The sequence below is a fragment of the Phyllostomus hastatus genome, unplaced genomic scaffold, assembly GCF_019186645.2.
Source record: "Phyllostomus hastatus isolate PE091 unplaced genomic scaffold, TTU_PhHast_1.1 phas_contig_86, whole genome shotgun sequence".
Taxonomy (NCBI): Eukaryota; Metazoa; Chordata; class Mammalia; order Chiroptera; family Phyllostomidae; genus Phyllostomus; species Phyllostomus hastatus.
In genome coordinates, this window is record NW_025333977.1 from 50,747,677 (window position 1) to 50,891,855 (window position 144,179).

Below are 144,179 nucleotides of genomic sequence, written 5' to 3' on the forward strand. Positions count from 1 at the left end.
AACATATATAATAGATTTTAGAATATTTTTGTATGACAGTTAAAAAGTTTTTTAAAATGTATGTTTGATTCCTTAAAGGGCCAAGCTCTAATTATGCTCATCATCACTTAATTGGAACAGTTCGCTTTGAATCGATCCTGGAAAAATGGTGCATCATGGAACAGCAGATTTTATTATGTTGCTTTGAGCAGATTTCAAACTGTGGTATATGAGAATAATAAGTTATCATTTGAGATTTAGACTGTATAGACTGGCAACTGATTGCACAGTTGAATCACTAGGGTAATGTAAAACAATTGTTATGAAATGCACTGTTACCGTTAAGCAAAATAGTCCTACCATGTGCCCAGCACTGTGCGAGGTGCTGGATTTATTAAGGATTCATTTTAAAAATTATTTTCACTTTCAAGATTGTGAAGATATTCCAAAATTCTCATTCATATTTTTAAAGGTTAAATTAAATTTTAAATGCACAGCATAGCCATTATATAACAGGCATAGAATGCCGTTTTATGACTTGTATTATTTTTTGAAAGTACGCTAGCAACTCTATTTTCAAATGCTATATTATTCTAAAGAATAGGAAAACCTACATATAAGAATGGAGCACCTCATCCGCTCATTTATTTTGTGTAATAAATGTTTTAATTTATTACAGGCATGCCATTTCAGAGTTTAAGATGAAGCTAAACTGTAGTTTGGCTTTTTTTTTTTTTCAAATTAAGCACAATTTCAGCAACGGCACTGATTTCCCCTGGTACTTTTTTTTCATGGTGAGTTACTAAATGCTAGATGCTAGAGTCAAAAAGAAACCTGACATCTGGGAAGGTGTTGAAGGGGTGTTAATAGGTCTAGGTAGATGTTTGGGGAGCGTTGAGGATGAGATTCCGTAACAGCAAATACAAGAACGGGGAAATTATGGTGTCGTATGACTCTCTCCTCCCTCCACTTTCTTCACCAATCCATATCCCCCCCAAATTAGAGGCGGGTTCAGCGAGATTGGGCTGCAGGAAACACGGAGGCTCCACAGCGCTGCCGCCCGGGCCTCGTGATGTAATAGTTATTTCTTATTTCGAGACTGAACCGAACAGAGCAGCCGAAGGAGTGGCAGCCCTTTTTCCTTTGCCGCGTCCTGTAGGGTCAAATTCTTCCCGGGGATGAGTAGATTTCGCTGACAGACTCAGCTGGAGACTTCGCAGTGCCCAAGCAGCTGAAGATACACCCTGCTCCTGGGTCCTACGTCCGTCTAAGGAGCTGAACGGGGCACTGGTCAGGTCTCCCGCCCAATTTGCTTCTTGAAGTCACTGCACGTTTATTCTTGGGTGCCTACTACGTGCTGGGCGAGGGGTCAAAGTGACGACTTAGTGCCCTTCTCTCCCAGTCCCCAAGATCAAAGCGGGACACGCAGATTACAAGGAGGTGGAAGTTGGCGTTGAAGGAGCCAAGGGAACGCGGTTCTGGGGTGAAATGGGAGGAGGGGACTTCAGCACTCTGGCGGGGATCCTGGGTGTCCCAGTCACCAGGCTGAGCTCTAAACGCGAGCCTTTGGCCTGTGTAACCAGAACGACGCCCCGGCCCCCAGGGAGGAGCTGTCCAGGGGCCTTCAGCGGTCGGGGGGCGACTGGATAGAGCCGGGAGCCCAGGGGGACGGCTCGAGCGCTAAGAGCAGCCCCCACTCCCGGCCTTGGAGATCCTCTGGCCGCCTCGGGGCCCTGCAGCCCCGCCCGGCCATCTGGAGGGCGGGCAAGGGGAAAACCAACACACAGAGGGGTGTCCTCAGCTCCCGCGAGCTGCCCGGACCCGAGTGGCTTCCTCCTGCCCCAGCGACAATGGGAGGGAGGGGGAAAAAAGGGTTAAGAAACTTGGCAGAAGGACTGAATGGCGTGGAGAGGCGAGGGGGAGGGACTGGGCCGCGGCGAACTCGGCGGCGGAGGGAGGAGCGCGGCTGCGGGCGGGCGGGCGGCGAGCGAGGCGCTCAAAGTCAGCCTCGCAGACATTGCAGCAGAGCCCCGAACTCGGGAGGCGGCGGCGGTGTCAGCGGCAGAGGAGGAGGAGGCGGCGGCCGAGGCGGAGGGACAACCGGCCCCACGCCCGCCCGTAGCCTCGCGTCCGCCGCTGTGCTTGGCAGCGCTGCCAATCGGAGGGAAGAGCTCGCTGGGGCGCCGGGGGAGGACGGGGCTGCGGGCGCCTTCGTGGAGAGATCCTGACGGAGCTCGAGGCTCGGAGCCGCGGCGGCCTCCGGTGAGTGCGGCCGCAGGCGCGGGGCTCGGGGGAGCGGCCGGCGGCGCCGGCGGAAACGGCTCCGGAGCACAGCCCGTGGTGGCGCTGGCGTCCGAGCGCAGGGCCGCGGGGGCGTCGGGGCGGCGAGGACCGCGCGGCCGGGGCAGCGGCAAATGCAGACGGCGGGGTGGGCTCCGCGGCAGGGAGGAATCGTTTCCGGGGAAATCCTGCCTGTCTACTGGCTCCGAATCTCCCCGGCAACTCTCGGGGCCCCGGCAGCGGGTTTGGCAAGTTTTAGAGTTGGCCACGGGCTCGCCAGCGGGTCCGTGCCAGTCCCGGATCAGGGGCGGCCGCCGTGTGCCCCGAGAGCCAGGTGAGCGGGCCGGGGTCGCGCGCCGCTCGGCTGCCCCCTCGCTTGCGAGTGCGGGGCGCTTCTCACCGCGCTGCCCTCGGTCCCGCGGCCCCGGGCACTCAGGGCGGCGCCGCGCGCTGTACCCCGCCTCTCGCCCGGGTGCCTCCCTGCTCGAGGCTCGCGGGATTCCCGGCCAGGGAAAGTGAGTAGGAAAAGGGGCTGCACTCCGGGACCCCACCAAAGCCCCAGGCCCGCCCAGTCGGTACTAGTCCTTCCCTTCCTGAGGGTGAGGCTCCTTGGACCGGAGGCCGCAACCATCACTTTACCCCGGAGTCAGAAACCGGGCTCAGGTTTCAGGGTGAGTCCTGGGAGGCTTCTTTTCTCTCCTGGTAGATCTGTGTTCTCCTTACTACTAGTGAATGTTGTTGTTTTTATGAAGGATGTCCCTGGAAATATTCTACAAATTCCTCCATTCTTCCAAAAGTAGTTCTCAAATTTTAACCTGGAGTTGGTGTTCAGTCTTAAAGAACAAAGGGATCAACTGTGTCTTAGAGGCGAGCAGTCTCTGTGACACATGTTGATCTCTGAAGCATTACAGGAGTTTCTACCTTCTCTCTCATTAGTGACTTAATTGAGTCCAGACGATAGAAAAGTACACAATGATAAGTACTTTTGAGTTTTTAAAATATTTTTATAATAGGACATTCTATTTTGGAAAAAAAAATCGAGATGTTCCCAGCTACAAAGACTTTTCACTCAGTTGGTCGAACTGAGTTGGAGTTTATCTCCAGTAATGTAAATGATTAAATGTGAGATTGGGGGGGAAATTGCCTTTAGAGGAAAAGAGACTGTCTATGGGTGTCCAAAGTAAAAATCGTTACCGAGCTATATATGATGTATGCTCTTTACATTATGGAGGGGGGCAATTTTTGAAGCAAAGGGCTGGTAGTTTATTTTTTAAAGTTATGAATTGCATTGAACCTGCTTATTAGTGAATCATATTTAGCAAGTGGGTGGGATCTTTTTGATGTGATTATTCAGTGTTTAATCACCAGTTTCCTACCTTTGTTGAAGAGACACTGAAGTAAGTGGACTTTTTAAACAAAGGTACTTCAACTGCCTGGCACCTAATGTGCTTTGCTGCTTGTAGTATGTTGAAGTGTTTTTCACCTTCGAAGTAACTTGCACTGGTTTTGTCCAGCCATTTGGTAACGTGGATTGGGTTTAACTGATTCAGGGGCTAGTGGCTGCATGACCTATTGGTAACTTTTCTCTGCCTGGAATTAGTTCTTGGAGACAAAGAAGGGTCAGTCAGTGGAACGGCTACTATCCTGCACGCTGCAGGTTATTTACTCTGCTTTACTCTTGTCTGTTCCATACATTCGCATGGAGAAAGCCCTCTTTACTACACTAAGACCTGAAAGTTCCCTAAGTGTGTGAGGAGGGAAAATATATGAATATATATATATGAATATAAATATTCGGTTTTACTCAAATGAATTCTGTATAGTGCCTTTGAAATAGTTGAAAACCAGATTTAACATCTATGGGAGGACTTGATTTAGACTCACTTCTTGCATGTGCCTCTAAACTATGCAGAACTTGCATTTTGCTAATTGAAACATTCTAAAATATTTTCAGTTCCCAATAAAAAAATGTCTGTGAAAGAAGTTGAGGGCTCTTGTATGACTCTTGCAGTTTTAAGAGCAAAACATCATGATAAAAAATAACCTATACTACCACCTAGAGTCTGTTTGTTAATTTATTGCTCCTGAAGTTTGCTTAAATTAACATGTCTCTTGTGGTTCTAATAGACCTGAAAAATGTTTAAGAATTGCTAGTTTACAAAAGGCCATCCAAGAGAACTATTATTTATGTAATAAATAGCAAGTGCCAATTTAAATTATTCATGCCACCTTTTGAATGGAAAGTTATGACATACCAAGTTGAGTGGGCTGTTCTCCAGAAGATATTAATTCAGAAGAATTTAAAACAGGAATGAATTTTCAGTTTGTGTTCCAAGGTAGCTCTGGTTGCTTAAAGACATTCTGCACTGTTACCAGAGATTGGAGGAATCTTTAAGAACCCAAATTCCATTAGGACTTCTTGAGGTCCAGGTGAAACAAAAGCAATTATAAAGTAAAAATATAAGGGAGGGAGTGTTACAACTCCAAAAATTCTGGAAATTCAAAGGTAAAAGAGAATGTAAACTATAGTAGAGTTGTGGTTCTGAGATAGGGAATGTAAAATCTACGTGAGGTAAACTGGTAATCTGTCTTGCTTGTAGTTTATACATAAGAAAGCAACCTGGTAAATGGCAGACTTTAAGAAAGCAGCCTTGTTGCCACAGGGCTTATCATATTGTCCATGGAGGAAGTAATGTTCCTTCTTTAAATCGAATAACCGGAAAAAAAAGATGGCCTCCAAGATCTTTAATTAAATACTGGTTGAACAGAGAGAACTAGCACACTGTATTAATTCCGTCAAACTTCACTATTTTAGAATATTGAGGACAACTAAAAATGAATTAACTCATCCAAAGGCAGAGTTTTATGGAAGGTGACAGATGAAGCAAAATATGTCAATCTAATAGAACAAATAGGGAGGTAAATAGATGTCATCCTTGGCTCTCTGTAAAGATTAGAGGGAAGAAGGTTATTATTAATTATACAGATTCCATTGCAAACTAGTATTAGAAGATACTGGCATAAAAGGAATTTTAAACCAGAGTGGATTAGGATATATGCAGTTAAAGAAATTAGGTTTTTAATTTTAAAACTTTAAGATTATAAGAAACTTGAAAGCAATAATATTTTTCTATATCAGGTTAAAAGATAATTCTGCCCAAAATGAGTTTAAAAATATCTAATTTTTATCAAGAGAAGTTTTTTAAATTTTGATAGGTTCAGTTTTGCTTTTCAAGCTTTAAGATTAGTTTTTAAAGTGTAGGTTAGTAGAGGAGTTCTAGTTTGTCTGTTTACACTAAGTGTCTCTCTTACTGCTCTCTCACTTGCTTGTCCCCTTTTCTAAAATAGCTTCTACATCTTCAGACGTTTTCTTCCATAAAAATCGCCTTCTTCTTTTGTCACTTCCATTCTTACCTGTGGAGGGATGAAGGTTCTTTACTGTTGTGCTTTTTCTGTATGCCACTTCACATGGCTAATACACAGCCGGCATGGGTTTTGTTTTGTTTTAATAGTGATTTACTGATACATGGATGAAGACTGGGGAAAAAGGCACTTGCTCTTCTGAAAAAGTTGTTTGTACCCATGACTTCCAACTGGAGAAATATTTTTATGAAAAGCAACTTTCGATTGCTATTGAAAGGTTGAACATGTTCAACAGAATTGGTGGGGTGGGGTGCCTTCAGGATAATGAGTTTGAATCTGTGAATTTAATTGTTCAAGCTGCATTTCCTTAAGTTAAAGTTTTTTGAAGGGAATGTGAGAGGTGGAGGGATGAGGAAACTCATTCTGTAGTATTTAGATAAAACAGCAATCAGAGAAATACACCACCAGGATAGTCACTAAGACTTGAGAAGGTAAAAATTAGGAGTGTCAAATGATGAAGCAGGCCAGTGGAATGGAGTTGAGGATTATATCCAGAGATTGCAATGAACAAAAAGTAAATGGAGGAGAGAGATTGTGTTTCTGTATCCTGTTTGCCTCTGATGCTGAAGCAGGGAGATGAATTGCTGATGGTAATGGATTCTCTTTTATGAGGGCAGCAATATTACATAAATAGTGGTTGTTGGGGGGGAGAAATGACAGATTTCCCATGTATGTATTGTACACTTTGTTTTTGAGTTTCTGTTAAGTACATATAAGGTAAAGGATCAAAATTGATTGCCAGAATAGAGCCAGGAGTTATAGTTTGGAAGAAAATGTTTTAATATTAGATTACCTTTTAAAAAAATACTCTTTTAAGTTATAGTGTTTTCCAGGGGTCTTATTGAACATGGAAAACAGTGCTGAGGTTTGGGTGGTTAGCTGGAGAACTCTTTCATAGGATATCTGATAAAAATAACTTGATGTAAATAATTACAGGAAGGGTGGTTTTAATTTTTCAGAATAAATATGTGTATTGAGATAAGTAGGAACTTACACTAATTTTTCTCACTTATAGTACATACTCTGTATTATTCAAATTCAAATGGATTCCTATACTGTTTTGCAAATATGAAAAATAAAGCACTACCAAACTTGTGATACTATAGGAACATAATTTTTTAACATCATAAAAACTTGAGAAGAACAAGAACGAGGAAAATATAAATGTGATAATTTTACAATTGTATTAGGATTTTGTTAAATTTAATACCTGGAACCATGGTAGGGATAACATTTGGCCCAGAACTCAAGGAGTAATATAATGAGAAGCAGATCTGAAGAATTTAGAAGACAAGCAACTCAAAAATGTAGAAAAAAGATACTCTTAGAGTTACAAAAAAAAGATTTACTATATTTACTTAGTTGTATTGAGATTGTTTTTAAAGGCTATGACAGATTTTAAGATAGGTTATTCTTCAAAATGATGTTACAGATAATCACCTGTTAAAGAAATTATAATTTATCTGATTTGTTTTTGGTCAAAATAAATCCAAGAAGAATGCTGGAGTATGTTGAAGCTTTGACTAGGAAGGTGCTTGTGATATCCATCCATTTATCCATCCATCCAGTTGATCATCCTCCTTCCCTTCCCACCTTCCTCACTCCACTTTTCCTTCCTTCCTTCCTCCCTCACTTCCTTCATTTTTTTTCCCTGCTTTCCTTGTTTGAAATAGAATTGCTTCTCTGATGGAGTTAATAGTTATGTTTGAAAGTCAAAGCTAGCATAGTTCAATCTCCCCAGAACGTTTTTTAACTTGGTATACCTCAGGGAATAAGGCTCTAAATTAAAACCCATCTGCCTCTTTAGCTTAGTGTCATTTAGCAAAAATATCTTTAAGGATAGAAGGAAGAGACCCTTATTTGCCTCAAATTCCAGGTCACTGTGTGACTAAGCCCAGTGTCTCAAGAAATCTTAGACTGGAAGCCTGCTGGGAATTTGAGTCATCTACTTAAGATATCACTGAGACAGGACAACTCTCATTGACCTGATGTTGGTGTTTATTCAGAGCTTAGATGGAAAGGAGTCTTTTACCCTTGGACTTCTAACTGAGAAAGTCATTTTTTAGTCACCTGTTAAGTGATAATCAGGGCTACTCCTTGTTTTCAAATGTATAATTACCTAATGTGTTGAGAACAGTTCAGGAAATAAGGAATTAGGAGCTTTTGTTGTTAGTAGTATGCTTTGATTATTTTGCTTTTATCTTCTTTTTAAAAATATTTTATTTATTTAATTTTAGAGAGAGGGGAAAAGAGGGAGGGAGAGAGGGAGAGAAACATCAGTGTGTGAGAAACACATCAGTCAGTTGCCTCTCAGATGTGTCTCAACAGGGGACTGAATTAGCAACCCAGGCATGGGCCTGACAAGGAATTGAACCCAAGACTTTTCAGTTTGCAGGAGGATGCCCAATCAACTGAGCCACACCAGTCAGACCTTTACTTTTATTTTTACCAGCTATGTGAGGGTACCAGGGCCAAGCCAGGTCATCATGTTTAGATAGGTAAAAGCTTAAGCCACACTGGGGGTAAGCTAGTTTTTGGTAGTTGTGTGTTTTTAATTGTTGATGTGCTTATACTATGGTATACTTGTGAACATGTTAAATATGTTACTGAATTTAAAAAGATGATAATTTAGCATTGCTGTAGTAAGATAGGAAGAACATTGTGTTATATTCAACCTTAAAATGGGAATAGTATTATTGTTTCAGTGATTTAATGTCAATATAGATAACAGAGCCTGACTCGCAACAGGATACAATGAAGGTCTGAGTATTAGAAGTTCAGAATAAAAAACAAGACTTCTTTCTGAAGGATTCTCTTTCGAAATTGAGAGATGTGAAATTTTTAAGGGATTACAACTGGTTTTTCAAAAGCACAGTCTTTTAGGTATTTTTTTAACTCCTGAATTTATGAATTTATAATGACTTATAATAGGGTGGTAGATTTATACAATGGAAAAAAAATCAAATTAAGGAAAGGAAGGAGAACAGAAGAAAGTGGAGAACATTAAGAAAAAAGTATGTGAAAACACGTGAAACACTCCCAAGTAGGGTGTAGAAATATCCTCAAAATAAATTAATAATAAACAATTACATGTTTTCCCCTAAAGGGAATATTTGTACAATGGGTCATGTAGGCTCAAGTTGGTTTTTTGGAGAACATTTTAAAAGGGTATAATTTTTGTTTTGTTACTCCACATGTACTTTTCTAGAGTAGGTTCTGCTACTGAAACATAGATACAGATAGAAGGTACATTGTTTTACATCCCTGGGGCAACATCTGTAGAACAGGCAGTTAGATTTGATTTCTAAATTCTGATTCTATACCATCATATATGCTTTTGTTGACATTACAGTAAAGATTTTGAGCCTGTCCTTTTAAAAAGAGAGTAGAGATGATCAGGTAAAAACTTGAAATATAAAACAATTGTTTTTTAGCTACATACTTGCCTTTTGCCTTGTCTTTTTCATTGGGAGAAAGAGCAGGGAAAGGAAGAGGGTTTCTTTGGTGGCAGTTTTGTGCTGGCCACTTTGCAGTTCCCCAGTCACATATAGGTATAGTTTTCTCTATTTTATAATAAAGAAATCTAGTTTTTGAGATGCCTGAGTAACTGTCTGAGGTCACACAGCTAATTTCATTGATAACAATTAGTTTTTTCATGAGAATATGCCATCTTTTGAAGGGAAAATCTGTCTCTCTTTGATTTTTAGAAAGTCATCAAAAAACACCGTTCCCAGTCTGATAGCCATAGAGCTCAGGCAGCACGTACTAGAATCCAGTCTGCCCAGGCTGGATTCTCAGACCAGTCTCACTGGGAAGGGACATCACTTCCAGTATATGATTCTGCAGTAGTTTATTGGTAGTTCTTAGAGAGCTGATGTCCTGCTCTCCATGCTTACTAGGGAAAAGTAGTCACCAAGGGCAGCTATGCAGTTTCCTTTCCCTCCCAGATGCTAACTCCTATGAAGTGTACCACAGAATTACTGTGGTGTTCTTTGAGGCAGAGAAAGCAACTGTGTTTCTTGATATAATTCATTAAAGTAGCTTGTCACAGTCTTAATCCAGGTATTCCCAAGGCTAATTATGTTTGTCCACTTCAAGGAGAGGTTGTAGCAAATTCAGAGCCATGACTCTTCCTGGTTGAAAAGTTAAACTTCTTGACTATTGCAGTTCTTAGCATGATTTTTTTTATTGCCCTATCTTCATCCACAATAATTTTATTTTAAAGACTATGCTGTACTATTAAACTAGACTCTGCAATACAAAGAAGAAATTGATAGTGCATTTGTGAATTTGTCAGAGGAGAGCAGAAATAGAGAGATGAAGAGTATTTGGCTTCATTTTGGAAGTAGATCATGGTGAGGAAAGAAGTTTTTGAGATTCAGAGGTGTGTAGCGTAAAATATTTTTAAAGTATACATCAGGGATGCTGTTTTATTGTTGAGGTCATGAGACATGGAGTTAATAACCTCTCCACTTCTTTTTACTTGCCTCATTTAAAATTTATGGTATTTTGAACCCAAAAGAATCAAGCCGAGTGGTTCCTTCTACACTAAAAGGTATAGTCAAATTGAAACTATGTTGGAGACACAAGCATAAGTAATAAGGCTTTTACACATATTTTCTAATAAGCTTTGGATTTTTGAGTTGCCAAGTAAATGTTGGACAAACAAAAGTGTTTGTGTAAAAGCTGCATAGGAATATTTTATTATAATTTATTAAATTAACACATTGTATCTGCCAAATAAAAGAGAAACTGTTTAAGTGAACAGTCTTGGGTGGTGGGTGGGGGGGAATATATATAAAATTTCGGGGGTTCAGAAATATATTTATATTGTTTTCCTAACCCATTCATGCCTTTAAAAAAAATTGATTAAAATAGGCAGTGTGTCTGAGGCCAAGGATTAAAGATGGAAGTTTTTTATTCACCATCTGGTTCTTTCCCAATATCCAGATGTTTGGCATTACTGAAGCAAAAGTTAAGCAATGAACGCATTGTTCACGTTGTTAGTTAAACGCTGCTCTTACCTATCCTCGCAATCCATGATGGAGCTGATCAATGTCATGTTTTCTTCTGTTTTTCTTTTAGTTTTGATTGTTTTTATTTTTTAATTCATATTTATTTGTGGTGAGCTTTCACAAATTGAAGTAGTTCATAGAATCCTCAGGTTTTTAGGTTGGAAGGTAATTTGATATGGATGCTCTGGGTTTAAGCATACTCTCCTAGAAGTACTTTGTTCTACTTCCCCATTTTAAAACTAGTCAGTTTGTAGGGGCATCTTGTATAATGGAAAAACACACAGGATAGATAGTGGTTGTTGACTGTACATCAGATAGTAATAAATACTATCATTTAGCACTTACATACCTTTCTTTCCCTTGGTCTCTTTTTCTTTATTTTGGTTTTCTCTTTTCCCTGTTTTTCCTTCTCAATTTCTCACTTGCACCCCTACCTTTATTTTTTTTTTAATTTGTTGAGGATATCCTTGTAGTGTAGTGAGGTATGTGATTACTTCCAACATTTTTGCTATTGTTGGTAATTTAAAATTTCTAAAACATTTATTGTCTACATTTTACGCAGGAAGAAGTTGAGCAAGCCCCTAAGAATTTATTTTTTTAAATATTTTATTTATTTTTAGAGAGGGGAAGGGAAGGAGAATGAGACGGAAAGAAGCATCAATGTGTAGTTGCCTCTTGCACACCCCCTACCTGGGACCTGGCCCACAACCCCAGGCATGTGCCCTGACTGGGAATCCAACCCGTTGGTTCACAGTCTGGCACTCAACTCACTGAGCCACACCAGCCAGTGCTTGAGCCCCTAAGAATTTAAATTAAACTTGCATAGCTAGCAGTTGGGTAAACCCAGTATAAGAAACCAAGTCTAGATTTATTTCACATTTTTATGTTTGTTTATTTTTTGCTAAATCAGTCTCATAAAGAGGGCCTTGTATACTAGGTGATGAGGAGTGGTTAATAACTTTGATAATAGATCCAGCAGTAAAGTCCAGGTGAAGGATCTATGATAACCAGAAGGACAGGATCTTCATGAGAAGGAGAGTAAGAAAAGGCCAATGATAACACCCTTGTTTTTGTAGCCTGTTTTCTTCCCATGCTATTAGAATATGGTCTTCAGAGCAGTCTTATGATTCATTTGATATTCTGGTACATGGAATGTACTTTCTACGCTAGAATCTAAAAAGAAATTTTACAGTATAGGTGTATATCTGTTCATCAGCTTTGTTTGCATATATTACATATATTTATTGTTCTATTTAAAAAACCAGTGAGGGAATTTCTTTTTGTAGATTAATAGAGCCAACTACCTTTCATCAGCTAGTGTGATCACAACACTCATAGCCACTTCTACTTATTCCTGAAAAGTAATGTCCTAAAACCATTAGTAGAGTGAGGTGGTTGGGTCTTCTGGTTTAATTGGGAACATAATGCAAACATTATGGGCCCCATTCCTGTATTCTCCTATAAAAAGATGAGATGAGAGGGCACTTGTGGACCATTGCTGATGATGTGGGCTGCAGACTGACCACATTCTTGACTTCGGTGAAGCAAATGAGAAAGAAATATTGTCACTCATTGGACAGTAGAGAAGAGAGCATAGTGCTCACCACAGTCCCCAAGTCTCTAACAAAATCAGATCTGTCTCTCATGGTTCTCCATACCCCTCATTGTCACACTGGTAATAATCACACTGGTTTAGCTGAATGTCTGTCTTCCTCAGTAGAGGGGACGCTTCATGAACAGTGGCATATTCATCAGGGTACTGTTGGTGCTGTAGTTGCCTGGCACAGAGAAGGCTGTTATGAACATTTGTTGAACTACACTGTACCAGTAACAACTATTGGTAAAATCCGGCTTTGTGGAGGGGAGTCAGGAACAGAGCCTTTATGTATTTATATATAATAGCTTCTAATTATTATGTACAACTTGTACATAATGGCTGCTGGTCTACATTTTTTCGTCTATTAAAATTAGGACTTCCAAAAGGAACAATATTTTTTCCTTAAAATTTATCATCTGCTTTTCCAAGCATATTAATTGAAGATAAAACTGAAACTAACTGTTGATGACATTATAATTACTTGGCACTTGAAATTGTTTTGTAATGCTAAGTTTCTTTAGAAATACTTGATTTATAATATATTAGAAAACATGTTCAGCAGAATCTTTGGTAGCAACATTTAAATTTTTTTAAGAAAATGAAACAAAATGTACTTAGGGCCTTGTAGGCAGGTCCCTCAGTCACTTTCAGCAGTCACAGGATCCACCAGCTTGACACCTGTAATGGCATTGGATGTGACTGAATGGGAAGAAGCAGGCCTCTCAAATAGCATGTCTCAAATTAATTTAGGCATTCAATAATCTTAAAAGTTAGAGGATACCAAGAATGACTTGATTTAAACCAGTAAGTTATAGGACTTGAGTAATACATGAAGCCCTTTGGTTATTTTTTATAAATGAGGAATTGTTCTTTTCTAGAGGTGAGTTTTCTGACTGTAGAATACTGTAATGTTCAGCTACATTAATAATGGTAAGGCAGAAAATTACTTTAAAATGGACCTCAGAAATTTCTAGATTAACAATTAATTTTCAAATGCTAAAAAATGTATAGATTATCCAGAATATATATTTACAGCATTGAGATTTAACAAATGCTCTTAAAATAACTTTAACCAGTTTTTTGCTTTTTGAAGACAATTTTTTTTTACTAAATTTAATTTTATGCATGTGTGGAAGTGGATGTCTTTTGTAAATAGAAAAATCATTTCTCATGGCTCATATATTTTTCTACCTATTTATGTGATTCTAAATCATGCTTATACCTATTTACATGCTTATAGATATAGAAGACATGTGGACTAATGGACTGTTGTCCAAATTAAAGGTAAAAAAAATAGAGCATTTACTATTTGTGTGGTATATTCTACTTTGTGCTTTCATCAGTGCTTACCCTGAGTATCTGAACAACCTTTCCCTTTCATTTCTTTACCAGCCAGTATGTTATAGAGTGCATCAGTTCTGTACATTGGTATGAGTTTTTTGCTGCTGGATTCCTCAATGGCTATCCAAGCTTAATTTCTATTTTCATGAACTATCTTTTGTAACTAAAATGTGAGGTCTCATTTAAATTAACATTATTGGCCAATGCAGTAAAAAAGGGCAAATGAGAATATAAATCATCAGTTTGCTGCTACGAGTATTTGTTTTAGTTTTGACTACTCATCCATCCGTTTTATATTTTATATATCTTTGTGTATCTCCTCCAAGAGATGCTTTCATTTGAAGGCATTATTCTAATAGCATGAATGCATTCACTTTGAGTTTTAAACTCTTGTACTGCATTCTCTTTTACCCTTAAAAAGTAGTAGATTCTGTCATTGGAATTATTCATCATTTTAATTCAACTCTGAATAATCTTTTTTTGAAAACTATTATCTGTTCCATTTACTAATGCCATTAACCTGTGAGGTTCCAGGTTGCTAAAGGCAAAAATGGCAATATTTGTTAATATTGAAAATAGGCAAAAATTGGCCTTTGGGAAATTAACAAAAGAAGATGAAATAAAAATCTGACTTTAAATCTTTCAAAAATCTAAAACTGATATACAGATCCTTATATGAGTTATAAATAGAAATAAAATTTTATATTATTGTTGACCTTTAAATTGTTTTTATGTCATAGTGAGAGTAGTAAAGTTTTTTCCAGTTATATGAAGTAAATGGAAGAAGAAATATTAGCACATATTACTATATTTTAAAACAAAAATACCCCTGTGATGATAGCTTATTGTTATAGTTTAGACTATATTTGATTTTATTTGACAGTGAATTTTAAAGTTTTGTTTTTGTTTTTAGAATTCTGGTAAATATGAACAGCAATTCATATATATATGTGTGTATATGTATATATAGAGAGATATTTTTAAAGATATCCATCTGTGATTTGTCCTTGGGGATAAGTAGCAAGTTGCAATTGCTTTATGAATCTTAAGTCATATGCCCTATTGAATACTTAAATGAAGCATCAGGAAAGAAAAAATTATATTCATGCATATTGTCTGTGAGTGTTGCAGAATTTAGCAATTCTCAATGACCACTGCTACTTTTAAAAAGAAAAAGGAACAAGGGACTAGAAGGTTTTGGTGTGGGGAGGAAAGGAAAAAATTATTTCTAAATTCTATTGATATGCCCATTTATTTTGCTTTAGGTCTTTTTGTATAGTGTAGTCTACAGGATGGTGAAATGTAATAATTTGTGGTGAAAATTTTAGTTTAACTGTTAATCAGAGATACCATGGAGAATAAAAGATTAGAACTGGAGTAGATAGATTCCAGTCTCCTCTGATGCCGTGAAATGGGCAAGTCATTTAATGTTTTGGGCTTCAGTTTGTACAGTAAGGGGGTTGGATTAGAATGATCATTTGTTCTCCACTCTAGACTCTTAAGATCAGTATCACTCCAAGAGGGAGGTTTTTACTGTCACATGCATTGAGTAACAGGGTGCATAGAACTGTGGGCTGGGAGGATGTCCCTTACAATTTTTTGAGCTTGGCATTTAATATTTTACAGCAAACTTTTTAGTTTAGCATAATTGAACTTGTACTAGATAGGGTTAATAGGCTAGAACAAAAGGTCAAAGCACAAGGCTTTAGGCTTAATTAAGGGAGAACAGGAATGGCAGGAGTGTGTGACAGTTAAATGGGTTTCCCACAGACTAATGTCGGTTACAGTGCAACCATGCCTCAACTTAAGTGGGTTATTTTGTGCAAAGGGCAGCAGTGATTAGCAGTTTGACATGCCAGACACTTCTGGCCAATCCCATCTGTTTTAGAGGTTAAAAAAGCACACCTTTATGAGCTGATGGATTGATTTGTGTGCCCGTCTGGTAAAGATTAGAAGTCCAAGGCCAATGCAGTAAATGTCAGTTATGGAATATTGTACTTTCTTCCTTGGCTCATTGTTTTAACTGCCAACTGTTTTATAATGGGGGATAATTGCTGTTTATGGAGTTGAATGCAAGATGGGTGGGGGAACAGGTGAGAAAGAAAAATATTTTCTAAATGGAATTATGAATTAACATATTCTGTTTCAAGTGGAAATATGGCCTATTCTAGGTAGACTTGATTTTATGGAGTGTTTATGGCTTGTTCCTTATAGTCAGTGTCACATTGTTCTTTTCTGAGTGTTACCTAAGCAACCATGTCACTCCAGGATTTAATTTTGCATACTCAATTCGTAGGTATTTAGGTACCTCATTTTCAGACCGTTGGATACTTTACTTTCATACCATCATATATATTTTGTTCATTGACCTCCTGGGGTAAAGGAAAGGGAAAAAAAAGAAAAAAATGGAAAGATACACACAGACAGCTTTCTGGCTTTCTTGGCTTTCTGAGTAGGATTTACTATGCTCACCTGAAATTGATAGATTGTGTTAAAATGAAGTGTGTCTAAACCTAGACTTGGAATTATCTCTTTATTTAACTTTGAGAGCTGCAAGAGTGATGCCATTAATATAGTTTATTTTTAGTTCAGGGTTGTAGCCCATTTCGAGATACACTAGATTATGGTTATAAAAACTGGTTTTAACACAGCCAAGGAAAGGAAGTCTTAATTTTATGTAGATGAAATAGAACTTTAAACATTGTGGTCATAATCAATGAGCTTTAGAAAAATAAAGATTTCAGTCTTTTGGGTGGACAGAGGGAAGTATTTGAAAAATAACAAAAAGTTGTCATCTTTATCATCAAATTACTATCAGCCTAATATTTGAGTTCAAATATAAATATAACCAAAAACACTGAAAACAATGTTAAAATATTTTGATTGGCCCCAATGTTTTTATCCTTCATAAAGAATGCAAACCATGAATTGCCTGTTGCATAGCTGTACAGATTACAGTTGACCCTTAAAACCAGGGAATGGGGGTTAGGGGTGTTGTCCCCCCCCAACTCCTGCACAGTTGAAAATCCCTGTATAACTTTCGACTGCTCAAAAACTAAGTTGTCCCTCCTTATCCTCAGGGGATTGGTTTCAGCACCCTTATGGATACCAAAATCCACAGATGGTCAAGTCCCATATATATTGTAGAATGGCATACAGTTGGCTCTCCATATCCACAGATTCCCAGCTGTGGATTAAAAGTGGTACAGGTATTTATTGAAAAAAATCTGTGTCTAAGTGACCTGCCTAGTTCAAACCCATGTTGTTCAGAGGTCAACTGTGTATATGTATGTTGTGTTAGACCCTGATTTGCTTCTTAGAGAAAGAAAAAAAATATCTAACAAAGTTAGGGTCACTGAAAATTTCATGTGCTTCATAACTAATTAGTACTTCTAAAATATACATATGCATGCATTTTACTAGTAAGCTATTCCAAAGGAAATTGACTCAGAGAAATTGAGATTTTTATTTTTCATATAGAAAAGACCAAGTGACATCATGTTATTGGAATTTATTTAGGAATATGGTACTTAAATAGGTAGTTATCGCTCTGTCCTTTGTGAAGTAGTATCATTTGAAATTTGGATCTCCTACAGGTTTACATGTAAAAAAAGTCTTGCCCTTCTATGAAGGAAGAGAAGATACAGAAGCATACATTTTTAATATTGTTGCTTTTCTTTCATTAAACCATTTTTAAAGAGAGGGGAAGGGAGGAATTAAAAGGGGGAGAGAAACATGAATGTGAGTGAGAAACATGCATCTGTTGCCTCTCCTATGTGCCTGTGCATGGACCCGACACTGATCTGCAACCCAGTCATGTGCCCTGACCAGGAATCGAACTAGGGACCTTACGCTAGGGACCTTTCGCTTTGCAGAATGATGCTCAAGCAACTGAGCCACACTGGTCAGAGCTCATTAAATCATTTTTAAATTGCGAAAGATTGGCTTTAGTAGTATAAAAGTATTTCGGTGGTAAACTAAATGTGGGAGATTTATCTAATTTAATGGATGCGTACTTAAATGAATTTCCTCGTGATGTTAAAATAAGCCTGAAGCCCTGGCTGGTGTAGCTCAGTGGATTGAATGTGGGCTGCGAACCAAAGTGTCACAGGTTCAATTCCCAGTCAGGGCACATGCCTGGGTTGCAGGCCATGGCCCTCAGCAACCGCACATTGATGTTTCTCTCTCTCATTCTCCCTCCCTTTCCTCTCTAAAAATAAATAAATAAAATCTTTAAAAAAAAGCCTTAAAATATTTGATAGTCTACATTTGTACTAATATAACAAACATTTTTAATGTACCCTAGATTCTATTCTTTATAGTTTTCTCCTCTTTTCCCCAGTAAATGCAAGTGCCAATAATACCTAGTTGGTGTTAGAATTTTACTAAACTGAAGGGAAATATTTTGTAGAGTTAACTTGTTTTTATGTTTTCATATATTCTGCAATTTTTTAAGAATATGTATTGTCCCAAGTAATCTGTGGTAGTTATTTTCTGTCAGTCTGTTGTGCTTCCTTACTTTTACTAATGTAGCATTATTGGCTTTGAGACACTTTAAGTCTTTTGCTTCTCTAAGCAAATTAGTTGGACATAATGCTGTTCAGGTTAAACAACAATGAAAGCAGAAACTGTTAATATGCAGGTGTTCGTCACCTTATGATGGGGTTACATCTTAGTAAACCTTTCATAGGTTGAAAATGTCATAAATTAAAGATGCATTTAATATACCCAACGTATAATCATGATAGTTTAGTCTAGCCTTTCTTGAAAGTGCTCAGTACACTTACAGTAGCCTATAGTTGGGCAATTATCTTAGTTTTATATCAAAAGTAATTGCCTTCCTCGTCTTACTACCAGAAGCAGGAGACACAAATGGGCATTTTGTAGACCTGGTGGGGTGTTGAAACACAAAATACAATATCCAAAAGATGCTGGCAACACAGGACATTATAGAGTATCAGTTGTTTACCCTTGTAATTGCTGGCTAACTGGGAGCTGTAGCTCACTGGCACTGCCCAGTGTCCCGAGAGAGAAGATTATACAGCGTATTGCTAGCCCAAGAAAATACCAAAATTCAAAATTTGATGTATGGTTTCTACTGAATGCATATCACTTTTGCACCATTGTAAAGTCAGAAAAATAAGTTGAACCATCAGAAGTCAGATTGTACTTAGGATGCTGTATTAGCAGTTCTTGTCTTAAAAATTTTTATAGCTTTGTAACCTGAATTTGAGTTGTTAGCAATCTTTATGAGACACTGGAAAAAATAATGGCTCTATTTCATGTTTTGATTTTAAATGTTATTAGGGCATAGAATTATCATTTGCCTTTATTCAGGCAGATCGATATTAATAAGGAAGCTGTGATATGTGATAAACTTATTCAAATATATACTTAGTATATTTTCTATAAATTTATATTTATAAAATTAATGTGTAGCCCTGGCTGGTGACTCAGTGGATTGAGCCCTGGCCTGCAAGGCAGGAGATGTCCAGTTTGATTTCCAGTCAGGGCCCATGCCTGGGTTGTGGGGCCAGGTCCCTGGTTGGGGGCATGTATGAGAGGCAGTCAATCATTTCTTTCACATATCAATGTTTCTCTCCCACTTTTTCACACTCCCTTCCCCTCTCTCTAAAAGTAAATAAAGATTTAAAAATCTTTTAAACATTAATGTGTATATATGTAATACGTTTCAAAAAGGGATGTCTTTACCTGTTGATTGCATTAAAGTGTTTGGTATTTCCTAAGCAGGGAGGGAGATGGTGCTACCACTGTCTTAAGTAGATCATTCCTCCCTGGTAAATTGCATACATTTTACTTTTTTGTATTCTGTGACCTTGAGTCAATGACTTCAGCCCAGAATAGTTTCAAAGTCATGCAAATGAATGCAATTAAGGTATTGCTTATTATTTTACATAGTTCAGATGGAATCTCATTGGATACAGAGGTTTGCTTGCTTTATGTGGAAGGTCAGAATGAGGTTAAATTTTATTGTATAAAATGATTTGGTAATGTTTTTATTTAGCTGCTGAAAGAGTAGTGACTTATTAGGAAATTATAATTCTTTTATATTTTTTAATCAGTAGGAGGACTCTTCAGGGTGTTTGTTTTTTCTAATAGTTATGATTCTATTTTAAGGTAATGCCTTTTGTCTTCTAAAATTTGGGGAAAATTCTGCCCCCCTTAGTTTTGATTCTAGGTATTTTATATATATGGGTGACGTTCTCTGCTGCTGAAGGAGGGTAGCTTAGGAGCTGCTGATACGTGCTTAGGGGATTTGTGTTGATATCCAGTTACCATGCCAGTTGGTGTAGGACCTCCAGTCCAGACAGAAGGACTGGAGTCCCAATTCACCTGAAAAGAGAACTGCTACCCATCTAAGCTAATTGTCTGTAGGGGTTGGCAGAGCACTGACATGAATGGTAGAAGAGTCTTGCTAATGAGGTACAGGGGTAGTGGGGAAGAGCAAGGGAATGAGAGAGAGAGAGAGAGAGAGAGAGAGAGAGAGAGAGAGAGAGAGAGACAAAGAGAGAGAGAAAATAGGAAGAGAAAGAAATAATGAAAAGAAAGGCAGGTATTTTCCATTGTATTGTAGTTGAACCATATAACATTCTTTCCTCTTAATAGTATTATTTTTATTTCAGCATGGTATATTAATTGATAAAGTCTCTTAAGATTCACTGATTTATTAAACATTATTGAACATCTGCTCTGTTCCTCGCAACATGCTAGGTTTTGGGGGATTCAAAGATGAGTGAAGAGTTTACAGTCACAGGGAGAAGAGTAAGATGCAGAGACTGTGACCTAGAGTGCAGTTTTGAAGAACCTATTTTGCTAGGATGTGGAAGAAGCATCACTCAGAGACATTTGGTACCTGTGTATGGTTTTAAGGAGACTGAAGGCTACTGGTGAAATTAAATGATAATGAAAAATAGCTACTTTGTTTTGGGAGGTTAGAGTTCAGGTTTATGGATTTATTTTTGGGCTAAGCCATCATCCATGAGAATACTATAGGCTATAGGATAGAAAATGAGAATTCTAGAGGTGTAAATCAGATATAAGTACAGTGGCTGATACAGATGGAATGCTGCTATAGTGGATTCAGGGAGTTTGCATCATGCCTTATTACTAATCAGCTTCAGTGTCATTGGCCTGTTGATCAACATGAAGTTTCCTCAGCCACCACAGAATTAAAATGTAGGCTATGTCTCTTGCCCAGAATATTGTCATCCACTCCTTTGTTCCTGAAAGCATAAACTTTACCACAAGTTGATACCATTTTGTATCTACAATGATTCTAGTTCTGAGTTTTAACAATTTTTGTTCTAATGGTCTAGGAAAAAAATGAGGTGTTTCCAACTCTCTGTGACTACTAAATAATTCTAATACCTTTTCTCCCAGAATTCTTGAGAATAGGTGGTAGTGTTTATGTACTATCAAGACAGATAACATGTAGTGTATTTTGGTAAATAATGTCATAATGCAGACATTTATCAGATTTGGTCAACAGCTTGGCCCAAGGAAAGCATATATAATTAAGAATATTTTTCATCTTACAATACATCTTTGTTGTTTTCTGAATTAGTTAAGATTTTATTGTAAATCATGCCATTGAATTTTTTTTTAAGATAAGATGCGCTTGAAGTAATACTTATTTCTCTTAATTTTCAGGGAGTATTTGGATTGTGAGCTATTTCAGAACTCCGTTTCAGGAAACACATCTAGAAGGTATTGTATTTTGTCTTATTCTTCACTTTTTAAAAAAATGTAGTTAAGCCTTTTCAATTATAGAAAAGAAAGAATATTATGTCATATTTTGTTTTTTACTTTTCAAGTTTTAGATATCCATAAATTAGATATTTGACATTTGTAACAGAGGGGAGGGATACATTTCAATGTTGGTAAATTCTGAACTTAGTATGAGTGAAAGAAATCTGGTTTAGATGAAATGAGTTTTGCCTGTTTTAAGCATCTGAAGTATTTACACTTTATCTTTTTAGTTTAGAACCACCTTAAAGAATGTTTTGAATCAGAAATGAGATATAAAAGGTTCCTGTTTATCTAAGACAGTGTGAAATACACATTAAATAAATCAGGGCATTCTCAAGTCCTCCTGCCTGTGACAACTCTACCTTCTGGTTTAGGGATCAGCTGCTGTCTTTATTTCTATCAGTCTTTCATCAGGATCCATGGACATATGCAGCCAGGTCATCTGACTTGGCCTCTGAATGTCTACCTAGTAAATTTTCTGCCTGGATTGTCACATGTGGTTACATTGATGTAGCATAACAATTCATCTGCTTGTTGGCCCTGAGTCTCAGGACATGCATTACTAGGAAGGAAGGAGATAGATAGTAAGATATCAGTTGAGAATCTTAGCTGCTTTGTATTTTGTCTTTGCAACCCTGAGACTGCATGTGAATATACCAGCTAATCTGGCTAAAGTCAGTGGTAAGCATTGTCCCCTTAAGCCATATCCAAGGTTTCCTTCTTAGTGTCCACCTTTATACCTCCCCTAAGTCTTGTGTTTTTCTTTAAAAAAAACTTGCTAGCCATCTTGTTTGGAATAGAAACAGATGAAGGAAGGACGCATAAATACATTTAATAAAATTATATATTTAAAGTTATAGTAAATAGGTCAACTTCTTTCAGCACATATTTATTTTATTAACTGGATATTCATGACATATTCATGTGAAATAACACAAAAATTGGTTTTACATATTTTTTGTATGTTTCCTTTTTTTTTCTAATTTTATTTTAATCATTGTTCAAGTACAGTTTTCTGTCCTTTACTCCCATCCCAGCTGGCTTTACATATTTTCTTAGTCACTTGTTAAGGAGTGTGAATTTCTAGAATTGGATGATTATAGTTTTTTATGTTTCCATAGCATATTATATTGAACTTTTAAAGTAGAAACTCTGTGTTCAAGATTATTCACTAAGGGAAAGCAGCATTTCTTCTTTCCTGTCAGTTTTGAGGGGAAGGGTAAAAGCAAATAAGAAATTTAAATAAACAGTAGAATTGTAAAAGAACTTGTAAATGAACCCCCAAATATTAAATTTTTTACAATATATACTTTATCAGTGAAAGAAATAATATGGTCAGAAATTTTGGAATATGTGGAATTTAAAGTTATCTTTTTAAATTGAAAATAAGAATTAACTATTACAATTAAATATTTGAAGACATAAACATTCAAATTATACCTATTAGTCATAAAGAAGATTGTTATACTTTTAAAGTCATTATGAATTATTTACTTCTGAAAGTTATGTAATCTTAAAATTGAGAGTAGGTTCAAATAAGCTGTTACTATTAAGTTACAAAGAAATTAAGTTTAGATAGGGGATAAAAAACGAATTCTCACATAATTCAGTATAAGACTTGTTTGGGTTTAAGACATTCTTTTCAAAATAACTCATGATGTGTTTGGCCCTTTTTTAAAAAAACTTATTTTTAAAAAACATTTTATTCAAGTATAACTTCTTATGGTCAAATAGACACTCTTACTTGCTAGTTCAGTGGTTTTTTTGCATAAGAATTACCTGCATAATTAACACCCTACCCCAGAGGGCTGTCTTTCCTAGTCAGTAGGCCTCCACCCAATAGAATCCAGTCTGTTATTTTTTAGCATAGATTAGTTTTTGCCAGTTAGAGTTCATACTGCATGATTCCACATGCAGTATCTGAATTTGTATCAGAATTTGTTATCAGTATTGTAACTGTGAGTTTGTGTAGCATTTGTGCCCTGCCTGTGCAGTTGTCTCTGATCCATCCATTGCTTGATTTTATCACCATTTATCCCTTCTGTAAATGGACATTGAGTACCTCTCCAGTTCAGGGCTACAAATAAGGCTTCTCTGAACCTCTTTGTATCTTTGATAGAAATAAGCATTCATTTCTGATAAATATATGCTCAGGAATGGAACTGCTGAATTGTGGAGCATGCATATGCCTAACTTTAGTATAATAGGGACTTGGAATATGTTTAAGGATATTAGGAAATGTCAATCAGTGTATCTTTTACAAATAACAGATCTTATTGCGAGATGGACTTATTTTGTAAACTCTAAAGTTGTTTTTTAAGAGTTATACATTTTTCCCTATCCATTAAAAATATGTTGCCTGCTTTCTGATTGCATTATGATGTATTTGATTTACAAAGTTTAGATTGATCCTAACCCAAGTGAAGGAAAGCGGGACACAGAATCCTTCTAATACATACTTATAACTGTGGAAGTATTGAAAATGCATTTTGAAGCAAATTAGACATTCTGTACAATAAAGATACTTATTGTTGGAATTTTGGATGCCTCTTTGAATATTTAAATTAATAGATACTCTTGAGTTACAAAAAACTTAAGTTTAGCATTTCTGTTGAATGTTTCTTGCTACCTTTATCTGTTTGGGTTAATCTGTTTGGTGATTTGAAGTAAAATTACTCATTTTAGAACATAAGTACTTGAGAAATTTTATGTTAACATTTTTCTCAGTCTTTACCATAAAGCAGTGCTGTTCAGTGGAAGTATAATGTGAGCTATGTATGTAATTTCAAGTTTTCTAGTAGGCACATTAAAAAAGGAAAAATGATAAAATTAGTAAAATATTTTATTTAGCCTGGTATCTGCTAAATATTACCATTTCATCACATAGTTAATATGAAACTATGATACTGTACAGTCATTTTCAATACTAAGTTTTTGAAATTCAGTGTGTATTTTTACTCATTGCACATCTCAATTCAAACCATGTTTTAGTATTCTACATTAGATGGTGTCTAATGGCTACTATACTGGGCAGCACAGCTACAGAGTTACACCTTGGGTTGTTTAAAGACTATTTTTTAGTCAAATTTATGTCTAGTAAAATTATCTTTAAAAATCCAGTAGAAAGGTTTCATATTGTGTGCTAACATAACATCTTTTAGTAGGTCTCAGTCAGCCTGTTTTTCTATCATTGTTGGAATAAACAGCATTTCCTTTGGTTGAACACCAGATAAAGCAATTAGCCTGTGTTTAGGAGGCATGCTATATGAAAAATACATATTTTTAAACTGTAAAATCAAAGTCGTAACAACAGATTTGCATCTTTCATCTTACTCTAGGTTATATGCTGGATAGAATTCTAATTTGTTTTAAGGCATACCTGGTTTAATTTGAATTTGATAAACCATATGATATAACTGTACTATCTTCTAAATAAAACAGGGCAGTTAAACAAAAAAGGTTGAATGTATACATATTAATGTACCTATGACTTTTCATTAGTTAGGATATTTAAAGGTTACTTAGGTTTTGGGGGTTAATGTTTCTTTATGTATATATTTGCCAAGTAGGATAAATCAAAAACTATAAGATGTCTTTTATGAACCTGGGTCAGATTTCACTATCAAATTGGCTTGCTTTAAGTGTTTTAATGCTCAGAATTTGGAATGTGGATGGGAGACTACGTACTCTGTGAAAATGGTCACATAAGGAGTGATCCTGAGGGGTAAAGCCCCTTGATCAGTACCTGCCATAATTGCATGCTAGCTATTACTTTGAGTTCCATGGCTGAGGTAGTTGCTTTATAGCCCTACCCACCAACATATTTTTTACAGTACTGTCTTTTCCCTTAAAATGAAGTCCACAATACTTTGTGACACCCAGTCCTAATAGTGTATCTTTTTGTCTATTTAAAAGGAGAAAGGAAATCATTTCTGTGCTTAAAAGCCTTCATCTTAATTGCAGTAAAACTGAAGTCCTTGTATTAGCAGCTAAGTCATCTCAATGAGTCCTGGCCTGGTGACCACTCCCCTCAAAGCAGAAGCCTCCTCTCTTTTCTCTCCTTTCTTTTCCACAGCATTTACACCTTACTATAAGATTTTTTTAAAATGAGTTGCTTATTGATTGTTTTCTCTTCTAAAATGAAAGCTCCCTGAGGGCAGGGATCTTTTTCTGTTGTGTTCATGACTGCTGTGTCTGAAAGAACCTAGAATAATGCAGGGCACAAATTGGTGCACCTACTGTAGAAAGCAATATGCAGGTTCCACAAAACATTAAAAATAGAACGAGGGCATGGAAGTAACCCACATTTTCATCAACATTTGCCTGGATAAAGAAATTGTGGTATATACATACAATGGAGTATTACTCAATCTCAAAAAGAAGGAAATGCTGTCATTTGTAACAACATGGGCGAATCTAAGGGACATTATCCTACAGGAAATAAGCCAGACACAGAGGAACAAATACTACCTGATCAACTGATGAGGAATCTGCATAGAAGCAGAGTGGAATGGTTACCAGCAACTAGGGGAAAGGGGAAACAGGGAGGTGTTGGTCATGAGGTACGAACTTTTAATTATGCAAAATGAATGGAGATCTCCTGTACAACATCATACATAGAGTTAACAGTACTTTATTTTAAACTTAATTTGCTCAGAGTTCGATCTTACGTTGTGTTCTTAACACACACAAAAATAAATAAAGAACGTGGGAGGAAACTTTGGAAGGTGGTGGATGTGTTTATGGCATTAACTACGGTGATAGTTTCACAAGTGTATACTTACTTGTCTCCAAATTCATCAGGTTGTATATAAATATGTGCAGGTTTTTTGTATATCAATTATATCTTCATATAACTTAAAAATGTTAGACATTTAGAAGGAGCTTATAAGTATTTATTGACTAAATATTTGTTGAATGTATGGAGAAGATAAACTTATTTTTTTAACCCCTAAAACTTTGCCTTTATTGATTTTCTGGGGCAGGGTTCAAGCAAGAGAAAATTAAAATCTTCAATTTTATGTATAATAATGCATTTTGATAATTTGAATTAATTTAAAATAATTTATTCATCAAACTGATACATATATCCCTATGGAAAGTAATGTATAAATACAAGGTTTTCCAAAAATAGGGTTTATTATACTGGTCAAGTAATTTATCTTTGGGTACTCATATTTATGTTTTTCTATATGGGTCATAAAATAATGTTGGGTATCAGTTTGAGAAGTACTTTGTAAGTTATTTCATTTGTTCCTATAAAATATAACAGCATACATTGTATTTTGGTATGTGGAACTTAGTAAGGGTCAGGCAGATCTTGGTAGTTTTTAAGAAGTAATTTCTGTGTAGTAAAGTATAGTTATTGTTTCTTTTATACAGATATTTTCTAATTTTAGTTTTTAAAGTTTTATTTTTAGACCACCCACAATAAATGTTTTTTTAAATAGTACAAAAATGTAATCAAAGGCTTATATTAAGAAATGGTATTTGCAAACTTAGAATACATTGAAAGGAGATGTTTTTATTCTATTATAGAATATAACTTTGAGATTATTTAATCAAAGTGTTTCTTGCAAGTTTACTTGCAAGCTTTTGGTTTTATATTATGTCTTTATATATTCGACATGTGATAGCAGACTCCTGTATACATGATCATTTCAGTTTTCATTAGAACAGGAATAATTGCAAGTTTTGGTTTATTTCTTTCTCTTTACACTGCCATCCTCCAAATTCAAGCTTTACTATCTTGTGACTGTTAGACACTTACTATAGTAGCTTTCTGACTGGTCTTTTTGCCTTTTAGTTTTTATTATGTAACATATTCTACATATTGTAGCTCAGTAAACTTTCTGAAGTATCCTTACTGTGAATGAAGACCTTTGCCCGCAAGATAAAGGCCAAGTCCTGTTTCTCTTTGGCTGCTGCTCATCCCAGCATCAGATCCTGTTTGCCTCATCCTTAAATATGTTAATTGCACATTTCTTATACTGCCGTCCTGTTTATGCCATCCTTATCTCAGATGTCTTGTGATCTGAGATGTCTTGGGACCCCCACTGGTTTTCTTTTATCAAAATGCTATCCATCCTGTGATTTGTATAATCACCCTAAAAAAAAATGCCCTCTTCCACTTTCCCTTATAAGTTGGTGAGTATCATTCACACTGCATATATTTTATTCCTCTTTTCAGCAAGATTGTAAACTTATGAAAAGAAGGGACCACATCTTTGGTAAATTTGTTACTTACAAAGCTCTCTGCTTGATGCCTCACATATAGAGTGATAAAATGTTGATGAAACAACTCCAGAATATATCCTGGAGCTTTAGAAACAATAAAGGATAAAAATCGATCCTGCATTATGTATACTATGCAAGTTATTTAAACTTACTATGCAACAATTTTTTTATGTGTTTTGTGTGAAAATGAAATGATAGCATGTGTGTTAGAAATTTGCAGGTTCCAAAGTATGATACAGGTATCTGTTATAGCACCCAAACTGTATTTCGTTGAATATTTAAAGTTCTTTGGCTTAACTTAATATGAAACATGTAGAATTTTCTTTATGTTTCTTACCTGAATAATGGCAAGATTGAATTATAGGTAAGGTGAATATTTGTGTTAAGTTTTTTTATTATTCATCTGAAACAAGACCTATAATGTAGATGCCTTTGGTGAAAGTAACAACTTATCTATTTGGAATGCAACCATTTAAAAGATGAATGAATTTAGAAGTTTCTTAATTTTTCAAATTGATCTATAAGTCTTAAAGGTGACCCAATCCCTGTCAATTCTATTTTCTGGGAGCATTTAAAACTAAATAGTGTACCTGGCTAGTGGAAGTTCTAAACTGGACTGAATTTGGGATGATGAACATATTTTTATTTGATTGGGGTATATTTCCCATGGTAAAAGCAGTATCTAAGAATGGAATAAGTTTCTGATGCTCAGAGGTTTTTTCCCTTCAAAAAAAAAATCTGAGCATCAGGGTAGAAACTATAAATTAGTTCAAAGAAAGAGGTAAGTTGGTGTCCAGGGAGGAAATGAGTTTTATAAATCCAGCATCTTAACCCATATATACTGTTGTCACATGTACACTAGGCCCTGAATGTGAGCCTTTATAGTCTTTGTGTTTAAATGCCAGATTGTGGTGACATAAAGTGATAACAGAGACAGATTTATAAGGAGGAGGCAATGATTATGGTTTTTAAGTCTTCCTTATAACAAAATATGGTGTGCAATTTGGGTAATACTCTTGGCAACTAAATAGGTGTGGGAAGTTAACCTTTCGTAGGCCACCCAGATATATTTAGGCAGTCAGTGTACAGAGCCCTTATTTTATTACCTAGATTGTCAAGTTTAGGGAAGATTTAGCTTTTTATTGTAATGGTAATTTAAAAAATCGATCCTTTGATTTTATTTTATATTACAGACAAAATTCTGAAAGTCTAATTCTGAAAATGTTTTTCCTAACAGATGTATCTAACCTGACAGTGAATGTTATTAAAATTAGTTTGATAGATGTATTAAAAATGTGCATGGAGTTTGTATTAATATTGAGTTCATGCTAATTTGCTATTTTCACAGTAATTTCAGGAAATAAGAAATGAATAATATTTTTATTTTATTTAAGTGCTCTCATGAGTTTCTGTTAAGCATGGAAAAAGCATCATTACAGTATTTGTTGGAAAATCAAATACAGTTTAAATTTAGTCTGGTGACTATAGAATGCTATTTTCTTAGCTTTTCAGTCTTTTACAGTAGTGTAACCACTCTTCATCTGGTTACTTTATTGTAAAATGGGTTATTGGGCTGACTTTTTTTTAACACCAAAATTGTTTGAAATGAATATGTGTATGTGAACTGTTTAAAACTTTCAAGGTCTAGCATTTAGACTTGTTTCTGATAGGTTTATCATGTGATCACTAGGCATTCTTTTGTAAGCTTGTATTTTAAAAGAAAACATTTATCAGGGATAGGAAAGGCAGAAGTAGTTGTTTTATATATATATAAAGTTAACCCAAACGATGTATTTCTTTTTTACCTCTTGTGTAGATACTAAGAGTAACCACCATCATGGCCATAGTTTAATACAGTGGTTTATAAAATGCTGGTCTTAGAATAATTACGGTTTATATTTGGGCTGTAGCTCACTGTACAGACTAAATGATTATATTTGTGTCTTCAGCATAGCTCTAGGTGCAGAAAATTTGACCAGTGATTTGAAAACAGACTGTTAGTCTTTCAGGAAATGATCAGGAGACAGATTGCTCAAATCAATTGGTCTGACACTATGGAGGTTTTATTAGGTAGCAGTTTGTGGAGTGCAGACTTTGTTAGCAAATCATTTAACCTGAGCCTCAGTATTCTGATCTGTAAAAATGAAGATTAAGCCAGTATCACAGGAATATTATGCAAAGTAAATGAAGAAATAAAGTTTGCTGTCACTAATGTAATGATTTAGAAAGATAATGTGTTATTGACAATATTGTTAATTCTGCATTTTTCAAAAGAAATAAAACAGGTTTTTGCATGACCACTGTTTTACTCAGTAGCACAGCCTTTCACACACTTTGCACTTTCCTTTCTTTTTTCTACTGTAAGAATTTTCACAAAGCCTGGTCCATGCTTTTGAACTTCTTGGAAGTTTGAATCAGTTAACATCTGCCACCTACTGACCCAGTTTTCTCAACTTCCTCCAACTCTGCTCTCCTCTTACACACTTGCTTGTTTTTGTTGGGCGATTGAACTGGCTTTCATTTGATTTTTCCAAAAATCTAGATTAATACACTGTTAGAAACAACAGCTTCTAAATGTGTTTGACTATAAATCAAAGTGCATGGGAGCCAGTAATAATGCTCCTTTTTTCCCCCCTTAAGAAAAGTTTTCAGAGAAAACAGTTGGTAAAACCCTGCATGGACTTGCTTTTTCTTTCTTTGTATAGTCGTTAAAGGTTTTTAAAGTGTGTTCTGCCTACATATCCAGGTTAAAAATGTTCTCAGTATAAAGTTTGTGAAGTGACTCACCACATATGCAAGTACTTCAAAATGCATGCCCTTAACTATTTGAATTTTTATAAGTTTGTAGTTTTGCTGACTGCAAGAAAATAAAAGGCTTTGTGCCAGTTCTTACTGGGTCAAGATTTATTTTAAAGTACCAACATTTCTTCAGCTTTTTTGATACTGACAAAAGTCCTAAGATTTTCCTGGAAAAAAAAAGGTTTAATAGGCTTTATTCCAGGAAGGGAAATTTAGGGTGCTTATACCATTAGTAACAAAAGCAAATGTAGTTGGAGAGTTTGTTATTAGAAATTGCCATACACTAAACTACCCTAGAGATGTATTTTTATTTAAAGAGGCTAGTGGAGGCATTAAGGACTAGTAATTGTGTCTTCTGCTCTTCAGCATAGCCTAGGTGCAGAAAATTTGATCGGTGATTTGAAAACAGACTGTTAGTCTTTCAGGAAATGATCAGGAGACAGATTGCTCAAATCAGTTGGTCTGACACTATGGAGGTTTTATTAGATACCAGTTTGTGGAATGTGTTGAGGAAGCACACTGACCTGAATTTGAATCCAGGTCTACCCCTCTTTGTTGCACAACTTTAGGCAAATCACTCTACTGCTCTGAGTTTTAGTTTCTTTGAAACTGTAAAGTTATATAATATCTATTTTATAGGTAATGATTAAGTGAGATAATATATGACTTAGTACTATTGTCAATAATGGACATTTACTTGCTATCCATTTAATAAAATTGAATCATAATAGTTGGGAATTAACCCTTCAAATATTGTTTAAATACTTGCATTCTATGTTTAGAGTCTTTAAAGTATAGAAATATGTTTGTAAAATCTTTAGGAAACCACACTAGAGCCAAAGCAGTGTTTATATGTAAAGTGATAGATTTGGTAAGGATTAAGAGACACTGTGGTTTTGAACAGATGTGGATTCGAACTCCTCCACTTTACGTAGTGGATTGTTGTCTTTGGGCTAATCATTTTACCTTCTAAAGCTCAGTATTCTTATCTGTAAAATGGGGAAAACTTTATAGGATTGTTTTGAGAATTAAAGGACTTAAACCATAGCAAGTACTCACTGAAGCACATGGTGCATGTACACGGTAATTTTAGTTATTCTTGTTAGTCCGTAGATACTCTTTTCGACATGGCCTTGAGTAGTAGAGTGAAATACAGTTTGGATTTTTTTAATGTAATGGTTAATGTTGGAATTTTGAGATTAAATACTTTTTTTCATTTGTATAATACTTATCTAGGTGACTTACATGAAGATAAAACACTAAAATATTTGGAAACTCTTGTCAAAACAGCACTTTATATTTTGTAAAAACAGGTTTTTACATTGAATCTGCTATGGTTTGACTGTTTGTGTCTCCTCAAAATTCATTTGTTGATACTCTAACCCCTAAGGAGATGGTATTAAGAGGTGAGCTCCACCTTCCCTGAATGGGATTAGTGCTCTTATTTAAAAAAGCACAAGAGGGGGTCCCTTTCCCCTTCTGCCATATGAGGTGTAGCAAAAAGTTGGCTGTCTGAGCCAAAAAGCCAGATTCTCAGTGGACACAAAATCTGCCTATACCTTGGTCTTGGACTTCACAATCTCTAAAACTGTGAGAGATAAATTTCTGTTGTTTATAAGCCACCCAGTTTGTGTTATAGCAGTCTGAGTGGACCAACACCACCTTTATATTTTTGTCACCCCTTGTTCTGTACTTTTAATCCAGTCTTTGTTCATGCAACTCCTTTCCCTCCTGCTTCACTTCCTGAATGTAGAGTGACCCAAGGGAGAAGCCGGGAGGACAGGAAGAGGCACAGATTGTACCTGACGTCAGTAGATAGTCAGCTTTATCATGATCAGGTGTAAATGGATTTGTGATTACTTTTTGAAGTTTTACCAATGGAATAATTTTTATTGCTTTTGTTCACTATTGTAGAATATGGTGAGGAAATTTTAAAGGAAAACTCTACTCTTTTCAGCAACTTTGAATAAATTTTTTTCAGAGCCATAACTTAATAACTTTTCAAGATGACTGCTAATAAAAGATCAGTAATTAAATAGTTACCATACATCTTAGGTATGTTATGAAGGATAGAGTCAAGTTTATTTCCTCTATTTTGAGCCCATTATGACTGGGGTAAGTTATGTAATATCATGGGGATTTTACACTTATGGAAATTTTCCAAATTTATAAGATATTTAGGAAGAGGCAGTGTGGTTTGTTGGTTGTCATACTGAGAAGTTGAGTTTGAGTTTATGGTATTCATAGTTTTGCTTTGTTACTGACTAGAGGTTTGGCTTCAAGTTACAAATCAAACCCTGATGACTCTTCACCCTTTGACTCAAACCATCACTGAGGTCAGCCCCCCTACCCCTTCCCATTGAGGATTACCTCAGGGATAAAGGGGAGCATCCCAGATCATTGAGGTTATCTGTCTCCCAACTGCCTTGTAGTGTGTGTACACACACAAAGGAAGCGTAATTATTTATGTTTAAGTCATCATGTCCTGCTATTATTTGGCTGTGAGGCCTCCCTTCTTCCTACCTAACTTTCTCTCTCCCTTCTTCCCTTTCCTTTGGTTGAGTACTAATAGTTCTGCAGACCCTGCTTAGGCACATAGTGATTTTTAGAGCATAATTTTACTATTTAAGTTATTTTAAAACTTTATATTTGGACTGCCTTTGCTTTAGTCATATATTTATTTTCATTTTTTATTTAAGACCAAACACATTGTTTATAAGATTATTCCTATAAGAAAATAGGACTCATTTTATTGTCACATGACATGTTCTCTAGGCATACAGTATAAAAAAGGGAAAATACCCGATAGCCATCTTTATTTTAATGTGACATATAAAGAAACTTTACTAAACTACATAATGAAGGGACATATCATCATGTAAGAGAGATATCAGTCCATCATCCAACAGGAAGTTTAGAGTACAGGTGGTTAGTTGATTGCCATGCTGATGTTACTGAGAACTCACACGGGTAGTTTTCACTTTCCTCCTCTGCCATCTTTAGTGTTTTGGCAGTCACTCTTCGTGGTTGCAGCAGGGCCATTTCCCCCATGCTACTTTTTTTTTTTCAATAAGGAAAACATTTCCTACCAAACTTCATTGGCCATAATTGTATCATATGCCTGTGCATAAACCAAATTGGCAGAGTAAACATTACTTGATCTAGTGGCTTTGACCAATCAAGATTCACCCACCTCCTAAGGGGAAAAGGGTGAATGTTAACTGCCAGCAAATGAGAGAGGGCAAGGTGTGTTTGTGCAAGGGCTAGCACAGTGTCTGTCACATCTGGGGAAGATCACAGTTTGTTAGTTTCTACAAATTTTTTAATGAGATCACAAAATGTAGGCAGTCATGCCATGATTTATTCACTGTATTTTTGAGTTCTTAGTGAATTCCACTTACTAAGGATAGAGCAGTGAACAAAAGTGAAAAAATGTTGCCCCTGTGTAGCTTATATTTTATTGGTGAGGTAGTAAAACAATATAAAGGTGTTCAGTTATATGGTATATTATGACAAGTGCTAAATACAGTTTGAATCAGAGGGGAGGGTGGAAGGTCTGGGTGAAGGGAAATTGCATGAAATTTTAGATTATATGTCCAGGGAAGGATGCCTTGACTAAAGGCAGAAGTAGTGATACAGCTGTCTGGGGAGAAGTATATTATAGTCTGAGGCCTGTGGACAGAGTAGGGTGCATGAAGGGGAGTCACAGAAAGTGAGGTCAGAGTAGGGAGCTACTAGGCAGTTTTGAGCAGAGGGCTGACCGAGTATAACATTTTCAGAATCACTTTGGTCGTTGTGTTAAAAATGGAAATAAGGAAAGCAGGAGGGAAAAATTGCATATTAAATATATATTCTTTGAATCAATGTGTCATTTTTAAAGCCCCAAACCTTGTTCAAGATATCCATACAAAAAGAAATATGGTTCTGGCTGGATGGGTTAGTTGGTTGGAGCATTCTCCTATACACCAAAAGGTTGCAGGTTCAATTCTTGGTCACAGCAAATTCCCAGGTTGTGGTTCAGTCCCTGGTGGGGGCATGCATGTGACAACCATTCGATGTTTTTCACATCAATGTTTTTCTCTCTTTCTCTGTTTCTTTTGCTCTTCCCCTATACTTCTCTCCTTCTCCTTCCACTCTCTCTCTCTAAAACCAATAATCATATCCTCGGGTAAGGGTTAAAAAAAAAGAAAAAGAAATACATAACAAGGATGGATGGTGTAGGTTTAGTTCATGTCCATTTCCAAGACCATGTGACATGATCTTTCAATAGGGCATGTGTTGTTGACAACTAACGTAAATTTCTTCACCTCAACTTCTTCAGTGTTGTGAAGCCTATAGTTAATGCTCAAGCATATCATTCAGTAGCAATCTAAGCCAAGAGAAAGAATCACTACAATATATCTTATGTGATATATAGGTATATATGATGAGGTCTGTTTAGAAGGTATCCAGCCATGTACTATGAAAAATAGAGTCATTTATTGAAGAAGATACAAGATACAGGAAACACTGTACATTGAACAATGATGCTTCAGTCCCCTTCAAAGTAAGTACCTTGGGACCTCACACAGGTCTCCCAGTGTCTCTTCTACTGTTCAAAACACTCTGCAAAATCCATTCTTAGAATCAACATCAGCTGCCCCATTGTGTTTTCCTGAATCTCATCTATGGTCTGAAAGCTCTTCTATTTCAAATGTAATTTTAGTTTTGTGTAAAGCCAGAAGTTGCGGGGTGCCAAATCTGGGCTGTAGTGGGGCTGAGTTGCCTGGGTGATTTGATGTTTTGCCAAAAATCTCTGAAGGAGATGTGATGTGTGCGCATGGGTGTTGTCATGATGAAGCTGCCAATCACCAGTTGCCCATAGCTGTGGCCATCTCATCATATTGCATCTCTCAACCAATGAAGAACATTGGGTAGTACTACGTATTAATTGTTTGGCCTGGAGGGGTATACTCATGATGGACAACACCTTCCCAATAAAAAACACAGTTAACGTGGTCTTGATCTTGGTGAGACTTTGCCATGCCCTCTTTGGGCCTGGAGAACCTGGCACCTTCCATTGGGACTACTTGGCCTTCCTTTCCAGATCATAGCTATAAATCCAAATTCATCTCCATTTATGACCTCCTTAAAGAAATTTGGTTCATTGGTAGCTATTTGAATCAAGTGTCAGCAACTGCAGCACGAGGATGCAAAACAAATTTTGCCATGACACATTTCATGCCAAGATCCTGCATCAAAATCTAGAACACAGTATTTGGAACCACCAGATCAGCTTCTAGTTCTAGCACTGTCTGTTGCTGATCTTTGTTGATCAGCATTCAACATTCTCAGGTGTTCTGCTTGTTGCAGGCCTTCCAGAACATGGATCTCTTTCAACAGATTCTTGACCATCTTTGAAGCATTCGTGCCACACTTTTATTTGTGCTGCACTTATTGCATCATCTGCAAAAGCCTTCTGAATCATCTGAATAGTTTTTGTGAAAGAATGTTCAAGCTTAATGCAAAATTTGGCGCAGATTCATTGCTCTACTCACTCAGTTATTTTGAATGAGACAGCCACACAGTACACATGCTCTCTCAGCAGTCTGCTGCCCCCATTGACTAGTGCAGAGAACACATGTGCCTTCCAGTCCACTCTCCATGGCTGCCAGGTTATAGTGATGTCGCAGAAACCATTCTAGTTATATTAACAATGGCTGGACTTTTTCAAGACAGTCCTTGTATATATAAATACATAATCAGGATGAGTGGCTTTCCTCTTGAAGAGGAATTAGTCTAAGGTACCTTTTAGTCAGATTATTGCACTTGTTTTTATTTAACAAGGATACAACACATAGCTAAGATTTTCAGTGTGTAGTGTACACATAAAATGCTGAGAACACCTCATAAAGTACCTTTCCTATTATAGGTACTCAAATATTTAGATAAAAAATTTGATTTAGAACATCATTAACATTTCTTCTAACTTAGAATTTTTAAACTATTATCTTGCATGAAGTAGGTATTGCTTGATAATATGTGCCCTACCTATAATGCAAAGTTATTGAGAAAATTGAATTATAATTGTTTTTTTCATATAAAAATACTATTAAATATATGTAAAATTATTGGGCAAAGAAATTTTGCTTTTTAAAATGGATTAGGCTTTTCTCATTACACTTTTGCAAGTCAGGGTAAATATGTGACTGATGGCCTCTATGACCAATGAGGGGTAACGTTTTTATTTAGCGGAGAAATACTGTTTGTTCAGAACATGAGTGTATTGAGTTACTTCAGTTTGCCTGTTTCTCCTGTTAAGTAATTTTTGCCAAATGACTGTCTCCCATGAGAGAGTTCTGCAAATTTGCAATAATTAAGGAAGCATTTATGCTAGTTTTATTTGAGACCAGATTGATAGTAGATATGAATTAGCCTCATTCTTTGATTGACCAAGCTGTAAGTTTTTATGTACAAGTCTGCTTCAAGTTCTTTGGGGTGTATCTCTATGTACTCCTTTGTTTTTATTTTTTAAAAAGTAGAGTTAGGAAAATCTTTTGCCTGACAATTAGCATTTGTTCATGTGTGCAAATTATTCCCTAAACAATGTTATTGTCAATCTCTAATTTGCTTCAAGATAGCAGCTTATATTTTATTATAAAACAGTAATATATTTAAATTATTGGAGCACAATATTAAAATGATCTCCCAAGAACCCACCAACCCACGTGGAAGCAGAACTCTATGCAGACAGCGTGTGTGCCTCTCCTTGCCTGGGCCTTTGCCCGTGCTGCCCTCCCTGGCCCCTTACACTTGAGTTTTGTGTTATTTACTTTCTTTTTAGTAATACCGATTTTATCATGTGGGTCTTTAAATAATATGCTGTTTAATTTTACATTTTAAGTTTGTAAAAATTTTAGATTCTGTAAGTAGTCTGAGACGTGCGTTTTAAATTTTTTTACATTTATTTAGATCATATGTAGTTGTAGTTAATCTACCTCACTGCTGAGTAATATTCCACTGTATGAATTTATTTATTCTGTTGGTAGATAGCTGGGTTAGTATTGTATTACTTGTTTTATTTCCTTTTGATGTAGCTCTGTTGATGCATTGGTACAGATACCTGTGTATGCGTGTGTATATGTGTGTATAGCTACTTTATATTCAGGGTAGGGCAAAAGTAGGTATACAGCTGTTCATATGAAAACTAATACAGTAATTAACAAATAATAATACAAGAATAAACTCTGTGTTTTACATATTCACAACTATAAACCTACTTTTATCCCGTTCTTTAACAAGCATTGCTAATGTTAGTGTTCTTTTACATGTGTTCTGGTGCACATGTGTAGGGCTCCAGGAAATACACCTGAGAGTAGAAGTGTAGAGAATGTTCAGTTGTATGAGATAATGCCAAATTATTTTCCAAAGTCCTTGTATGAATTTACATTCATACATATCTAATAATGTCTCAGAAGCTCACATTGAGCCGTTATCATTGGCAAAACATGGAAGTGTCAGGCTTCTTAAGTTTTCTTGATGTAGTGGCTACAAAATGCTGTCTTACTGTGGTCTTAATTTGTTTTTTCATTATGGTTAGTGAGGTTGAACATCTTCTCATGTGATTACTCACCAGTGGTATTATTCTTTCACAAAATGCTTGTCTATGTCTTTGTCTGTTATGTACCTAAAACTATACATTAAATGAATTCATTTTTTATATATTTAAGTTTCTAAATAACAACACACAGAAAAGTTGCTAGCATGATAAAGAGTAAATTTTCCTTCAAAGATTTGATTTGATGCCCCATCACCTCTGAATAAACAAGTGTATATTTTCTTTAAACAAGGACATTGTCCTATAAACCACAATAAAAACATCAAAATAAGGAAATTAACATTGATGCATTACTACCATCTAATCTTCAGATCTCATTCAGTTTTCACAAGTCATCCCAGTAGTGTCCTTTATAGCACAATGATCCAGTTTAAAATCACACCTTGCATTTACTTGCCAACATCTTTTCATTTGCCTTCTGTGTGGAACAGTTCTTCAGTCTTTGTTTGACTTTCAAGACATTGGCACTTTTCAAGACTTATATAGGCCAATTATTTTGTAGAATGTCTCTTACTTTTGGGGTGTCTGCTGTTTCCTAATGATTAAATGCAAGTTATGAATATTTATTTGTTACTAATATCACCAGTGTTGTAGTGCGCCTTCTCTTTGTATCTTATCAGGTGCCACACAGTTTTCATTTTGACACATTACTGTTTGCCATTCACTTGGATTACTTGATTAAGACAGAATCTGCCACGTTTTCTACTGCGAAATGGCTTACATCTCTTCTGTGTTTTATGTGGAGGTACTTTGAAATTATGTAAATATCCCCTTCCTGCTCAAACTGTCATTTCATTAATTTATTTGTACCAGTATGAGTTTACAATTCAGAATTTTACTCAGAGAACTGTAATCGATTACTGTTGTTACTTGTTTTGATGCTCTTCTTCCCTTGGCTTAGCCACTGGGGTTCCTTTCAAGTTGGCTTCTGTGTTCTTTTGACCTATTATTCATCAGTCATATTGCTACCTCCATTTTCGTTCCCACACTGTAAAGTTAAATCACATTTTCTCCCTTTTTGTGCCTCTTCTCTCATGGTAAGAAACCGGGCTATCATTAACCTGATTTTTTTTTATTTACTTGATTAGTCTCACTGTATGTAATCAATCTGCCATATCTTTTATACCTCCTCCCCTCTAAGTTCTATTGGAGCTTCAAAGACCCTTCATGTGGAAGCCCTCCTCACCCTCCTTGGATACCTACATTGTACAGCATGGTGCATCTTTTTATGGGCACCCTCTTCTCCCTGTTCAGGCTTTGGCAGCCGTTGTTGGACCACTGCTATGCAAAGTCGTGCTCCACCACACACCCCGCCTCATTCTGCTTGGGCGCTAACACCCCTTATCAGGGATAATCTCTGACCATTTTACCCATTTTTAATGTAAATGTTACAGGATACACACAAACAGCACACATTTCAGATACCAAAATTTTTTCTTGCAGTGTGCTTTGTGATGTTATAATTAATTTTTTCACCTTTCTTTGTTGTACTAGTTGATGAGTGGAAGTTTTTAATTAAAATGTAATTGAATTTATTCATTGTATTCTTTATAGTTAGGCCTTCCCATGTCTTAAAAAACTTTTACTATTCTCAATGTACAACAGTATTGTTATACTTTACTTAAAAAGAAAAAATAAAGATTTACATCTCTGCTTAAAACTTTAATCCCTCTGAAACTTATTTCATATATGATACAATAGAGATTCCATTTTTTGTTTTCAAATGAATAACCAATTGTTCCAGCACTATTGGACTACTCTTCCTTTCATCAGTGATCTGCAGTAAGCTATTGTCAGATAGCACTTTTCATGTGTGTGAAGGTCTTTTTCTGGCCAGCAGTCTGTCTTTTTTTCAGGAACACACTAACTTCCTTGGTGCAGCTTTGTAATAAGTCTCAAGCTCAACAGGCCAAGCTCCCTCATGTCTTCTGGTTTCTGGCTGCATGATTTGTCTGCTAGGGGATTTTTACTCCATTATAACTTTTAGAATCAACTGATAAACTTTGTGGATTTTGATTGGCTTTACATTAAGTACTGGTTTAATTTGAGGAGAATTTTCATTTTATGATATACAGTTTTTCCGTCATGAACATAGTTATGTCATCCCACTTATTTGGGTTGCATTTAATGTCTTTCAGTATTTTTTCTGTATAGAATTTGAAGGTTACTTTTATTCTTTATGTATATTTTATTGTTGGATATTTTTAAAGTGTTGTTTTCTGTTTGTTCCTTGTATATAAAAATAATTGATTTTAAAGTTATTGGGGGAATAAATGGTAATGGAAAAACTACAATAAAAAATAAACTATAGAAAAAAAGAAATTGGAATTACATAGTGATTCTGTCCTGTTATACAAAAAGATATCTGAATCAACAGAATAGAGCCCAGACAAAGATAGCATTTAGATTAGTAAAAAAAGAATGAACCATTCAGTAAAAGATATTAAAACAATTAAATCTTCATATAGGGGAAAACAGTCAACCACATTTTTTAAAAAAGTTGATTTTAAGTGATTTATATTTAGCCACAATAATTGAATAAATATAAGCCCATTCATGTAAATGTGAGATATGCTCAAGAGCAAATAAATAAGTCCAGGTTTTTACCATAAAATTATTTTGATATTTTAATAAGTATAAGGTAAAAAGTTATCTTTTTTTACAGCTTTATTCAGATAGAGTTCACATACAATAAAATTCACCCATTTAAAAAGCATTATAGTCATGTAGGTGTGCACCCATCACCACCTAATTTTGAACATGTTTTATGACCTAACAAAGAACCTCATACCCGTTAGCACTCCATTCCCACCCCATCCTCCCCGACTCATGGCTCTAGGCAGCTAACTTACTAAGTTTGCTTTCTGTCTCTGAACTCACCAGTTCTAGATATTTCACATACGGTAAATGGAATTATATAATATATGTTTGTGTGTGTGTGTGTGTGTGTAACTGGTTTCCTTCATTTAGCATAATAATTTTTAAGGTTCATCCAAGTTGCAGCATGTGTCAGTACTTCACTCCTTTTTATGGTTAAATAATAATATTCCATTGTGTTGCATATATCACATTTTGTTTATCCATTTATCAGTCAATGGACATGTAGGTTTTTGCAGTTTTGGCCACTATGAGCATGCCTCAACATATATTTTCATGTGAATGTTAAGTTTCCATTTCCCTTCTCTTTATACCTAGGAGTAAGAATTTCTGGTCAAATGACAACTCTTCATTTAACTTTTTTTTTTTAAAGATTTTATTTATTTATTTTTTTAGAGAGGGAAGGGAGGGAGAAAGAGAGACAGAGAGAGAAACATCAGTGTGCGGTTGCTGGGGGCCGTGGCCTGCAACCCAGGCATGTGCCCTGACTGGGAATCGAACCTGGGACACTTTGGTTCGAAGCCCGCGCTCAATCCACTGAGCTACACCAGCCAGGGCTTCATTTAACTTTTTAAGGTACTGCCAAATTGTTTTCTTTAGTGATTGTACCACTTTACATTTCTACCAGCAGTGTGAGAGAGGTGAATAGTCATCTTAAATCTATTTTTGCATTCTCCAAAAAAATAGTTGTTATATATCTGGTTTATCTTAAATTATGATTATTTTAAATAATGAGAGAAATGACAACTTATTTCATATCAGATTCATTTTAAAACAACTTATGATTCTGCACTGAGCATGTTTATTTTTCACAGTCTTGTTGAGGTGTAATTTATATACTGTACAATTCACCCATTTTAAGTACTTAGTATGACAATTTTGAGTCAGCTTATCTGGATGTGCAGCCATCACCACAGTCCAGTGTTAGAACATTCTCATCTCTATAAAGAATTCTTTTGTGTTCTTTGCAGTCAATTTCTGTTCTCTTCTCCTGTCCTTGGAGTTGGTCTGCTTTCTTTCCCTGTAAGGTTGGCTTTTCTAGACATTTTATATATAAATGGAATCAGACAAATAAGAGTATTTGTGTCTAGCTTCTGTCACTAAGATTCATTCTTGTTGCCTGCATTTTTAGTTCATTACTTTTTTCTTTTTTGTTAACCACGTTATGTTTATCCCTTTATCACTGATGGATATTTGGGTTCTTCCTAGTTTTGGGCTGTTATGATTGATGCTGCTATGATCATTTGTTTTCATTTCTTTTGGTTAGATACCCAGGAGTGAAATCGCAAAGTTATATGGTTAAGTGTATGTTCAACATTTTAAGAAATTGCCATACTGTTTTCCAAAGTAGAAAATATATGAGGGTTTCAGTTTCTCCCTGTTTTCCCCAACCTTTGAATTGTTTAATCTTTTTAAAAATGTTTATCTGTTTTAATGGTAGTGTAGTGAAATCTCATTATGGTTTTATTTGCATTTCTGTTAATAGGTAATGACATCTTTTTTATATGGTATGGCTAAGCATTTAGATATCTTTGGTGAAATGTCTTTAAATCTTTCCACCCACTTTTAATTGTTTTTTTTTTTGAGTTCTAAAGTTTTAGTATCCTGGGTACCTTTTCTTTGTCATGTATGTGATTTGCAAGCCTTTCCTCTCATTCTGGGGCTTGTCTTTTATCTAAATAATGTCTTTTGAAGAAGTCAATGAAGTAAATTTTTAAAAAATAATAAACTGCATTTTGTTGTTCATATTTAAGAAATCTTTCCCTAACCTAAGGTCACAAGGTTTTGTTTTCTTTTTCTGTGCCTTCTTCTAGAAGTTTTATAGTTTCACTTCTTACAATTCAAACTAATAGCCATTTTTAGTTATTATTTTTCTATATTGTGAGAGAATGGTTTACACTTACTTATCTATTTATCTATTGATTTATTTTTTATGTGAATATACAATTATTCCAGGACCACTTACTGAAAACACTGTTCTTTAACCCATTGAATTGTCATGACACATTTGTTAAAACTCAAATAACCATGAATGTGAGGGCTTATTCTGGGTTCTCTGTGCTGTTTCATTAGCTATATGTCAGTATCACATTCTGTTAGTTATTATAGCTTTATAGTAAGTTTTGGCATTAGGTAGTTTAAGTCCTGTAACTTTAATCTTCTTTTTCAAAACTCTTTTGGGTATTCTAAGGCTTTATACTTTTATATGTATCTTAGGATCAGTTTCTACAAAACAAAAGCACAATGAGATTTTGATAGGTCAGTTTGGGGAGAATTGCTACCTTTACAATATTGAATCTTCCAGGCCATGAACATGGAATGTATCTTTATTTAGATCTTCTTTAATTTCTTTTAACAGTGTTTTATAGATTTCAGTATGGGTTTTATACTTTTCTTAAATTTACCCTTAAGTCTCATTTTTTTATTACTATTATGAGTAAATTCTTTTAATTTTTATTTTTGTACTATTTTTAGTATATAGAAATAGTTCATTTTTGTATATGGATTTTGTATTCTTCAACTCTTCTAAATTTTATTAATTTTTGTAGCTTTTTTGTAGATTCCTTAGAATTACCTACATTCAAGATAATGTTGCCTGCAAATAAAGACAGTTATAACTTCTTTTTCTTTTATTACATTTATTGGGGTGACATTTGTTTAATAAGATTATATAGGTTTCAAATGTACATTTCTATGATGTATGATCTATATATTGCATTGTGTGCCCACCACCCAAAGTCAGATCATTTTCCATGACAATATTTGATTCCTTTACCCTTTACTAACCCTGGGAACCCCCCTTCTCTCTGCTAACCAACAGACTGTTGTCCATGTCTGAGTTTTTGCTTGTTTTCCTTGTTTGTTCATTTGTTGCTTTCAGTTTTATAGCACACATATGAGTGAAATCACATGGTTCTTTTTCTCTTTGATTTACTTCACTGAGCATGATATTCTCAGGGTCTACCCATGTTGTCACAAATGCATATTTTATCTTTTCTTATAGGTGAGTAGTATTCCATTGTATGTATGTACCACATATTTTTTTATACAATCATTTATTGAAGGACACCAATTGTTGCCATGTCTTGGCCACTGTGAATAATGGTGCAGTGAATGTGGAGGGCACATGTCTTTGTGAATAAATGTTTTCAGATTTTTTGAGTATATACCCAGAAGTAGGGTGGGCCATATGGTAACTTTCTATTCATAATATTTTGAGGAACCTCCATACTGTTTTCCATAGTGGCTGTACCAGTTTACATTCCCACCAGCAGTAGCAAATGAGGGTTTCTTTTCCCCACAACCTCACCAACACTTACTACTTATCTTGTTGATAACAGACATTCTAACAGGTATGAAGTGGTATCTCATTGTGGTTCTGATTTGCATTTCGCTAATAGCTAGTAATGGTGAGCATCTTTTCACATATGTGTTGGCTGTTTGTTCAGGTCCTCTGCCCATTTTTTTATTGGATTGTTTGTTTGGTATTGAGTTATACGAGTTCTTCACATACTTTGGATAATAACCCCTTGTGAGATCTGCTGTTTGCAAATATCTTCTCCCATAACTTTTTTCAGTATATATGTCTGTATATTTCTTGCCTGATTGCAGTGAGTAGACTCGCTGGTACAGTGTTTTAATAGTAGTACAGCTGGAGTAGACATCCTTACCTTTTTTCCAGTGTTAGTGGGGAAGGCATTCAGTCTTGCACCATTAAGTATGGTGTTAGTCATAAGCACTTATCTCAGAGAGGAAAAGTTCTTTTCACATTGAAACAATAAATTAATGTAATATACTTTATTAATGAATAAAGACTAAGAACCACATGTGTATGGCAGTAGATCCAGATAAAGATATCAAAGACATAGAAAATGAACAAAATAAAGAGTTTAAACAAATTAAGATGTAGAGAGGAATCTACTTTACATAAAGTGATGAGGAAAAGCATCTCTCAGGAAGTGGCATTTAAGCTGACAACCGTGAGGCCTAGTCATGCAGCACTTGGGATTGTGTGTGTTTTGTTTACTCTGCAGTTCTAACACCTAGCACAGTGCACAGTCCCAAAAATTTGCTTAACAAATGGAGAGTTTAGTATCTTGCTTTCTTAACATCATTGTACCATGTTTGTCATTACATATTATTTGAAAACTTATATTTTAATGATTGCCTAGTATTCCACAGTGTAATTATAACAAAGTTCTTAAAACATTGTCTTATTCGCCCTGCCTGGCGTAGCTCAGTGGATTGAGCGCGGGCTGCGAACCAAAGTGTCACAGGTTCGATTCCCAGTCAGGGTATGTGCCTGGGTTGCAGGCCATGACCCCCAGCAACTGCACATTGATGTTTCTCTCCTTCTCCCTCCCTTCCCTCTCTAAAATAGATAAATAAATAAATAATCTTTAAAAAAAACATTGTCTTATTTGTAGACATACTTCTGTATTCATGATTTAAAGCACATCTGACATACTCAGTTTCATTGACTTGGACTTAAGGCTAGTTTACCTATTCATTAATATAAGACTTTGTGAATATTAATCTGTGAGAGTATTTTATATTATCTTTTCCTAATTTTTATTTAAATTTTTATTTTTTATGTGATCATACATTATGTTCAAAAGGGTTAAAACTGCTTTAATAGACACCAATGATTAAAACAATTCTAGAATATGGCAAAAATAAGGCATAAATTGTGGGTTCTGGATATTTTTAACTCTTCACACGGAAAATGTATGCTCGAACTTTATGTACCGTTGTTAAGTGTTTTGCACTACCTGAACTGACATTGCTGTAGGTGGGTACAAGTTGAAAAAAGTCAGGGTTTGTGTTCCAGAGAACTGCCAAGGCACCATCTTTATCTCAAGGAAAATATGCCAGAATTTGAATTCTACGTTAAGCTCATACTAGTGTGATTTGGGGTAACCAGAACTTAGTTTTCTCACCTATAAAATGGGGATGTGATAGCAGTCATCTCATAGGGTTGTTTTAAAAGTCATGTATGTGACGGCCTTGGCAGAGTGCCTGACAACATGGCTGGTCTCTCGTAGTCCTGGCATGTTGTGGGGAGTAGTAGCCCCTGTGTTCTTGAAGCTTCACCGCCTCGTTAGCAAATACTGACCAGTTCGATGATAATGTTCTTATGAAGATGTTTATCTTGTTGAAAGTTGCTCATTTTCTTCACTGACTATGCCTTATTTGAACACTGTTTCTTATTTGCACACAGGCCAAAAAAGATTTAGCCCAAAAGGTAGTACTTTAAAGTACTGTTACATTAGAGCTTTTGACATCAACTTGTAGGTCACTGTTTTCAGCATTCATAAATATAGTTATGGGTACTTTCTTTTTTCAACTTTAAAATAAGAGGTAATACCTTTATTTTTCAATTGCAATTGAAAAACTGAACAATTGAATTCTACTTGAATTTCAGTGGCTTAGTAGTTAATGTCAAGAGGCCAGATGGGGTTGCCTTCAGTTATAACTTCTGAGATTGGGTACTGGAGATTTAGAAAATTCCCCGTGTCCCTGGCACATTCTAATAGGAATATTAATGTAATTGCAAATACGGTTATTTGTAAGTTCACATGTAAATCACTGCCTTGTAAATTATCAGGAAAAGTGACCACTCCCCACTCCTCTTAGAATTCCTATCAGAATTTATAGTCAAGGCCCAATTTGAGTCCAAGATCTATCCGTTGGAGTCATGACACTTAATCGGCCCTGCTCATTGTCTGTTTTCTTTCTAGAAAGTGGGGTAACGTGTTCTCTGCTCATTGCACTGAGTGACGAAGATCAAATTAGGTCATGTCCATGAAAACATTTTGGAACTGGTCAAGCATGTAGCTTACTAATTATTACTCCTGTTCATCTTGTCAGACCTGCTCTGTTCTCACTACTGTGTGGTAGGGTGTTGATGTGGGGTGACATGGTAGCCCAGAACTCTGTTATGTACCATCACTTAGAGGTGCTTCTTTTATACGTGCACTGAGATATGGACAGTTGATAGACTGCTGCTAGTTTCATCCTTTATTTCGTTATATGTTTATTGTAAAGAAACTAGAAAACAGAAGTCAGTAAAAAGGAAAAATTAAAATTACCATTAAATGTAGAAATAATTGCTATAAATTCAGTTTTACTGGACATTATGTTCTTTTCCTGTTTTTATCACTTAATATATAATAAGTTACATGGAATGATTTACTATAATTATATATTTTAGTGGACACATTAATATCCCACTATAATTTATTTAACTAGTTCCAAACTTTTTATTTTGCCATTTAATGGCTATTTTGAACTTTTTACACTAGAAATAATATATATGATGACATTCTTATGGCTAAATATTTATACATATCCTGATTTTTTTTCACTAGGATAAATCCCAGTCTTGAAAATGCTACATAAAGGGGCATATAACATTTTAAGAAATTTGATTTTTTTTCCTGGCTGGCATAGCTTAGTGGATTGAGCGCAGGCTGCAAACCAAAGTGTCGCAGGTTCGATTCCCAGCCAGGGTACATGCCTGGGTTGCAGGCCATAACCCCCAGCAACCGCACATTGATGTTTCTCTCCCTCTCTCTATCTCCCTCCCTTCCCTCTCTAAAAATAAATAAATAAAATCTTAAAAAAAAAAGAAATTTGATTTTTTAAAGCTTCATTGAGGTGTCATTGACATGTAATAAACTGCACTTATTTAGAGTTTGATAAGTTTTGACATATGTATATGTACCTGTGAACCATCACAATAATTAAGATAATACCCTTTTGTCCCCGCTCCCTTCCCTTCCCTTCTCCCTTCTCCGTCCTCACACAACCTCTGTTCTGGTTTCTCTCCCTGTAGATTGATTTGCATTTTCTAAATTTTATGCAAATAGAGTAACTATTGTGTTTCTTTTTGTCTGGCTTTGTGCATTCAGGATAATTACTTTTGAAATTCATCCATGTTGTTTATATCAATGGTGTATCCCTTTTTGTTTCTGAGTAGTAAATATTCCATTGTATGGACATACCATAATTCATTCACCTAGTGATAGGCATTTGAATTGTTTTTCATTTTTGGCTATTAAAAATAAAGTTGCTTTGGACATTGGTGTATAAGTCTTTCTGTGGACATAAGGCACTTGATGTACACTATAAATTTTGTGCTGAAGAAGTTACATAGGTAGTATTTTCAAACAGAAAAAGCTTGATATGAAAGAAACTTTAGTTATTGCTTTTTCTCTCTTATTTTTTTGAACTGTATTTTGGGGAGGATTTACAATTTTTAGATTTAATTTCATTTACTTAATTTGACAGAAATTTGAAATTAACAAAGATTATTAAGTATATCTTAGCAACTATAAACCTGTTTTGTAATTTGTTTTCTTGAAGCACCTACTGTTGTCAAGTTAATGTATTGTCTAGAAAGCAAATATCTGTTCCTTATAATGAACAGTTTATACTTCATAAACACTCTGTATTTCTCTGTCAAATGACTACTTCAACATTGGACTTGATCGAGAAAAGGTACCAGGAACACTTTACAAAACTTTACAGAACATATTCCAGAATCTGGTTTGGAATGAATGACAGACTATCTTTTTCTCCTCTTAAGATGTACCCTAGACTGGAGAAGGAGCAGGAATCTGAAGACTCCAGATGACATCAGAGTTACTTTTCAACAGCCTTCTCAGTTTTCTTTCTCAGAAAGCAGAGGCTCAAACCTTGGGAGACAGACGGTGAGAATATTTTTCCTGAGTTATTAAGGCTTAATCATTGTGATTTTAATATATTTTAGGCAATCTTAGGAAAGATTACAAGGTTATAAATTAGTTTATACTCACCAGCTTTGTATTCTCTGATTTATCTGTGCAAATTATTTCACTAGAAAATGTTTTTTAAAGAGTGAGTGAGATACAATTCTATAGTTAAGAAGCTTATAGGGCAAGGATAAGTGTAGTTAAATAAATTTAATAAAAGAGTAGAAACAGGTTAAATGCTAAAAATATTCTTGAGAATTCAGAAGTGTATATTACTTCTGAAGAGAAGATTGGGAATGTTGAAATAGTATTTGTGTTTGTGACACTTAATTTGTTTTTACCAAAAACCAGAGAAAAATAGATAGTTAATGCAAAACCTGAAATAGCAATTTGATTTCAAATAAAAAGTTAATTATTGTTTTAAAGAAAAATAGAATCATGTTTGGTTGTTGTTGGTTTATTATAGTCTTAAGTCAATGATTACTTTTTGAATTATATAAAATGGTTACTTTCTTACAAGACAAATAGTATATTAGCATTGCTGAGAAATTTTAAAATAATCTGATTAACACAAGTAGGTGGGCAATACAACAAAGTATTGCCCACCTGCTCCCATAATACTCACAAATTAACCACAGAGGACTATTGTGAGTATTATGGGAGTATTGCCCACCTACTCCCATAATACTCACAAATTAACCACAGAGGACTGAGTGGTTAATTCTATTTGGATTAACACTCTTGTTTTCTAGTATAGCTACAGCCTATAATGAATTTGTCATATCTTAAGCTCTTGAACTTTATGCTGCTTTTGCCAGGGCAGAAGCCATCCAAGTAAACTGGGAAAAGATACAGTGATTGATTATTGTACTTACCATTAGTCGTGAAGAGTTTACTTTAATTTGCTAACTGAAACATCTGGTCAGAAGAGAGATAGATAGCAGATAGAATATCCTAAACTTCACAGTGTTGTAATGGACCATGATGTTTCAAAAGGAGAGTTGGCAGATGGGGTTTTTTTGTTTGTTTTCTACTGTAGCCACAGTGTGGTTGGTACAGTGGTAATACTTCTTTTTCTGTACTATTCTGATTATATTCAGAACACCTAGTGATAAAGTTTTTACTATAATCATTCTTCTTTTAATATTTTAATCACTCTGATTATCCTTTCTTGTAAGTTAGGCAAGAAAATCTTTAAAAACATATTTATTAAATAAAGACAAACTATTTGATTTTTTTAATTATAAAATTAATTTAGTTTCTAGTCATTCTTCACATATTCATGTATTACTTTACTTTCTAAATTGAGATTTTAAAATTAGTCATTTTTTGGTAAATATTAAGCATTCTTTCATTCAGTAATAGTTACGTGTTTATGACTATTTGATAGACCAAAATCTACTCTTATATTTGATGAAACAATTGATATTGAACCCCAGTTTTCAACTTTTAATTTTGTTAAAATGAAAAGTATAACCACACATACTTTTGTTACCTGCACAAATAATTAGTTTCTGTGTTCTTAATTTGTCAGCACCTTTGTTTTACTAAGTAACCAATGACCGTAAATAAATTGTAGATAGCCAGCTGGTAAATATACATAACAATAAGTTATCCTTGAAAAATGAACAAATTTAGATCTTTCTCCCAGATAGAAAAGAAGATACAATATTAAGAAGGTATAGTGAACAACTTTGAAAGCATGTAAAAATGAATTATTAGTTATTATTATTATTTATTTGTCATTATTTATTAGTTATTTATTAGTTATATATTATTTACATGTGTTTAAAAATATTTTAAGATTTTTAAAAGTGTATGTTTTCTAAAAATGTGTTTGGTTAAACAGTTTTTCCCTTTGAATGAGGAATCCATGGTCACATACGTTTGGAGAAGTTGAATCATGTGACATATCCTTCATTAGGCTTTTCATCAGCCAGGAGACCATCAGTCTCCAAAGAAATCTTGCCTGTATATTTCAGGGGGCTAGTATTCAATAGAATCTGGTTGAAGACTCTGAACTAATGTATTTCATGAGGTTTTACTCTAGTTTGTCTGTCATACAACTGCACTCTGAAAGTAGTCACATTATATATTTAAATATAGTCATGTTTATCTGAATTAGAGGCCCAAGAGGATGATTAGGAAAAAAGGACAAGATCTGATGAAATGAATATTGCATACCATGGAAAGCATGAAGTGTTTTTAAAGCTTCTTAGCATCTTAGGCCAGATTTTCCTTACTCATTTGTTAGCTACCCTTTTGAAGAAATAGTCATCCCATAATACTCACAAAATAAAATCACCCTTCATTGTATTTTATAGGACCCCATATACTTTCTGCACTGTTTATCTCAGAATGTAACATTCATTAGCTAATTTGGGTAAATATTGATAATACAAAGAATGGTGAATAACTCTGAATAACTCCGGTGGAGTTAGGTAACTGACTGTAAATCAGTTTAGCTTAAATACTTGAATATACTCATTTTCTCACTAAGTGGAGTTTTTTATTGTTTTAGCTCATGATTTCTCACTGGGAAGAATTCTTTTATTGTATATTTTTTTCTAGTTCAATTAAATTGTTATGACTATTTCAACAGATGTCTTAAGAGTGAAAACTTTTATGTCAGAGATAAACGTATATATATGAAAAGACAAAACTGGCAGTGATTCCGCTGGTTCTGACAAATTGGTTTAGCAAGTTGGTGGAGTGAGGCTAGTATCATCTACATGGAAGAATGCCTTCCCCAGACTTTATAAACACTCCTCAAAGTAATGTTTTTAATTTAAGAAATAACACTTTGAAAATGAGTTTAAACTATACAAAGTTTTCATTGAGAACCTCATGGTACTAGTGAAACAATCCAGATCTATCAAGAATCTTGGTAAATCATTTTAGTTAGAGTTAATTGCTATAAACTAACTTGCCTATTTCATTGATGTTCCCTGGTTTCATGGACAACATCGGCAAGAAACTTTGGATGCTTGGCTCAAATAATCATTGTTAATTTCTAGCATTGTTCCCAAGCACTCTTTAATTCTCTTTCCCATCACTGGCATCTTGGTTCAGAGTTCATTTCTAATCTGGAGTATTTGTGCTGCTAAGCCTCTTTACTATGTCCTCACCCCATTCTCTCATAGACACCAGATTTTTCTAAAACTCCAACTTGCTAGTGTTACTTTTCTGATCAGAATAACTCAGCAATTTCAATAGCATAATGACCCTCAAAAAGTAATAGGCCTTCCTTAATCAACCCTAATTTACTGTTATAGTGGGAAACATTAATATAATTAACATTATTCTAAATTTGGTGTTTTTAAATAATTGATTTTTCTTAAGTGTTTTAATTAATTAATGTCTTAATTGATATAACTAACATCATTTTGGTGGGGGGAGGGGAGAATTCCCCACTATACTAAGCCTCCATGTCAGATCAGGATTTTTCTCTCCATGAAAGGATTCAAATAAAATAATTCAAATAATTTTAAAATGTGTTGATGAAAGTGTCAGTTCCCCTTCTCTTCTTACACAGACCCTTGTCTTTTTTAACTTAAATTAACTGTGCTGCATTTGATATTCTCCTTGATAATCTTCCACATTTGCCCTTCAAACATGTGGCCTGTGGTTTTCGTAACAATTAGAGTGATTCTAACAGTAGAGCTTATTATGCATTTTATTTAGATAATTAGAATTTCCCCATTCTGGATTAGAGATGTGCTAGTAATTGTCAAACACCATTTATTTATTTATTTCTGCACCTACTTACAGAAAGATTGTTGACAATACAGTCTATACAGGCTTCTAGCTTAAAGCTTTCATCTCCTGCTGTCACCATTCCTCCGCCCTGCCTTCTTGCTGCAGGTGCCCTGAGCTTCTCAGAGTGTCTGTCAGTCATGAAGGACCAGTTTTTGTTTGTTTTCATTTTATTTTTTAAATAAATTTCTTTTGTTGTATTTTTAAAAGCGCCTATCTACAACAGATTGAAAATTATGAAAAAGAAATATAAACTATAACTCCCCATCTTTTATCATTAAACTCAGCAGACATCAAATTACCTTGTCATAGTCTATAAAAGTTTCTAATTACTCACAATTTCTGAGGTTTTTTTTTTTTTTTTTTTAGTAGATTACTTTAAACTTTCTACAATGTACTATTGTGTGCTACTGTGCATGCCTGCTGGGGCTGATGTTGCTCCTACTACCTGAGGAATACCTTTTAGCTACTTTTCCAATGGGCAAAGCCTTGATTATTGCTAGGGTCAATTTACATGTCACCCACGAGGAGTGCCTTCACTAAGAAAAGTGTTCCCTGCCTGTTCGCTTACCTCCTTCCCCAGAATTTGCCCTTCTATGCCTTTTTCACTTGTTCATGCCTTTTCTTATAGTATCTACTGTATTGATGATCATATTTTTCCTGAGGATTCTGAGCTCACTAAGGGCTAGTTTATCACCTAGTGATCTTTCTATCTTTAGCTTTTAACACAAGGTGGCTTTTTTTCCTTTTTTTTTTTTTGAACTTATTGGAGTGATACTGGTTACTAAAATTATATAGGTTTCAGGTGTACAATTTTATAATACATGACCTATATAAGGTCAGCTTTTTTAAATAAATATTTGTGGGTTTGTTAATTCTTGTGTTAAATTTAGAGTAGTAGTGACTATACAGATACGGGAGATATTCCATATCCCCTATAGTCATAGCCTACTCATCTTCTTAAAAAGATCTTTTTTCTTTTGCCTGGAGAGATATCTGCACAGAGGAGCGTATTTGTCTGGCATAGTTACAGTTTGAATTTGTGACAGTTAAAAACTGGAAATTTTGTGTGTTGCCCAAAATCAATATTGCATTTCTTGACGGTTTATTCCAGGATACTAACAGCAGTTTTCACTTTCTGGTCTCAGGGCTCTTTTATATTCTGAAATTATCGAGGACTCAGGAGAGCTCTTGTTTATGGCAACCGTATCAACTACTATTTACCATATTAGAACTTTTAAAGGAAAAAAATTGTAAACACAGGAATGCATAGGACTGTATTCCATTAGCCACCAGTACAGTGAAATACACCATGTAGCCCCTGGACAACTTCACTCTACACTTACGAGAGAAAAGGATAAAAGAGGAGATGACAGTTCAGTGTTGTGAAACCAGTCGACCTCGTGTGCCCCCTGCATGGGTCCCGGGGACCTCTGAGGTCTGTGGACCACACTTTGAGAACTACTGCTTTCAGGAATTTACTCGTCTAATTACCAATAGAATATTAATAATGTTTTAACCCAGCTCTTGTGTTTGTGGATTAGTAAATTGTTAGGTTTTTAAAATATCTACACAGCTTATCACATTACCTACTCTTCTATTAATGTCTAGACATAAAATGTGCTGGAACTTGTTGCTGTTGTTGGCTGGGCAGCTATGAGACGGAGATGCTTACTCAAGGAGAAGTCATTTTATTTGTGGATACTTGGTAAGGTCATTTCTCGTTGTGCCCTGTCAGTACCCTGGCTTTTAATGCCTTGTGCTAGCCCTTTTAATGACTTGTGAACCTCTTAAACACTTCTCCTGTGATGATTCTTCATACTCCACGGGGCTTGGAGGTCTGCTCATTTTGTTAATGATTTTAGAGTGAAGTTTACTTCTTCTGGGGAGCAAGAGGTCCTCCCTTGGAAGTCTTTGCTGCTTCTCTCCTTTGTTTCACCTTCCCCTCCACTTACTTCAACCTGATCCCTGAGGCTGGCTCTCCTTTTCTGGGAGTACAGTCTGCTCTCTGGCAGATAGTTACTTGGCCCTAGTGACTCCTGTTCTTTTTCATTCCCACCCTCTTACCTTGGCTGATACTCTGTTAAATTCTTTCTGAGGTCTTAGCAGGACAGTCAGTCTCCAGAGTATTTGATGACTCTCTTCAAATTGCATGAGTACTGGGTCTTCCCAGAGAGTTCTGGGAATATATTGTGTGCCTGTCAGTGGCATGGGAATGCCAAGATGGCTGCTGGTTCAGACTCTTCATTCACTGACAGCTCAGTATTAGTTTTACTCGGCATCTTTGTATTGTGTGCTGGTGTCATGGTGTGAGCTGTAATTTAGGAACTTGCATTGCGTGTAATAAACTAGAAACCCAAATCTAATCAAATCTTGTTTTTTTTTAATTTTTAATGTTGTATGTTCTAACATAGTAGGCACTCAACTAGTGACTGAGTTTATCTTATTCTCATTAGTGTTTGTAGATGAAGATCTTAGCCCCAGCAACCACATTGTGGTTTAAGCCGGACCTCTCTCTCATAGCCAAGGGAAGTATGCCATCACAGCATTCTGAAGAGGTACATGTTGATGCCTTCCTAAGCAAAATCCTTACCTGATACTTCATGGAAGTTGTTACTTGAAATGTACAAAATTCAAATCTCTAGCAGAATCTGATTGTGACTCCATTAAATACCTCTATAGAGTTCTTTTGAAACTTTGTACATCATGTCAACTGTTTCACAGTTTCGAGATATAATGATTATGTTCATTATTTTTGATTTAATGAATTTACTATTTAAAATACCCTATTTTATAGCACCATTTTTATTGTACAAACTGCTTTATAAATATTCAAACCAGTCTTCACTGTTTTTCAATTGTCTTTCTCTTCAACTCTCCTGCCCTTACCTTATTTTGCCTTTTTTCTGCTGTGCACTAAATTGTCTCAATTTCTTCTGTCTTTCAAAGTCATCAACAATTGTTTTTGTTTTTATTTTTAACATGCATTTAATCATATCATTGCTTGTAAACCTTCTACTGCCTACCAAATAAGGCCAGCTCCTTGGCATAGCCTTGATTCAAAGTCCTTGGTCCCACTTGTATTTCCAGCCTAATCTCTAGTCACATTGGACCATACCCCCTTCCTGGATCGTACTGTCTCACCTGCCTGTGGGTACTACTTCTGCAGCCTACAGTGGCTGTTGTTCTCTGCTGTCCTTTCTCATTGTTTGTAACCATCACTGACTGCCCTCTAGGGCACATACACACAGGTGCTGAAAACCTAGTTACTGCCCACTCTGTTCCTGGAGCACTTCTAACAGACTTTTTTTTGCATGGTGACTGAATGAGAAATTCACATGTACTGTCACTCTCATATGTTATCTACTTATTAAGTAGTACTTTTAGTACTTGACTCTTTTCTTGTTCCATTCAGGAAAGCATATCTGAATTCAAGTGAGTGAAAATACGGTTGTTAGCAGCATAATCTTGAATTTACTTCTTTTTCTAAAAGGGCATAATTTGCAATCTACCAGCCTTTAATGAATTCTTATACCTTACACTAAATAACTTTAAAACACTCTTCATGACATATCTTGTATCTGCTGATGACAAACTAACATGTAAGAGGTGAAGATACACTGATTTTACAACATTGCATCGCAAGTATTACAGCTATTTGCTCTCCCAGTTTATTTCTCAAGAGCTGTAGCTACTAAATTAAACTTTGAGTGCATTGCCAGGGAATACTCACACTCATCTGGCATTGATACACCCTCTTTGGGCCCCTGCATTGGAAATAGTACAACACAGGACCAAAACATCATGCTGATTTCTTGTAACAAGACTGAGATCGTTTTATCTTGCTCTACTTAATGTTCACTTTCACTGTTCTGATTCTTTCACCCACTTAACAGTATATCCATCAAGTTAGGAATAAGGCATTGACTAAATTACATGAGGTACAATTTACCTGTTACAATTTTAGTGAACTATGTAACATGTCTGAAGTTTGTGACTGAATAGGCTAAAAGCTATTCTTTAAAAAATTCCAGAGATTGATGTTGATGGAAACATTTCTTTATCTTAACCTATTACTGTTATGCAAATCTTAAAGGTAACAAATAAGAGCTTTAGGATTTACATTCCCTACACTAAAATATGGTCAAGAAAACAGTCCACCTGATTTCTTTAATAAGCGCAATGGGAGGGTTTAATTTTGAGGTCGAATAGCAGGCCCCATTTTTTGTGATTGCTTGTTTACATAATTTGTTAGGAAAGAATGCTTCTAGGTAAACTCTCTCTCCAGAATGCTTGTGATTTGTTCTATTCTGCTTGGGAAGGGTTAAGAGGAGACAACATCCTGTCAAAGACCTTGTTTTTAATTTTGCTTCTCTCTCTGGCACAGATCCTGCTAGGAGCAGCCCAGATTAGTTCAGAAAACCTTTGAAGAGATTTAAGATGTCCTTCAGCCAGTTTGAAGGTTTTTGTCTTGCAAATCCAGTACAAGGGCGCCTGCAGGCATCTCGACCCTTGCTGTGCTGCTGATGCAGCTCAAGGTCACACTAACCCGCCCTGTGACATTCAACAACAAAAAAAAATTATGCGGTGAAACTGCTTCAGCATTCAGCCAACCAACAACTTCCTTTAGTGAGGAACTAGGAAGAAGTCCCCCCCCCCCGCCTTTTTTTCTTTTTGGGGGGACTCTGAATTTTTGCTGTAGGAAATAATCCTGGATTTCTGGTGTATGTGATGACAAGGTCATTTCTTAATTAGAACACATGTAAAGAACAAAGCTAAATGGCTTCAAAACAGCTTTGTAGTTGATGGAGAGGATTTAAATTATTTAAAGAGATAGTCACCCATGTATGATGGCAGCTGAATTCTGAAAGCATTAACTCCTTCATTTCTGTCTACTTGCTATTTCTTCTTTGAATTCCTTATGTATGACTTTAGAAGGTTGGCTTCTAAATTTAAGAAAATTTATAGATGCCCATTTTTTAAAAGGGTGAAACATTATTTATAAATCAAATTCTCAGATAAACTTTTAATAATGTTTTCTTCCCATAATATTTATCTCCTAGAAATTTTATCAAATGGCTTGACTGGAAACTAGGAATTATAAACTTTTCCCTCTGGTAATTGTAATTTATTTATAATGTGTTGGAGAAAAATGAGTAAAGTGCATCTTTACATCCTCTCCTCCTCACTTTTATCCTTTTGTGACTTAAAATTGTAGTTGAGCAATTTACCCCTGTTTCTTTAGAGATTGTACCACATGTCATTCAGGTTTCTCAACTAGTGGAGAAACGGTGTTGAAAAACACATTCTTTTTTTTTTTTTTAGGAAAAAATGTAAATTTATTTTAAAATGGACTTTAAGAAAGTTGTTTCTGAACATATGTAACTTTGTTAAGGCACAAGGAAACCATGCCTGTAAACACTGAACAGCCATATTGGGTTTTTTCCTCCTCTGTGGAGCGTGTTTCCCCATTTTGTTCCTCTGCTGCCTGTGGTGCTGACCACCAAAGGCATTAGTTGGACTGAGTCCAAGTGAACTGGCTTTTCTGCACTTGGGACAGTGCATATCTCCTCTGTAGGATTAGCAGAATAAGAGAGAAATTTTATAGTTAACAGTTTATATATACAGGGTCTGGCACAAATAATGCCCCTTGTTATTACAAAATCATAAGCATGTAGTTCTGTAACATAATATCACAGTCAGGCACACCATATAACATTTTAGGTGAAATATTCAAATTAAAACTATAAATTATTACTCCCATCTTATTATCCTACCAACCACACTCAGGCAGGGGTTACTTCTGCCAGACCCTGCATATCAATATGAAAGCACACACTGCAGTTATTTCTGTGTACACAGAGTCACGTGTAGATAATTACGGTATTAGCAGTTTTCTCAGAATTCATATCTAGTTGCTTTCTTTAAAAGATGTTTCCCTTAAGTGTGACTAAAGTAGAATCCGAGCAAGTACTCTGTGAGGTAGATAATATTTTCAATGTGAGTATTTGAATTTATATTTTGAATTTTTGTGGACACACTTAATTTTGTGGGATTAACAGTATGGATTGCATAAGAACAATTTAGAATTAACAACTTATTAGTCTGAAAGATTTTCCTTCTATCAAGGAACAATTTATTTGGGTTTCTGTGAAAAGTAAAAAGGTATGTACACTTTAGGTTGTGGGTATTTTAAAGGATTTTAGGTTTGCAAAAAGAAAATGCTGGAGGGGAAATCTGTTTGCGAGGCACTGGATGGTGTGATTCTGTACGTCCCTGCCCTTGCCTGCAGTCTGGTGTGCCCTTATGGCGTGTATGACCCAAGCTCACCTGCTAGTAATTTCTAATTTACTGTCCTAATTCATCGATTTGTTATCACTAATTGTTCTTCATTTACTTCTGTGTAGTTTCCAGTACCTAAAGGGTTGAAAGGTTGCTGTAATTGGCACCCACAGCTGCTCTTTCTTTTGACAGGGGATAATTTTGCAGCCTATGCTTTGTGTGACAGCTGCCTAATTGGGCATTCTCCCCTTGTAGCAAGCCTGCCTCCTCCAGCCTCCCTGCTGACAAATGGTGGTGGATTATAGATGAGGACATGCTGACCCATTCGACCTTGCTGAGACAGCGGGGAGGGGCCTCCTGCTACTTGAGGGAAGCTTTAGGTCATTTAGAGGACAAGGTCATGAGCCAGGTGGGGAAATGACATGATATCACATGACAGTAGCCTGATGACATGGTCAGTGTGTCAAGGACAAAAGCATCAGTATCGATTAAACATTATTGCAATACTTCAGTGAAGGCCCTAGTATTTCTTAATTGCTTCTGCTCTTTTTTTTTAAAGAGTACAGAATAAGACGTGTATTTTAGCAGTATTAAAGCATTTGCGTACATAAAAATAGAACTCGTTTAGAAAACTTCCTCATAAGTTTTTCCAGTTATCTAGAGTATTTTGTTCATAATTATTGCTTAATTCGTAGCCCCTTGACTGTCAGTGCTGTTCAAGAGTTATTTGAAAATTAAGGCAGGCAAATTAAAATGAGCTAACAAGTGCTGTTAAAAAATATTTAACAATGCCTGTCATCACTCTACTCAGTGATTGGCATACCTTTTCATATTTTGAATAAAAGAAAAATAAGGCACGTGAAAACGCTTAATTGAAAGGAGCCTCAAAACTCTGCACTTATGCAATCAAATATATCGTTGTGCTACTATAATTATAGAGCGTTAAAGATGTTTTTAAAATAACTTTCAAGACCTGAAAATATTTTTGAATAGCTTGGGGTTATACTATTTAATGTAAAATCTTCAAGATAAATGAAAATTGTTTGGACATCTTTTCATTACTGACAATGTACCTGCTTTTCTTGAAGAAGTAGGCTTGAGCTTTTATAGTACCTTTTTAAGTACAAAATCTTAAGGATCTTTGCTAAGTCTGTTAACCCTATTTTGATACTTGAAACTGTAAATCCATGTAAACTCTATTGGGTAGTGTAATTTAGAAAAATGCCATGTTTTAAAAACAGTAAACAGTTTAATGCACAGAATACTGATCATGATTCTAGTTTCTGGAAAAAATATAATTGTTGTTGGGTACTGTTGGATCTAAGTCCACAGTTCAACAGGAGATAATTTTATGTTCCTGAGATTTAAAAAACAAAAACCAAAAAATCTAAAAAAAAAAACCTGTCAGTAAAGTGTAATGAATTAGTTCACTGAAGTAGACACATCTGTATTTTCATGGAACATGCATGGTGAGTGTGTGTGTATGTGTGTCTGTTTAATTTTGACCCTGCTGTGTATGTATTAGCTGCTCTCAAACCCTGACTCAAGCTTGGTGGAGGTTTAATCCTATGCCCTCATACACGTAGACTTGATTAGTAGTTGTGGTTATCTCAGCAGAAGACATACCGCCCTCCTCCTTGTATTGGTCAGGACCCGGGCATTGGGGAGTCAAGGCAAAGGAGAAAGAAAAGAGATTTTACATTAGTATTCCATGAAAGCCTTACTGTCTGCAGAACAAATTGATTGCTTCGGTGTACCTGTGATTGGCACCACTGCTGTGAAAGAAAGGTAGGGTTGTAATCTGTTTTATTGTATTACATATCGTGACATTCCAGGAATGTTTAACATGTGCTCTTTCTATGGCACGTGCTATAAGTGAAGAAAAAGGATATAAATGAATGGAAAGTATGTGAGAGCAGTGGGCTACGGCTTTATTTACTTCAGTCCATGAGAGTTCATTCTAATAAGATAATTTTGCTGAAAGCGTCACTGGGAACATAACCTGATTGATAACGAAACCCTGTAAAGTGTTCTGAGGCACTAATCTGCATCACTGCTTGGAATGTGTCAGGCAGAGGTGAAATTCAAGCTAATTTTGTAAGATTTTTAACCACAAGATGAATGGGAGAAGTCATAGAGGTGGAAATGGTTTAGTTTAGGGAATGGTTTGTAATTATTTTTAAATACATTTTATTGTTAAAGGTCCTACATAACATGATTCAGAGAACAGGAAAGAGATTTTCATTTAAAAAAAATGTAGAGGTAGCTACTACCTTACCTTAAACTATATTAAGGAAATTTTAAAATGTGTGATTTACTTTATATTTTACTGGTTCCATATGTGTAAACATTGTGCTGATTCTGCTGGGGGAAAGGAAATTGCAATATTTTTTCTAGTTTTTTTTTCTTTTTCTGTGAATTTTTTTTTTAGGTAGAGATGTGCTCAGTATGAATTGAATAAACATTTTAACATTTCACAAAGTGATTGAAATATCTGTGATTGGGATTTGCCCCCTTGCCATTTTCAGGCATTCTTGAAATGTTGTCATAGCTGCACTTTTTAGGCAACGTATCAATCTGTACCATGAGGGGAGAGGAGAAATTCCTCCTGTGCAAAGCCTCTAGCCACGTGTGAACTGCAGGTGCCCTTTGCCTCCTCCGTCCCCATCCTGATCCTCTGATTATAATCAGAGCACTTGATTTAGGAGAGAGGAGGCAAAATAGCTCACTGATGACACTGAAGGTTACTATTGTTTACTTTTAAATGCTTGAAATTAGTGCTATATAGCTTTACATGTTTTAGATTACATTTCACTTTCCATGTAAATTGTGTGAATGATTGTCCTGTGTATACTAATTATGTATTATAAAAACATCCTGATACAGAAGATCGACATAATCAGAGGCCATGGGCATTGGTTTAGACTTGCTTCCAGATAAATTTATAGAAAATGGGCGAATGGGGACCCATTTTAAAGCATTTTTTAAATAACAAATGCAAATACAGCAAATCCTAACCTAAACACTCATTAAAATTAACTATTTGAGCTCATGTTTTTATAAAGGAAAGAGGGTGTTTTTAAAGAACTTTTTAACTTCATGGCAAATTCAAGACTTAAATATGTTTTCAGTTAAATAGAGGCATCAAAATGATTAGTACCATATTCTTACATATTTACTTGTGTAGGAGATTTTTCTTATTGAATAAAAATATATAAATTGAGAAAATGTGGAGAAAAAATAAGCCATAGAACTAAAAATCAGACTATTTAATTTTCCACAATAAAATATTCTAGTCTTTTTCTAGTTTTATTTTTAGTTTTTAACTTTATAATTACTTTACAAATTTGAAAGGTAAAAATCTTTAAACTTTTCAAATGAAGACCCTGGTCTCATATATTTAATATTTAGCAAATTCAAAATGGGAAGACAAGGAGGGAATACCAAGTAAAGGAAATTGATAATTGTTCTCTTGTTGTTGTCCTCCTTTTCTGTTGGTGTGGAGGTTGTTTTCTGTTTATCAAAGTATCCACAATGCTTATCACTGTTACCTGGCACATAATAACTGCTCAATAAATATTTGTTGATCTGGTGAGTAAAGAATACTCAACCTTGCCTTGGCTGGGTAGCTCAGTTGGTTAGAGCATCTTCCTGATACGCCAAGGTTGCAGGCTCAACACACACAAGAATCAACCAATGAATACATGAATAAGTCGAAAACAAATAAATGTTTCTCTCTCTCACTCTCTCTCCATCCCTCCCTCTCTCTCTCTAAAATCAGTAAATTTAAAAAAATAAAATAAAGTACTCAACCAGTCCTCTCACATACACACATACCTTGTTTTTTCTGTCTTGTCACTTTACCATTTTCATTTGTGCTCAGCTCATGGTAGTAAGATTATACACCAGCTTCTCTTCTGAAAATATTCTGTGTTGCAGGAATAAGAATTTAGTTCTCGCCTTAAATTGTTGTTTCTCTGAACATGGACCAACATGTATAGGCAAACATGCCTGGAGTTCTTCACCTGACATCGCCTCTGTTTTTTTCCCTCAAATGCTGACTTACTGTGATGTTGAATTTTTAAAGCTGTGCAGTCTATTTATTAGATTCATTTTGTGAATCTAGGTACATTATATTAACCAATATCAACAAATTATTCTGAAAATTTAAGAAAACTGCACACTAACTTTAATCAAAGAGATCTAGGTGTAGTGAATCTATGGAGAAGACCAACATGTTTGGCCTGTCATTATGACTGTTAAGTCATGCGATGAAAGCCATCCATGAGGACAACTTTAAATATGTGGGCTACACTTCTTTCGCACAGGTAACGGGTAGATGTTTTTATTATTTGGTGTCCAATATTAGCTTGGCTTGGACCAGAGTTTTTGAGCAGTAAGATCCTTAGAAATTGGTTATATAAATAATACATTTAACAAATGAGAAAATTGGGCTTTAGAAGGTTGCTTACTTGCTCACTGTTATAAAACTATTTAGTAGCTGAACTGGGACTAAAACATAAATTGCCTAGCTTTATAAAAAGTGGTCATTTTTTTATATAATATCAACTTTTTTACTCAATTTTAATCTTCTAAACTAGTAATTGTTATGTTGATGCTAGCCAAATCTCATACAGCCATAGTAAAATTTAATTTATACCCAAATTGGATGTAAATTAAACTGATACTAGATTTTTATATCAGAAAAAGTGACAAAATATTGGGTATCACTGAGAAGGATAAAAACTAAGAAAAAATGTTATATAAAGTTACAGTGTTTACAAAAGAAAAAATCAATAGTACAATCACAAATAAATACACTGTAGTCTATTGACATTTAAGACATTTGGCAGTGTTTGTTTTCTTTAATAGTGTAGATGTTGCTGAGCATAGAAAGGCAGGCAACTGAGTCTCAGCCAACTGAGACTCTTGCTGGGTGAGGACCTCCATGGGGAGATACTAGTCAGGCATGGCCTTCTTCAGGCATGTTTAAATACTGAATTGCCAAATATAAGAAATAATCTAATTCAGATTGTTCATGGAGAGATTAAACTCCAGGGGATGGAGTTGAGGTTTGCAGATAGGTCCCAGAAGTACATGTCATTGGGGATCCAAGGTAAAGACTGAGAAGTCCCATCCAGAAATCATTGCCTGATGAGATTAGACTTGTCTTCATCTAGCTGGGCTGAGATCCATAACTAGGGTTTATTTCCAGCAGAGAAATGAACAAGAACTAGAGACATTGTCAGGAAACCAAATTGACCAAACATTTAGGCAGTGGAGAATCCAGTGGGCAAAAGTGTGGTTTAGGGACTTGGCTATTTATACCCAATTTGTGTATAAATTAAATTTCACTATGGCTGTATTTAAAAAATTAAATTTTTTTGAACAGTAAACTGTTTTTAAGCCTTTCCCTTCAATTAGTGAGGAAAAAAATATTCATACCTATCTCTTTGGTTCAAAAGTTGGGCAAAGTTTGTACACAGACTATTTAATCTCTCTAAGCCTCAGTTTGCCCACCTTCAGAAATGGGATTATTATAATATCTGCCTGTTTACATAATTTAGAAAATTAAATGAGAAAACACGTGTGTATTGCATGGATCTTGACATGTATCTGACAAATGTTTGTGGGTTTATGTGCGTGAAGATAAGACAGCCATGCCCTGTGCAGATGTATTCTTTACACCACTACTGATGACAGAAGATTTGACTAGGTAACCGTAATGTCTGTGGTAGAGTGGTTTGGTATTTCAAAATGCGTGATAGAGTCTTTCCACTTTTTTATATGCAGTATGGTGAAGCTGTGTATAATTCTTATTCATACTTTTTACCTGTCAATTTAGTCTATTTCAGCCTAAAAAAATAGCCTGTAATTTTAATGATTCCCTCTCAAAACTACATACTCTTTGTCTTGATCAGTTATGTGATTTTTATTTGTATTAACTTTATGAAAATATGTATTAAGAACTGCACATAATTTTCAATGACAACCTTCCATTTAACAGTGTAAAATGCCTAAGTGAATCATTGATTTCGCTTTATCTTTTAATTATATTTTATTATTTATGCTATTACAGTTGTCCCAGATATTCCCCTCTTGTCCCATCTACTGGACGTCCCCCACTCCCTCAAGCAATCCCCCACACTATTGTGCATGTCCATGGTTCCTGCATATGTGTTCTTTGAGTACTTTATTCCTTATGCTGTGTTTCACATCCCCATGATGATTCTGTAATTACCAATTTGTACTTCTTAATCCCTCACTTTTTTACCCATCCTCCTGACCTCACCTCCCATATGGCTACCATTAAAACACTCTCTGTATCTATGATTCTATTTCTGTTCTGCTTGTTTGTTTCTTTTGTTTTTTATATTTAATTGTTGAATGTATTGTCATTTTATTGTTCATATTTTTTCTTCTTCTTACAGAAGACCCTTTAACATTTCATATAATATTCGTTTGCCGATGATGAGTTCCTTTAGCTTTTTCTTGTCTGGGAAGTTCTTTATCTGTCCTTTGATTCTAAATGATGGCTTTACTCAATAGAGTAATCTTAGTTGTAGGTCCTTGCTTTCATAACTTTGAATATTTCTTGCCAATCCTTTCTAGCCTGCAAAGTTTCTTTTGAGAAATTAGCTGCCAGTTTTATGGGGTCTCCCTTGTAGGTAACTAACAGCTTTTCTGTTGCTGCTTTTAAAATTCTCTTTTTGTATTTAGCCTTTGGCATTTTAATTATGATGTGTCTTGGAGTGGGCCTCTCTGGGTCCATCTCGTTTGGGACCCTCTGTGCTTCCTGGCTTGATGTCTATTTTCTTCACCAAGTTAGGCAAGTTTTCTCTCATTATTTTTTTCAAATAGATTTCCAATTTCTTGCTCTTTCTCTTCTCCTTCTGGCACCCCTATGATGCGAATGTTGGTATGCTTGAAGTTGTCCCAGAGGCTCCTTACACTGTCCTCACTTTTTTGGATTCTTTTTTCTCTTCTTGTTGTTCTGATTGGTTCTTTTTTTCACTTTATAATTATAGTAAATAATTTGGAAAATGAGAAGCTAGAGCAGGTAAGTTCAGTTTGTTTAAATCTTAGCTATAAAAATGAAGACTTTTTCAACTACTACTCATACTTTTCTCCCTTTAACTATAAAGATTACTTAGCAATTATAGACTTCTTTAGATCTTTAAGAGATTGAGGTGATCTGAGTTTACAAATGTGAGTGCCAAATAAACAGCAATTGACAGTTTTTACTGTAAGGCACAGTAAAAAAAAGAAGAGAAATGAGTTGTTATGTAACCTGAGTTTAAATAAAGTCTTACTTTTTTTAGATAGTACTTACAATTTTAAATGAAGTGATTATTTCTTTTAATCTTTATAAAATCAGGAGTTCCTAGAGTTATATCTTATAAGCATCTTTACTTGACTTACATAATAAATTTAAATAATTGTATCTATATTTCTTATGCTTCCTATTGCTTTTCAGTATTATGTATAGAATTAAGAATGAAGAAAAACTGAAACTACATATAGACATCCACTTATTCAGCAAAAAGTATCTCAATTATGCCTGCGGCAAATAGAATAAAACTAATTCTTGTCCTTATGAAGCAAAAATTACAGTGTAGTGGTAGAAAACAGGCAATAAACAAGTACAAAAATAGAAATAAAGTAAAAAAAAAGATACAAGGAAAACCAAGCAAAAACAATTACAGAATGAAAGGAATCCTGAAACTCCTGTAATCTCCTAGGTACTGTGCTAGGGAAAAAATGGGAAGACCCATTTACAAAGGACATTGGGAGATGACATTTAAGCTGAGCTGGGGGAGGAGGCAGGCACTGCCAAAAGAAGAGTCTTCCAGGCAGAGGGATCCATGCATGCAATAACTGATTACTGTGCAGGGCCATTGTGTGAGTGGAGTTTGCATGTCTGTGTGGGTTTTCTCTGGGCGCTCTGGTTTCCTCTCACTTCCCAAAGGTTTATTTGAGGTCAGTGAGCATGTCTGCATTGTCCTACCTGACAATGTGGGGGGTATGTGAGTGAGCCCTGTGATGGAAGGGCTTCCTGTCCAGAGTGTGTTCTGCCTTGTGCCAAGCTGCAGGAAGAGGCTTTGACCATCACCACCCTGAACTGGAATAATTCTTTTGCTCCTTTTCACTCATATTTGTTAAATGTATGTATAGCTTATAGTTACTTCAATATTTACTATTAGAAGTGTTTTTGGATTTTCATTTAGAAGTTTGGCAATGTTTTTGTAGCCAGAAATATGCCTTACGAACTTAACTCTTGTTTTTATCACTTTGCTTATGGTAAAATTGGTTTCATTCTATGTCATTCTGCCTGAAGTCACAATTTCAAAGAACCTATTGACAATGTTAAGGACTCACTATAGTTTAGTTAGTTTTTTTGTTTGTTTTGTTTTGTTTTTGCTTTAAAAGGAAAAATACGGTTTATTTGCTATAAAATCTGCTTCCACTTATGAGCACTTAGAGGATACCAACCACAAGCTATGTACTTTACATGTTTTGTTTTATTAAATCTTTTCTATAGCCCTATTAAATAGGTAATGTCATCTTCAGACTGTCAGAAAAGTTATATTCTAACTAACATGCAAGGCTTGAACTCTTAGCTTCAGTATATTATCCAGTCTTTAGGTATCTTTTAAATAAATTATCCTCATGGCATCCTTGTTATGGAGCATTCACACTGTCAACAATATTTTGCACTGTAAAAAAGCAAAGGTCATTTGAAATTTGGTTTTTAAAATTTGAATTTTCAAGTTTTTTTAAAAATCACATTTATTTAGTGAAGTTAAAGTTGATCCCTGTCTCATCACTAACAAGGCTGATACTTTTCAGTAAACTGTTTTATTTCTTCTAGTTAAATGAAAATAAGGAAAAACAGGTAGTACTCAAGGGTACTCTCATTGTACAGGATAAAGATCCAGTACTTTGCTTTTAATGGATGTTCTTACAAACAATGGGACAGTGGAATAGTGGAATCTAAACTGTTGTGTCTGAGCAATGTCATAACTTAACATGCCAAGTCATTGTGAAATATGTAATATATAGTTCTACTTCAGATTTTTAGCTTCTGTAAGTTAAGAATTAAAAATGCCACATACTTAGTATATGGTATTATTATATAAATGGTAGTTTAAAATACTCAAGTACCCAAAGCATTACAGTGCCACTTTAGTTTCTGTTATACTTTCTGATTTTGGAAACGGTAGATTTTGCCTAATTAATATAAAATTATATTAAAACAATTATGTAAATTAACCATCAATGTCTATAAGAGATATAAGCAGCACACAAAGGGGAAAAGTAAATTAACATTTGACTTGCTCTTGGATATTTTCTATATATAATTCAATCTTCATAACTGTCCCATTAGATAAGTGGCATCATACATATTAAACTGAGGTTCAGGTAGATTTGCCCAGAGTTGCAGAGCTAGTGGGTGAGCCCCAGTGTTAGTGTTCTTAAGGGTCATAGTCTCTTTTAGAAATGAAAACTGGAATGAATTTTTGATGATACGGTTTGTTGGAAGGTGTAAAAAGAGCTTTTTAGAAGTGAACTGTGGAAAATCTGACTCCTAGATTTTCTTCATTTTAAATTGTTGAGATTGATAGTTGGTGGATTGGAGTGGTGTCTAGTCCTGTGAGTAGCCTATGCAGTGAAACAGTTTATAAAGTCAGGTTTCTTGATCCTGATTTTTGTTGTTACTGGTCTCAATTTTAGCTGGTTACATCCACCAATCATCTTTTGTTCCTAGGCTCATCACTGATAATACAAAGATGTAAAAATACTTAACACTGCAAAAGGCAGATTACCTGCTGCAATTTTAGAAGTGTTTTTTTATGTCGGCAATTTTTGAATAACTAAAAACTGATAATTGAGCCCTGGCTGGCGTAGCTCAGTGGATTGAGCGCGGGCTGGGAACCAAAGTGTCCCAGGTTCGATTCCCAGCCAGGGTACATTCCTGGGTTGCAGGCCATAACCCCCAGCAACCGCACATTGATGTTTCTCTCTCTCTCTCTCTCTCTCTCTCTCTGTCTCTCTCTCTCTCTCTCTCTCTCTCTCTCTCTCTCTCTCTCTCCCCCTTCCTTCCCTCCCTCCCTAAAAATAAATAAATAAAATCTTTAAAAAAAAAAACCAAAAACTGATAATTGAACAGATGTAAGAAAGTCTAATCATTTTTATCCCTCAGCCATAAATTTATTAATAAGATTTAACTAGTATCAAATGACCATTTTTTTGATTATGTGTTAAAAGTAGAGATGCAAGGCATAGTTTTATTTAGTTTTGTTTCATTATGCAGGTCTTAATGTATGATTTTGTTTTTGTACTTGGTGTGTTACACGGAACTCCACCTAGCCCTCTCACTCAGTATTGTGTCCCAGCCAGCTCTACTCTGTAATATTGATGCTACTGAGTAATGTTGAAAACAAAAATATTGCCACATTTGGGGGGGCGGGGTTCTTAGTACATTATAGATTTTTTAGTATATGGAAGGTTTTTTTCCCTCCTTTTTGTGTCACTCTTTCTGATAATATTTCTGTAGTGTACATACGTACATTTTGGGAGTGAGGGAGATGCATGGTAAATCAACTTAGCTAATAATTAGCTAATTATCTTGTAGCAAATCCATGTACAATTAAGACTTAGGGGAAAATAGCGGTTTTGATTTTGAAAGTTTGAATGGTATTCTTTTATGTAAATGGAGTATAGAAACTTAACACCATTTTTACTAATACATCATAAGCCACAAAACTCAAACTGAACTTGTAGGTTAAATTGTTTCAGTGATATTCTTGCCTCTGTAATTTATTTAAAAAACTGGCTGAGTTCCTTAGCTACTGTAACATTCAGAATAAAAGAGAAAACACTGGTGAGAGAAATGGGGAAAAAGAAAAAAATTTCTTAAAGGAAAAGCCATTTTTAAAATCCTGGAATAGGTTTTATACCATCCCAGGTATAAATGGACAACATTTGTAGTCATGTTCCACTTTAATATTGGGAGTAAGTAGTTTGCCAAATCTTTGTCACCTGTCTGGACTGTAAGAATGTCATGGGGAAAGCAAATGGAATAACAAGCAGAATGTTTTATCTGACTTTTTTTCTTTCTCATAGAAGAATATATTAATTTTTTCTATTCAGTTTTTTTTAATCTTTTTTTTTATGTAGGTACATTTATGTAGGTGCCATTGATCCTTGAGCAACATGGGGGTTGTGGGTGCTGACCCCCGTGCATTTGGACATTTGAGTATAACTTTCAACTCCTCAGAAACTTAATATACCCTTGGTATCTGCAGGGGATTTGTTTCAGGGCATCCCTTTAAGTCCTGCAGACACCAAAATCTGTAGTCCTTTTAAAGAAGGACTTTAAAATAAGGAGCTAAGATTATTAGAGCCTGGGGAGAAACCATAGAATCCTGTTGAACCTTCTGCTTTTAAATGTGTGAAATGAGGCACAAAGAGGTAATAATAATAACATATGGTCACTTTTTTCTTTCTTCCATATAGCTCATAGTCCGAGAGTTCCAGGTGCTGGTCCACAAGGCTAGATTCATCGTCTTACTTTTGTTGATGCCATCTAGGTCCTATTGATAAGAAAAGGCGCTTTACATGATAATGCCGGAAGGAATTGAGTGAGAAGTAGTTGTGGAAGTATAGCAGTATAGCCTCCTATCTCTTTCTTCTTGTTTATTCCACCATGGAATAATTGTTATTTCTGACTCCTGCCTTTGGGCATTATTGTCAAAACATTCTGGTCCAAGGCTGTAATCTAGGATCAGAAGCTGCCAAAGTTTTATTTCAGAAGAATTGGGGACAGGTAGAAAGAAACCCAATAGTTTATAGTAGCACAGGAAACAAGAGAAGCATTTGGAGCCCTTAGGTACAACCTGGCCTTACCTGACCCAGGGTGACCCTGCTTCCCACACCACTTCCCTAATGAACTTTGACTGCAGGCACTGTAATAGTGTGATGCTGCTCACTGCTAGATGCCACCCCTGCCCATGTCCCATCAGAAACAGGGCACATTTGGCTAGAGCTGGTAGACCTGAATCAAGATCCGCTTGTCTAATATTGTGGTATCTAGCCTACGAGAAAGAACCATCTGGTCTTTATTTGCTTGTAAACTTCGATATAACCCATTCACCAGCCCTCTGTGCTAGGACATTCATTTTCTGGAATCACTCACACATATAGTTTGAATATCAGTGTCTCCCTTAAGATTTCATTCCCTCTTGTCTGATTTCTGCTGTAGTTCCCTTAATGGACCCTTATCCTCTTCAAATTAATGGGCTTCGTACCTAGCTTGTATATTGGGTAAAAGTGTTCCTTCTAAGCTGGACTTTCTTCCATCCATCCATTAATTCTCAAGGTATTAAAACTTGCTCAAAGCTTGTCATCTAGGGCTTGGACAAGTCTAGTTTGACCCACATGTGGACATTAATTTTTGTATTATTAAGTATTAATAACCCACTCCATCCCACCCCTATACACAATTCCCAATGTAGGAAATGTGGCCTTCATACCAGTATCAGGAGACTTTATAGTTCTGAATACCAGCAGCATTCATGAGTAACACCAGTAGAATTAATTTAAGACTTAAGAATTGAAAGATGTAAAAACAGAAGAGGAGAGAGTAAATAATTTGGGAGAAGGGAGTGGTAAAGCAAGGCAGGAAGAGAGAAGGAATGAGGGGTACATGCTGAACCTTAGTCTGATGGCAGGATTAGAGTCAGGATTTGAACCCACTGTATGGTTATGAATCTGACTCTGAGGTCTTAGGACAGGGGTGTCAAACTGACTTTCACTGGGGGCCACATCAGCCTTGTGGTTGCCTTCAAGGAGCCAAAGTAATTTTACTACTATATAAATGTAACTACTAGTTAACTGTTAAGGAGTTGAAATTACATTTGGCCCTTTGAAGGCAATCGTGAGGCTTACGTGGCCCCCAGTGAAAATGAGTTTGACACCCCTGTCTTACGAGGTTCTCTTAAATTTAATCTAGATTTGTTTTCATTTTACCAATTATAATGTGGAAGAAGTCAGGAATGGACAAGGAAATAGGCTGTTCATGGTTCCTTCTTTCATTGATTGAGAGGAAGATCAAATATTTTGCTTTAATTTTCATGTTCATTAGTGAAGCTGAGTGAGTTATCCTGGGTTAGGTAAGTTCAGGTTGTACCTGAAGGCTCTAACTGCTTCATTTCTTTTCTAGTGGCCATGGTCTAAATGAATTGCCTTCTTTTTAATAGGAGAGATTATTTTTAACATCAGAAAATTTGTTTTCTCTGCCCATATACATACACAGAACATACATGTTCATGTAGTCAGTTCAGAATCAGTTAAACTCTTTGGCTAACATGAAAATAAAGATTTCTCTACTTTTAAATTTAATAGAGTAGAAAGAAATGATAAAACAAATTAAACTGTGAAGTTCTTCAACATCAGTGTTTCACACAGCTGCAGGGATAACTTGACGAAAGGACATGTTCATCCAGATGGCCTGTGCTGGCCTGCTTCCCATTCCTGCAAAAGATATGTTATTCGCTCCCAGGGTAGCTCAGGGAAAGAGCTGATTATGGAATTAAAACAACCAATGTCCAATTAACCCCTGTTTTGGTCAATGTTTTCTACACAGTTTGGATAATTGGCATACTTTAGTTCCATCAAGGGAGGCAGCTGGTTTATTGGTTAGTTCAGGCTCCTGGGAATAAGAAATCTGAAATTCTCTTACCAGCTCTGCTCCTACAAACTCGCAAGTATGACCTTGGACATTTTATTTACCTCTTTGCATCATTAGCTTTCCCCATTTGAAAATTGGAGATCTATATTGCTCTTAGACCATACATAAGGCAGAAATACTGTAGGAAAAGTGAGGAAAGTAGTGTTGGTATTTGTAGAGGCCTTTAGGGCCATGGATTAAAAGGTGCAGTTTGTCTTACATATTATCTCTACAATATCTTAGTAATAGGGATGCTGTGATTGATTACACAGAAGCCCACTCAACAAAGCTTAAACACAGGGTTTTTTATTAGAGATACACAGTAGGCTCTTTTGGGACCCAATTATAGGAGTGCATTGCACCTTCTTAAAACTGGAAAACTATTCAGCCACTCCTTGCTTTCTTTTCTCTCTTCCTTTTGTCTTCCTCATTTCTGCTTCTCTGTAGGCAACTACGTTGTTCTTTCAGCATACTGACACCTCTGCATACTTATCTGTGAGATGTGGTCTCATTAAAGCAATCCAAAAATGAAGGATTTAGTTTCTTTGAATTTCGGATCCCAAGAGAGGAAATGAATTGGTCCAGTTTAGTCAGGTTCTCGAAGTTGCTCCATTCCTCTGTGGCTAGTGGACTGGGAATAGGTTCTTTAAGAAAAAGGTATAGGGGAGAAAGAAATGATAGGCATCCTTTGTACATGAAATTATTCTCTGGTTTAAGTAAACATGTTTTGTAAAATTATAAAAATCAAAGAATTAATTAGCTCGGTTATTAAATTATTTTATAGATCCAAAGTATTTTTTGTGTTTTTTTTAGGATATATAGAGAATATGTTAAAGCATTCAACAGATAATTTGGAGTGACTCTTAGCTATCCGGCATGGGGATACAAATGCAAAACACAATCCCACATCTCAAGGGACTTTATGTGAGTGCCTGGCAAGAAAAGGATTTGGGGGAGGTGGGGGAAAATCATTTGGTGTGGTGCTATATCCCTGAGTAATAGAATAGTTAACATTAAACAAGTACTTATAAAATGCCAGCTGTTATATTATTTTACATGCATATCACATTTAATACAATAGCTGTGTGAGCTAGATACTATTTGATACTATTTTACAGCTAACGTGAGTTCCAGATGGGTAGGTAACTGGACCAAAATCACCCACTGATGAATTTCAGAGTCAGGAATCCAAAGACTGTGTGTTCTCTTAACTACTGAGCTTTGTGGCCTTTCTAATAAAAAAACAAGAGACTTAAAACAATAGAGACAACGTTTCAGAAAGTAGGAAAAGCAATCCAAAGTTTTCAAAGTGCTGCAAAAACATTTGCCTTATCAAATGTTTCCAAATTCACTTTTTTCATAGTCTGTGGCAATGTACTACAGTAAGAAAGGCTAGAACTCACAAGACCCTAATATGGTTTTGATGAGCCTCTTACTGGCCAATTTAACCAATCATTCCATTGCTTTGACCTTTAGTATTCTTGTTTGTTAAAATTCAAATGAGGATAATACAATATTCTGCCAATGTCATGAGGAGAAATGAATTAAATATACTTTTGTATTTTGAGGAGGAAGTATGGCTTAAAGCACTTGGGAAAAAAGCAGGGCTTTTTTAATGTATGGTGAACTCCACAGGAGTCAGCAGTCTGTGGCGGACAGCTCCCAGGAGCTTTTTGCACATTTTTGACCAGTCAAGAATTTGTAAAGAGCTGCATCTTTGCTGCACCCACCACAGACTGGTGCCCAGGAATGTTCCTCTTCTTTGTTTGCCCTTTGCTAGACTATTGTCAACAGTGGAATTTAACTATCTTATCTAGACATTAATAGTGTGATAGACTTAGTGGAATATAGCAGCTATTTTCTAGTGTTTGAAGGATAACTGAAGGATTAGTTTTGTTTTCTGTGTCCCCAAAAGGACCAGGGAGGGATCAGACTGACAGGAGATAGATTATAGCCCAGTGCAGGGAAGAATTTTATACTGTGGCAGTTGTGCAAATACGGAACAAGTTCTCTGAATAATGGATAACGCTATTGAGTACCTGATTGGTGTGTAGGCACTCTGCTGAGCATTATGTGAACATTGTCATATTTAATCCTTGAGGCCCATGAAAGAGGATTGGTTTTTGCAAAACTTTCAAGAGCAGTTAACTTGCCCAAGGTCAAACAGCTGGTAACTGGAAGAGCCAGAAATTGAACCCAGAGCCACATGATCCCAAAAAATACCATATTGGGAGATAGTCCAGGGTCATTAGAGGTTTCCAGAAATAAACTATACAACTAGAGTTAGCAAATAGGTTATAAAGGATGATTGGTTAGGCAGATGACCTTTGAACTAAATTTTAACCTTAAAGTCTATGATCCTACTGTGATTGTAGAATCAGTTTGCAAGATGTACTATGGAATCACTATAGGAAAATAGGTTTCTTTTCATAAAAGGTAGCAGCTGCTCTGCAAGCTTCATCATACAAATTCTATTAATTTCTATTCCCAGTATTATGGAGGCTAGGATGTTTGTTATTTTAGTTTTTAAAAAAGTCATTATTCCAAGTAACTAAAGTGTCTGCCAAAAAAGCAATTAAAACGATAGGCAAGGAAATTTTATTTGAATGGTGTGTTATCTTTACGCAGATGCCTAAATAAATAGCTTTTATATATAAGATTTGTTTTGTTTTAATACATATTTAACAATATCTTGCTGTACATTTTAGAAAATTGAGCTTTGAAAGTCTTATACGTCTACATCAAAGTTAGATATTTCATGGACTCACATGACTTTTTAGTCTTCTTGAACCTGAGAAACATCATTTAGGTTTAATACCATGCCACGACGCAGGAGGAAACCTGAAGCTTACCCATCAGTGTAGGTCGAAGGAGTGAATGCCGGTGTGGAGAGAGGAGAAAAGGCATGACAGTGACAGGCTGGCTCTTGTGGCACTTTTCAAGAGTTGGTTGGCTGATGTTTCTTTTTGTTGAGTTGGTTTTAGTTTTTCAAGTTTAAAGTATTTAAAAAGCAATTTTACATAAAAGAGTACTTTTATGTATTCTAATTGAGTCTGTTTATGGTAGCATAATGTTTTTATTTAGCCGCACAGTGAAAGCTCATACTTGAAACTCTCCAACAAATACAGCTTCAGATGAAACAGATCATTCAAAGAGTAGCTTTGACCAGCTTGATTTGGTCTATCGCACAATGGATAGGGTTCAGGCTCTCTAGTACTGCATGACTATTTACTCAGTGACTGAGTTTTTAAAATGGGGCTAGGGAAGCAGTGTCTCCTTTGTGGTTGACACAGTACAAAGTTAATTCATAAAGGCTTTCTTTCCCCATTTTGTCATAACTGTTTTTGAGGCTGAATTGTATTTATCTGGTTTTAGGGAATAAATATTTTGAGAAAATTTAACAAAATAATATGTAAATATGAAATGTTTTTTTCAACTTTTTTAGAGTGAGTTGTTAGAGAGGGAAAGATGCATTTTGAAACATTTGCTCATTCTTGGTATAGACTGTGGGCATATTAGATCTTAGAAACCTTGCCTGGGAGATGCCATTAAAGGAAACTAAATGAATATGATTATTTTTTCCAAACAGATAATAAAACAAAGATCCTCTTATAAAAACCTTAAAATCTTCTAAAATAAATATATTTCTGAAATGTTTATATCTTGTGTTCTAACAGAATACTAGTCACATGTTTTCCAAACCCACAGAACTGCCTGTGTATGATAAAATACTTTAATTACTCTTGAATTTTGTGATCTTTTTGTTAGTTTATATTCGAAGGGGGATATCTTGAATTTAAAACAAAACATTATAAATAACATCATACCATTTTAAATCGCAAGGTACCTTAGAATTATGACAGCCCACCTCTCATTTCACAGACTCAGGAGGCTTCAGAGGGTGACTTGTTGCCTGCACTACGAGGAGTGCTCTCTTCGCCAGGTGCTGGGACGTAAGGATGACAAATACGTAATTTTTGCCCATAAAGAGTTTACACTGTAGGTAAGGGCCAGGCATAAGCCAAAAAAATTAATTTAATCTAATTAATTAATTTATTTTTAGAGACAGGGTAAGGGAAGGAGAAAGAGAGGGAAACATCAAGGTGTGGTGGCCTCTCATGCATCACCTACTGGGGACCTGGCCTGCAACCCAGCCAGACATGTGCCCTGACTGGAAGTTGAAGCTAGGACCCTTTGGTTCACAGGCTACACTCAATCCACTGAGCCACACCAGCCAGGGCAGCAAAATTTTTAAAAAATATTAATGCAATTATAGAAAGATCCACTGAGTCCTGTGGGGTTCCAGAGGTGAAAAACTACCCTAAGCCTGTGGAGTTCAGGGAAGGCTGTCCAAGCAGGTGTGAGCGCTCAGCTGAAACTCAGAATAAAAAAGATATTTGTTAGCTTGATTATAGGCAAATGGGGCTTATTATATGATTAAAATGCATTATATGATGCATTTTTAAGTTTGATGTATTTCATGAAGTGATGATAGTACGGATTGTATGGGGGAATGTGGGGAGGGGCACTAAGCAAAAGGTTTACTTTATTCTATACCACATTATTTGTCCCACTGTTAAATCTTAACTTTTATCATTGTGTATAATGACAAGAATGTAGAACAAATTATTTATTTTATATAAATGCTACAACTGAAAGCACAGTAATGATCAAAACAAGAAAGCAATATAGCAACAGTAGGAAATGCTGATATAAAATGTTAAGTAATTGATACTAGGGCTGAACAAACTATGAAACAGAGAAGTGAGAAGCATACTATTTATGTGCCATTTCACTTAGCATTCTATCTCCAGAAAAACACAAAAAGGCAGGGAAAATGTATATAATAAAAATTTATATTCTTGTAAAGCATTTAATTTTTTAAAAGGTTGCTGATAGTAGATAGTAGTAGTTGTTTTTAGTGATTTTAACTGCTAATGTTATTTTTAATACAGAAAAGGCCTGACCTTGTTCCCTAGGCTGTGGTTTTGGTTTCTTCCATAGTTCATAGTGGCCTCTTCTAAAGCCTCCTCACTACCACCCGCCTCTTCAGTCTACATCTGCATCTCAGTGTCAGGTGTCCTGGCACAGTCCACATGCAAGTGGTCCTGGACAGCAGTGAAGCTGGGCCGCAGATTGTCAGTTACTGGTTGTGGTTGCTGATATGATTACTGCAGGCAGTTGCTTATGTGTACAGATGGGGAAAATGTGGTAATTTCTTCATTAAAAACAAAAACATTTAAAGTAAATAGCCTACTGATGGTATGCCAGTAGCTTTATTTTCCTATTTGGAGAATGTATTTTAAAGTTACCTGTGACTGTTTAAAGACAGAGATTCTCCAGGTACATTGTGAATATTCTTATTTTTTTTTGATTCTTAGTCCTCTTTCTAGTTTGTTGAATTCATATTGACAGACATCATCAGTCTCTCTGTCCAGGGATGGTATCAGCAGTGATGTTTCTCTGTGACAATCTGACCAAAATCTTCGAACTAGAAAGCTTTGTGTTCTGGGACATTATGGGCAAGAGTGATGTCAAAGTTCATGTTTCATTCACAACAAGGCAGCATTTTCCCCCAGGTAGCATATAAAGAAGACATTTATTAATTGATAAGTACTTCCTCCAAATACACCTTTAAAGAATTGTTTTGAAATACACCTAAAAAGAATTCTATTTTAAAAGAAAATAAGGCAATACATTTTGTGATCAAAGCTTGATGTATAAAATTAGTATCCATTACTAGTAATTTTGATATACCCACGTTTGGTTGTTTCTGGTAAAGCAGATTCCATTTTCAGCGGTATTTAATTGGAAAACTTGATATAAATATATTTTCTTTTGACTTTGTTATTGAGAATCACCAGCAGTATTTCTATGATATATCAGTTGTTTTTTTTATTCAACCCTATTTAATTCATGAAAAGATATTTTTACAAAATGGAAAACTGATCATTGAGAAAATTTACAGCTCATGTATCATAATTTGAAAATTATATAAAGAAAGCTATTTAAGAAAAATGATAATGTGAATTATCAAGGAAAGCTGTTATATTATAAATTGACTTCAAAAGCATTATGTATACTTAAAATGGTTTTTTGATTGGACTACTTAAATAACAAAATTTATCACATAATTCTTAGTTTATTAAATGTAATTTAAGGCAAATTTAATATCTTATTTGAATAGCTGAAGCAATTTATGGTTTAGTTATTTAATTGCATTGTTTAGTAATACATCCATTAAGAATTACTTTTATTGCTGCTGTTGATAACCAGAGTTTTTACTTATATGTATATTTTGGAAAGTCTCATGGAAGATTATGGATACATTATAAAACTTCTGATTGAACAAGTTTTTAGCAGTTAAACCTATGTATTTGGGAAGAAGTGGCCCAAGATATTAAGCAATATATAATTAATTTCCATCTTAGCTAATATAAAAGTTTGGATGTGGGGGGGAGCTTGGTTGATTCAAGGATCTGCAAATTAAATTAATTTCAAAATTGTCACATGACAGTGATTGGTTTTAACGTAGGTATGCAGACATATATACACACATACATACACACATGTAAAACTCATGATTCTAAAACACATGGAATATGCTTTATAACAAAAAGTACATGAAGATCTTGTCTTCAAAGATGGAGAACATTTTTAAAACAGAGTGTACCCTGTGAGTAAATGCAGAGTGTCTGGTAAGTGTACTAAAAACCCCAGGAGCTTTGATCAAATGCCAGCTGTTACATCAGTTCTGTTGGCAATTTTTCTTCCTGATCTGTGACCTTGACCTTGTGCTGTGCCTGTATGTCAAATCTATTTTAGGGATGGGAGGACCATAGTTGAGTTCAATAGTATTTAGGCCCCAATCTTAAAGAATCTGTGTTTACGTATTTAAATCCCAGAAAGTACAAAAACACCATTTTCCATTATAGCTCATATTTTGATAAAGATTGGAAACTATTATGCTTTTAAAAACTGATAGGAAGCACTAGTCACTTTAAAGAACTATTGGAAGAACTATACCTACTGTTTGTTTTATATTTAAATGTTTTTGTCACACTATGTGATACCAAAATAATTTGTTAATCATAATTTTGTTTCTTTAGAGAAACTACTGTTTCTCTGAGAACAGTAGAAGGCAGTGAATAGACATTAGTATTAATGCTAAATAAATATCATATGTATTTTTATCATGTAATAATTCTCTCCCTGTATTGTTAAAACTAGTTAATTTTATTTAGCAATTTGTAGTTTGCTGTGTGTCTAAGACATTGCAACACAGAATTCAGGAAGGTACTGAATTTTTGGGATAGAAATTGTGTGGCAGTTAGGTTCTTTCTCTAGTTCCTTTGATTCTGTGAGCCTTTTTAACTTAAAATTTCCAACTTTTTCATCTTAATTTTTATTTGAAATTAATTTTTTAAATAAATTGTAGAGACAGAGGTAAATAGATGGTGGATTTTATTGAGTCTGATTCATATACCTAAGCCTTCTGACAATAATTCAGAACAAAGAAGCTCTTATTAATTCTCTGTATCAGCTTTAGGGGATATGTGTGTCTGTTGCCAGGAAATTATTTCACCTCTCTCATCAATTTATCTGTTATTAGGGATCCTAAATCCTTACTACTGCATGTTATTCAGTACGTAGTCATTGTGAGGTAAGCAGAAGATCCCCTTTGAATATAAGCTCACATTTAGCTTATAAATAAACATCTTTTTGAAATTTGATGACTCCATTGAAGAAAGTAGTATGGATAAATAACTTTAGGAGATTGCGTGGGTAAAGGGTTTGGCTATTTCAAAATCATTTCATTCCCCTAGAATTCACTAAAAAGTTTATAAAGCATATTGGTCACAGCTGTTTATATAACTTTTTGACAACATATCTTTTTGGTTAAAATGTATGTCATTTTTATCGACTACAATTTGAAAAATTAATTGGAATCATAGAAATAAAATTTTAAATTTGAAGAGGTCTCGAGAGACATAGGTCCTTGTGTTGAACACTGAGTCAGTGAAGCACTTGTGTGACCTAGTGAGTCTCTTTTAATAGGAATGTGAATGACAGTATTTCACTCCTATGGAAGCAGCTGACAGCAAGTTAAAGCTGATGGACCTGGAAGTTAGAAGCAAATTTGGCCTTGGGCAAAAAAATGTGTAAGTCCCTCAGGTTACAATGGAGAGTCTGGGCCTCTGTTTTATTGCCGTGTCAGTAGTTTCTGTCACCAACCTCTGAAGACCATTTTCATCTAAAATTCAAGCCCCTGGGAGAGGGCAAGAAGCTCTTAAGGTCTAATTGCTAATGTTGAGGCCCTCACTTGAACAAAATGTTTTTAAATAAATTTATTTTCTTGGCACCCATCAAATTGTACAACCACATATCTATCTTTTGATAAAGATAATACCTCCAAGAAAGTTATTTTCAAAGGGCATACAATGATTTTGATAACTTCTTTTTCAAGAATAGAAATATTATCTGCTAAATGGAATTTCAGGCCTACTTTTTTACTATGTGCTTATTTCCTGCTGTGAAATGGCGACAATTGAGTGTTTGTTTTATTCTTTTTCTTTTTTTTTCAAAAACATGTAATTTATGACTAGGATTTACTGCAATCTCTGGTTTTCAGTGAAGCCCTAGAACCCTTATCTGAAGTGTTATTTTTCTTTTCTTATTCTGTGAAATTAAGTATTGGGATTTATTAACTGTTCATTGGTCCTTGGAAAGTTAATCTTACCTATTTGGATAAAATTGTTGTTATATCTTCTTGATAAATTGTTCTTGAGTTTTTGTTTGCTGTTCAACTTTTAAAACTTTCTTTCAAAGTCTCACCTTAGAGAACATCAAGAGTTCTCGCTGTGATTTCTCTGGATTTGAATTGCTTAAATAAAAGGATCAATAATTAAAACTGTGTACTAAAATATTTTTTCTAATCTTTAATAAAACATCATAATGTTTTTATTATCTTTTGTATCAAAAGCATCTCCTAAATAATCCATAGTGTAATTTAGATAATATTGTTTGATAGGAATTATTCTTGAATGCCACAATTAAATAGCCTTTCAATTACTTCTGCATTTTGAGGAACCAGAGCCAAGAATCCGAAGAATCATTAACACAGCATTGCAGAAATACCTTGAAACTAAATACTCATATAGGTATTACTTGATAATGCAGAAGAAATTGGAGTAGATTTCATGGAAACAATCACAAAACATGAGCTATTCATTAGACACAATTTAAATAGCATACTAAGTGACTTTGTACAATGTGTTTTTAATGGAGAATTTGATTTGCAAGTAAGATAATTTTTTCCTTAAAAACAGCTGGAGAAAAACCTTTCTCACTACTTACCGGTCAACCAAAAGTAGTCTCACATATAAGAATCCTACTAGAGGCATTCTTCATTTACCCAAGTAAAATCTTATTACTTGGATTTTATTATTTTAAAAAGTGTTATAAAATGTAACAAACTTTCCCTTTGCTGAATAAAACATTTTCAAATACATGTCAATGGAAGTAATTTAACTACTTGAGAGAATTAATATAACATTTACTTGGAAGCTATTCACTTGTGAAATATTTATAACTGTCTTATTGATTAAAGCTCCGAAGAAAGTTTCAGTTTCAACATAATTTTATATTTTTTAGGTATTTAAAAAAAGAAAATGTAGCTTTTTTAAAAACTTCATTATGAACCCAAGCATTTGACTAGATATTTCATTAAACTGGTCTTTGTGTTGAAATTTGGATCTTTCCTAAAATCTGTAAGTGTATATGGTCAAAATTCCATGGAATTCTTTCATAGTTTAGTTTGACTTTATTAATTTAAAAATAATTCTGCCTGGCCATTAGAGTCATTATTTTTTTACTATATGCTAGTGGACCAGTAAAATCTCAATGATCTAAAATCTAAGAGGTATTTTTTATGTTTATAAATAATTTTAAATTAATAAAAGGAAGTTAATAACTTGAACACTGTAAAAGTAGTTGAGCATGAATTTTATTGTCATGGAATACATTAACCTTCAATATACTATCTAGGTTCTTAGGACCCAGTGTCAGTTTTCTTTAGGGTTTTTTTTTTTATATTTTTAACAAGTAGGAAGGACTATATTACATGATATATATTCTTTTTTAAAAAGGTTTTAATGAGTGTGTTTTAATAGAAAAAATATTGTATCTTGCTATTAGCATATATTTTAAACCTTTTATAAACCAAAGATACATTATGGAATCTCAGTGATCTTACCATTCCTCTATCTTTAAGCATTTTGTAATTTTGGGAATTAATTTCTTTCCAGCTGTGTCAAATAAAAACTAAAATAGTAAGTCAACAGGAAAATTTGAAAGTGCCTAGAAGGATGATGGGGTAGTGAAATAAGTTATCATTATTGGTTTTCTTATTGTGTAGCCTATTAATACTATATCATCTTTCAAGAAATGAATTTTTAATGTTCATTGAAGAAATTTACCTTTACTTTGCCTGTCATATCCACCATCCTAATGTTTGAAGACAAGATATTAATATAATTTTTTTAGTTTCTAAATGAAATCTTTTTTTCTAAAATCCCATGAGTTGCAAAATTGATAAGGTGTTCATTTGAATTTTTTACTCTTTTTTCCCTGCCCCATCCTTACTTTTACTCTCTTTAGTCACACTTACCCTCCATGAACCAAATTTCTTGAATAATTCTATTCCCTTTACACAGAAGTAATTTAACAAGTATGTGCCATACAAGTAGAGTCTATGAAGAAAATGAAAAGAATGTTGAGAATCTTTAAATAGACGTGTACACAAACTCTAGTAACGTTCCTGTTGAAGTTAGGGACAAGCCAATGGGTCCACTGACAGGCCAGTGAATCACATTATTTTATAAATATTCTAGTTATAAATATGTTCCTTGCAAATTTAAAGTTGGCTAATTCTTTTTATTTTTTTATTTGATGTTAACTTCCACATGTTGTGTTTTGTGTAATATGATTGCTATTGAAGCAATATTTATCATGTTACATCATTGTAGTACAATAGTGTCTGAATTCATTATACAGTGCAGTAGATCTCTATGGCTTCTTTACTGCTGGTTACATGTTTGACCCTTAAACACCATCAGTCGTATCTCCTCATCCCCTATCCTCTTGCAACCCTATTTTACTCTCAGTTGTTTTTTTGTACAGGTTGACTTTTTTAGATTCTGCAAGTCATACTATATAGTACTTAACGTTTCTCTCACTTGCGTCACTTAGCATAATATGCTCAGGGGTTATCTGTGTGTCCCCGTTTCCCATAGCTGAGTAATATCCCATTACATATTACATCTTTTTTATCCCCTTACCCGCGGATGGGCATTCAGGTTGTTTTCGTATCTTGACTGCTGTCGATAACGCTACAGTTAATACAGGCATGCATTTAGATTGGGTATAGAAGAAGCCAAGTCCTTAAATGTGTTAATGTTTGGATATTTTTAACTGAATATACTTAAGTAGTGTTAAAAACATCAGCTGACATTCTGAAGTAATATGTGTTAAAATCAAGCAAGCGAACTGTATGTTGGTAATTGAGGATAATGTGGTTGTCTTTTTACTAAAAGAAAATGAGTCAGGCTAATCCTAACTTAAAAGTAAATTATTTTAATATTAAGAAGTATATTTAATAGGCAGTAGTAATATTTTACATTCTTAATACCCTAATACCTGTAGGTCCCAATGCACTGTATGCATCCAAGTATTATACCTCCTTTTTTTCCCTGAATTTCTCATTTAAAGTCTGTACTATCAAAATGAAAAGGCAACACTTAGAAAATATGTAAGGATTATGATTTTTCACACTTTTGTTGTTTAAAGGAAAGAAAAGGAAGTTACCTAAAGAAATTTGGCTCAGTTTTCTGAAATTTTTAATTGTGTTGAGGCTTGGATCTTTCCTAAGGGTCTGAGTAAATTTAGGCCTAAGCTTAGTCTCAGAATTACAGCTTTCTTAGGCACTGCATTTTCTACTGGAATGGCAGCAGGTGTTGCTGCTGAGTAACACCTGGAGCAGTCTCTTAGGAGAGAGACTCCTGAAAGTTTGGTTTACCGATTTTCCTGTTAAAAAAAAACAGGTTTCTAGGAGAAGCTCTTTTTCTCTGCTACATGTGTTGGTGCTGTTTATAAAATTTCTTTTCAAAGAAATCAGTGAAAAATAACCATCGTGACTTAGACAGAATTTTCTGGAAGCTATTATTCATCTTCCCTTCAACTCTGTTTTAAGTTGTTTCTTGCTACTTTTCTACAGGATGATGTGCTAGCTTTGTGTAGAGTCATAGTTATATGTGTATGCATTACAGTCACCATATTCTCTAAACTCAAAATTAGTGCAAGCACCCTAAATCATTTTTAATTGTTTTTCATTTAAAATTTTTTTAAATCACAGATAATATTTTGATTTATTATGCTTATTGATACAGACTCAAAAAAAGAAATGACTTGGGTCGGGAAAAGAGCATTTTATATTATAAACATCTTACAAAATTATGGCTACAGGTTTACTTGTAACCTGCCTCCTTCCATCTGGTAGGAATGGACCTCACATTAAAATTTCTACATAGAACACATAAAGATTTAAAATTTGACACATTAAACATTTGGTAGATCTGAATGATTACATAAATAATCATTCTCTGCTGTTTTTAATGTCATGGTAAAAAGGGTAAAATTGTGATTATATGTAAATGTTTATGAATATGACTGTCAACACTGCGAAGACCTACAAAATAATCTTATAGTTATTAGTGATTTTATTTCTTTGTAAACAGAAATTCTAAATATTACTTAATGGAATATCTGAAGTTTGGAGGATGATGTTAGAAGTGAGTTGGTTCTGTAGGCCTCAGCCCCACATCAGACTCATCAGATGGGTCTATGTCATGTGCATCTTTTCCCTGTATCTGCACTTCCGCCTGTGTTCCTTCCTAAGCTCAGGTGAGGTAAGGAAGCTAAATCCAGCTCCCTTATAGAGCTGTATTGCCATAAAGTAAACTTAGTATTCACATTACTTTGCAGAAGTGTACTTATGAAAATTCAAAAACTTGGTGGCCTTTGAAGACAGTTATATAATATTAAAGTGTTTAATTGATTTGATCATTTTTTATAGTATGATTTAATTCATAGCATTTCCAGTAGAGATTTCTAATTTAACACATTGTATGCAGGAAACATATTTATACGTTTTACGTTGACTGGTAGTAGAATGCGCGATAAAAACTACCCGCAAACAATGTGTTAATAGGAGTGGCAATAATTACTAAAGAAGTGACACATGCATTTATATATGTTCTACATATATGTATACATAAAAAATACAATTAGTTTTTTTTTTGCTTATAGTTATCATAGCACAATTCTAATTCTACACCTCCTTTACTATTTGTTTTCATTTTTTTTTTAGAACACTGATATTTGCATTTACTGAAGAACAGAAGATGAAAAAGGAGAATCAGGATATTCACTAAGGATTAAATCTGCTTGCTGCTGTACACCTGTGTGTTAAGGACTTCTGCTTCTTCTTGCTTAGAAGTTGATCATCTCTGTGGTCAGACTGCATTGGAGTTTGCCTCTTATCTTGTCATTGCCAGAAGAAATCCTGGTCAGAATGGAACAGTACATCATTACTTAATTCTATGGAAGATGATAAACTGACACTTGTTTATTAAAGTTATATCTCTCTCACCCACAGAAAACCATTCTTTAAAGTGAATAGAAACCTAGCCCTCGTGAACACTTCTATTGAACATGACTCATGGAGAAGAGCTTGGCTCTGATGTGCACCAGGATTCTATTGTTTTAACTTACCTAGAAGGATTACTAATGCATCAGGCAGCAGAAGGGTCAGGTACGGCCGTCGACAAAAAGTCTGCTGAGCGCAATGAAGAAGATCAGAACTTTAACATTTCTGGTAATGCATATCCTACCTGTCACAGTAATGGTCCAGTTCTCAATACACATACATATCAGGGATCTGGCATGCTGCATCTCAAAAAAGCTCGACTGTTGCAGTCTTCTGAGGACTGGAATGCAGCAAAGCGGAAAAGGCTGTCTGATTCCATCGTAAATTTAAATGTAAAGAAGGAAGCTTTGCTAGCTGGCATGGTTGACAATGTACCTAAAGGCAAACAGGATAGCACATTACTGGCCTCTTTGCTTCAGTCATTCAGCTCTAGGCTGCAGACTGTTGCTCTGTCACAGCAAATTAGGCAGAGCCTCAAGGAGCAAGGATATGCCCTCAGTCATGATTCTTTAAAAGTAGAAAAAGATTTAAGGTGCTACGGTGTTGCATCAAGTCACTTAAAAACTTTGTTGAAGAAAAGTAAAGCTAAAGATCAAAAGCCGGATACCAATCTTCCTGACGTAACTAAAAGCCTCATCAGAGATAGGTTTGTGGAGTCACCTCATCATATTGGGCAAAGTGGAGCAAAGGTCATGAGTGAACCCTTATCCTGTGCTGCAAGACTACAGGCTGTTGCAAGCATGGTGGAAAAAAGGGCTAGTCCTGCCACTTCACCCAAACCTAGTGTTGCTTGTAGTCAATTAGCATTACTCCTTTCAAGTGAAGCCCATTTACAGCAGTATTCTCGGGAACATGCTTTAAAAACACAAAATGCAAATCAAGCGGCAAGTGAAAGACTTGCTGCTATGGCCAGGTTACAAGAAAATGGCCAGAAGGATGTCAGCAGTTTCCAGCTCTCAAAAGGAATGTCAGGCCATATTAATGGTCAAGCAAGAACATCATCAAGCAAACTAATGGCTAGCAAAAGTACATTTCAAAATCCAATGGGTACTGTTCCTTCTTCCCCAAAAAATGCAAGCTATAAGAACTCACAGGAAAGAAACAACATAAAACAAGCTGCTAGCAATAGCTTGCTTTTACATCTTCTTAAAAGCCAGACCATACCTAAGCCAATGAATGGACACAATCACAGTGAGAGAGGAAGCATATTTGAGGATAGTAGTACACCTACAACTATTGATGAATATTCAGACAATAACCCTAGTTTCACAGATGATAGCAGTGGTGATGAAAGTTCTTATTCCAACTGTGTTCCCATAGACTTGTCTTGCAAACATAGAATTGAAAAACCAGAACCTGACCAGCCTGTTTCTCTGGATAACTTAACTCAATCCTTGCTGAACACTTGGGATCCAAAAGTCCCTGACGTAGATATCAAAGAAGATCAAGATACCTCAAAGAATTCTAAGCTAAATTCACACCAGAAAGTAACACTTCTTCAATTGCTACTTGGCCATAAGAATGAAGAAAATGTAGAAAGAAACAACAGCCCTCAGGAAGTACAGAGTGATGTGACAAAGTTCGGTAAACAGACTTATGCCAGGACGTCTGTAATAGAAAGCCCCAGTACACATAGGACTACTCCAGTGAGCACTCCTCCATTACTTGCATCCACCAAAGCAGAGTCTCCCATCAATCTTTCTCAGCACTCTCTGGTCATCAAATGGAATTCCTCACCGTATGCCTGCAGCACTCAGTCTGAGAAGCCAACAAGTACCACATCTAACCACTTGATGGACCTCACAAAAAGCAAAGAATCACAAGAAGAGAAACCAGTGCAAAATGAAAGTGCACAGAACTCTGCGACTTTCAGTGCAAGTAAACTGTTACAGAATTTAGCGCAGTGTGGAATGCAGTCTTCCACTTCAGGGGAAGAGCAGAGACCCAGTAAACAGCTCAGCATAAATACAGATAAACCCGTTGGTATGATCGATAGATTTGGTAGCCCTCTGCTCGCAAATAAAACAAATGCAGTTGAAGAAAATAAAGCCTTCAGTTGTCAAGCAACAGGTTCTGAACCAAGACTTTCTGGTTCTGAAATAGAAAATCTTCTTGAAAGGCGCACTGTTCTTCAGTTGCTCCTGGGAAACCCCAACAAAGGGAAGAGTGAAAAAAAAGAGAAAATTCCTTTAAGAGATGAAAGTACTCAGGAACATACAGATAGAGCTTTAAGTGAACAAATATTGATGGTAAAAATAAAATCTGAGCCTTGCGATGACTTACATATTCATAATACAAATGTGCACTTGAGCCATGATGCTAAGGGTGCCCCGTTCTTAGGTGTGGCTCCTCCCGTGCAGAGAAGCACAGCTGCCTTACCAGCTTCCGAGGACTTTAAATCGGAGCCCATTTCACCTCAGGATTTTTCTTTCTCAAAGAATGGTCTGTTAAGTCGATTGCTGAGACAAAATCAAGAGAGTTACCCAGCAGATGATCTGGACAGCAGTCACAGGAACAGTGAACTGACACTTTTAGAATCTAAGAATCTTTGCATGGTCCCTAAAAAAAGGAAGCTTTACACTGAGCCATTAGAAAACTCACTTAAAAAGATGAAAAATAACAGTGGCCCAGAGGTACTGTATGGGTCCTTGGTTAACCAACAAGAGCTGAAATTTAGCAGAAATGATCTAGAATTTAAATACCCTGCCAGTCATGGTTCAGCCAGTGAAAGTGAACATAGGAGTTGGGCCAGAGAGAGCAAAAGCTTCAATGTTCTGAAACAGCTGCTTCTCTCCGAAAATTGTGTTAGAGATCTGTCCCAGCACAGGAGTAACTCTGTCGTCGAGAATAAAAAGAAAGGACACAAAAATAATGTGACCAATAGCAAACCTGACTTGAGCATTTCTTCTGTAAATGGACTGATGTACAGTTCTGCTCAGCCCAACAGTTGCATGGATAACAGGACATTTCCGTACCCAGGAGTAGTAAAAACTCCCATGAGTCCTCCTTTTCCTGAGCACTTGGGCTGTGCGGGGTCTAGACCGGAGTCTGGGCTTTTGAATGGGTGTTCCATGCCCAGTGACAAGGGACCCATTAAGTGGGTTATTGCAGATGTGGATAAGAGTGAGTATGAAAAAGACTCTCCGAGACTAACCAAAACTAACCCAATACTGTATTACATGCTCCAAAAAGGAGGCAATTCTGTTACCAGCCGAGAAACACAGGACAGAGACATTTGGAGGGAGCCTTCATCTGTTGAAAGTGTCCCACAGGTTACAATCAAAGAAGAGTTACTTCCTACTGCAGAAACTAAAGCTTCTTTCTTCAATTTAAGAAGCCCTTATAATAGCCATATGGGAAATAATGCCTCTTGCCCACACAGCACAAATGGAGAAGTTTATGGACTTCTGGGAAATATGCTAACAATAAAAAAAGAATCAGAATAAAATTTACCTGATATCAGCTTTGGATTTTTTAAAACTAATTAGTATGGACTTGAGATCTGTATAAATAAGAGCATGATTTGAGAAAAGCATGGTATAACAAACTTTCTTCATTTTGAAAAGTATTGGTTACTGGTGATGTTTAAATTTGCATACTGCTTTTTGCTTTATGTTAGATGTCATAAGGAAACAACTGAATTAGCAATTGGTTGTTTAACACTTCTGTATGCATCAGATGACAACTGTGAGTAGCCTATCAATGAAATTCTTTATAATCACAGTAGGCATAAATTAAAATGTAAATTTCCATCCATAGTGGATAAATGCATTTTGCTGCCTTTATGAGGGTACTTTATTTTGCTTTTCAGAAGTCAGGCTACATAACATTTTTTTTCAGCCCAAACTGTTAAATAACTCTTTAAAGGATAATTATTGAATAAAAAACTTAGTGCTGATTCACTTTTCATTATCAATTCAAAAGTAAATTAGAAAAAAATGTGCTTACATTTTTCACTTTTGCTAAAAACAAACAAACATTTATTTTTAACTCTTGGAAAGGATTTTGTGGTTCCCAGTGTGTCTTTCCCACCCTGGTCCTTTGCAATATCTATTTCTTTAAACCTTGTACTACTTAGTAAAAATTGATAACAATTGATTGAAGTTTGATAGATCCTTTAAAAAAAGGGGGCAGATTTTCAGTTTTGTATTTTAACTACTTTATTAAATTAATATTTCTCCTTTTACAGAATTAAGAAAGTTAACATTTATCTTCAGGTGGTTTCCTGAATAGCTGAAAATTTCAGAAGTTGTTTTTAACAGAAGCAAAATGGCTTTTCTTTGGGCAGTTTCACCACCTCTGGTCCCTGTGAGTCTTATGGCCAGAGTTTCTTAAAGCTAGACTCAGGCCACCTGCATTAGAACCATCCGGAGTATTTATTTTAAAATGTGCATTCCTAGGCAGCACCTCAGAGCTACAGAACAAGAATCTCTGCTAAGTGGACCTGGGAGTCTTCCATCTGCATCTGAACACATTTAAGAAGAAGCCCCCTAGGTGTTTCTTCTACACACTGAAGTTTGAGAACCGTTGCTTATAACTTCACAGAACACAGGACTATAAAAAAAGAAAATAAAACCATTTGATGCCTATATTTTCCCCAGTACAGTCACATATTAACTAAATATTTGCAATATTGTAGTTTATATGTTATCGTTATATCTTTGGAAATCGGGTTCAGAGCACTTTTTATGACAAAAAAAATGGGTGGAGGGGAAACTTTCATATCTGGCTCAACAACTCAGGAAAATCTGTGATTTATGTGTTCTAATGAGTAACATCTACTTAATTAGCCTTAGGGAATGGAATAACAGGGCCACTTACCAAACTCAGGTGATTTTAGGATGGTTTAGAAACTTCTCCTGAATACATCCTTAACTTCTATTAAAATCATTATTCTAAGAACAATGTTGACAAACATGGAAACATTTATTTCAAACCCAAGAAAGGCACTAAACTCAGCTCAACTAAAAAGAAAAGTGCAAAGGGCACATATACATGACAGAATAGAATTCTACACAGTCATTGCACTGATGTGCTTTACAGTAGTGGTTACAAGTAAGCATCAATGTTGTCTTGGAAGAATGTAATACATTATTGAGCCACCTGGGGTTTCGATCTTGAAACAAGTCCGTGTTTTTAAGTTCAGTTTCCACAATTCACAGTTCTTTCACCAGATACTTTTGTTTTTAATTGCGAACAGGTTAACAACTGACCTATCAAAAATTTTGTTATATAATCAACTATTAGTTAGAAGGAATTCTCTTTGAAGTTGTTCTACTTGAAGTTGTTTCTAAGATTTTTATATTAAAAATGGGCGTTATTTCCTAATATGATCTAAAATCCTAAATGATTATTTTTTTTCTCAAAGTGATTTGTAAATAGTTACTGAATATATTATGAAATAATAGGAGGGAATATTACGCTACATCATGGGGAAATGAAGTCATGCTTATTCTGAAATGAAAATCCCACTGGCCAGTGCGCCTGTTCTGCTCCATCCCATACTGACACTGTGGCAATCATGTTGTCTACACTATTTCAGTAAGCTTCTAAACAAATCATTTTTTTCTGCCATTGTGAAATAATCTGGAGCCTTGGAGGTACGCTAGGAAAAAATGGGCTTTTAAAAGAGCGTGAAATCTAGGTCAGGGAAAAGAACATCAAGGGCCAGCATTGCTATTATTTTGTGTGTGTGTTTCTTTGGTTGGTTAGTTGTTTCTGTTGTTACTAACAGTTAAAGGAATGAGGATATGTAATACATGAACATGACCACACAGAATGCTGTTCTAATTTACTGAAGAATGTCCCCAATTTGAGTTTAAGATAATTTTAAAGAAGAGCAGTGAGAAAAGGCATATGCCCATAAATTCACTTTGTTTATGCCTATGTAGGTACAGGGGTACACATACGCACATTTTCAAGGACTTTTTTAGATATCTAGACAATTTCCTGATGAAGTCATTTGTGAAAGGTACTACAGCTCTCATTGACATCAGTAAGGTAGCATTACCTGTTTATTCTCTGCTGCATCCTACAGAAGAGTAAACTGGTGAGAGTATATATTTTATATATATATATATATATATAATATGTATATATATATTGACTTGTTACATGAAGATGTTAAAATCGGTTTTTAAAGGTGATGTAAATAGTGATTTCCTTAATGAGAAATACGTATTTTGTATTGTTCTAATGCAACTGAAAAGCCTTTTAATCTCTTTGCTTTCTGTATATTCCATGTATAAGTGTAAATATAATCAGACAGGTTTAAAATTCGTGCATGTATGTATACAGTTGCAAGTCTGGACAAATGTATAGAATAAACCTTTTATTTAAGTTGTGATTACCTGCTGCATGAAAAGTGCATGGGGGACCCTGTGCATCTGTGCATTTGGCAAAATGTCTTCAGTCAAATCAGATGTTCATCCCAACATGACAGTATTCCATTTCTGGACATGACTTCTGTGGTTTAAATTTGTGAAAGAATGTGCTTTGAATCCAAGGGTCTTAAAACTTTTTAAAATCAAGTCAACCACTTTTCAACATAAAGAGTTCACACAACTACTTTCATGAGTTTTTTAATCCCATTGGAGCATTATACCAGGAGTGTTCCAGTACGCTGGAATGCAGGCACATTACCATTCATGGTATGAATTCTGGGGTTTACACAACCAATTTCGATGTGCTCTCAGTATATAATTTGTCATTTTTATTAGAAACTTAATTTCTTCATGTGATGTCATGAAAATGTACATACTGCAGTGTGAATTTTTTGTTTTGTTTTTTAATCTTTTAGTGTTTACCTCCTGCAGTGAATTTGAATAAATGAGAAAAATGCATTATTTCTGGTTTGAAATGACTTATTTTGTGAGTTTTCTCTCAATTTGGATTTTTCATAAACATACAAGTCTGTGGTCATGTAAATAGCAGTAAGCCTTCCAGGATTCTTTGCCCTTCCCAGAAAAATAAAGGAATAAAAGAGGGAGGTGGCCAGTGAGTTAGTGTATCTAAAGATAGGGCAGCTGAAGCTCATAGCCAAAAAGACAACCAGCCTGCCCTACCTAGCCTTAATTCTGTTACTCATTAGGTAACCAGGATGACCACTGCAGAGTTTTAATATGGGAGTTTGTACACTGTCCAAGGTAAATTTAATTTGATATATACTTATTTTAAGATCTTACTAGAATGTTTTAATCCAAATTTCAGTGGGTGTTAAATTTATTTTAAAAGAGTTTTCAGTCATTTTTCATTAAAGAATGTATGCACATGTAAAAATACTGTGTATCAAGAATGAGTACTTGGAAATGATGAGCAATATACATACAAAATAAGTAATTGAGAACAATTTATTTTTAAAAAGAAATTTTGCGAACTGATGGCCTGGGGATTTTATTGTTATATTATTAATGGTAACTTAGTGTAGGAGGAAGGCATCTTCCCAAAGATGAGTTTCTATTTTCTGGAAAAAAATAGGCCTATTGTTATCTAACAGTGAAAATTTTGCAGTCTCTCTCCTAACAGGTTTATAAATACTGTCTAAAAAATACCCAGTAATAGAAGTAAGTCCAACTTTTCTACATTATTAAAATGTTGAAATGTTACACCTTGCTGTATGTGTACACACTTATCAGAATCAGAGTTCTGCAACCATGCTTTATTTGTTGACTTGGTAAAAAAGCATGACAAATACATCAAGTAATACATTGTCCAAGAGGGATTTTTAAGAGAACCACCAGTGAGTGATTCTTGACTCTAAGGTCGTGCCAATGGCTTTAATATGGGGGTCTTTAGTAATCAAATGAGAGTGTGATCACCCATGATGTGCAAAGTCAATACAGGCTTACTAATGTGGAAATCCCAACAAATAAATAATTTTGAGTTTTGTTTTACCACTGATACCACTAAGCTGTGGCCTGTTTGGTTACAGAAAATAGGTTCTAAATGTTATTAGCCATGCCATTTTAGTTTATTCTATAAAACTAAACTTAGGAAGGATCTAACACTTGGCTCCTTGTAAGGGTTGGTTGGTAGAGGCATCTGCATCACTTAGCATTAATGTACTGCTTTGTTTCTCTACATGGTTGGTACAGTAATATTTACAGTTTTAAAGATGCCATTTTCATAGGTAAGTTAAGTGCCCCTCCTCTGAAGAAGGTAAAAAAATCAGAATTAATGTTCTCTTCAGTTGATAGAGAGTACTTGGAACTATTCAAATCCCATTAAATCCCATTAGTTCTGAGGAAATGTTACTTCACTTACAATGCCCTCTTTTTAAGGGTCTAAAAGTAAATATATAAACCTTTCCAACAATAACCCAAAATTTTGAATAGTGTATTTCCGCAGTCAGAAGAGGGTATCTCTTCTTACAGCTTTTTGATTGACACAAGGACTTGGAGAAGCTTCTATTTCCCAGTCTACTTTTACCAGTCCTTGGTACATCCTCTAACCTTGGAGAAAAGTTCACAATCTTTATGGACTGTCTGTTTTTGCTGATAAACATTCACCCCTGGGATCGCACCTGGAAAAGAACATGACCTAACATAGTATGAGTGTTAATTTGTTTTTTGAAATCTGTACCAACAGGGCCACAGAGTAGAGCCACAGTGCAGGCATTTTCTGAGATCGTATTTCCTCTTAGCTAATTGACAGGAAATGACCATTTAAGGATAGAGCAGTGAGACGATTTCTTACGATTGAGGCTAATCTTTTCATAAGCAAATCTTGCAAGACTTCAGCACCTCATTGGGTGCACCAGCTAGCCTTGCTGCATTTTGTAGTGTGCCCTTTGATTTCTGGCCTTGCTTGTCACACCTTCAGCAGATTTTCCCACCATCAAACACCTCACTGCCAAGTGTCACCAATATTCCAGGTTTCCAACCTCCCCTTCTCTGTTTCCTGAACATGTCTACCATCTTGGTCTTGAAATCAGTGCCTTCAGTCATGTAACACCGTCTACCTAAAATATCGCCCTCCTTTGCTCTCTCTTCCATGTACACATCTTGGTCTGTTAAAAATTAACAAAGCTCACCTCCATAAAGTAACCCTCCCTATGTGATTTTTCTAGGCAAAGTTGTTCAGCTCTCCAAAACCCCATAGTGATTTATGTAGACCTCCCTCATTGTACTGCTTAGAGAGGTTAACCTATCTTGTATTTCTAACGGCAAGTAGTGTGTCTTCTTAACCTTACATTCAGTACTAAGTCCAAAGATACATAGAAGTTAATAAATGGATGCCCAGTCAGAGAAAGAAGATCTCTTGCCACACCCACAAAAATGAAAGACTGCTTTTCCTCCCTGGTTTCCCAAGCCAACAAAGTGATTTATAAGATAGGAACACTTCCATTTCCCTGAAACAATGCCAAGCCTCCCCACTATTGCTAACCCTGGGTTTCGTGAACTGTGGACCAATCCAAATATTCTTCCTCTGTCTTCTCTAATCTGCATAAATGTTATCTGCCAGAAGCTCCTGACAAAAGTTGATTCTTAAAAGGAGAATGGGAACTTTAGGAGTTTTGTCAATATAAGGCTAATTACCTGTTGTACAGTATTTTCCTACAAACAGCAGGAAGCATCTTAGAAGCTTTGCCTTTAGCAAGGGAGCTATCACCATTTCCCAACACAACTGTGCTGATAGTCCTGAAACAAAAATGCATGGCCTCTCCCCCTAATCATGAAATTGTTCATGCTCCAAAGGGCTACATTCTCCTGAACTATATGGAATCAAACCCAGGCAGAAAATGCTCTCTCGGTGAGTGTAGTACAACTAACTCCTTGATAAGAACCTCACCAGGGTAGAAGCAGCATTTAGTATTAGGCTATTTCAGACCCTCAAGGAAATCTGGGTCCCTGTGGTATGGAAATGCTAGGAACCAGTGCCACACATAAACTAAACTACTGGCATTAATATTCAGTGATTAGAGGGCTTTGACGATGACAACTTAGCCATCAGAACAAGTCAGGTTTAAAGAGTAAAAAAGTAATACATATGTTCCACTGAATAAAAACCATCAGTAGGTCCTTAAAAGTGTGTTAAACTGATATGAAAAAGGCTCATCTCTCATATATGTGGAATTGAGTTAGTAGATGTAATATCCTTTTATTCTGATACAAAATTAATGTAATAAACATTTTTTAACTACTGCATTTTGTCTACAAAAACCACACTTCCTGTTCCTAAGCCCCAAGAGAAGAAGTAAGGTCTTGGATGAAGTCATGCTTGTTATGTGTCTGAAATCCAAATATAGAGCATATTCAGGAGGAGATTGGTTTGCAGTGAGAATGGAATAGTTCCCTTTCCTCGCCAAGTAGAACTGATAAACAGGAGTCTTGATTTCTGCCCAGTATAAGACTGTAGGGAAGAAACAGATGGTAACCTCTGGCTTCAAGAGTGTCCACCTCAAATAAAGGGGAGATTTTCACAACGGTGTCTGTGCAATTAGAGGGAACTTAGAAACAGATGTATTTAGAGGAAGGATGGAGAAATTTGAAGCACAGTGTCCCTAATTTTGCTTAGGAAGAGGGGACCCTCCCTAATCTGTTCTCTTCCTATAAATCCTTCCTAGTTTGAGCAAATCAAGAAGGATATTAATCCTAACTATTTTAATATGATATAAACATGCTCAAGCTTTCATCAAAGAAAAGGAACTTCTAGTGAAAGCAGACATTTAGAATCACATTTTTCCTAGCATCCCTTCATCTTTTTTTAACTATTTTTCAAAAGAGAGTGTGGGAGAAAAACATCAATGTGAGAGAGAAACATCAGTCAGTTGCCTCCCATTCATGCCCCAGGGGGACTGAACCTGCAGCCTAGACACGTGCACTGACCAGTAATTGAATAGGCAACCTTTCACTTTGTGGGATGATGCCCAAATAACTGAGCAATTGGTCAGGGCTCTTCACCTTAGGTAAGGTTGTAGACTTGTACAACTGGGGTGTGATGTATTAAGGGAGACGTAATCACACTTAAGTTGTACTCCAGGACTCTCATTTGCTTCAAATTGAGAGTAATGTGAGAGTAACTGAAAGTAATGTGAGGAAGGTTTCCAAAAGCCAAGCGTCTCTGAGTAGTCAAAGTGCATCTCATAAGATAACAGTGACATTGATGCCACTAGATGAATGGGACCATATAATAGTGTTACCTCGGTACTTGTTACTTTATTCCAGAACTCATGACAAGTGCCCAAACTAGCTAGCACCAAATGATGAAGCATTTTCTCTTGCAGGGTGGCATTGTGAAGTGTGACAAGTTCCAAGCAATGCCAAGTGCTGAAACATTTTTTTTCTTGTCAAAATGTGATGAGTACAGGGTTTGGTGAGTTCTGAGGCCACTGAGTACTGAGGTATGACTGTATAGTATTTAGACGCTACTTCTGATCATCACCAAGTGAAATTTTGCTCAAGCAGGAATAGACCAGAGCATCCTACTTATCAGAGTGCTTCCTCCTTCCCTCCCACTCCCTCTTTCTCTCTCCTGCCCCCCATGTAATTAATTTAGGAAGATGTAATTGATATACTGTATTAAAGTATATAATTAAATGATTTTTAATTATTCACAAAGTTACTATAATCAATTTAGGAACATTTTTCTCACCCCCAAAAGAAACCCTATTTCTTCCCATTGCCTTAGATAATCACTAATCCAATTTCTGTCTCCGTGGATTTATGTATTCTAGATGCTTCATATAAATGGAATCATGTGTGATCTTTTGTGAACAGCTCCTTTGACTTTTAGCTTAAACTTTTCAAGGTTTATCCATATTGTGGCATGTATCAGTACTTCATTCTCTTGAGATAAATTAGTAAGACAAGACAAATGGAATAGAGAAATTGAGACAGGTAATTAAATGACCAAGCAGTAGAAAAATCCTGTCTTCCCTAACCACCTAACCAAGGACACTTAAGAGTAAATGGTTTACACTTCTCTCCAACCAGAGCATAAATAGCTTAAATCACCTTACCCAGGGAGAGAGAGAGAGAGAGAGAGAGAGAGAGAGAGAGAGAGAGAGAGAGAGAAGAAATCCAATTAGTGCCTTTTGTACCAGCCACACCCAAGGAAGGATGAAGTAGGGAATCTCTTTTTGGCACTTCTGTATAAAGCTGATAAATATTCTATTGAGATTCTCCTCTAAGATACCCCCTAAAATTCCTGCCTTTAGAAAATAGATAAAAACTCTCAAGACAAAGACCCAGCTCAGACTCTCTCTGGAGCATACTTTCTTCCCTCTCAGGTGTGCATCTTTACTTTTATCTCCTAACCTCTCAGAATTCCCACCAGATTTGCAACCAGGGGAGCAGCAGGCGGCAGCAGCTTGTTCCAGGCTAACCCCCATGAACCTCTCTCCAAGGCCCCCTTTTCTCTGACTTTTCAGTGAGCCAAAGCAGTTCTGCCTTGGCTCACTCCTTTCCTATGACGCATCTAGAGAGCCAAGCACAGCACTGTCTAGGTTCTCTCCTGTTGCTTCTTCTACCCTAAGCCCTTTCTTTGTTTCACTGTCCCCAGCTTTCATAAACATACTCTCAAAATCACCTGGACTCATGTTGTGAAATCTTTTCTGCACAAGGTCAAGAACCCACATACTACTGGCCAGTCTGAGCCAGACCTGCTTCAGGCCCAGCCCCTTTCTGGTGACACTCTGGTGAGTGGGGATGGGCACAGTTTTGCTCTCAGAAGAGAGAGCGTGCACGGGCCCTTTTTCAAGAGTAGTGTTTGAGGCCAATCTTTGGGATTTGTTCTGTTTCCAGTATAGCTCTTCTTTGCCATCTCTATCCCTGGATCTCTCTGGTAAACTAGCTTGCCTATGGTTTAGCTTGTTCTCATGAAGCTACCAGCCTCTTTCACCTCCTTACCACCAAGATCTTTATTGTTTTTGAGAACTCTTTAAGCTTGAACCTCCTCGAGGACACTCTGTCCTTAGGGGAGGAGGAGTTTTGGAGCTCTACCCGCATTGCCTGCCTCTGTCTCCTGGGCAAAATTCCTGAGCTGCTGCTCCATTTCTGTGGTAAAGATAATGGCCTGCTCTTTCAGAGTAACACTCCTGCTTTACAAGCAGGGTGCTGGGTGGGGATGATCACCTCTGGTCTTCTCAGGTAACTGTTACTGAACTCCAGTAATTAAGTCTGTGTGCCTGCACACGCTGACCAACAAATGTGTGACCAGGGGTTTGCAGTAAAAATAAAAAATTTAAAAAAGGAATTAGTTTATTAGAATTGGCCAGTCCTGAGATGGGTAAGCTTATGCTCTGAAACACCCAACAGATTATACACAGCAAAATCATAAGATGCTGTGGGTTAGGGGCTTGGGGTCATGTTAGGAGCTGATTTGTCAGAAGTCAGATAAGGATAATAAATCCTTTCTCCATGTTTTGAGGACAACTCCAAGGTCAGCTCTGGAGTCCAGAACTGGTTTCAAGGAAAGGTAGCCAAGGGGTCATCCCACTTTAGGGCCCAGGAGCTGAAACATAATTTAGGTTAAGACGTTATCTTTAGCCTGCCAGGGACTTCGATCTTCTGAGCATTAGTCAGAACCAGGCTATTGTCTTCTGCTGCCTCAGGGGTCAATGATCATCGAGGTGAGAGACTAAGATCAGGTCAGCGAAGTGTGCTGAGAGAGAAGGAAAATTTTGTTTTAAACCTATAGTTTAAATCAAATCAGAATTGTGAGGACCTTTGTTTCAGTGCCATTCCTGATAGGGAACCTTTACCCTGTGACCAAGCTGGAGGTAGAGGAATCCAAGCCAAGTATTCTTGGACTGCCACACTTAGGGCAGACTTTCTGCCCTTAGAGTAGAGGTTGGGTAGAGGAAAAGCACCCTTGACCTTCAGCAGCACTCACCTGGAATTTAGCCTTTATAACACAGAGCTTTGCCCAGGCATGAGAAATACTGGCAACCTCGCCCTTCCAAGGAGATATTGACACCTTTAACTGGGAGCTGGAGAAAGAGATCCCCTTCTTCCTAACCACAAAGGTGGACAAAAAAAGGGGGGAAAAGTAAGAAAAGTAACTTCACAGGGTGGTTGGGTCATAAATTACTAGCTGAGTAGATCATGGTGGGTAGCATGCCCCAAGAATTTAACTTCTTTAGAAAAAGTCTCATATCTTTGCTTGAAGTCAGCCCTGTCCATTGTTTCTGTGCACCTAGTTTAACACGCCTTTGAAATAACAGTAGCAACACCCCTTGAAGGCCTGAAGAAAGCATATACTCTTATGAACTATCCTGTAATCCAACCCCTTCTTGCTTTCTCCCACCTCCAAATGCATGAAAGAAGCTGCAAAACTGTTATTATCCAGATCTTGCTCCCTAGCTTATGTCATCAGCTTGGCTCAAATAAACTCATAAAAAAAACCTTCTGCAGGTTTGGACGTTTCTGAGGTTGACACACCCAACTTGAGCTGAGCTTTCATCATCCTGAACTGAGACTCGAGAATGAGTAGGTCCTGGTTCAAATGCCACAGATTCTCATTGCTCTTACCAAGATTTAATACACATGTTCTTGTATAAATGTTTCTTTTTCTTTTTTGAAAAAGGATTTTAATTTATTTATTTTTACAGAGGGAGAAAGGAGGGCTAGAGGGAAGGAAACATTGATGTGAGAGACAAACCAATCGGTTGCCTCTTGCGCAGCCCCAGCTGGGGACCTGGGGACAATCCAGGCATGTGAACCAAACCAGCAACCTTTCAGCTCACAGGCTGGTGCTCAGTCCACTGAGCCACACCAGCCAGGGCTGGAAACAAATTTTAACTCAGAGGACAATTTTGGTTTAGGTCAAACTTGTTCAATTGCTCTTAAATTCTTAAGCTAAATAGATGCCTTTCTTCTTTTAACTTGTTGAAGAATATTTTTATTGTTGACTGCTTTTCTTTTTTGTTTTTTTTAATTAACTTTTTTACTTTATTATATTTTTTCCATTACCATTTAATCCCCTTACACCCACACCCTACCCCAATCACCACACTTATTCATGACAACTTTTTTTTTCAAGATTTGTTGGTGATTTCTGATTTACCAGCATTCACCTTATGAAAATCCTTTATTTATTTAAGATCAGCTCCTAGAACTAGGAACTCACCCCTTTACGAGTCCACTTCCAGAAACTTCCCTTCCTTACAGAAACTGCGGTGCTTGGGAAGATCATCCCAGCTACCTTTCTCCTCATCTATTCTCAGCACCGCCATGGTCACGATGAAGACTGCCCATGCCCCTACCTGTGCTATTTGAGCCTTAGTGGACAGGCGCCCAAACCATCTCTATAACTCCTCTCCACTGCAACAGAATTCTCCCAAGTCCCCATCCCAAACTTCTGCATTTGCCATTTTTTCCCCTGAACTTTATCAGAAACTTCTCAAAGGTTTTTAATTTTCCTTCTTCCCAACACCTACCTCTAGAGCAAAACTGAAGGCATAGAGAGGGAGCAGAAAGCATCTTTTTATCACTACAATAAGAAGAAAGAAGATGGCAGAAGAGATTAACCCCTTGGGGTAGTAAGTATATTGGCTGTCATTTCCAACTCATTTTGAAGGAGAAACCACAAGAACTAAGGTACAATGGAAAACGAACCTTTGGGATCAAAAGCCTGGACTTTGAATCCAGACCAACCACAAATTAGCTGTGAACCCATCTTATTCTCAGATTCTTGGCCTGAAAATGAGTTTAGCACCTCTTGTCCACTGGATTATTGCTAGGGTCACATGGTATATTACATACGAAAATGTTTAAAGTGCTATTCATGAATTTCCTTTCCAAAAAATGTCTATATTTTCAATCATAATAATTATATATACTCATAAAATTTATGGGAGACTCAAAAAAGTACACAAAGAAGAAATTAAAAATTACAAGTCTACCACAAGTTACTATTAAGATAAAATGTTTTACTTGTTTTTCTTCTAATCTGCTAGTAGTTAAATACGTGTATTTAACATTGTTAGGATTATGCTCTATATATATCTTGTGTCCTTGTGTAGCAGACTGTATTTTCCAAAACGGGCCACAAGACATTTTTTGGTGCCAGAACTTTACTTCTCCATCAAGAAGTGGGGTCTTGTTTTCCCTCCATATATAACTAGCTGGGGCTTGCAGCTGCCTGGATGAACAGAATTCGGGGGAAGTGATGTTGTGTTGCTGTAAGCCTAGGTAACAAAAAGCGATACAGCTTCTGTCTGGCCCTCGTTTTTAAGATACTGGCTCTTGAAGCCCATCCATAGTGTCGTGAGGAAGCCTAGGTCCCATAGAGAACCTGTGTATAGGGATTCTGTCCAACAACATCAATCACTGGACATATGAGCTAGAGCCCCTTCAGATGATTCCAGCCTTTGGAGCAGCTAGAGAGAAGCCATCTCCTGTAAGCCCAACCCGAATAACAAACTCACAAACAGAACAAATATGGCCATCATTTATTTCACTTAAGATACAGATGCACATTTTCTAATGTATTTACCAGTTTTTACATCAATTTAAGATGGCCAAATATTATTTCATTATGTGGATATTCTATAATTTATATTAAACTTCCCTCATTGTTTATTTCTTAAAGTTCTCTCTCCCATCCTTTCATTTTTTAAAAAAATATTGATTGATCTGATACAAACACTAATTTGTTGTTCCACTCATTTATGCATTGAACCCAGAACCTTGGCATATTGGGACGATGCTCTAATTAACTGAGCTAACTAAGCTACATGGCCAAGGTTCTCCTATCCTCGTTTTATTCTATTATACATAATGTTGCCAAAACCACCTTTGAATACACATTCTGAGTTTTGCTTTTCTGATTGTTTCCATGGGGTAGATTTTTAGAAGATAAAAGTAAACAATTTCTATACTTCAGTTATATTGAATTACCTTTTGTGGCTCATGAGAATAAAAACTACCCTGACTGTTATTTTTATAGAGAAGTGTTCTAAGATCCAAACATTACACAACTGTCTCACAAAATTTGGTAACACAATCATCTTCCAAAATCAAAGACCTCTTTTTGCACTGATTTCTGAATCACGGTCAGCATGACATTTTTATTGAGAATAGTTCTTTCTGCCATGGCTTATACCTATTATCTTTGATTTCCCTTGGATGACTTGTATCCCAGAAGAAATTTGTTTTTATAAGGTGATGTTTTTACCACCTATGGTAGGCTAAATATAGTCTTCAAAAGGATCATCATATCTGAATCCCTGGAACACATATTATATGATAAAATAGAATTTGCAGATGTGACTAAGATTTTGAGATAGAAAGTTCATCAAAGATTATCCAGAAGGCTATGAAATACAGTCATAAGTGAGAGGCAGATGAGAGACTGAATGCAAACAGAAGAAGGCAATGTGACTATGGAGGCAGAGACTGGGGTAATGCAGCTGCAAGCCAAGGCATCCCATCAGCCATGAGGAGCTGGAAGAAGCAAGACACAGATTGTCCTCAAGAGCCTTTGAAGGGACTGTGGCCCAGCTATACCTAAATTTTGGCTCAGTGAAACTGATTTTGGACTTCCGGCCTCCAGAGCACTGACAGAATAAATTACTGTTGTTTTAAAGCCACCCAGTTTGTGGTGATTGGTTATAGCAGCCCTAGGAAATTTATACATCACTTGTTGCTACCTATGAAACATATGAAATTACAAAGGAGTCAATTTAAAAAAATATTTATTCTTAGAGAGAGGGGAAGTGAGAGAGAAAGAGAGGGATACAAGCATCAACCAGTTTCCTCCTGCATGAGCCCCAACTGGGGACCAGGCCTGCAACCCAGGCATGTGCACTGACCGGAAATCAAATTGGTGACCTTTCACTTTGTGGGATGACACCCAACCAACTGAGCCACACCAATCAGGGCCAAAAGAGTACATTTCAGCGCTCCAAATTCTGTTCCTCAAATATCTTCCCAGAGGTGGTACAGGCTCCAGTAAACATGCACAAAATACATTAGAAATCTTTGTGTTTTATGGGTGTGAAAATTTAAGTATCACATATTTGCTGTCTTGGGGAGAGAATAATAAAGCAAAAATAACATTCCCATACTTGAAGTATTTATATTCTATCCTGGATGTACAACAAACAACACACACACAGCACTCACACAACACCTAGAGTTTCCTCAGACTCCACCTTGAGGTACACACTTTGAAATATGTCAGAATTCACAGCACATAAACATGAAACTATAGCTTGAATCCCCCCCACACACCCTCCCCCCACCACCATTTAGAGATAATTGCACTTGTAGAAAGGAAAATAACAAGGAGTCACAGATAATAGGGCCCCAAAGAGCTCAAAGAAATAGGTTAATCTCTCTGTGGATCCTAGCTTGTCATAAAATATCAGTGTGCACTAGCTTCTCTTTCTTTTCCTTGGTTAAAAATGTCCCTTTATTGTCAAGGTCTAAAAAAAGTCAAGATATAACAAATGAATCTGCAGTGATGTTTGAAAAATATGCCCTGACACATTTGGAACATACCCACTGTTCAAAATCTGCCAGCTAAGAGAAGCTGATTAGAACCCCTGATAGCCCGCGGGGAGCCCCGTCCAGGTGCCTGTTACCTGCTGCTGTCAGCTCTGCCTTTGGGCCAGCATGAACAGAGTGTCCAGTTGCTTCTCATCTTTATGTAAACACCAGACCAGGAGGCAGCCACCGCTGCTGATAGAAATATGAAGGCAAGGTCACGCTGCTGGAGACTAGGCGAGGCCCCTCCCCTTCTCTTGCTTGGCATGAGACTTTAGTTGGGCCTCTTCAGTGATGAAAGCATCATCCTTTTCTTAAAGAAGTGCCTTGACTTGGCAGTGTTTTTGTTCCTTCACTTGGAGTCAGAACACATCCACTCTACACACTCCCCTGAAGCTCAGAACTGAGAGAGACTTAAAATGATCATCACTGTTGGTACCTGCATTTTAAATTGAAAGGACAATTCTAAGGTTGGCCAGAGCCCTGCATTGCATCGCAAGTGGTAGATTTTAAGTGTGTTTTCCATCCACATTTTCTTTCTGAGGGTGAAAAAAATCCCTGCCAAATTTTGTTTAGCAGGTATCATTTCTTATACTATAATCTATTATGAATTAAATAATTAATGTGATTATGAATAATACAGCACAGGAAAAGTTTTCTAGGAATGAAATAAGCCACAATGGAACTAGTGTTGCTGTCAGCCATGGACAAAGCAGCCGTGATCCATGGGGCAGAGAAATCCTCGTGAGGGGAAGTGAGATTCATAAATACATTCACTTATTTAACAAAAGATTTATTAGTGCCCATTTCATGAAAGCATTGTGTAATGTCTTAGAAATACAATGTGAGAATAAGATAGATCAGTGACTGTTCTTAAAGAATTTAAAGCCTAATTAATTGAAAGACTGTTAGGAGAGACAGACAAATAGCAATTACCAGTTGGAGTCCTGATAAGGTGCAGTAGGAAAGCCTCTAACCCAAACCCAACCTACAGTCAGGCTTTGCAAAGGAAGCAATAATTTCTTGAAACTCAGGGGGTGGGTACAGTGTAAGCAGTGGTTTGGTGGTAGGAGATAACCTGAAACAATCAAACACTGGAATAAGATCATGCTGGTTGAGAGATGAGACTCTAAAGGTAAAAAGAAACCTCTTTATATGTATTTTGTGAGTAAAAGTGATGAAAGTTATTAAATGACATTAAGCTTGGGTTAGTGATGCAATCCAGTTTACCCTCTAGAAAGAGCTGTCTACAGAATGGACTGAAGATTCTGTGTGCAGTACTGGAGATTCTGTGGTGAGAGGCAACAGTGGCCTGGGTGGTGATAGTGAGGAAGCAGATAGGCGGATGACACAAGGAATATTTAGGGGAGATATTTGACGGCCTTGGTAAGTGAGTGGGCATAGGGTAGAAGGAGAGGGATAAATCTAGAAAGACTCATCATTTTTCAGACTTCACCAATAGTAGGTGCAGTTACTGAGCTCAGTTTCATACGAATGAACTGAAGGTATCTAAGTTATGTCGAGGACAAGATGTTCAGCAGATGGTTGGATAAACAAGTTATTTTATCCAAATCTCTCTCTGGAGAGAGATTTAGGTGAAAGGAATAGATTTGGGAGTTGTCAGCATGCAGTCAATAATGGAAGCCATTGGAGCCAAAGAGATTGCTCAAGGAACCTTGTAGGTGAGGGAGAGATGATCACCTGGGACAGGTGAACTGAGAAATATGGTGTTTTAAGAGATGAAAAGAGTGTCTTGCACAAGTGTGTATCATGGATGACAAAAGTAAAGATGTTTAGGGAAGGATGGTGTGGGCACAAATGCAGAATGCAGCCTCCCTCAGTACCCATGCATTTACTACCCAGGGCAGGGTCCCTCCTCCATATGGTGAAATCATTTTCAGTCATCATCATGTGAAAATCAATAATTATCTTCATTTCATGATTTGTTCTTTAATTTTGTTTATTTATTTATTTTAAGATTTTATTTATTTCTTTTTAGAGAGAGGGGAAGGGAGGGAGAAAGAGAGGGAGAAAAACATCAATGTGTGGTTCCCTCTCATGTGCCCCTTTACTGGGGACCTGGCCTGCAACCCAGGCATGTGCCCTGACTGGGAATTGAACCAGCGACCCTTTGGTTCGCAGGCCTGTGCTCAATCCACTGAGCTATGCCAGCCAGGGCTGTTCTTTAATTTTAAAAGAAGCACATTTTTTATCAAGAATAATTTTTAATTTTAAAGGTATTATTTCATCAGTAAACTATTTCATGTATAGATTAGAATTTATATTTACCAAGAAAATAAAATCTCATGAGTCTCCCTCTGTTTTGCTGTTTCCAATTTTAAATGCAAATAAAAACTCCTAGTGTGGCAACATGAAATGACAGAATTAAAAGAACTCAATTTCTGTTTCTTCGTCTTTGCAATCTTTGTGTTGTCATGTTTACTTTGAATCTACAGACTAAAGAAAGACGTGAATGGGTTGGAGACACAAACCATGCTCGATGCAAGCCTGAGTGAATCTGAATGATTATGGATTTACTCTTGAAACGAATACCTGTAGTGAGCCCATGTGTGTCTGAGGTGAACTTCCTAACTGCAGACTCCTAAAATTAACTTTAGAATAGAATATAATATTGGTTAAAGAATATATAATAAAAATGTGTTTATTTGAATTTTGCATACATATATGTATACATATAACAAACTATAATATACATATATAACAATAATATGTTGTTAAAAAACAATAATAACTATGGCAATTGCATGGAACTTAGATAAAGAAAAGCATTTTGGGGAGGAGTATTTTATACTTACATTGTTTGGAATTGCTGATATATTGCAATAATAAAAAAATGATCAGGTATTATAAGTTTTTATTATTATTTTTAAATTCTTTACAGAAAATGCACCCCCCTAATGACTGACTATACCCAAGATGTACTCTACTCTCAATGGCCAGCTTTTGGTACACTAGTGGCCTAGATGATAAGTTAAATGAGGCCTGAAAATTACTCATGTATTTGCTCATAAGAAGGTCTTAGGTGACTTTGACAAACTTAGTTTCAGAGGCGTGGTGGGGTGAAGCCATATCACTTTGGGCTGAGAAACTAGGAAATAGAAAATCAGTAGGACAGCGACCTACCTCACTGGCCTAGGTCCTCCAACTCCCTGGTCACTCTTTATCCCTTCCCCTTTACCCTGCCTATACATTCTGTTTCCCAGGCATACTGACCTTCTCTACTCTTCCCTGAGTATTCCAAGATCTTGTCTGCTTTTGGCAATGTGGTGATGAGCCACAGTCACAGGAGAATTTGGTCACTGGCAAATAATTAACTCAATCTGAAAATTATTATAATTTTATATATAAAACCAGTCAGTTCATGACTCTTAACTCAGACTTTTCAGCTCTGGGTGCCGCGCCTCTACCAGAATTTCCCTGGCTCTGGTACTGTGGTTCTCTGGCACATCACTTTTGTCAGCTCAATCTAGAAAATCAGTTGAGCAAAGCAGAAGTTATTGTTGCTTTAATCTGCCCTGTTTGCCCAGGAAAGCCTCTGTTGGATTTTCAAAATGAATGATTCAGATGCATCTAAGTACTTACATTTGTTGGAAAAGATTGACATTTTAGGATGTAATTTGATATATTCCTTTTCTCAGTACCTCAGCCCCTCTTTTCCTGTGCTTTGTTACACATTCAGTGACATGAAACCACGTGGCACTAGTCACTCCAAATATCTACAAGCAGGTCATTATGTACTCCAAAGTCAATCACTTGCCTGTGGTCCAGAAGAAAAATTGGGTTGTGACTTCATTTCCTACTGCTTCAGACTTAGGGTTTCCCTCAACACTACCCTTACCAGTTTCTGAGTACTACTTTTATTTGTTAAGTTTAAAGTAGCACTTTTATGTGAATTGATCACAAACAATGTAAACTTTCAGAGACTTGTTGATAATGAAACTGCTTGAGGCTGGTGTCCTGGATGGAAAAATGGGCACTTTATTCTGAATATTTGTTCTCAGACTTTGCCAATGGAGCTCCTCAGCCTACTTAATGCGAATTCACTCTGTCTCTAACAAGAGCCATTTAAATATTTGCAGTGCAGTTCCCTTTAGTGAGTTCACTTGAATGGATAGTTGGATAAATAGTAACAGGACCAATTTCTGTAAAGGAATGGTAACATTCCATAATAGCATTTTAAGTACATATAGAAACCTTTATGACTTTTAAATATTAGAAAATCTCAACAATGTGCAGCTGGTGAGTGAAGCCCTTTTGATAATTGAATATTTTTCTGGTATACTAAGCTCTAGATTTAACAGCTGTCCAGTTGTTGGCAGCAAAATGGCACCAGGTGTTAGGCTAGTGGAGACAGACCAAACCTCCATTCAGCAACATCACATCGGTACTTGAGTTCTGGCTAAGAAAGAATTCAGAACCAAGACTCAAATACAAGCAAAAGTTTATTTAGAAAGTCACAGAGGTAGAATAAGTGAGCCATAGAAGAAATAAACTGAAAAACAAGTAAAAGAGGCAAAAGAAGGGCCCTTGGAGCTTAGGAGCAAGAAAGAGGCAAAAAAAACTCACTTGGGGTGGGGAAGGCCTGGGGAAATGTGCAGGTATGCTCCCTAGAGAAAGCCTTGCTGGGTCCTCTGTTTCAAGGGCTTTTAAAGGTGGGGATTTTAGGGGAGGTTCCAGGGTAGGATTCAAAGAATATGCATCAGCTTTCTAGGTGTGTCATCTCAGGGTCATGGTCTCCACCTCCACTGATTTGTTGATGCCAGGCAAGGGGTCATTCATCATCGCAGCTGGTCCTAATATGAGCCGTGGCATCACTTTGTCTGATTTTGCTGCTTTACTGGGCCTGGAGCTCAAACATAACTGAGGCCTAAATGTATTTTATATAAGTCAGAACTTCACTGTCCTGGGGGCTTAATGCTTAAGGGCTATTCTCAGGCCTCCTTATTTGTTCCCCCTCTAAAGGGGTCTAACCTGTATGACTAACAACATGCAAGAGGGGGAAAGGTCAGGGGAGAATTTGATCCAGTAATATGAAAAGTCAGGGGACCCTGGCTGGTGTGGCTCAGTGGATTGAGTGCTGACTTGCCGACCAAAAAGTTGCTGGCTCAATTCCCTGTCAGAGCACATGCCTGGGTTGCATACCAGGTCCCCAGTTGGGAGCATGGAAGAAGCAACTGATTGATATTCCTCTTTCCTTCCCCATCTCTCAAAAGATGGAAAAAAAAAAAAAGGTCAGGGGGTCTAAACTGCATGACCAGTGATGTGCTAGGGGAGGAAAGGTCATCCTAGGGGTGAGGTCCTTGTTTTCCCAGTTTTTCCCATTGCTAGGCACCTGAGGCTTTCTGCCCCTGTGACCTTCTGTACCTGGCCCCTTGTCCTTGCTCTACTCATGACTAAATAACTGCCTACCACACAGTCAACAGTGAAGGTTATACTCAGGTGAGAAAACACTGACTTTTGCTATTGAATTTTCCCCCACTTTTGCTGATACATATCTAGGTACTTTACTATGGCCTATCCAAATTTTGAACGAATTTTTGTTACTTACTAGCAACTCAGCTAGAGTTGAATATAGCAAGGCCAAGATGAGAATAATAGGGTCCTATTATTTGCTGATAACAAATTATTATTTTGTGATTATTTTTCAAGGGAGGATATTCATGCTAAAATGAAATTTGGTTGTCTCTCACATATCCCCTACTGGGGATCTGGCCTGAAACTCAGGCATGTACCCTCACTGGGAATGGAACTGGTGACCCTTTGGTTCACAGTCCAGCACTGAATCCATGGAGCCACACCAGCCAGGGCTAAAATAAAATTTGGGAATCATTTTGCTGTAATACAAAGATCTTTGTTCCAGTGCTGTGTTAGCCATTACAGCTATCATGTACCCTTAGAAAAAACAATTAATATCACTGAGCCTCAGTTTCCTTGTGATTATAATTGTAAACCCCCAAAAGAAAGATTCATTTGAAGAGAAGCCCAAGAAGGATTTTATCTGATAAGAAGGACACCCCATGGTCAACCAAGGGCCTGAATTTTATAAATAATAAGAGTCTAAAAGTTAATTGCTGACAGGGGCTCCTCACATACTCTGTGTAATGGGAAGCAGTCACACTGAAGTCTTAACTTCCTGAACTTTGTCCCACTTGTTTAAGTCTCTGAGTCAATTATTGCAGGGAAACCCTGGTTTTGTATTTCAACTAATGGACTGAGACCTGCTCTGTCCAATCAGAATTGCACAATTTGAATACCTCATTTGCATAAAATGCACCTAATTGAGAAGCTGGGCAGGTGCTTTGACTATAAAAGGCAGGTTCCGGACTTCTGGCTAAGATGGAGGCATAGACAGGTACACTTTGTCTCCTCACACAACCAAAAGAAGGACAACAACAACAAATTTAAAAACAGAATATAACCAGAACTTCCAGAAAATCGAAATGTATGGAAGTCAGACAACCAAAGAGTTAAGAAGAAACAAACATTCATCCAGACTACCTAAATAACTGCCTACCAAACAGTCAACAGTGAAAGTTATACTCAGGTGTGTAAATATGACTTTTGCTTATTGAATTTTCCCCTAATTTTGTTGATACATATCTAGGTACTTTACTATGGCCTATCCAAATTTTGAACGAATATTTGTTACTTACTAGCAACTCAGCTAGAGTTGGAAGTAAGGAAGGACAGAGACACAGAATGGGCTGGTCCCACACCCACATTTGTAGCTAAAAATTCAGGAGGGATATCTTGGGAGCAAGGAGTTCCAGCCCCATACCAGGTCCCCCAGCCCAGTGTTCCAGTGCCAGGAAGATAAGTCCCCAAAACTTCTGGCTGCAAAAATCAACAGGGACTGAGTCAGTGTAAGAAACTTCTGGAGCCCTAAACAGTTCCTCTTAAAGAACCTACACACAGACTCACCTACTCCAATTCACCTCCTTCTTAGTTCCAACACTGGGGTAGCAGCTGGAAAGGCACCAGTGGCATACTGGTAGAAACTGAAGTATTGGGCACTAAGGTGAGGAGAGGCCATTGTCCTGTTTCTAAAACCTGCCTCCAGAAGGCAACAGAGCCAGCAAGCTGGTGCCATATTTGAGACTCCATCAGCCTGGTTAACATTGTTTGACCTGCCTTGGAGATCCCCAGATACTGCCTCACCAAACATACAGGCCCATCCAAGCAGCTTTTACATACGAATGGCTGGCTTGGTTCATGCTTCACAACTTCCTAAATTTTCTCAAACGAGAAATAGCTGGCCTCAGTGACCCCCAGGGCTGGTACTAGCAGCATCCAGCCTAGAATCATAGCTTGGCTTTGCCTGGGACTCTCCAAGCCCAGAACAAGTACAAGCTATCTCAGATTGTTTTATAGATCAGGCAGGGTGGCCCCAGGAAATACACAGGTGGGGGCTGACCTTGGTCTGCATCAGCCAGGAAACCCCAGGGCCAGCACACCCAGTGAACAGCTACAGGCCATGTAGGAGCACCACCACCCTGGCCCTACATAGCTGATCCTTCACAGAGGAAAGAAGTTGGTAGTAAGTGGTCACAACCAATCTTTGCTGCTAATTGGCCTGGGTAAATCCCCCCCATTGATCTGCCAATAGCAACTAAGGCTCAACTACAAGAGGAGGGTGTACTCAGCCCACACCAAGAATGAACCTTTAGTACCCAGCTTGGGTGATAGGGGAGGCTGTGTCACTGGACCCTACAGGACACCTACCACATTAGGCCACATGACCAAGACACAGAGTTAAAGCAGCTCTATCTAATACATAGAAATAAACATAGGGAAGCTGCCAAAATGAGCAGACAAAGAAAAATGGCCCAAATGAAAGAACAGATCAAAATTCCAGAAAAAGAGCTAAACAAAATGGAATAAGCAATCTCTCAGATGTAGAGATCAAAATAATGGTTATAAGGATGCTCAGGGAACATCCTTAGTGAGGGACCTCAGCAATATAAAAAAGATCCAGTCAGAAAGGAAGGATACAGTAATTGAAATAAAGAACAATTTACAGGGAAACAATAGTAGAGTGGATGAAGATGAAAATAAAATCAATGATTTGAAACATAAGAAAGAAAGAAACAACCAATCAGAACATCAAGAAGAAAAAAGGATCCAAAAAATTAGGATAGTTTAAACAGCCATGGGGACAACTTTAAGAAGTTCAACATTCACATAATAGGGGTGCCAGAAGGAGAAGTGAAAGAGCATGAAATTGGCAATCTATTTGAAAAAATAATGAAAGAAAACTTCCCTAATTTGGTGAAGGAAATAGACATGCAAACCCAAGAAGGACATAATGTCCCAAACAAGATGGATGTAAAGAGGTCCACTTCAAGATACATCATAATTAAAATGCCAAAGTTTAATGATAATGAGCAAATCTTAAAAGCAACAAGAAAAAAGCAGTTAGTTACCTATAGGGGAGTTCCCATAAAACTGTCAGCTGATTTTTTCCAAAGGAACTCTGTAGGCTAGAAGGGACTGGAAAGACAAAGTCATGAAAAACAGACCTACAGCCAAGATTTCTCTACCCAGCAAAGCTGTCTTTTAGAATCAAAGGGCACATAAATAGCTTCCCAAACAAACAAACAAAAAAACTAAAGGAGTTTATCATCACCAAACCATTACTATATGAAATGTTAAAGGGATATATTTAAGAAAAAGATAAGAAATATGAACAATAAAGTGGCAAAAATACATATCTATCAACAACTGAATCTAAAAAAGAAACTAAGCAAACAAGAAGAAAAGAGAGCATTTTAATGGTTGCCAGATGGGAGGAGGATGTGGGGGAATGGGTGACAAGATGAGGGGATGAAGATGTACAAACAGGTAGTTACAGAATAGCCATGGGGATGTAAAGTACAGTGTAGGAAATGGGGTAGCCAAAGAACTTAAATCATGGCCCATGAACATGAACAATTGTGAAAGGATTGTCTGAGGAAGTTGGGGATGCTGGGTGAAGGGGGGAAAAGGAGGAAAACCAGGACAACTTCAATAGCATAATCAATAAAATATAATTATAAAATAGTTTAATTAATGGTTAGAATTTCAAATTCACTCATTCATGCAACAAATATCTATGATGCACCTACAATATCCGAGGCATAGTGCATGAAATACATTGATAAATAAAACATAAAATGTTCCTATACCCACAGTTTATAGTCCAGTAAGAAAGAAGAGACAGAAAATTAGTAATAGCTATAATAAATAAGTAATTTGTAGATAGTATTAGAAAATCCTCTTATGAAGAAAAAAGAGAATATGTAGATTAGAAAGTTCAGATTTTTAGGTCAGATGTTTTTGCAAATAAGATAGTAGAAATTTGACCAAGTGCCATTTCAGCAGATTCTTAAAGGCAATAGAGATTTAGTTATTTGGTTATCTGAGGGAAGAGCAATTCAAATATGGGTGTGACCAGTGCAAAAATTTTAAGGCAGGAGTAAGCCCAGTCTGCCTGAAGAACCACAGAAGACCAAGAGTGGCTGAAGTGAAGTGAGCAAGGCAAGTGGGGACGTATGTTTAAGTCTGTGGGTCGATCATGCAGAGCCTTGTGGTCATTTTAAGGACTTGACCTTTTTCTGGGTGAAATGAGTAGCCATTTGAAGATTTTGAACAGAATTATAACATGACCTGACTTACATTTAACAAGATTACCTAACTTGCTCTGTTGAAAGTAGATATGTGGTAAAGCAGGGGTAGAAATAGTAGCATTAGGAGATCATTATGATAATCCAGCAGAAAATATATCCTTGCTTGCATTAGGATGATAACAACAGAAGCGCAAGTAGGGGAGATTTTCTTCTTCTGGATATACTTTGAAGGCAGAGACAAGATTTATTACTGGATTTGAGTGAAAATTATCAAGCCACATCAATTTAGGATAATAAGTACACATTAACAGCAAAATAAGCATCACTAAATATAAAATTCTAGTTTCTAACCTAAGTCAACTGCATGAAATTTTAAAATTCAGTTACAAAAAACATTTAACTAACAGATAACATAGAAGGCAACACCTATATTTAAGCAAATGTTTGTTGAGTTTTAAAAGTTATTTCAATATTCTTTTTTAATCCTATCAATGTTACCTCAAAAGTAGGTGGAAGAAGTTTACTCACATAAGACTTCATTTATTCAGGAAGAATTCACAGATACAATAGTACAGAACTAACATTATTCTTCAAAAACTAATTTGACTGTGCCTAAATAAAACTGTTGGTGGCAATAGCATTTTTTGGACAAAATTTGTAGAAGTGAAAGAAAACTCAAGTTGATAATTTCAGTTCAAAATATCTGCCAAAAAGTAGGTGGTCTTTGTTCAACATTTGACCTAGAAAGTTTGCAGAACAACTTTGAAGAGTTCATAGCATTCTATCATTGGCCATTTTGGGTCCCCAAGATAATGATAATGTTGTGTGTGTGTGTGTGTGTGTGTGTGTCAAGGGGGCAGGGTGGAGGTGTGTGTATGTGTGCCTAATATTAATGTTGGCAAATCAAACTGGGTGAGGTACCACAAAGTGCAGGTATTGGTGAGACTGGAATTTTTGTTGAAAAGACAATGCATAAATCTAGATAGCATTTTAATTTTTCATTGTATTTTATGAGCTTCAGCTATAAGATTAAGGACAGGAATGTCATTGTGATAGTGTGCTTACAAAGTGTTTCAATTACCATTTGAGTCACTTGTGACGCTGACCAGGAGCACAGTTGCCCACTTCGTGCTCACTTGACAATATCTTGGCAACGTTTCACTGCTCATTTTGCATATCCACATCTACAATGCTGAACTGTAAATTTCCTAAGAGCTCAAATATATCAGCAGTGAAAATATTATTCACTTATTAATACAAAAAGAAATGATTAAGGACAGTGGTATAATAGGACATTTCTTATATATATGAGATATATCAGCAACTCTCAGGCTATAATAATTAAATAAAAACTGCAGGAGAAGCACAAGTACTTACAAGTTTTTAAAAGTTAAATATATGAGAAAAAAGACTTGTAATTAGGGGAAGAAAAATTTTCCTTGACCCTCTGAAGGTCTCTGACTGGGTCTGAAAATTAAAATGACAAAGGCAGATTAACAGGAGAGAAGCATGATAATTTTATTAAAATTTACAACAGCAGTCCCCAACATTTCTGGCACAAGGGACCAGTTTCATGGAAGGCAAATTTTCAACGGACTGGGGCCAGGTGGGGAGAATCAGTAGGCGGAGCTCAGGCAGTAATGCAATCCCACAGCATGGGGCGGGCAGGGAGGAAGTAGGATGGGGATCCTTGCTGAGGGTCTGTATAAGAGAAGGAAGACTTAAGGAAGTGACTAAAGAGTCAGAGAAGTGACCAAAGCAGGAAGCTTTTATATTTTTTAGACAAAGAAACGAAATGTTTGAATTGACAAGACAGAGAAGTTTGGGCTAGGAGAAATAAATGGTGAAGTAACTGGAAGATAATCATTAGTTTAACAAAGTTGATTAGCACAGATTTCTTGTCCCCAATTCCCTGTCTCTGGGGATAAGTGTGTTCTCCTTCCTTCTGACACAGGGAGGGTATCTTTCATGTGGGAGTTTTATGGCTGTTTCAAAGAAGAAAAGCAACTGGGAGATCAGAGTTGCTTTCCTGCTATTGCCATTTTCTGAAACTCCTTCAGTTTAAGATATACAATGTGCCAAGATGCCATATTTTGTGGTAGCATGTTCTGAACCCCATGAAATCTTTCTCAGAAAATGCATAAATTGTGCAAATCAAATACTTCCGGCTTGTCCTCATTTACTGATCCAAAATACAGGGATTTTTTTTCTGAGACGCTTAGTTTTGGGCTTTGTTCATTACATACTAAATACACAAGTCCTGCCCAGAAAGTATCCAGCCTATGAAAAACAGAGACATTTATTGAAAAAGATACAAGATACAAGAACATTGTACATAGGACAATGATGCCTCAGTTCCCTTCAAAGTAGCCACCTTGGGACCTCACACAATTCTCCCAGGTGCCATTAGCTGCCACATTATATTTTCCTGAATCTCATTGACAGCCTAAAATCTCTTCCTTTTCAACGGTGATTTTAGTTTTGGGAAAAGGCAGAAGTTGCAGGGCTCCAAATCTGGGCTGTTAGGGGGGCTGAGTCACCTGAATGATTTGATGTTTGTTCCAAAAATTCTGCATGAGATGTGATGCATGAGTGGGCATGTTGTCTCGATGAAGCTGCCTATCACCAGCTGCCCATAGGTGTGGCCTTCTGAATCATCTGAATTGTTTTCATGGAGGAATGTTTAAGTTTAATGCAAAATTTGATGCAGATTCATTGTTCTACTTGCTGCTCAGTCATTTTGAATGCCATGGTCATGCAGGACAAATGCTCACTCAACAGCATCTACTGCTTCTACTGACTAGTACAGTGAAGTCATCACTGTTCACACATGTGCATTCCTGTCCATTCTCTTTGGCTGCCAGGTTACATCAATGTTGTGCAGATGATTCTCATTATAGTTATAATGGTTCAACTTTTTCCAAACAGACCTTGAATGAAATATTTTTACATTTCTAAATATTCAACAAGTATTTAAAGACCACTTACTAAATGCCATTCTACATGTGCAGTGGTGACTAGGATTAACACAACCCCTGTTCTCAAGAAGTTTTTCTTGTTAGAATGTTCATGGAGTTTATGAAAATGTCCAAACAGATTGTTGTGAGCTAGAATATCAGAGTTTTAGATCTGGTGTAATCCTTGCAACTTATAGATGGTAAGTCCAAGGTGCAAAATGGTTAAATGGCTAGACCTAGGCATGTACTAGCAAAGCCAGAGAGAATTCATGTTTTTCAATGGTCCATGGTCCACACTCTACCATAAAAGAGAGTTATTGTTGGGAAGAAAAGACAAGGGGAATGCGGGGCATCTCTTAAGTTAATTAGCTAATTTTCAAAGAGGACAGATATGATTTCAGTGATTAAATCAAATGAATATACAAGAACACAAATGGATGTTGAAACAGACCCACCTTATTTGGAGAACCTGTTTTCATGGTGCAACCTGGCACAAATAATGGGAATCCTGTCCAGACCTGTCCCAATGCTGCAGAGCTGCTGCTCTATCCTGAGAAGCAAGGTAAAAATCCTCACCATGGCTCTGATGGTGGCACTGAAATGATTCCCAGTGTGGGAAAAGTCCAGCCTTAATTCTTGTTTACTACTTAGAGAACAAAATCATGTTGTATGTGTTTTGTCATTTCACAATTTACAGAGAAGCAGCCTAACAAGTGAGAGTCCAGTGACAAGACTGTAGACCCTGGAGGCCACCTTCTGAGTTTAAGGCTTGGCTTTCCACTTAACTAGTTCTGTGGACTTGAATAAGTGACCTAGCTTCTCTGAGTCTCAGTTTTATTGCATAAAAATGGGGTCATAATACAATAGAGTTATTGCGAAGATTGTGTTACTGTATCTAAATTACATAAGAGAGTGTCTGGCACGTAGTAAAGGTTAGATAATTGCTATTTTAAGAGCAAGGCCCAGGATGAGTGCAATATGAATTGGGGCTGCAAATAGGTACTCAGCCAACACTGTGTTGTGTGTGCACACACTGCAGATATGTATTTGAGACAAAACAAAGCTCTCTGAAATAGAGTTTCCCAAAAGTATTCCGTGTTTTTTTCTCTCACTTTGAACATCTCATCTTTCCATCAGAGAGCTTTTTAAAAGCAAACATTTACTGTGCACTATTGGTCTACCTCATAAAGTTATTAGGACTTAACGTAAATTTTCTGCTTTGTTAAAAACAACCAAACAACACCCCCCCCCCACCCCCCCCCCACACCCCCCCCCCAAAAACACAAAGTATACAGGTGTTCCCAGCATTTTAGGTGGTGCTACTAAATCTAGAGCTTCTGTGCTCCTTCTCTACACAGCAAGACGTCTCAAAGTTTGGTACTGTATGAGATATCCTGAGGGGTCTCCTCGTCCCTGTGGTTGAATTAGACGTTGCCCCTACCTATACTCTCTAGTTTTCTGATGAAATCATTTGCTTTTTCTTTATGTTTTTTAATTTTAATTTTTAATTTTTTTGCTTGTTCAAGTACAGTTGTCTGCATTTTCCCCCCACCACTTCTACCCCCAACCCTAGAATTCATTTGCTTTTGTTGGTGGAGTGTTTGGAGATATAAGGAGAGACTTACTAGGAGTGTCAATAACTCTGTTACTAATTTTACCTCTTCCAAGGAATGAATTCAATACATGAGATTCAATCCAATCCAATCTCCTGTTACAGAGAGTTTCTGTGTGCTGTTTGACAAAGCTGAGTATTTGCTTATTCCTGCAACATGTATTCTCTATGTCATTTAAGTAATTTTAAGACTTTATATGCTCTGATGTTAGGTGGATTTCATTAACACTTGTCTAGCAAGTCACTACTTATTTCTTAGTTTTATTAGATTAAAGTCACTGGGGAACTTCATCTCTTACTTCACATGATTTCATTGAAATGATGCAAATTACAGATAAATTAAAACAAGTAGTTTTGTCATTTATATTGTATGTATGAATGATTTCTGCAAATATTCATCTAATTATCAGTTAAATTTACTAAAATAAAGTATGGTCTGATGATAACATGAAAATCATCCATAAAAGAGCAACCATCTCTCAAAACTTATAAAAATTACCTTAAGTTCCATCATTATGTCAACAAAGACCCCAGGTACAATATATGTAAATAAATAATATCTCTGGGAACCCCAGGGATGTAGTGTTTCCTTCAAGTCCTTCCTTGCCCCACCTTCCTCAGGATGCTTCACTGGACCAACTGAAGAGACACAATCTAGTTCTATAAAAGGCTGCATTTTTATGATGCAATGCTAATAAAATTACTTGGGATTTTCCTTTTCTGAACTGATTTTCCTGTGTCTGAATGACTTTAGGGAAGACTAGTTTCTACACATCAGAGTACATTCCTCATCTATGAAAATCATGGGATATTTTTCAGATTGGAATTTATACTAGAATGTATTAGTCAGATACTTTCAAACTCTAGAAAGGCCATGCTTGAGCCCAATAACCCAGCCCAATAATCCAGTAATGACTGGAATGGGAAATTTTAGAGATTTTTCAAGTGCATTGCAGAGGGGTCACTGATTAAACTTGGTCAGTTCAAAGAAAGTTGAAGGCACATGGCAGCCTGTCCTGGGTAGATCTAATAGTCTCCTTTAGCTTCAGAGAATTGTAAACTGTAAGGGAATTCTTGGCATTGTGACATGATGTAGCATATATTGTAAAATAATATACTAATAGACAAAGAGCTAGAAAACATTTCAGTTAAAGATAGTGCACTCCTGGCAGAAAATGACTGTATTTGGCATCAACCTCAAAGGTACAAAAAGAAGACTGAAAGCCTGGTGCTATTAAATTAGTATTTTTTTCTAAGATCCATTTATTTTAACATTGTGTTGAGAAGCTGTAGATTCTAGTCTTTTAAAACTTACTCTTTGCATTTTAACACACTTAAAAATTTGTATTTGAAATTAATATTTAGTATTAATAATATCAGCATTTACTCCCCCGAAAGAATAGGGATCTTATCTCAATTTCGACTTATTCTTCACCAACTCTGACACCTCTCCTATTAAGTTTAGCTGGATTTTTTTCCAAGTGTTCATTGTGTTTTTGGTTTTGCATCACACATCAATAATTATGTAAGTGTTACCATAAATTTACTACTGCTCTTTGTTTATTTGGAACTGCATCATGTCCTATTTTTGGATGTATTGCTTATTTGTTGGTATGTATCCTTGACTAATTTTTTCAAAGATTGCTTAGCTTAGTAAACACTCTCATGCTTTGATATTCTGAATATTTATTTATATTATTTTTACATTAATGCCACTTTGGCTGAGTATATGGGCTTATAGGTGTAAAATTATCCCCTCTTTAATTTGGTAGACAGTAATCTTCTAATACTGAATTATGCTCATGAGAAGTTAAGCTGGTGGCAGGCTGACTCTTCAGGTTTTATTTTTTGGTTACCTGTTTTTCTTTTTTTTCTCTAAAAAATCTTTATGATTTTATTCATCCGTAAAATTCTGAAATTAACGATGGTGCATGTGGTTTTAGCTTTTTGAAAGTCTAGTCTAGCAATTTTAACTTAAAGATCTATGCTTTCTTAAGACCTGAGCATTTCTTTGTTGGTGTTTATTCAATTGTACAGTTAACCCTGAAACAATGAGGGGCTTCAAGGCACCAACCTCCACCACTTTCATCATCCCACACAATCAAAAATCTGTGAATAACTTTTGACATCCCAAAAACTTAACTACCAATCACCTACTATCGACTGGAAATCTTACAACTAACGAAATCAATGAACACATATTTTGTATCTTACACATTATACTCATATGCTGTATTCTTGCAATAAATAAGCTGGAAAAAAGAAAATATTATTACAAAAAACATAAGGAAAAGAAATTATGTTTATAGTGCTTTAAATATTTATTGGAAAAAAGTCAACATGTAAGTGGACCCACACAATTCAAGCCTATACTGTTTAAGGGCCAAAACTATATACTTATTTGCATTTTCTCTTTTCTCTAATTCTGTAAGTTGGGTGTTGGAATTTCTGGATATGCTCTTCATATCACTTAACTCTACACCTACATTTTCCCTCTTTTGTCCATATGTTTTGCTACATGTGAGAATAACTTGGCTCAGATTTTCAACCCATTCGTTTATTATGTAGTATGTACTGCTACTATTATTGTTCACCTAGTGAAAGTTTTATGATACATTTTTTATTCTAACAGTTCTAGAAAATATATTTCCATAAAAGAATGATTTTAAACATCTTTCTGACTATATGTATGCTTATTCTAAGTCTTCTGTTAAATTTTTTAATTCTTTCCTGGGGGGTTCATTCTTATTTTTATTATTGCCTAGCTTCTATATTATTGACTTTCTTAAAAAGTTTAGTGCTTCTTGGTTGCCTCTAGCTTTGATTTTGAGAATCATCATTCGTGAGCCTTTTGAATTTCTATAACCACCCTCAACCTATGGAGGAAGCATTTGGAATAGAATCTTTGTTTTCCAGATACAAGCTTTCCCATTACCCCTGGAATCAATACCACTACAAAACTTCTCTAACCCCAAATTATTCTTTAGTCAGTTGTTAAAGCCTGTATAGTACAAAAGAATGAGAAAGACAAAACTGACTAGCTGGCTGCTCCAAATGAAGCTCTACAATTAAATCATCTTCTGTATGTTCCACCATTTCCCTTAAATCTTGGAATTGTTGAAACTGAGCTTACCATATGGGAAAACATATTTGCCAATGATACCTCAGACAAGGGTTTGACCTCCAAATATATAAAGAATTCACACAACTCCACTCTAGGAAGAAAAAAAAAACAGTTAAAAAATGGGCAAAGGACTTGAACAGACACTTGCCCAAGAAGGACATACAAAGGGTCCAGAGACATATGAAAAGATGTTCAGCATCACTAACCATCAGAGAGATGCAAATTAAAACCACAATGATACTACTTCGTACCAGTCAGAATGGCCATCATAGACAAATCAACAAACAACAAGTGTTGGAGAGGACGTGGAGAAAAGGGAACCCTAGTGCACTGTTGGTGGGGTTGCAGACTGGAGCAAGTACTATAGAAAACAGTATGGAATTTCATCAAAAAAACTAAAAATGGAACTGTCTTTTGACCCAGCAATTCCACTGCTGGGATTATATCCTAAGAACTCTGAAACACCAATCCAAAAGAACCTATGCACCCCAATGTTCATAGCAGCACAATTTACAATAGCAAGTGCTGGAAGCAACCTAAGTGCCCATCAGTAAATGAATGGATCAAAAAACTCTGGTACATATATATACAATGGAATTCTATGCAGCAGAGGGAAAGAAGGAGCTCCTACCCTTTGTGACAGTATGAATGGAACTGGAGAGCATTATGCTAAGTGAAATAAGCTAGGTGGTAAGGGACAAATACCATATGATCTCACTTTTAAGTAGAATCTAATCAACAGAACAAACAAGCAAGCAAAATATAACCAGAGACATTGAAATTAAGAACAATCTGACAGTAACCAGAGGGGAGTTGGGAGGGGCTAATTGGGGGGAAAGGGTGAAGGGTTTTCAGGAACAACTACAGAGGACACATGGACACAACCAAGGCGTGGGGGCGGGGGGTAGAATCAGGGAAGGGAGGTGGAGATGACTGGGTGGGGAGGGAGAGGAGGGGTAAAAGGCAGACAGCTGTACTTGAACAACAATAACATTTTTAAAATATGGGAAAAAGAAAGAAACTGGGCTTAGAAACTTTCAAACCTCTTATCTCCATAGAGGTTTCACCTACCTGTGTTAAAGCCTTTAGTTTCCTCCAGTTTTGCTTTGGTGAAGACCTGGTTGTATATGCTCACTATATCTCAGAGATTCAAAAATTCTGTAGTTTATTGATTCTACTTTTTATACTTCAAAAAATACTTTTAATGCTTTTGCCTTGACTGGTGTGGCTCAGTTGGTTGGGCATTGCACCACATAATGAAAATTTGTTAGTTTGATTCCTGGTTTAGGGCACATACTTGAATTGTGGGCTTGGTCCTGGGACAGAGTGCATGTGAAGGGCAATCAACTGATGTTTCTCTCCTTCTCTTTCTCCCTCTCTATAAAAAGAAATTATATAATATTTTAAAATGCTTTTAATACTTTAAAAATGTTTTTACTTTTTAAAATTTTGTGTGATTCAGAGAGGGAGGATATAAATGCATACTTAGTCTACTATGGGAGACCCCAAAAACCTAAGATTATCTTCTTGAGTGTGGGCCCCTTGTAGTACAGGCTTGCCCCACTAGGTGAGGGTTCTAGGAACTCACCTATATCAGTGTACCAGCTGGCATTGTTGTGAGAGGCTGTGTTTGGCTTCAGTAAACTTTTTGAAGACTTAATGCATTTGTCCATTTCATGATGGATGATTTATGAGCACATCTACCCACACTACACTGAGTGCTCAGCAACTTTTGACCAAAACTTGCATGACCTGCTTGCCCCACCCTCCCTAATCACCTGATCTCTCTCCAAACAACATTTTTTTTTTTTTTGGTTTCACTGGATAAAAAAAGTCTTCAAAGGGAAACATTTTGCTGATGTGGAAGAGGTGAAACAAAAACAGCAGAAGCACTAAAAGGCATTAAATCAAAGATTTCAAAAATTGTTTTGAGCAGCAGAGAAAAATGTCTTGATAGGCATTTTGCATCAAATGGAGAATACTTTGAAGGTATTGAAGTTTAAACATGTAAGAATAAAGACACAATTTTTTACAAATAAATTCCATTTTTGGGGTTCATCATCATATTTTATAAGAAATCATCCATATGAAAAGAACTTACAAAAGTGAAATCATTTTTCACCAACTTCAGAGAAAACACTTCAGTTCAAGAATTTAATCAACCTTCAGTATGAAACTTTATAAATATGGGCATGGTACCTCACAAGCAACCATGAAGTGCAAGTATTTTCTTAGGTCTTATTATGAGACAATAAGGTGAAGATGTTCTTTCAATTTTTTTTATCTTATACCCAGCTATTTGGGGATTTTTTTTTTGTAACAATGTTCTCATCATAATATATTTTTACTACAAGTAATATGAAATTTCCTTATAGTTCATTATAATTGGTTGAGACATTAATTTTTAATGGAGTTCTCATGAAGACAAGGAGACTTTTTTTGTGGGGGGGATTATGTGGTGGTTTTATCCTTAGAGAAGATGAAGTCATTTTGGGTATAAAGCATCCTTTCATTTGCTATGGGTCATTGACCAATAACTTTTTATCAGTTACCTGAAGACTTCAATGTCGAGTTGTCTAAAATATATGCAAGAGTTTGACATTTAATTACACACAGTTTTTAGAAATAGTATCATTACATGTTAGCCACTGGATCATGTACATTTGGCAGTGGATATGGGGTAATTTCAATGATGCAAACTTCCTATTTTAAACCACAATTACCAGTGAAGTCTCCAGAAACCTTGTGCTACTCTATATGGCTATAATCCTACAACAATAATTAGCAACCTGTGCAGATGGTTGATAAAATAGCACTGAATATTAACTTTTTAGTGATCTCCCTTTTCTGTTTCTTGCATGCAGTAGATTGTGCATATGCACATTGTATGTCTTTCAGCATTAAAATATTATGTTTTCTAAAGTTCTGGAAGGTCACCAGAAAATTTCAAATAATAAAATTGTATCAGTGTTCATATAGTTTCTAACTTTATTAAGTATTTCCACTGTTTCTTCTAATAACTTAAACTGGCAATGTTTTCTTATTTGTAAGGAAGTGGGCCTGTAGTAGAAAATGGTCAATGCTTGCTGTTTTAGCAATTGATTCAACACTATTGGATTGTAAATATTAGCAATAAAGAGATTAATCTAAAAATATTTGATTTTATATAACAGATCTGATTTTAACTTTCACATTCAGTTGAACCAGACATAAGTGCCAAACACATTGTCCTTCTCCTATATGTACATTATCTCCTTGATGTTGTCACTCCTTAATATACATGAGATTACTGATTCTTATTCTGTTTTACCAGTGAAATGAAAGAGTTCAGTAAACTCACCCAAGTCATACCATCAGTCATTGGTAGGTCCAAGGTTAAAATTCAGGAATTCTGGCAGACAAGCAAAGTGAACTCCCTAATGACTCAAAAGTTTAGTAACAAGGCTATAAATAAAGGATAAAAATAAAAATAAAAGAGATGTCCCATGGTTGAGAAAGTTGAAGACTGGATGAACATCACAAATAAATCCCCAGAGTAACACTAGAGCTAAGATTTCCAAACAAACTGAAGGGACATTCCTGATCTGATTCTCAACTATTTTGTAGCCAGTTGTAAACTGAATCTAACTAAACCTGTAAAAATGTCCAAACATAGCTTGAATTATACATTAGGTTAACCAATCTCATCAAACTTACATTCTGACAGATAAAGTAACATTCTTGACTTTTATGTGGAAAAATTATGTTTTACTCAAGTCACTAATCTTCTATTACACACTGTGTCTAGAATAAAACAAAAAATTAGGAGACAGGTTATGAAAGAAGAAAGCATAATCTATGTTAAATAGGGGACATAGTCAATAGAAGCAAAAGCAGAACTGTTGTAGGCATTGGCATTACCAGATAAAGACTTGAAAACAACTATACATAATATGTGGAAAAAAGGATTACATGAGTGAATAGATAAAAAATTTAACTAGAGACACAGACATTTAAAAACAATCATATGAAACTTTAACAGAGAGATAGAATACATAACAATGGAGATAGAAACCATAAAAAAGGATGCTCTGACCATCTGGCTGAGTTGTTTGGGTGTTGTCCCACAAAGCAAAAGGATTCTGGTTTAATTCCCAGTCAGGGCACATGTCTGGGTTGTTATGGGTTTGGTCTCTAGTTGGGGAGTGTACAGGAGGCAACCAATCTATGTTTCTGTCTCACATCAATATTTCTCTCCCTTTCTTTCTCCCTCCTTCTCTTGTCTCTAAAGATAAATAATTAATTAAAATGTTTAAAATAAAAAAGAAAACATAAAAAAGGAACCAGTCAGAAATGAAGAATACAATAGTTGAAATGAAGAATACATTAGAGTGAATCATCATTAGAGTTGATCAAGCAAATTATGGAACAATTTAGAGCAATCAACAATTTAGAAGACAAGATAGTGGAAAACACCCAGTCAGAACATCATCATCATTATCATCATCATCATCATCATCATAATAATAATTTAAAATATGAGGACAGTTTAAGAGACCTCTAGTAAACATCAAGCATATCAATATTTATATTATACAAATAACAGGAGAACAGAGAGAGAGCAAGGGGTTGAAAACAAATCTGAAGAAATAATGATGGAAAACTCTCCTAACCTGGTAAAGGAAATAGACATATGGTTCCAGGGAGTTCAAAGAGTCCCAAACAAGATGAACCTTAAAAAAACCTACACCAAGAAACATTCTAATTAAAATGCCAAAAGTTAAAGACAAAAAGAGAATCTTAAAAGCATCAAGAGAAAGACATTTAGTTATGTACAAGGCAGCCCTTACAAGGCTGTCAGCTGATTTCTCAATAGGAGCTTGGCAGACCAGAAGGAATTGGCACAAAATATTCATAGTGATGAAAAATGAGGACCTACAACAAAGATTACTCTACCTACAAAGGCTATTATTTAGAATCAAAGGACAGATAAAAATTTTTCCATAGAAGAAGAAGCTGAAGGAATTTATAACCACCAAAGTGGTGTTACAAGACATATTAAAAGAAAAGTTTTTTAAAAGAAAAACATAAATATTATAATAAAATAGCAATACATACATACCTATCAGTAATTATTATAAATGTAAATACATTAAATGCTCCAATCAAAAGACATAGGAAAGAAGGAAGGGTGGCAAAACAGGACCCATATGTAGGCTGTCTACAAGAAACCCACTTCCAGTGGAAATATATACTGGGATGGAATAAATATTTCATGCTAATAGAGAGAACAACAAAAAAGCTGGGGTACCTATACATACATCAGAAAAAAAACAGACTTTGATTGCTTCTCAGACTTTTGGTTAAGATCAAGTGTTTTTTCTGTAGAAAAAACAGACTTTGAATAAAAGGCTATATCAAGAAAAAAAGAGAACATTTCATAATGATAAAGGGATCAATTCAACAAGAGGATATAGCCCATTTAAATGTTTATGCACCCAACATAAAAGCACCTAAATATATAAAGCAAATCTTGATGGACATAAAGGGAGAGATTGACAGTAATACAGTATTGACATCAAGGGATAGATCTTCCAGGCAGAAAGTCAACAAGAACACAGTAGAGTTCAATGATGCAATAGACTAGATGGTTTTAATTGACATTTTCAGAACATCCTAACCCCAAGCAACAGAATATACATTCTTTTGAAGTGCACATGGACATTTTTCACAATAGCCCATGTTAGGCCACAGAATAAGTCTCAATAAATTTAAGAAGATTAAAATCATATCAAGTATCTTCTTCAATCACAATGTTATAAAACTAGAAATCAATGGAAAAACCCCCTATGAATCCCACAAACTCATGGAGGCTAAATAACATTCTACTAAACAATAAATGGGTTAGCTATGAGATCAAGAAATAAATTAAAAGATAGCTTGAGACAAAGGAAAATGAAAATGCAACAACCAAAAATGTATGGGACACAGTAATGGAAATCCTAAGAGGGAAATTTATAGCAATACAGGCCTACCTCAGGAAACAAGAAAAATCTCAAATGAATAATTTAACCTTATACCTAAAGGAACTAGAAAAAAAGGAACACACAAAGCCCAAAGTGAGTAAAAAGAAGAAAATAATAAAAATTAGAGTGGAAAAAAAAAGAAACCTAGAGTCTACAAAAGCAACCCAAAAGATCAGTGAAACCAAGAACTGGTTCTTTAAAAAGGTAAACAAGATTGATAAACCTTTAACCAGACTCATCAAGAAAAAAAGAGAAAGGGCACAAATAAATAAAATTGGAAATAAGAGAAGTAACCATTGGCATCACAGAAATAGAAACAAGTGTAAGAAATATTAAAATAAATTGGGCAGTCTGGAAGAAATGGATGAATTCCTAGAAACATACAATTTTCTAGGGAGGAATCAAGATGAGAGCTTGGTTTGACAGAGTGTGATCCCCTTCCTCTGTGCAGGGGAGAGAAACTTGAGGATCGGTGGAGAAACAGAGCAAGGGGCCTAGGTTAATGAAACATTTATGAAAACAGGACATCAAAAATTATAGTGGACATTAAAAAACCAGACAGTAAGGAGACTGCTTCAGGACAACAGGGACCCAAGGATCAGTGCAGGGACCAGGGGGGTTGCAGCCCCCAGGCCTGGTGCTCCCGGGGAGAGCAGAGTCATTGCTCCCTCCCTGGACAACGGGAGTTGAGCAATACCAGGGGAGACCTTGTGGCTTGAAGGCACAGAGAGGGGAGTTGGATTGGGAGACAGTCAAGCAGGGGCTGTGAGCACCCATGCATAGTCCTGGGAGGGGTGAGTGCCTCAGGCCTGCATGACCAAGGGCGGCCTGGACATGCGCCAGCACCCCCCAAGCCCAGTGGGAGTGTGGATCTGTGGAAAACACAGACCTTGCAGCCCTGAACAAGGAGAGGGTGCGGGGTTTCGAGCGTTTCTGGAGCCTGAGGTGGTGAACTCGGGGAAGCGGGCACCCCTTCAGGATTCCTGACCCTCGTGCTGTGAACCTGGAAGGGACTTGGCGCTTTGGGGGTTCCTGGACCTTGCAACAGCGAAATTGGTCACACCCCTTCGCAATCCCCAGAGCTTGCACTGTGAATCCAGAAAAGATGTAGGTGCTTCCTGAGAACATAGAGCCCACTGTGGAGAAATTTGGGGGAAGGGCGCATCTCCTTGTGATCCCCAGAGCTTGCACCATGAACCTGGAAAAGACGCAGGAGCTCTGTGGGGCCCCAGAGCCCAGGAGACCCTGGCAGTGAGCTAGTGCTCAGGAGTGCCCAGGGTCCTGCCAGGGGAAGTCGGATTGGCTCTTGGGAGAACACCCTGCTGGTCCTGGGGATAGTACCCAAGAGACTTACTGAGTTTTGACTGGGAAGAGTGATAAGCATTCGAAATGCTCCTCAGCCTGCTGAAGCCAGCAAGACCAGAAAAACTGGTCTGGCCAGTTAGAAACCAACAAGAGTTTTTTTTTGTTTGTTTTTTGTTTGTTTGTTTGTTTGTTTTTTTGCGTGTTTTTTTGGGTTGTTGTCGTTGGTTGATTGATTTTATCTTGTTTTTAAGTGACTTTTAATTTTTTAATTCTTATTATTTTTATATCTCTCAATTCCTTAAGTTTCTCTTTTTTTCATCCTAGTATTATTCCTTCCACTCCAAATTTATCTCTCCTGCATTCCATCTTCTGCTCCCCCTGCCCTTTTTTGTTTGAGTTTGCAAGTTACTGCGTATTTGTATTATCATTTTCTCACTTTTCTGACATTTTTTATTTTAATAGTATTTTGGTATCCTTTTCTTTCTGTATAATCTTCTTTGCTTGGCTGGTTATACTGTCACTTGATAAGTTCCCCCTATTATCTCAGTCACAGTGTGTTGATAATTTACTATCCTTCATCTGTGTTCCATTAGTATACCTCTCAAGGTTCTATAATCCTTATTCTTGTTATCTAGATCTCATAGATTCTGCCACATGATTGTTGCTTTAATATTACTGTAAATAAGACCTAGTTCATACAATTGTAAATACTACTCAGCACCCCTCCCTGATCTTAGCCCACTTCGCAATTTCCTGAACTATATTATTGTGGGGGCTGTCTGTATTCTTTTACACACTACTCCTATTTACTAATCTTTATTCCCACTCTACCTCAGAATCTGACCTCTCACAGCCTCACAGCTTTCTAGATCCAACTAACAATCCTTTCGTCCCCAATAAGAGTCTTATCTTCTTTCCATCCTTTCTAAAACATGGCTAGTGGGGTGGAATATCATGGTTAACACTATACGTAGCCGAAGGATCTCCCATCTCTTCTCTACTGCCTGCTACTGGAAATATCATAGAATACTGTCTTGCTGTCTTAAACTATTTTGCCTTACTCCTCCAACTGATCACAAAAAAAGAGTAGGGGGAAGCTGTGAACACCAGGATACACAAAGGCGACTGCACCACTGAATCTCACAGGTATTCTACCACAGAAGTTCACACCATAATCACAGGGAACAAAAACAGATCAATTTAAAAAACAGAGGCTAACAAGAGAGTCTCACAAACAATGAGAAGACAAAGAAACAATCCCAAAATGAAGGGAAAGGAGGAAGCCTCAGAAAAAAATGCTAAATGAAATAGAGGCAACTCAACTATCAGATATTGAGTTCAAAACAGTGATTATCAGGAAGCTCAATGAACTCACAATGAGCTACCAGAAACTACAGGGAAGCTACAATGATCTCACTGCAAAGTATATCAACATGAAAAAGGAAATAGAAACTATCAACAAGGGCCAGGAAGAAATGAAGAATACAATTTCTGAACTGAAGAACACAGTAGAAGGAATGAAAAGCTGGATTGATGAAGCAGAAGACCGGATTAGTGAATTGGAGAACAAAGTAGAAAAGAATAAGCAGAAAGAGCAAGAAAAGGAAAAGAGGCTCAGAAAGAATGAAGAGGGATTAAGAGGCATGCAAGACAATATGAAACGTAATAATATCCGTATAATGGGGATACCAGAAGGAGAAGAAGAGCAAGGGATAGAAAACGTATTTGAAAAAGTAATGTTGGAAAACTTCCCTAATTTGATGAGAGAAAAAGTCACACCAATCCAGGAAACACAGAGTCCCAATCAAGAGGAACCCAAAGAGGCCCACCTCAAGACACATCATAATTAAAATGGCAAAATTTAAAGACAAAGAGAGAATATTAAAGGCAGCAAGGAAAAAAAAGGAAGTAACATACAAGGGAGCCCCAATAAGGCTAACAGCTGACTTCTCAATGGAAACACTCTAAGCCAGAAGAGGATGGCAAGAAATATTCCAAGTAATGAGAACCGGAGGTCTGCAACTAAGGCTACTTTACCCAGCTAGGCTCTCAATCAAGATAGAAGACCAAATAAGAAGCTTTCCAGACAAAAGAAGTCTAAAAGAATACACCTCCACCAAACCAGCTCTGCAAGAGATTTTAAAGGGACTGCTGTAAGGAAAGTAAGGAAAAGAGAGGGGAACACACGTACATAGAAGACAATGAATAAGTACCTATCAATAATAACCTTAAATGTTAATGGATTAAATGCTCCAATCAAAAGACATAGAATAGCTGAATGGATAAGAAAACATGACCCACACATATGCTGCCTACAAGAGACCCACCTCAAGATAAATGACCTACATAGGCTGAAAGTGAAGGGCTGGAAACAAATTTTCCAAGCAAATGGACAGGAAAAAAAAGCCGGGGTAGCAATACTCATATCAGACAAAATAGACTTCTGGAAAAGGGTCATAGAGACCCAGAAGGTCGTTTCATAATACTCAAGGGAAGAATCCACCAAGAAGACATAAGTATTGTAAATATATATGCACCCAACAAAGGAGCACCCAAATACATAAAGGAAATATTAGAGGACTTCAAGAAAGATATTGACAGAAACACAATTATTGTGGGAGATTTTAATACCCCACTATCAAAAATGGACAGATCTTCCAAACAAAATATCAACAAAGATATTGTGGCATTGAATAATGCCCTAGAGGAAATGGACTTAACTGATAAATATAGAGCCCTTCATCCCAAAGGAGCTAAATACACATTCTTTTCAAATGTACACAGAATATTTTCAAAGATAGATTACATGATAGGACACAAAACAAGCCTCAACAATTTCAAGAAAATTGAAATCATACCAAGTATTTTCTTGGACCACAAGGGACTGAAGCTAGAAACCAACCCCAAGGGGGAAAAAAAACCCAAAACACTTAAAATCATGGAGATTAAACAGCATGCTATTAAACAATGAATGGGTCAAAAATGAAATTAGGGAAGAAATCAAAAGTTTTCTGGAAACAAATGAAAATGAACTCACAACAACCCAAAACCTATGGGATACAGCCAAGGCAGTCCTGAGAGGGAAGTTCATAGAGATACAGGCCCACCTAAAAAAGTCAGAAACATTTCAAACAAACAACCTAACCCTACATCTACAAGAACTCAAGGAACAACAACAAAGGAAGCCCAGAGCAAGCAGAAGGAAGGAAATAACCAAGATCAGAACAGAATTAAATGACATAGAGACTAAAAGCACAATTCTAAAGATCAATGAATCCAAGAGCTGGTTCTTTGAAAAGATAAACAAAATTGACAAACCTTTAAGCAGACTCATCAAGAAAAAAGAGAGAAAACCCAAATAAACACAATCAGAAATGAAAGAAGAGAGATTACAACAGATACCACAGAAATACAAAGGATTGTAAGAAATTACTATGAAAAACTGTGTGCCAAGAAATTTGAAAACCTAGATGAAATGGACAAATTTCTAGAAAAATACAATCTTCCAAAACTCAATGGAAAAGAAACAGAAAGCCTGAACAGACCAATAACAGCAAAAGAAATTGAAGCAGTAATCAAAAAACTCCCAACACACAAAAGCCCTGGACCACATGGTTTCATAGGAGAATTCTACAAAGCACTTAAGGAAGAGCTAACCCCTATCCTTCACAGACTATTCCAAAAAATCCAAAAAGATGGAAGACTCCCAAACTCTTTTTATGAGGCCAACATCATCCTAATTTCAAAACCAGATAAAGACACTACAAAGAAAGAAAACTTTAGGCCAATATCGCTGATGAACATTGACGCTAAAATCCTCAACTAAATATTGGCAAACTGCATCCAACAATACATTAGAAAGATCATATATCATAACCAAGTGGGATTCATTCCAGGGATGCAAGGATGATACAATATTCGCAAATCAGTAAATGTAATACATCACATAAACAAAAGCAAAGACAAAAACCACATGATCATATCAGTAGATGCAGAAAAAGCATTTGATAAGGTATAGCACCCATTTATGATAAAAACACTTGGCAAAGTGGGAATAGGGGGAGCATTTCTCAACATAATAAAGGCCATAAATGAGAGACCTACAGTCAACATCATACTCAATGGGCAAAAATTAAAATCTTTTCTACTAAGATCAGGAACAAGACAAGGCTGTCCACTTTCACCACTTCTATTCAATATGGTACTGGAAGTTTTAGCCACAGCAATCAGACAAGAAAAAGAAGTAAAAGGCATCCAAATCGGACAGGAGGAAACAAAACTGTCACTGTTTGCAGATGACAAGATAGTGTACACAGAAAATCTTATAGACTCCAAAAAACTGCTTGACCTAATAAATGAATTTGACAAAACAGTGGGATACAAAGTCAATATCCAGACATCAAAGACATTTCTGTACACCAACAATGAAACAGCAGAAGCAGAAATCAAGAAAAAAATCCCATTTGAAATAGCACAAAGAAAAATAAAATACCTAGGAATAAACCTAACCAAAGAGGTAAAAGGCCTGTATTCAGACAACTACATAACACTGAGGAAAGAAATCAAGGAAGACACAAATGGAAACACGTACTGTGTTCATGGATTGGAAGAATTAATATCATCAAAATGTCCATACTACCCAAAGCAATTTACACATTCAATGCAATACCTATTAAAGTACCAATGGCTTATTTCACAGACATAGAACAAACACTTCAAAAATTTATATGGAACCATAAACAACCCCCAAATAGCTGCTGCAATTTTGAGAAAAGAAGAGTAAAGTAGGAGGGATCACAATATCTGACACTAAACTATACTACAAGGCCACTGTAATCAAAACAGCCTGGTACTGGCATAAAAACAGGCACATGGACCAATGGAACAGAACAGAAAGCCCAGAAATAAACCCAAGTCTCTATGGTCAATTAATATTTGACAAAGGAGGCAGCAACATAAAATGGAGTAAAAATAGCCTCTTCAACAAATGGTGTAGGGAGAACTGGACAGCTCCATGAAAAAAAATGAAACTTGAGCACCAACTTACACCATATACAAAAACAAATTCAAGTTGGATAAAAGACTTAAATATAAACCGTGACACCATTAAAGTCCTAGAAGAGAACATAGGTAGGAAAATCTCAGATATTTCACACAGAAACTTTTTTACTGACATGTCCCCCAGAGCAAGGGACATAAAGGAAAGAATAAACAAATGGGACCTCATCAAAATAAAAAGCTTCTGCACAGCTAAAGAAAACAGTATCAAAATTAAAAAGAGAACCAACTGTATGGGAAAACATATTTGCCAATGATACCTCAGACAAGGGTTTAATCTCCAAAATATATAAAGAACTTACATGACTCGACTCTAAGAAGACAAGCAACCCAATTAAAAAATGGGCAAAGGACTTGAACAGACACTTCTCCAAGGAGGACATACAGAACATCCAAAGACACATGAAACGATGTTCAATATCGCTAGCTATCAGAGAGATGCAAATTAAAACCACAATGAGATACTACTTCACACCAGTCAGCATAGCCATCATAAAGAAAGCAACAAACAACAAGAGGCTGTGGAGAAAAGCGGACCCTAGTGCACTGTTAGTGGGACTGCAGACTGGTACAACCACTATGGAAAGCAGTATGGAACTTCCTCAGAAAACTAAAAATGGATCTGCCTTTTGACCCAGCAATTCCACTGCTGGGACTATATCCTAAGAACACTAAAACACCAATACAAAAGAACCTCTGCACCCCGACATTCATAGAAGCACAATTTACAATAGCTAGGTGCTGGAAGCAACCTAGATGCCCATCAGTAAATGAATGGATCAAAAAACTATGGTACACTTACACAATGGAATTCTATGCAGCAGAAAGAAAGAAGGTGCTCCTACCCTTTGCAACAGTTTGGATGGAGCTGGAAGGCATTATGCTAAGAGAAATAAGCCAGGCAGTGAAAGACAAATACCATATGATCTCACCTTTAAGAGGAACCTAAACAACAAAACAAAGAAACAAGCAAAAAATAACCAAAGACACTGTAATACAGGACAGGCTGACAGTGAACAGAGGGGAGAGAAGAGGGAATTTCAGGGGGGAATGGGAAGGGTTTACAGGAACAAATTTAAAGGACACATGGACAAAAACTAGGAGAGGGTGGTAATGGGAGGGAAGTGGGGAGGGTTGGGTGGGTGGGTTGGATTAGAAGTAAAAGGGAGAAACTGTACTTGAACAATGATTAAAATAAAAAAAACTCTATTTGAACAACAATAAAAAATAAAATAAAAATAAAAATAAATAAATTAAAAAAAACAAAAAAACATACAGTCTTCTAAGACTGAATCAAGAAGAAATAAAAAATCTGAACAGACTGATTACAACCAATGAAATTAAGGGATAAATAAAAAAACTTCCAACAAACAAAAGTCCTAGATTAGATGGCTACAAAGGTGAAATTTACCAGTTGGAGAACTAACACCTATCCTTCTCAAACTATTTCAAAAAATTCAAGAGGAAGACACATTCCCAAGTTTATTTTTACAAGGCCAGCATTACCCTAGTTCCAAAACTGGATAAAGACACTGCAAAGAAAGACAATTATAGGCCAATATGTCTGATGAACATCGATACAAAAATCCTCAGCAAAATATTAGTAAACTGAATTAAGCAATACATTAAAATGATCATAAATCATGATCAAGTGGGATTTAGTCCTGAAATGAAAGATTGTTTGCTACAAATCCATTAACATGATATACCACATAAAGAAAATGACAGACAGATGGTGAGTAGACATATGAAAAGATGCTCAACATCACTAATCATCAAAGAAATGCAAATTAAAACTACAATGAGGTACCTCCTCACACTTGTTAGAATGGCTATCATCAATACATAAAAAAAAAAAAAACAGGGTTGGAGGTGATGTAAACCCTCATGCACTAATGGCGGTAATGTAGATTAGTGCAGTCACTGTGAAAAATTGTATGGGGTTTCCTCAAAAAATTAAACATGGAACTGCTTTATGACCCAGTGATTCCACTTGTGGGTATATATCCAAAAAAAAATTCAAAACAGTAATTCAAAAGAATGTATACACCTCTATTTACTGCAGCATTATTTACAATAGCCAAGGTCTTGAAGCAACCTAAATTTCCATTGATAAATGAATGAATAAAATAGATGTGGTACATATAAACAATGGGATATTACTCAACCATAATAAAAGAATGCAATCTTGCCATTTGTGACAGTATGAATGGACATAGAAGGCATTACACTAAGTGAAATAAGTCAAAGAAAGATATCATATGATTTTACTTATATATGGGATAAACCCTAAGTGGAGTATATACAACGAAATCTCCAAATAAGTACATAGTCAAACTACCATAAGCCCAAATTAATAAGAATATCTTAAAAATAGACAAATAAAAGAGATAAGTACAAAGAGGAAAACAATGATAAAAATAATCCTTGCCTTCTTATCACAAACACTGAAAGTCAGAAAGAATAAAACAGCCTTTCTAAAATGCTGAAAGAAAAAAATATTGGCTTATAATTTACATTCCATAAAGACAACCTTCAAAAAATAAAGCTGAAATGAAGATAGTGTCAGAAAGAAATAAGGTTGAGAGAATTTGTTTGCAGCAGAGCTGTACCACAACATATATTTATGGAAGTTCTTTGAACTGAAGAGAAATTACATGTATTATGTGGAAGCCAAGATCTGCAGGAGAGAACATAAAGCACCAGCATAAGAAAAATGTGGATAAATATTTCCGTGGCTGTCACCACTTTAATTTCACTTATCAGAAGTTCTAGTTACTGAAATAAGGGCAGAAAAAGAAAGGAAACATAAATATTAAAAAAGAAGTGAAACTATTATTATTCACGGGTGATATAATTGTACTTGTATAAAACTCCATAGGATCCACACATACAAAATAATAATTAATGAATAAATGAATTTATCAAAGCCTCAGTCATATGGTTAATATTAAAAAACAAATTCTATTTCTAATCATTAACAATGAATAATTATAAAATACAATATAAAATACCAACTATATAATCTCACAACACTCTTAAATACCTAGAAATAAACCTAACAAAAGATGAGCAAATTATAAAAATTATTGACAGAAATTTTTATGTACTTAAATAAATACCATGTTCGTGGATTGGAAAACTCAATATTGTCAAGATGTCCATCCTCTTTCAAACTATTTATTGACTTGATGAAATCTCAATAAAAACATCATCAGGCTTTTCTGAAGAAATTACAAAATATTCTAAAGTTGCGAAGGACCTAGAATAACCAAGCGAAATTAATAAAGGACATATTGGAGGGCTTTACACTACTTGATTTCAGGACTTAATATTATGTCACAGTAATTGTCAGTGTGGTATTTACATAATAATAGATAAATAAATTGATGGAACAGAATTATGAAATCTAGAATAGGTATATGTACATATATGTGATATATGCATACATTAAATGATACATATGCACTAATAAATATTATATCTACATATACAAATATTTTGACACTTGACTAAAGTTGCAAATTAAACCAGTGATAAAGAGAAAATTCTTTTAAGCAATTGACACAGGAACCTACTGAATATCCATTACAAATAAATTTGAATTTTGACTTTACCTCATTCAGTACACAAAAGTTTTTTGAGATATGAATTATGGATAAAGTGTGGTAGAATATGTCACACTAAAATATACCACTTTGGTATAAAGATTATTTTGAGCTAAAGGTAGAAGTGTAAGGCAAGCACTTTGACCTCCCCTTTTCTTCCTGAAAACAACAGATAAAATTCCTCTTTGAAAGCTGTCCTCCTTCTACTGGTAGGGAAGAAATATTCTTATCATCAGAGATAGGGAGTGAGGCCAAGAGAAATCTGTACAAACAGACCTTGCTGATATAATATCTCTTATTTTGTTGGTCTTTCCATATATTTACTTTTCTACAATTGCCTTTCCTTATTTAACGTAGTATAGAACCATTTAGGCCTAGCAAATTATTTGGGTCTTTATTTTCATATGGCCACTCCCATGCACATGTAAACATCTGTATGCCTTTCCTTTGTTACTCTGCTATGTCACTTTAATTCTCAGAACCAGCCAGAGACCCTAAGAGGGTAGAGGTAAAGTTTCGCATCCTTTACATGAACTTAAATATAAAAACTAGAATAAAAATCTTCTAGAAGGAAACAAGTAAGAATATCTCTGCCACCCTGGGGTATACAAAGATTTATTAGACAGAATTTAAAAGATACCACCTATAGAAGAATAGTTGGATTTTATTAAATTAAAAATTTCTACTCTTAACAAGAAAATGAACAGGCAAGCCACAGACTGGGAAAATACTCTTATCACTTCTATTTCATGAATATATAAAGGACTTTTATAAGTCAAAAGTAAAAATTAAACAGACCATGGGAAAGACTTTAACAGACACTTTGCTAAAGAAAATGTAGGAATGAAGCCATTCCCTATAGGAATGAGGCCAATAAGCACAGGAAAAATACTGAACATCATAGTCATCAGGGAAAAACAATTTAAATATAATTAGATAGCATTTCACACTCACTGAAATGGCTAAAATATTGACAATACAAAAAAAATTGGCAAGAATGTGGAGTTACCTAAAAGCACATTGTTGGTAGGAGAAAATACTGCGACTATTTTGAAGAATAACTTACCAGTTTCTTATAAGTTAAACATTTTATTATGTACTGGGATTCTCACTACTTGATATTTATTCAAGTGATATGAAAATGTATTTTCTACAAAATGACTTGTGTAAGAATAATTAAAGAAAATCTAGAAACAAATTAAATATCTATATTCAGGAAAATGAGTAAGCAAATTGCAATATGTTCTTTAAAAATATTACTCAGGAATGAGGAGGAAAGAGTCAGTAATATATACAACAACATGAACTAATCTCAAAAACATAATATTGAGCAGAAGAAGCCAGATATAAAAGAATATATATAACACATTACTTCCAGGATAAGGAAAAATAATCTGTGGCAATAGCAGTCACTACAGTGGGGTTGAACTGGAAAGGGATATGAAGAAAATTTGGGGGGTGATTAACATGTGGTATATTGTTTCACTTATATTTTGTTAAGTATTTGTAAGTAAGCGTAAAATGTATTTTATTTTAATTTTAAAATTACATAGTTTTAAAAATATAAAACAACAACAACAATGATTTTAGGCATTAAAACTCCTTAAGAACTATCATTTTAGCACCCCTGGTTTCATCTAATAAATGTGTGTTTTAAAGCAATACTATGATGACACGTGTAGGATTTTCTAAGAGTGTCTGCAATGGAAGGTAAGGTTAGGTCAGCCCCACCTGTTTCTGGCACTCTTCTGACTAGACACCAGATTGCCTGGTGGCTTATCCCAGCTTTTCTAGACACAGGACGAGTGGCAGTAATATCAGGGAGCCTTATGCTTACAAGATGGACACCATATGTTTTCATTTCCATTTCATAGCTGTTCTCATCTGTTTCTTTTGCCCTTCTAGCATCTGAGATCTGGTGACTCCGAGAAATTTAATATAAGAAGATATCATGAATGAAATGTTAGTAATTTTTTTATCAAACACAAAAGAAAGGCTTATGTGTGACTGTTTATTCTCCTCAGCTGTCCAATAGCTATTATTTATCTAATTATCATGGAAACTTTCAAACTGTGTCTTAAAATGAGTATCTGTGCTTTATATGGATAGTTGTGAAGACTTATTAAAAACTCCTGCACATATTATTTAAAGATATCATTTACACACGATGGGAACTCTAAATAAAATATATTAAAAGTCAAAGAAATAGCAGCATATGGCAGAAATTTTACAAAAAAGAAAAAATTAGTAGTTAAAGAAGACATCAAAATAAGGAAATTAGGTTTTTAGGGTGGGATTACAATGGGTTATTGAGCTGGCTCTTTTCATCTTTGAAATGAACAGGTTAAGATGTAATCACAAAGTAATTTATGCATTACCTGAGATTTCAAAGATTGTGGCTGCTAAATATAAAATATTCATTTCTGCCTTCTTGGGTTCCATTTTGTGATTTCAAAAAAATTTATTAGCAAAACTTTGTGCTACAGGCATCTGTTTACAATTTCTTTTTTTAAATTTTATTTTAATTGTTGTTCAGCTACAGTTTTCTGCCTTTTACTCCCATCCCAGCTCACCTCCCCAGCCCTCCCACCTCCCTTCCATTTCCAACCCTCCTAGTTTTTGTCTATGTGTCCTTTATACTTGTTCCTGTAAACCTTTCCCCTTTTCTCCTGAAATTCCCCTGAAATTCCCTCCCCTCTCCCCTCTGGTCACTGTTACTGTCAGCCTGTTCTCTATTTCAGTGTCTTTGGTTATATTTTGCTTGTTTGTTTATTTTGTTGTTTAGGTTCCTGTTAAAGGTGAGATCATATGGTATTTGTCTTTCACAGCCTGGCTTATTTCACTCAGCATAATGCTTTCCAGTTCCATCCATGCTGTCACAAAGGGTAGGAGCTCCTTCTTTCTTTCTGCTGCATAGAATTACAATTTCTTAACCTGGAGATAGTAGAAATGCCTGGAAAGGAATGGCGAAAAGGCTTGTATATGAAGGTGATGTCACCGATAGTCCAGATGGACGGGGTACAGTGTTTGCAGACTGGTTCTGCAGGATTGGGCGTGGTTTAGAATTTAATTCTCAATGAAAGCCCAGAGCAAGAGGACCCTGTTGGGTACATTATTATTATTATTATTTTTAAAATACCACTTATTTGTGGAAATAATTTCTTCTTGGCCACTAAAAATAATCACTTGCCTCTCGAGCCACTCATAGAAACAAAATAATGTAATTTGCTTAGGAGAAAAGGAAACTGAAGATTCAACCCTGAGTTTAAGGCACACAGTGTCAGAATTTTTGAAGGGGTGAAGAGCAGGCTGTGTGAGTCTTTCAGTCTACTTCCATCTTAGTGTGGGCAATCCACCTCCCCCAAAGCCTTAGGAAATAGCTTCTGTCTCCTACTTGCTACATAGAAATTATTTCTTTTCCTCAGTATTTTATCATTTTGTCCAATCTCCTTCTCTCTCTTTCTCTCCCCCTTTCTCTACAACTCCTACTTTCTTTCCTGCCCACTCTCACTTTCAGCCTTTTGATGTGTGTGATTATAATTATTTATCATGTTCAGCTTTGAATCAGTGTGTTCTTAGGTGGTGACACGATATGCTGCACTTGAGAATAATTAGTAAAAAGAGTAATGCCACATGAAAATACGTGTTACTTGAAAAATAAGTTTTAGGCCATTGAGAAGAGGTTTCCATGCCTCGCTGGCAAAGAAGATGTGATCATGATTCAGCAGCATGGGGTGAACAACTTAAGTAATTGGGCATGTGGAAATCGAAACCTCTTAAGTTGTGCTGTGCTTCTTCTCCAGGGCAGTGTGATAAACCAGCTAGCCTGGGAGTCAGCTGGAGTGTGAAAGTCAACATGTGTCGCGTAGCTTGCATTCACACGCCCTGCATTCCCATATTCTTAACCTTTGGTGAAGCAGCATTCTCCTCTGGCCATTTTCTCAGGAGCTTGGAGTTTGTTGGGGGTCACAAATTTAGATGATTCTGGAGATACTCAAATGGTTTCCCCCTTCTCAGGCACTGCAAACTTTCACACAGTTCACCGTGGCCTTTATTTGATGGGAAAGTTCTACTCAATAAAATGCAAAGAGTAGAATAACTGGTTTTGTACTTGCAAAGCCAGAGTTAGTGTGTCCTGAACTTTGTCACTCAGTATGATTAGCATCTTTATTATTCAGGTATTTGTGATCATCAAGTGTGTGTGTGAGAGTTTTTAAAATTCATTGATGCTTTCTGCTTGCTTGCTCATCTTGTTGCTAAGGAAATTGGAAGGTGACTGTGGGATGCTTCATTCACTTTCTCTATGAGTTTGTTTGCTATTCAAGATTTGCTTTGCTCTTGGGTTAGTTTTACATTCCATAAAGCCTGATACTTCTTGGAGTGAAATTTGAAGTTCATCTTTTCCGTTGCTGGTTAAGTATAGGGCTGAGACTTCTGTTTGCAAAACATTCAGATTCAGGCTTGTTCTCAGAGTGTTTGAACTCATACCACATGCTTACTTGGTTAAGTCAGACAGTTTCTTGAAAATGCTTTCTGACTGAGCATACTTTAGTCACCTCAAAGGAATGCCTCTCAAATCTAATGAGCTCTCCTGGCTTTGGCCTGGCCTTTACTCCAGTGGTATTTCAGGTGTTACTTCACCAGTGGTAATTTTGACCCATTTACTCTACAATAATTTCATTCCTGTAAAATGCTATTCAGGGCCAAATTAAATTTTGTATTGTCTATAATCAGTACTTTTTCTTCTTACTTGTGAACATTTTAGGCAGCTGCAAGAACAAAGGTGCACAGTTTAAAAATAATGTAAGACTACAGGAAATAGTTGATAAGAATTCATACTACACGGATTAGGATATATTGCCTTGACTCTAACCTACTTGTAGTAAAACAAAACTAACATGAATAATAAATGGCATGATATAAACCCTTTTCTGTAACTTGCTGTCAGAAAATTATTCTAAATGTCTAAATGGTTACTCTTAAACAATGGGTTCAGGAGAAGGAAGAGCAGTGGGAGGGAGGATGCTGTCCCAGCGTGGGGGGTGGGAATTACCTCGGTCAGGAATCACTGGTGTCTGTCTCAGCTGGGGGTAGGGAGGTTAATGGCATCTAGTGGGCAAGGGACAGGGATATTGCTAAACATCTTACAATGCCCAGCACAGCCTCTACTCCAGCCCCCAAAAGAGTCAATAATGATGAAGTAAAGCAATCCTGCTCTAGAGACTACAGCTCAGAGAAGTGATATTATGTTATGCCCTTTGGCAATACTACTACATGAAATAAAATTATGAAGAAAAGAAAACTTAGGCCCTAAGTCCACCACCTTATTGCAACCACGTCTATTTCCATGCCAGCCTTTGACCCCTTCACTGCATTGCACATTTTCACTATTCTCCTGTCCCTTTTGACTTCAGTATGGCTTGGCTTTCAAAACATATATGAGTATCTATATTTCAGAAAACAAATTATATCATTAAGAGAGACATGAGACTCAAGCTTCAGCATGGTAAAGTTGAAAGACAGTAGAATGTTGCTCTTAGGGCTGCTCTAGGCTTCAAGGATTTGTAACCCACATTCTATAACCTAATGTCATATTGAATAATTATTTTAGAAGCTACAAGACACCCAAGTCAGCAGTCTTTGCCCATGAACACAGTGGTAGAGAGAGACATTTTGCATAAATAAGTTTGGGTGAGTTTATATAATATAAACGCTAGGAGAATAATTTTGTATCAAATTTCAGTTCTAAAATTTTAAATTATTTTATTGCATTTGCTATCAAACATTTTCCATACAGATCACAGAAAAAATGTACAAATATTAATAGCTACAACTAAACAATATAGAAGAGGTTATAAAAATATTTTCAAGAGGAGAAAAAACCTTCATAAAATAATATGATACTATAAACATTATGAAAATTTCTGTTAAAGCATCTTGCAGAATGGACCTTTATATAGAAGATGAAAAAATTAGTTAAAAGAAATTTCATATTTTGATGTATTTTTTAAAGTATGTTTTTGAGTTGCAAATATTTTGCTCAGTCATCATTGGTGGATTAAACAATATTTGGAGCAACATGTTTTTCCTAATAACTATAAATGATTGAATTCTGTAACTTCTTTGCTTTTATTATATAATAAAACACACATACACATACTTAACCAATTCTCTTTGTCAGGAGCAGAATTTAATATGTTACTACTTTTGAAAATAAAAGCAACAAAATAGTCTCTAAAAAGACTTGAAACTGTGAGGTATAACAAA

The 144,179-nt window shown here is 36.1% G+C and overlaps 1 protein-coding gene across 3 annotated transcripts; it reads left to right on the plus strand.

Annotated features, from left to right (window-relative positions):
• The first annotated feature begins 2,108 nt into the window (after positions 1 to 2,108).
• NRIP1 (nuclear receptor interacting protein 1) lies at positions 2,109 to 93,031 on the plus strand. 3 transcript variants are annotated; one of them, XM_045851001.1, is made up of 6 exons: positions 2,109 to 2,241; positions 21,307 to 21,363; positions 48,507 to 48,630; positions 54,019 to 54,115; positions 54,864 to 54,965; positions 85,848 to 93,031. In XM_045851001.1, exon 6 carries the CDS (start codon positions 86,192 to 86,194, stop codon positions 89,630 to 89,632), a length of 3,441 nt encoding a protein of 1,146 aa, XP_045706957.1. In that variant the 5' UTR covers positions 2,109 to 2,241; positions 21,307 to 21,363; positions 48,507 to 48,630; positions 54,019 to 54,115; positions 54,864 to 54,965; positions 85,848 to 86,191; the 3' UTR covers positions 89,633 to 93,031. The 3 variants fall into 3 exon arrangements, with proteins under 3 accessions (XP_045706957.1, XP_045706955.1, XP_045706956.1); XM_045850999.1 differs by lacking the exon at positions 54,864 to 54,965; XM_045851000.1 differs by lacking the exons at positions 54,019 to 54,115; positions 54,864 to 54,965.
• Positions 93,032 to 144,179: the final 51,148 nt, after the last annotated feature.

Coding starts and splice junctions, on each gene's coding strand:
- NRIP1 (XM_045851001.1), top strand. CDS start 86,192: ATGACTCATGGAGAAGAGCTTGGCTCTGATGTGCACCAGGATTCTATT.